Source organism: Acartia tonsa, chromosome 9 (genome assembly GCF_053477335.1).
Source record: "Acartia tonsa isolate MP-2025a chromosome 9, ASM5347733v1, whole genome shotgun sequence".
Lineage (NCBI taxonomy): Eukaryota > Metazoa > Arthropoda > Copepoda > Calanoida > Acartiidae > Acartia > Acartia tonsa.
In genome coordinates, this window is record NC_137268.1 from 42,849,818 (window position 1) to 42,993,996 (window position 144,179).

Genomic DNA, 144,179 nt, shown 5'->3' on the forward strand with positions numbered 1-144,179 from the left:
TCGCTGTGCTGATACCATTGCCACTCCCTTAACACATGTTTATAATTTATCACTTCAAAATGGCACTTTTCCTGAAAAAATGAAAACTTCCAAAATAGTTGTCCTTCACAAATCAGGTTCACTCAGCGAGGCAGATAATCATCGAGGAATTTCACTCATTGACAACTTTTCCAAGCCCATTGAAAAATATGTCTGTGAAACGCTGGTTAAGTTCTTGGAAGATCGGTCTTTTTTTAGCAACCGCCAGTTTGGCTTCATGAAAGGAATCTCAACCTTTCACAATGTATTGAACTTAAGCACATTGATCACCCAAGCACTCAGTCGAGACACTTCCTGTATGGCCATATTTTTGGACATAAGGAAGTGTTTCGACATGATAAATAGGGACATCCTTTTTAGCAAACTGGAGAATTCAGGGATAAGGGGGGTTGCACTTGATTGGTTCCGTAGTTATTATGCAAATAGGAAACAGCGTGTATATTTTAAGGGCCTTTTCTCCTCCACAATTGAATTCATTATCATTGGCGTACTTCAGGGGTCAGTCCTGGGACCAATTCTTTTTTTGATTTTTATCAATGACCTTGTTTCATGCAGTGAAGAGATCCTAATCAATCTCTTTGCTGATGACGCAGTGGGCTTCATTGAAAAGCAGAATATTATACAATTGATCAACCTTGCAAAGGAGCTTGTCCCCAGACTGACCCAATGGTACAATGCCAATAAACTTCTTATTCACCCCCGCAAGACCAAATGTATGGTCTTTTCCTCCCCCCGTGAGATACTCACCCCCGCTGAGCTCGCCGCTAAGACCAACTTTGAAGTCTATGTAAACATGAATAATCATAACGAAAATGATGAGTCAAAAATCACTAAGTTGGATCTTGTGAGCGGTACCAATGAGGGTAGTATCAAACACTTGGGAATTCAATTGGACGAGAAAATGAAGTTTTCTTATCATCTTGAAAAAGTCTATAGCAAAGTCTCTAAAATAATTTATAGTATGAAAGTAATGCGTCATTTGTTGGACAAGAAACACTTAAAGCTACTCTATTCTTCTTATATTAAGTCGAATATCGAATATTGTTGTCTCCTGTTCACTGCCTGTCCTATGTATCTGTTAGCACCAATCATTAAGTTGCAGAAGCAAGCCATTAGAATAATCGAAAATTTACCTAGCAGAGCTCACACAGCTGAATTCTTTAAATCTAATGGCATACTTCCATTTAACCTGTTAATTGAATTCAATGTTTGTAAATTTATGCACGCCTATAAATTAGGCAATTTTCCCAAAATTTTCGAAAACACCTGGAATTTTGTTCAAGACAGACATACGTATGGCACTAGGAACAGGAACAACTTTGCTTACGAACCGGGCACCAATAGAAACTTTCTCCTGCACGCCCCTCTTAACTCTTTCCCAACTATATTCAACAACCTTCCACTTGAAATTAAACTAATTGATAATAAAAATATTTTTAAGAAAAAATGTTTTACTTATTACCTAAACAAGATTGAGTTTTAAAAAAGCAAATATTTTAAAAAAGCAAATATTTTATTTTTGAAATTAAACTGATTGATAATAAAATTATTCTCAAGAAAGATATTTTACTTACTTATTACTTACTTTCTTAAAAAAAAAAGCAAATACTTTATTTTTTCTCTTCCTCTATTTAACAATTTTTTGTTCTAACTAAGTTTCTATTCGTATCTTTAGCCCTCGACTTTTTGTAAGCACTTAATTTCTATACCAAAAAAATAATAAAACAGCATTTCTTTAACCTCAAATCTCAACGAGTAGGTTCCGTAGGAACCGACATACATACCTATGTATAGAGTAGCTTTAGCATAGTTTGTTTCTTATCCACTTTATTCATTTTACATTTTATATTTTGACTTTGACTTCTTCTATTATATTATATATTTTTTATCAAGCAACTAACGAATCGCGCAACCTCTACCTCTATTTTATCTAATAAAAAAATAACAAAGTTTTTTCATAATTTTGACCAAAAATATATTTATTTATTCAAATTTAGATATCGAAAATTTTGTTTAATATATGACTATCGCTGACTGGACTGGTTAAGCTCATGTAGTGGGCATAGCCATCTACTCGTCGTAGTCGCTGGAGTCATCGACGTCGTCGGGTTCCTGTTGGAGGAGCTCCTCCACAAGGTCCTGCTGGACGGTGACCAAGCGGTCCATGGTGGCGATGGAATCCATGTTGGCCTGGAAGGAGCGGGCGTACGTGGGCATTACTGAAATTAGCCTCACGACTAACCCATAGTTGGAGTACATCATGCGGAGGATCTCCTCATCGATGGCATCTTGGCGGAATCTCCTCCACATAAGTCTGTCGCCCTCGTACACGACGCCCATTAACCTCCTCTTGACCATAAACCAGAGGTCCAGACAGCGCCTGTCTACCCCCGGAAATGGGAGTAGATCAGGCACTGCCGCGAGGTTCAGCAGCTGCTGGACGCCGTGCACGGGTGCAGGATCATCGATTTCATCGCTTGAGTTCAACATGGCGATGAGCTCCTGCACCTGGTCTTGGAGGGGAACATCTTCTTCTCCTCCAGCCTCCTCCGGAACTTCCGGCGCCCCATCCGGTAAAGCACCTTGGCCTTGTCCAACTTCCTCTTCTTGATCTGACATTTCTGAGACAATTGAACTTTGACCCTACCCACCCCCATATTTATACCCCCCTTGTGTCTTAATACCATACATTATTCAATCTTAATTTAACTTATTAATTAATAAATAACTTTCCCTACTTCCGATTTCCCGCGTATTCCCCCTATGCTTTACAACCAATTGTCTCCCCCCCGCCCCCTCTTTTGCTTTATTCTTTTGCTTTATTCTGCCGTGCTTTACCGGAAAACCACTCTTCCCCCCTCCCCCTATTTTTCTCCCCCCCAGTATATACCAAACGATAGGCGCCGCTCCGTCTGTCTAGCTGGAAGTCACGGCCGCGCACAAACCACCCACCACTCCCCTTCTAGTTTTTTCCCCCCCTCCTCCCCCTAACCTGTTGAATTCCCTGACCCATCTCCCTTATTTTAACCAGTTTCTCACTTCACTTTTTTTTATGCTAATGAAAATTAATCCATAGCGAAATATTAACAGACATCCTATTACTCTATACATCCTTCATAAAAAATAAAAGTTCATAGCAAGATATCTAGGATTTATTAAACAAATCAATGAATTTATGATAATTTATGATATTTTAATACTTTTACTTTTTTGGATAAAACTAAACTGTATTATTCTTCAAAAACAATTTTATATTTCAATAGCCATATCAGTAACTTTTTGCAGTTTTTTTCTGTTGATTCATTGTTGATTTTTGTTGATTTTTGTGAACATCATGTGGACATTTCCGCGGGTGTTTTTGCGGATATTTTTGCGGATATCTTGTATATAAAGTCGTAGAGAACTTGACCGTAACTGGTTCAAACCGGAAATGGCCAACTTCTGGAACTATAGCTGGAGACAGGCCCCCTCTTGAGCAGTTATCCGCTCAGCAATTTCACCCAATTTAGCTTCATGAAACTCCATGTCCTTGTTTGGGTTGTATAGTGTGAGGGCCAACTCGGTTTCTAAATAACCCTGTTGGTATAGAAGACGGGCTACCTCACGACGTACTTCGTCACTGACATTGTCACCATTAACTATATTGAGAAGTCGTTCATATGTTATTGTCAATCTATTGCGTAGCGGCTGCCACATTTGTTGGTATTCTTCCTCTCCGAACATTTCGTGTCTAAACAATAGTAAGATTTAAACCTCACTAAAGCAAAGCTATAACCAAATTACGCGCGCAATAGCACGCCACAGTCTTTTTTAACATGACCCACTTTCACCCTTTTACCTTCAAAAAGGGGTGGAATCAATGGATTAATGATACGTTTTCGCCTTCCCTTAAAACCCCCTCCCCCCCCCCCTCTTCCTCTCCCATTTTGTTGCCCCATTCACAGCCATGCTGTGACCAGTTCTCAAAACACAAAAATCAGATTCCGGAGGAATCGAACCATACATATTTAGGGACACACTCCCATTATCAAAATACCAAAATCAGATTCCGTAGGAATCGCATATGACCTATTCTTAGGATTTTTTATATCCATTCTCAAAAATAAAAATCAGATTCCGTAGGAATCGAAACCAACCATTACACCTTGTTCACTTAAGTACACGATATGATTATTATTAGGGTATTCTTGTCCTTTTTTGGACTTTTCTTTGGTTTTTTTTTGGATTTTTTGGATTGGACCAAGTGTTATCGCGAAATTTGCCGTTATCCTGTAATTATTGGTGTGGAGATGTCCTTAAAACCCGGACAAAACTCCACTCTATAATGAAAATAATTTGATATAAAGGAAACTGTCTATTTGGAGCTGAAAAGGGATCTCAACGGGAATAGCGACTCCTTATGGAGGTTTTGGTTCCTTAATTGTTCCGAATTCACGCTTGGAGAAGTTGCAACTGATAGTAGGAGGATGTCTGAAATACACAGCAAGATATTGTTTCATTGTTAAGATTATTATTTATTTGCACATATAACATTGTATCGGCTTGGCAAGCGTCAAAGTACACCAGTGGCTCCACAACCCTTAAAGGGTTATGCCAACTATCTGGTACAATGTTGCATGGAATTTTTATTGTAAAATATTGTCTCCATTCAATTTAAACTGGCCTGGTAACTAGGTGGAGATGAAGTTCGGCCAATTCCATGCTAGGTACTTAATAATTGTTATTATGTATATTATTATCTAACCTGCACCAAACACAACAAACCAGATGAATCAAACAAATCAAGCATAGTAACATAATTTATAATATATATCTAATAAAATATGTTGTACCTTTGAGGAAAATAAATCTTATCTTATCTTATCTTATCTTAGTTTAAATCATGCAACCAAGATTTAATTACCGACCCAAAGGTTTTTTAATTCAATGAATTAAGAGAACTTGCTCTTAAACCTTGGGCACTGGTAAGAATTACAGTCTAATGTCACCTCCCTCCTTGAACATTATCAACAATATTAATAGTGTATTTTCAAAGGGGTAGTTTCACGAAATGCATTTGAACTTAATTTAATGAACCACATATTTTGACATATATTTGAAAGAATTTCAATTTTCTACCACGCAGTTTTTAAAATATTAAGACTTGGAAATTGTCTTTTTAAATTGCATATATCACAAAAAGACGATTGATATTTTAAAAACTACGTGGTATAAAATTGAAATTCTTTCAAATATATGCCATTTAAATATAGTTTAACCCATTAACTAGCAAAAAATATGCGGTTCACTAAATTAAGTTCAAATGCATTTTGTGAAACTACCCCTTTATATAAATCCAAAACTGAATAATCATATCTTCGGTTAATATAAAAATGTTATCATTTTAGGGAGTTAGATCTTCTTCTATTAGCGGATAGGCCCCTAGAGGCCTCTAGAATTTTTTTTTGATTAGGAGTTATTTTTCCTAGGTGCGACTTCTTTTGGGAGGGTAGAAAACCCCTTCCCTCAAATATTTATAAAACTTCCCTTGAACCTTAAGAAGCTTAGCTGTAAATGAGAGATCCATCACTACATACAAAAAACCTTTCTATTTTATATAATAGGATTAATCTATCTATGTTTTACAATTGCCCATTTTTATATATAATTCATATATTTCAATTAATATACTAACAAATAGTTATTTTTTTACCTGCTTTCCCTAAATATTTATATCAATTTGACAATCAAACGACCATTTTTGTTGCAAATCTGTTTTATAATTAGTGTATGTCCGACCGTCGGTCTAGCTGTTTACGAGATCTTAGCAGACATACAATTATACATACATCCAGAAAGATAGACAGATAGACATCCTGTTAATTTAGTTTATACTAGAGGCTACTAGGAACTTAACCCGCGACCGTGGCTCAACATGTAGCGCATCCGCTCGTCGTCGGGAAGGTGATAGGTTCGAATCTCGGTCCGACACCGCATCATAATTAAAGACGTTTAAAATGGTTCCCACTGCTACTATGTCAGATGCGCGACGTAAATAGTTAGAGTGGGGGGAATGCCTTGGCCCAAAACAGGCGCAACTCGCTACTATGCACAGTTAGGACTTCTCATACAAAGGTCGTGCATCTCAGAGAGTTGGTTGTCTGATGGGTGTTTGGACGCTTTACACCGCAATCATAAGTATTGTATGTATATTCCAAGGTGCGTGGAGAGAGGTCTAGTACCCGAAGCGACACCTAGCCCCCTAGAGTCTTTAACTCTTTTTACTAGGGAACTTAAGGCAGAAGTCTTTCGCAACAGACCAAAAACTCTTACTATTTTGTATAATAGGATGATAATGTCCCTGCGGCTTTGGTATTTTCATGGAGGGGCCATTGGACTGTAAACTTTATACGAATTTATTGTTCATTATCATATTCCTTCAGATCCCCGGGTTTTATGGTATAAAAGAATCAAATGATTTTTCCAACTATTTATTTTGTCTGAAAATGTGAAAATTTTCTCAATAAATCATTATTACATTCTTTTCGTAATTTTATTATTGAAAAACGTTTAACATTGCTAGAACAAGAATTGGAAACATCCACATAAGGTTTTTACAATTGTATATTATTTTTAAAAGCAAAGATTTTCTATAATTAGGGTCGGTCCGTCCGTCCGTAACGGATAGCTTTTTTCGCTAATTTAGGCATGTTAGAATTGTCCTATTGATTTCAAACTTTGCATGGTGATAACTGTCGTAGTTAGGTACGATTTAGAAAGCGTAGCAACTCTATAATCATTACCTAAATGTCCGTACGTCCATTTTAAACATGTTGATTTTTTTTACTTTTTTAACAACGAATTTTTATGTGATCTAATAATCCGATTGATCTGATTTTTGGTATACTGATTCCTGGGACAACAAAGTACAATATTATAAGCGAAGCAACTCTATAACCAAGTCCTAAAAATGTAAGTATGTCCATAAACAGTATTCTGTATCAAGCAGTTTTTCAACAATTTTACTTACAATTTTTCTTCGACATTTATACATTTATATTCTGATTATTCAGAACTGACACTATACAAGTGTTAGTGTCCGTTTGTCCAACCGTTTCAGTGCTTCGCTTTTATGGATGTTGTCATCCTTGTTTTTTATATGTAAAAATGCCTATAAAACATATATTAAGTAATAATTGACTTAAAATGCATATTTTGATAAATTTTAATTGCTATTTTTTTGTTTAGTTCCTGATGATGAGGGCAGTTTTGCCCTCGAAACGTTGAATAAATTTAAAAGTTTGATGCCTTGAGTTTTTCATTCTGAGGATTTTACATGTTGGTCCATTAACCATTCGTCTTACATAGAGATCCTGTTATTTATTTTAAGGATAGATGGACAAATAAAGCGAGTTATAAAGTAACTCCGCAACTAAAAATAATAGCAGCTTTACGCTTAATTTTATGAAAGTTATTAATTTTATACTATGTGATTAAATTTTAGATAGGAAAATATTTGCTTACAATTCCCATTTTTTTGTAAGTAGAATGCTAATTTAATTTCCCCATTTCCTTATATCTATAATACAAATTAGAACGATGTCGGTCTGTCTGTTTGTTTGTAACCGCTGAACCGATCGGGTTTTCCTCAACATGGTAGCTTCTCATAGGTCCCGGGAAGGCCCCTAGAAAAAAATATCTCTCCCAAAAAATGGGATTCAACTCCCCCTTAGATGTCTCTAGGGGCGAAGCCGTTAGTTATTATACAAAGTACTAAGAATTTGGGTATTATCCTCTTAGGATTTTTTCAATTTTGAAAATTTGAGTACCTCCTCTTTTTTCCTGACCTCCTCCCTACTCTTCTAGAGACTAGAGGCGACCCCAATAAAAAATTTTGGACATCCTTGTCTCTAAGGCTCTATGATATAAAGATTACCCCCCAAAAATGCACAAAATTTTTTATTTTCAACTTTTTCCTCCCTCCCCCCCCCCCCAATCAAAAAGATTAGACGCCCATGATATACAAAGTGAGAATGCATTTTATATTATTGGTTATTTGCCCATTTTTTCAATGTTTCTTAGGTTAGGTTAAGGTCAAATTTCGGTTATTCGCATACTTTTAAATTGAACTGAAAGGGGATGGGGGATCGGATCGCATCGTGCGAATTATTGGACACAATACAATCTGTCCCGATTTTGTATTACTTTTGCGGAACATTTTTCCAGTTACGTCATATTTTTCTTTCCCGAAAAAGGGAAGGGGGGAAGAAAATCTCTTCAAAAGAGATGGGGAAAACCCCCTTTTCTCCCATCTCTTTTTTCTTCCCCCCTTCCCTTTTTTCTTCTTTCCCCCTTCCCTTTTTCGGGAAAGAAAAATATGACGTAACTGGAAAAATGTTCCGCAAAAGTAATACAAAATCGGGACAGATTGTATTGTGTCAATTATTGAGGTTCTCTACAAATATTTGCTATGTCAGAAATATAAGATTAAGCCAAGGACCTTTCAAGCATAGTGTTTTTGTAAAATCGTATTATTTACATTTGTAATGAGAAGCCCAAATATAGTGCCACCAAAAATGACGTCATACGATACAAATGACAAATGATAGGCCAATACATAAACTAAATTACCAATGGAACCAATGGCTGGCCAGCATACATTTTAATTGACCAACAGTAGGCCAGTATGGCGTCATTTTTTATAAGGGTCCTAGGACAAACGCAGGAGTCCCAAACGTCTAAGTGGAAAAACGCAGGAGTGGACACTTAACCTAACCTAACCTATTTCAAACCATCTTAAAGGTTTTTTAAATGCCTAACTCCTGCGGGGGGCTTATTTGTACATTCATATCTAAACATAACCTGAACTGTATAGAAATACTTAATTAAATTAATATTTTAATACTTCTGTGTTTGTTTACTCTGACGTTTGAGACTCCTGCGTTTGTCCTGGAACCTTTATAAGCACTATAAAAAGCTTTTACAACAATTCCACGAGATAAATGCAATTTATAAAGACAATTTTAAACACTTTGACATTAGAAAAACATTTGACAGTTTATTAAAAATAAGTTTTAAAGCTTTACGTTAGTACAAATATATATTGTAGTTAATTTTTGTCTCTTTGAATCCGTATATCGATTTTAAACTTATTTGATGATTACTCGAAAAATTAGGTACAATCTAAGAATTATAGCAACTATGAATATAATCCTAACCTTTATGTACGTATGTCCACAAAGTTAAAATTTTTAAAAATAAGTAGTTTAGTAAAATGAGCATTAAAAAAATATTCGTTGATATGACTTGCTTTTAAATTTATTATACTTTGCTTTTATGGATGTTTTCATCCTTGTTTTTTTTTTGTTAGATTGCATGAACACCCAATACAAATTTGTCGCAGTGAGCAAATTTAGATTTACACAGAAGATAAAATTATAAAAATATTTTTTTTTCTATAAGTAGCGCAGCAATAAGTTAAGGTATTAATTTCAGGAAGAACTGTTAAGTATAATACAATAAAAACAGTGAGAAAAATAAAGAGACGTGATTCTTGTAGAATGATATTACTTTAGGAAAACTATACTACTATATCAGAAATTAGCGGCTACGCCCCTAAAAGCCTCTAGGGGCACTTGAGGTTCGAGGGGGGAAAAGTCATCATCCTATTTCAAATTTTAGTTTCAAAAGAGTAAAAAATATTTTTTTCGGGGGAGAGGGGTGAAGACACCCTCCCCAAAAATAGTTTAAAACCTTCCCAGGACCTATAAGAAGATTCACTGTAAAGGAGAACAATATCGGTTCAGCGGTTAGCGAGATCCTTTGGGACAGACAAAAACGCTGACTACTTTATATAATAGGACTAGCGGCTTCGCCCCTAGCCTCTAGGGGCTTTGCCCCAAGAGGTGATAAAAAAAATTAAGGCGAAATTCGTTAAAGGACCAAGGAAATCTTAAGCAAAAAAAAAAAAAAAAATTTGGGAGGATTTTTTTGATTTTGGGGGGTTGGGGGTGTCCCACCCCCCAAGAAAATAGCTTAAAACCACCACAGGACCAATAGGTATATACCCTGAAGAGTAGAATCCGATCGGTTCAGTGGTTACCGAGAACTTAAGGGATGGATGGACAGACGGACTGACACACATCATTCTACTTTGTACTATAGATATATCTTAGCTACTTGTTCTTCGGGTAGGTAAGAATTACATGATCATTTTGGAATGTTTTTTTTTATTAAGTAGGATATAACTTTAAAAGCATTGCTAATTTATCATGAAACTTAAAATCTTTTTTGTTCTACCTTTTAAAAGAATATTTTTTAATATTTAACTTCTGTACATAACACTGCAGTAAAAATAGCATTAAGAGATAGGTCAATACTAGTTAAATTAATCACTCCTTAAATTGAGAAAATTAAGGAATTTTCTTTGTATGATCTAAAACATCCTTATATAAGTAACAGAATGTTTGTGTGTGTGTATGTTTGTCTTTTTTGTGTGTTCCAAGGGATCTTGCTAACTGCTGATCCAATATGGCGCTCATTTACAATGTTGCTACTCAAAGGTCCTGGGAAGGTTTATTTTAACCCTCCCAAACGAAATATCCCCTAGAATTAAATGACACCTCGAAATTTTTTCTCTAGTATCCGCTAGTATGGGTAAGTGTGGAAAGACAAATTCTTCATTCATCTATCACTTTATCCCTGGTTACACAAAAGTTTGAACAAAAATATTTATATTCCTTCCTGTTACCTAAAACTTTTTGACACGCAAATAACGTTCCATAAAAATAAGCTTTCCCTACTTATTAGTAATCCTAAGCTTTTTGTTAGAGCTAAGCAGTCGAATTTACGATACCACCTGCCGTAGATAAATTTACATTTTAAAGCTGTACAAATCAGCTGGATATTTGAAACACGTTTATAACATTGTAAAGCTTACGAGCTACAGCCAAATAATATTTATAAGTGCAGCTTTTCTCTAATTTGAGTAGTGCGTCCGTTGACCAACTGCCAGTAAATAACAGTTCATTAAGTCTCCTAAAGTGTCTAAATGTAAACGAGCCTTCACATTTGAAAGAAATAAATTTTAACAGACGGAAAAATGTGAGAACAAATTATTTTTTACTTGCTGAAAAGTAAGAGACAACAGTTATTTCTTCAGGTGAAATATTAGTAGGGCTCGCCAGCCGATCCTCAGCCACCCATAAAACTCAAATTTTAATGATTAATTTTGATTTAAAATTTCAGATAAAAAATAATGACATTACCCTGTTAAAAATATGTATAAAAATGTGGATTAAAAATTTGTAGTAATGAACTATTATGGTCAAATTAACTCTAAGGTGAGCTTATTTTTTCTGTGAAGGACAATAATATAAACAAGGATGACAACATCTATAAGTAGCGAAGCACAAAAAATTGTGGTTGGGAATACGTAGAAGTAGATTTAAAGTGTATTTATTAAAATCAAGAATAGATTTATTGGAGAAAATAAACACAAAACCTTGTGTTATTTTGTATGATGAAGACGGTTAAAGTAAATTACATACTAGATGCACATAACAATGGGAAAAATATTTTGAAACTGTTAATGCAAAAAAGTTTTAAAATTGGACCAAAAATACCAAAGATATGGGGGAAAATGTGAAAAATATAAAAATAGCTAAAAACCTGCAAAAAGGCAGTCTGACCGTCATTGTTGTTTACTTCAAATGACGGGAAATTTAATTTTGATATCTTTAACTGAAAAAAGTTTGAAAATCGGACCATAAACACCAAAGATATGGGGAAAATTTGGAAAATATAAAAAATAGCCTAAAACCTGATAAAAAGCGTTCCGACCGCTATTGATGTATTATAGTTAATTGTGCTCCCTAATGATGGTAATGTTGTCAAAAAATTTCAGCTCTCTATCTTTATAGGAGCCGAGAAAATCACGTTTCCCCCAATTCATTAATTACGGACAGACGGACGGACGGACATTGTGAATTATAGAGTAACTTCGCTACTAAGAAGGATGAACAATCATTAAAGCAAAGCTCATAAACTCATAAACCCCGAAACAAATATAAAGTGACTATTTCTTAAAAACTGATGAAAGTGAAAATATAAAGCCTTAACAAAAAATTTGCTTAAACGTTCATAAAATGCAGTATCCTATAATATAAAGTAATTAGCTTTTTTTCTGTAGCCAAGGATCTCGCTAACCGCTGAACCGATATGTTTATTCTTTACAGTGAAGACTCTTATAGGCTCTGAGAAAGTTTTAGGCTATTTATTTTTTTCAAATAAGTCTGTGTATGTTTTTAGGCTATTTTTGTGCCTTCCGAATATAGAGCCCCTAGATGTTAGGGGAGCAGCCACTAGTGTTTATTAAGGAAGTTCCTGTATCTTGAGACCTGTAGCGTGCACAGGGCATTGAGGGAAGAAACTTTGGAAACCCCCCTTACAATCTATTAATCTATATTAATCCAAAACCTCGAGAAAAAAATCGAAAAGCTTTGTATTATTTAAACGCTATGCAAAGATTTTAGTAGAACAAAAACGTAAAAATTGTTTCATATTTTAGGAATTAAGCAGAAGTAAAAATTAATAGGTAAAAATCTAAAAAGTGTCCCATTGACTACAAAATAAACACAAATAAAACATGGATGACAACATCCATAAAATCAAAGCTCTGCAACATTAGTCCAAACGAACATTACCACTTGTAGAGTGACAGAACTGAATAATCAAAATATAAATGTATAAAAGTCTCAACAGAGTTGTAGAGATGCTTCTCTTATAAAATTGTACTTTGTTGTCCTAGAAATCAGTATTACAAAAATCAGATCAATTATAGAATAGATTGACCGAAATTATAGAATAGCTTCGCTTTTAAAAATAAGATAAGAACAAGTAACGTACAGAAACCAAAATAATAACAGCGAATGTTTTTAAAAATCAGTGTCATTCTTGTTCCAATATTTATAGGAGGTGGGGGAGGGTGAATGTACCAATTTTTGTAAATAAACCTAATACCCGAAAAAGAGCTCAACTAAAATTGGCAATAATCAATTGCTTTCATGTGGTGTAAATGTGTTACTGTGACGAAACTTCTTTTGTGTTTTAGGTTTGGTTACAGGCAGTGGCATAATTAATCTCCCCCCCCCCCCTTCTAGTTTTGCCCCTAACTTTAAACAAAACATTGCTTGATCTAATAATTAAATCTAAAAACATTGATACCAAATAAAGCTTTTTTAAGGAACAAACTTTATATATTTTAACTCAATAAAGATACAATTAACTAAAGAAGGTGTATGAACATATGCCTGTTAGTACCATAAGATCTCTTTAACTTCTTGATCCCATTCAAAACCTTTATACAGATCCTTGGAACTTTTATCGTTGTCTATTTTAAGGAGGGTAGTTAGTGTTATTCAGGGACAATGGGCCAGGATTCTGACAAGCAATTCTCACTGAATATTTCCCTACTACCCACTTTCTTTTTTTCCCACCCTTCCTACCCAGTTCCCTTTAGTTACAGCATAAAATAAGTTTTACGCCAAAATTACCCCACAAAAATATTAAAATTTTCAGCAATTTCAAATAGAATTTATTAGCTAAATCACGGACCAGGTGTTATTAAACCGGACTGAAAACATTTTGTAAGAAGGGATGTATCACGATCAAATAAATAGGCTAAAACGATAGGAATATTACCCGAAAAGATTTAACCCGGGAGACAGACGGAAAGACACTACACTGCTTTGTATTAGACGTAGAAAATAAACACAACTATAAAAAATAATTAAATAATTTATCCTTGAAAAAAGATAATAATTGCATGACAGCGAAAGACAAATAAAAATAAATTTATGTATAAAGCATAACTTAAACATATATCTATCTTTCCACTGACTTTCTATCTGACAATTTATCGTTCTAGGTATCTTCAGAACCACCGCTGGCCTCACCAGAAACAATATTCTCTCTAACCTCAACTTTAAGGTAGGTTGGAAATTTGGCATAAAACATTTGTATTTTTGACAATATCGGCAAGGCGGATACTTTATAGAAGACTGTATTTGGACATTTAGACAAAAATCATTCAGTTTTAGCGTGAAAGGTAACGTTTCCAACTGTCCAAAGGGTAGTATACCAGTTTGAAACTTTAGGCCTACCAACTAAGGACTTCGAGACAAAAGTCGTGTATACATAAAATAGGTTAATGTATGATAAATTTAACTTCGAAATTTAGTATTTTACAACGGGCTTGTCAAAGTTATTTCATAATATGTCCATCTATATTAGCAAAGCAGTGAGGCTATAGGGCAAGGCTAGTTTCTTAGCAAAAGCACAACCAATAACATTAGACGTAATCGTATTTGTTCTTTGCATTATGGTTGTTTTCATCTTAGTTGCATTTGTTGAAAACAACAACTTTATTTGGGCTGAAAGAGAGGGGTAAAATGCATTTTCTGTAATAACTTTTTCATCCATTAATTGAATTCATTTAGAGCTTAAAAAGAAGAAAATATTAGTAAAACTGTAAGAAAAAATATCAAAACAGAAGAGGGCATCTCCCCTCATACCCCATATGGACCAAAAATAAACCTTGAATAAAAAACCTGAATTTTTTGCCTCATTTAGGTTAGGTTTGATTTAGCTAGGATATAATCCGCTAGGGATAGGGTTAGCAAGATCCTTTGGTACAGACAGACAAACAAACTACCATCCTGTTTATATAATGATAAGATACCGCCATTTTTTCCATTGCATTGACAAACATCAGTATCCAGTGAAAAAAACAAGGATGACATAGATAATGATTTAAATTTTTGGAAAAAAAAACACGAAACATTTCTTATCTACAAAAATTTTTAAAATCGGACCATCAAACACCAAAGATATGAGGGAAAATGTGACGGTATAAAAATATCCAAAAACCTGCTAAAATACAGTCTGACCGCTATGGATGTTGAAAAATTAGTTATGCTCCATAATGATAAGAATGTTGACAAGAAGTTTTAGTCTTCTAACATAAATAGGAGCCGAGAAAATCACAACAGTTAGAGTAACTGACTGACTGACGTACAGGCGGACCAAGTGAATTATAGAGTAGCTTCGCTACTAAAAAGAATGTAAGAGAGAGAGAGAGAAAGTGGTAAAAGCTTTTAAACCTAATTATAAATTATGAGGGAATTAAACAAACTTTTCACACTCACACTTAACAGTTTAAATAATCATTTTTTTAGTTGTTTAAACAAGCAAAGATCTCACTCTTCCTTTAAAAATTTCTTGCGCTTCGCACTTACATGAAATGTATTCGCCCCTTGCCATTTTTTTTCTGGAGAAAGAAAATGAATTTATTATATTAATACTTTACAACTTGTGATGACTTTGGTTATTACCATTGGAAAAGGAGAATAAGAATACAGTATTTAATTTTTCATTACATGCTGCGGCTACACCACTAGAGACCTTTAAGTCAAACAAGAGGGGGGGGGGGGGGGTGGGATGGTAGAGGAAGCAAAAGTAAAAATAATTTATCATCTGGACCTATCAGAAGCTTCATCTATAATACAAAGTAGAACGATGTGTGTCTGTTTGTCTGTTTGTCTGTGTGTCTGTTTGTCTGTTTGTTTGTAGCGAAGGATCTTGCTAACCGCTGAACCGATCGGGTTTTGTCCCGGGAAGGTTTATAACTATTTTCTATGGGGGTGGGACACCCCGAACCCCCCCTAAAAATAAAAATACCCCCCCCCCAAAAAAAAATTTCTTTTTAAAACTAAAATTAAAATAGTGGGGTCGACTACCCCTCCCCCATAAAAAAAAATTCCCCCCCCCAAAGAAATTTTTTTTTAGATTTATTTTTTTAATATTTAAAATACGAAAAATTTGTTTGAAAAAATCCTTGGGGCAAAGCCCCTAGAGGCTAGGGGCGAATCCGCTAGTATAAAAAAACAGTCCAAAGGTTAGCGAGATCCTTCAAAACAGACAGACAGATACACATCCGGTAATAATTTATATTATATAAGTATGCAATCAAGTTGTATTTTCTTTTGATCAGGGAGTAAGGGGGGGACAATTAGCTGTTTATTACACTAGTCTCCAAAGTTTAATGATAATGTTTTGTTAATTTTTATTGGTTGGGTTAATAAGTTAAGTGTCCAAACATTTCAACCACTTATTGTAATCTACAGAAGAGGTATTTTTAATTATGCATCATTATTAGGGATCTACATCATCTAATAGGCTATTGTCTTATCCCTTTCGATCCATGTTATTTTTTTCTTATAGTGTGATATTCCTGATATTCGTGGTTGTTATTACTTTGTGTGATCTATAATTTATAACTTTTCTTTAGGTTAATTTGTTGTAATGCAAATAAATATTCATTCAGGACATTATACTTATATAAAAGTAATAAGATGTCTGTCTGTGGTTGTATTTGTCCAGGAGAGGTTTATAGCTATTTTGGGGGATGATATCTCTACCAACCCAAAAGAAATAACCCATAGAAAAACTAACCCCCATCCAAAAAAAGTGAAGAATCAACTAACTCAATCAAAGGTGTCGTTGATTTCTGTAACAAAAAAATAGGAAAAATGTACAAAACGTAGGTGAAGTTGGAACAATAATACTAAGTTTTGTATAGATAACCTTTAAACATTGTTGACATTTATAGTAATGATGTGATCTTTTTGATACAATTGGCCTTTTGTTTCCCAATACAATGGCATGGGTGTTTACCAAAAATATCTTCTAGGCGATGTTTTTTGATATATTGCGATTTCTCTCGTAAGGGTGGATGTACTCTCCCCCAAAATAGCGATTAATCTTTCTAGGACCTATGATAAACTACACTGTAAATTAGAACTTTTTCGGTTTATCGGTTATCGAGATCCTCCGGTACAAAAAGACAGACAGGCAGACAAACAGACAGACAGATATACAGAGATCCTATTACCTTTTTATGAGAATATATATTTGTTTTTAGGGACGAAACAATGCCGAGTCTTGCCACTACAAATCAAACTAAGGTAATAGATATACAAAATTAGATCATCAATTGCTATATTGGACCAGTAGTAAAACAGTGTAGGATTACCTATGATATTATTGGTTAGAATGTGTACACATTTAGCTGAAAAAGGGCAGTTACATACATCTTTATAGTAGATCAGTTGGATATTTTGTGCTTTAGTAAATTATACCTTTTTTATAATTTGGACGAATTATTGTTTTTTAATTAAACTTCTAGTTTAATAAATCTATTGGACTTTTCTTTATTGTATCGTCATTTATGATAAACAAATTAATCCTCAAAGAAAAATTCTGTCTTTTTTGTACAACCCAATAAATTTTCAATATTACATCAAAGCTTTCAAGACTACATAAGGCATAACGAAATTCTAAACTTTGGGGGCATTATAAATTTTAGTCCATTGTCCCCTCCCTCCTTCCTTGAGAGAACATTAATTAAACTTTTGCAAAGCAAAGAATTAATTGAGTGGATATCCAAAGAAATCTTCTAAAACTGATCGTTTAAGCTCTACAAAATAAATTGAATCTTTAATCTTACATGGAAGGGGATTTTGATACCTAAAAAAAAGACAGGATAGAAAAAGATTAAGCGTATACGAAGGTATAATAGCATTACAGTGTACGATGATAATGTAACTACTGCTGTTATGTCAGATTCGTGTAATTAATAGTAAGATTAGTTGTTAACCCATAAACAGTTTGGAAAAAGATTTGCAATAAAAAGGATGGCTCAATGTAGAAAAAAAATGCTAGCTTGTTGATTCTAATGTAAGGGGCAACTGAGATAAGATATTTGCTGCTTTCAGCGGCTTTTTTTGGGTGTCGCTGCTGTAGATTATACAAAAGTATGCATAAAGGAATGAATAACTACATTACTCTAAAGCTGTTTCCTCTACAAATAATTTTTTTTTTATATTTTTAATCAGAATAAATTCTCATCTCACAAAACTTTTAATTTAAAGAACAAAAGATTTGCTGATAAAGTACTTTCTGATTACATTGCCTCAGACTGAGACATGCAATCTCAAAGTCGAATCAAATTCAAATATTTATTGGGACAAAACAACATATATTATTATACATTTAATATCATCAACATTTATAAATTATAATTATATTTAAAAATGAAATAAAAATGTAATAAACTATTTTTAGTACACAATAAATACTTATATAATTCAAGTATCCAAGGTCTGAAAGACGCCTAGGGAAGGTGTCTGATATTATAATCTATAATTTATGTTATGGAATGCTAAATTTTAGCTCATAATTTTTACCTTCTTTTGCATTATTGTGTACAATAACATATGATTGATATTACCATTAAAAAATAATGTTCAAACCAAACTTTAGTTTTAGGATAAATTTAATATAAAAAAGTCCTATACATTGATTAAACCTTGATACCTATTAATCAAGAAATATTTAAAATAAAATCATGTAAAATGTTAGATAGAAAATTTATAGATACCGATAAATAAAGAATAGTCTGCTAACATAGAAATGGTTATTTAATATAGATAGCTAGATAGATATATACAAACAGATAGATAGATGGTTGGATATCCTATTTTTGTATAAGATCATCAATATTTTTGCATTCTTGCAATTTAACTTCGACCATCTTTTTTTGCAACGGCGGACACAGAAATTTATGAAGTTGGAGTATTCAATTATTTGATTAGTTAGAAGCTTTTTATAGTACCTTTAAAAATGACGTCAAACTGGCGTACCATTGGTCAATTAAAATGTATACTGGTCTGCCGCTGGTAATTTAGCCTGTTCATTGGCATTTAGGCATTATAAAAGCTTCGATTAGTTGATTTAAATTAATTGGTATTGCAAAGAAATACTGTTATAACAAAAAAATATAAAACAAAAATTAATATCTGCCTTATGCTGTGGTCCTGTCCTACGGGATAAAATCCAAACGGGCCTTCTTATACCTTACTTAACCAAACCTTACCTTAGATTACCTTAATCTTTTTTGTGGTCCAGGTCCATTTTTAGTTCACTTGGTTGTATTAAGTGGATGGAATCCTGCCACTCAAATAACCCCAAACCTACCAAAACACATCTTTTCAACCGTTTGAGAGATTTAAAGTAACCTCCAAGAGCTACATAGCTCAGGGATATAAAGGGATGCGACAATGGTCAATACATTGAAGTATATCCTAAATGATAAAACACAAAATTACCCTTCTGTACATTACAATTAGTGGTTGAAATGTTCAGACTTAATGTTGATCAACTTAACAAACCTACCAATCAATATTCAAAGTCCCCAAAGTTGTTAAACCAAGGAATAAGAAAACGTTATAAAAAAAACTTTGAGGACTAGAGAAATAAACAGCCTAATGTCTCCTCCCTGACAAAGCTGCAATATTTAGAAAGTGCAATGAAAAGTAGAAATATTGCATTTATGATATTCTGCAATAGAATCAGGGATCTAAAGGGATAAGACAATGGACGATAAACAAAATTACTCTGTATGAAGATTAAAATTAAAGTTTTGACACTAAAAGTTTATACAAAGAAATTATGATTTGATTACAGTAACCAAAGTTTTTTAATAATCATGATTTGATTATAAAACTTTGGGTACTAAGTAACTGTGGTAAGCCGAAGCGTTTCAGCTCACCGGTTGCGAGTTCGAATCCAACGAGCCCTAGCCTTGAAGTATTCTACCAAAACAAACTAGCAGGATTTAGTCATACAGAAATTATATATTTAACTGAATACATTTACAATGGATGTTTACTATATATATACAAACAGATTATAACAATAGGTTAGGTTTGAAGGGGGTGTGGGACACAAGGGCTTAGCCCACGGCGGTAGACAGCCTGTGGGGGTAGCTGTGGTAAAAGGGGAGGCAGCGCCTCCCGGTTGTATAGTTGCGTGAGGGGCGCGTGATAGCTGCGTGTCCGTGCCCCTCCCCATATTTAGCCAGGCCAGTTTGACCGCTGCGCAACGGGGTCACCGGCGGTCATGAGGTAAATGGTGATATAATAGGATTAGTGCAGAAGGCTTGTCATGATAAGCCACTGCGTAGCAATTCTGTAAACTACCCGTCCGTCTGTTGCCGTATTACCACATAACCAATGTATTTACAGTCAATTGTCTCCTCCTCCTGAGAGCAGCATTTTCTGTCAGATACTATAATTATAGTAAAATTAAAATAGGTTGTTATATAAGGTGTAAACTGCCTAAATATAAAAATAGCAGAATTTTTAAATTAATTTAAAAACATACAGACCCTGGACGTTCTTGTTAGATGATGTTAGGAGCTCTAAATAACTTTAAACAATGCCTTATTTAAAAGTTTAAGACTCAGTGCATTTTGGAGGAAATAGGTTAAGTTAAACTCAACTTAGGCTGACAAACTTAGGTCAGGGAGGGAGGGGACATTGGACTTTTAATTAGACTAGTACCCAAAGTTTTATACTAACGTTTTCTTATTCAGAGGCTCAACAAATTTGAGGACTTGTATTGAATTTTGATTTGTTGGTTCATTAAGTTAAGTGTCCAAACGTTTTAATCACTAATTGTAATCTACAGGGTAATTTTGTACATAATCATTGGGGTGTACATCAATTTATCAGCCATTGTCTTATCTCTTTATATCCCTGAGAGGTAAGTAGCTTGAAAACAAAAGAAAATTTTAGTTTTGTAAAGAAAGATTATAAAAGTAATATAAGTTGTACTAATGAATAAGGTTGAAGACATAATTCAATAAATCAATTTTTAAGTTATCCTTTTATATTAGGCTTGGTTAGGTTTTAGGTTATTTAGAAGTCAAACTCTTTATGAAAAATAATTTATAGGTCTTTCATTTTAAGGAAAAATTGTCGTCAATTTAGGTTGCTCATAAGGACATAATTTCTTGGTCAGTGAGTTTATCCGTTATTTTTTTAGATTATTGAGGAGGATAGAAATGGAAACCACACCGAGTTTTCATTGGACCCGACCCATCACCTTCAAAATCTTATGCCTTTTGAACAATTTAAAAGGTAAGATATTAACACGAGTTGTCCCCCGTTAACAAAACAGATATTGAATAAGTTAAATGTTAGTAGAGAGCATTTAATTGTAAATTACACTGGTAGCCCAAATTTTATAACCACGTTATTATAATAGCTGGCGCACATACTTTGTGTACTTTTAGTGAATTGTGATTGATAGGTTCAAACAAGTAGAGTTCTAACTTTTCAACCAATAGTTTCATCTACAGAATGGAGAATTTTTTTATTTTTCATTATTGGTATAGTATATAAATATATAAAAATGTCCCAACTTAATGAATCAACCAATCAAAATTCACTAAAGTCCCAAAAGTTGGTAAGCCAACCATTAAGAACACATTATTGTAAACTTTGGGGACGAGTGTAATAAACAGCCCATTGTCCCATCTCTGATGAATATGCTTGCATTCTCTGTTCTATCTCTGTGTCTCTAAGTATTGAGGCGTGCACTGAACATTAATATATTTTTTCCTACACAACTTTCTATCATATCAACCCTTTCTTTCATTTTGTATTAGTTCTGGGAATGGTTTTAGGCTTTTTTCTGTTGTTCCAATACAGAACCCTTAAATGCTAGCGGTGCAGGCGATAGCTTATTATAAGCAGCTCTACTTCTCTTCTACAATTAGGGAAGGTCTGTACTCTATACGTCCATAACGGATAGCTCTTACAGCTAATTTAGGCATTCTATGATTATTGTATTGATTTCAAGCTTTGCATGATGATTCCTGTAACAATTCCTGTACTTATTAAAAAGTGCAAAAACACTTTAATAATAACCAGAAAGTCCCATTAACAACAATCTTTAAACAATAAAATCATCCTATACATCTGATATTTGCAATGCTGTTTCCTAGGGCAACCAAGTACAATATTTTTATTCTATTTATTAAGTTCTAACATTCATGTGTAATATTTGTATATCTTAAATCTAATTAGTAATTATTTTATGTATACTTCAGGCTTGATTTGGACTCTCGACACAACGAGATAATGAAGTTAGTGAGTTGCTTGAATCCGTTGGCCTCGCAACTCAATACAATGAGGAAAAACCTGGATCAAGCGTTTAATAATTTGGAGGAGGTAATAATGTATTTTATAGATATATATAAATAATATTTAAATATAACTACCTGGATTCATTGTTGGGGACCTTTTGCGTCTGCTAGCAAATTGCTTTCTGTTCTTTTGTAGCGACTTAGCTGTGTTTATATTTCGGATGCTGATATTCAAAGGCCAAATTGAAAGTCAGTACAGGGTCAATTCGGTGGGCACATACAGTTATTTTACCCCTTCCTTCCTCTATTGTTATACTTTAATTAGGAGGCAAATATTACTATTTTCAAAGGTTCTTTTCCCTGAAATTGTCTAGTCGAGCGCATAACCTCCCAACGCCTCATTTAGAAATGAATTGAAAATAAGGGAAGGGGTAGATTTTGTTTGATTTTATTTCACTTTATGTCAAGTTAGGTTAGATTATATTAGATTCAGAAGAGCACCGCAGGATTAGAGCTTCTATCCTACAAGATTGTCATCCTTGTTTTAGATTGAGTCACGCGGCAAAGATATTCAAGATTCGAACCATAACAAATACTTCAGTGTTGACTCTCCCCTGTCTTCCATTTCTTATTCAGGTATATTTCTATCTATTTATACATTAATTTTTTCCTCACATTTTTTTGTTCTTTGTTTCCATACATACATTTATCGATTTGTTCATAATTCCATGCATATATCTATTCTTATATCCATTTATCCACCCAGCTATTTATCAATTATCAATCCATCCATCCATCCACCCACCCATCTATTCCTATCTATTTCTTTATTGATCCAATCCATATATCTATCTATCCATCCATCCTTTCCTGTATCCATCTATCTATATATTCAAATACCCAGCAATCTATTTCTATTTCAATTTTTCTGTCCATCCATTCGTCAATCTCTCAATCCCAAACCAATCATCTATCCATCTGTTCATATATTCAAATACTTAGCTATCTATCCTTCTAGTCATATACATATCAATCAATCCATCTATCAATGCATAAATCCATCTAACTATCTCTCTATCTATATATGAATCTACCCAGGTCTGCAGTGTATGATGACGGACCAGCAAGCCCCTGACCCATTTCTTATTGCTAAATCCAAGAAAATGAACAAACGGCTTGCTCTCAACGTTGGTGGAATAAGGTAAATAGGACATTCATTAATCATGTGAGTTTGTGTCCATAATGTCATATGCATAATATTGTTATGACAACAATATGTCAGCCATAGCCACTTTTAAACAATGTCATGCATTCCATTAATACCTCTGAAATTGCACGTCAAAAAATGTTATTTATTTTAAAAGGGTTTCTTTTTTGGACTAAATAATTCGTTTTGTTACTTAAAATTAAATGAAGATTTAGTGTATAAACTTATCAACCAATGTTTTGTTCTTCTTTAGTTTGGTTGTCCATTGATTTATCGTCCATATATGGCATATCACTTAAGATTCTTGAAAGTGCAGCATACCTCTTTATTTTCACTTTTATTGTATCATTAGAACTGTAAAGTCTGTATTTACGCTGGAGTAAATTTACAGTAAATTCTTTATTTGCAAAATCGCACACAAACATATAGCTTATGATTTAATGACAACTGCATTTCTACTGAGTTTTTTGCTGCGCTACTTATAAAAATAATTGTCCTTGTTTTTCTCTAGACATGAAGTTATGTGGAAAATGTTGGAACAAGTTCCTAACTCAAGACTTGGGATGCTATGGCAGGTATTGTAGATATATTTAATATCATATTTATCTATGTAATTGTTAATCTATATTGTAAAAGTCTTTGTTTCTTTTCTTTTATTTTTAAATTTTTATTAATTTATTGTATCCTCTATAATATCCGTCTGTCCCTTAAGGTCTCGGTAACCACTGAACCGATTGGATTCTACTCTTCAGGAAATATACTGGTCCTGTGGTGGTTGGGACACTCCCCCCCCCCCCCCCAACAAAAAAAATCCCTTCAATTTTTTAAAGAGTGGTTGCAGCTCCAGATGTACTTAATTTTTTTAAAATTAACTCTTGATGCAAAGCCCTTAGAGGCTAGGGGCGAAGACGATAATATTATAACAAGTAGTAATGGAAACTTAAGATCTCAATTAAGCGATTGAATTTTCTAATTTATGTAAGCTACTCTTAGGTCCTTTGATGTTTTTAGGAAATTTTTATTAGCCCCTCTATTACAGAGTATCTAGATGCTAGCCCCTTTTTAGGATAGCTTTTAGTTTTACGTAAAGTAGTTTTGATAATCTATCCAATCGTCTTAGGCTTTTATTTCAAAAGACTCTCTTATCTATCTATAGGTCTTATTTCTCTAATCATCTATTTATCAATCAATTTAGGCTAGAACCCATGAAGAAATCTTGGCCTTATGTTCTGATTATTCTATCGTGGACAATGAATACTTTTTTGATAGGTATTGTTTTTACTCTTTTCACTGCTGCTTTGTCAGATGCGTGACTGCGATAGCTAAAAAATGGATAATACCTTGGCCCAAGCAAGTGCAATTTTGTGACAAAGGTCGTACATTCAAATGGTTGGTTGTAGACAAGTGTGTTTTAATTGTAAAATGACCAGAAAATCTCAAAATTTTCTTTGTTTATTTTGAAAGAAATTAAAAATAAGGGGGAGTGGGACAGTTTTTTTTTGTTTTTAGGTGAGGTTATATAGGATACAGGATAGATCCGCAGGGTTTAGCGCCCCAGCAGTGCAGTGGTTAGGCATAGAGAGAAACTACCCTCTCCACCTTTAAAAAAGGGTTTCTAGGCTCACTATGCACTTTGAGGAAAAGCACCTATTATCATTATTAAATTAAGTGTAAGACAAAATTAGGTTATAAGCAATTTTAATGTTATTTTAGACATCCAAGATCCTTCAATACCATACTGAACTTCTACCGTACTGGAAAGCTACATATCTCTGATGAAATGTGTATTCTGGCATTTAGGTAAGTTTTTCGTAAGAAGCTTTTTTATAATTAGGGCCAGTTAGATCTTTTCGTTAATTTGAACAAGCGAATAATCATTTAATCAATTCCTAAAAATTTAAGTATGTCTTCCTGTATTTAAAAAGTTTTACAACAAATTTTCTTACAATTTTTATTTGTAGACTTATGCATTAATATTCTACTTATTCAGTTCTAACACTCTACAAGCGTTGATGTTCTTTTGTCCTACCTATTCAAAGCTTCGCTTTTATGGATGATGTCATCCTTGTTAAGGGATGTTAAGGGGGACACATTGCCATGCAAATTTTAGATCTAGTAGCAAAAGAAAAGAAAAAGAAAAAAATATACTAAAGAGATGAGAAAATTTTAAACTGTTTCAATTAATTATTAAAAATATCTTACAAAATTATGCAATTATAAAAAGCTATCTTATCATATATAAAAGCTCAGAAATAAAATCCATATAATCAATTTTCCTCCTTCGCGTTATATGCAGACAAGCTAACTAAATAAGTCATATATAGAGAGGATACTTATCGGTTGAATGTGATTTGGCGGACAGAGAGACAATGTTTGTTTATTGAGTAGCTTCGCTGCTATGAATAAAAATTACATCCTTATTTTTTTTCTAGGGATGATTTGGACTACTGGAAGATACCAGAAGAATATATGGAGAGTTGCTGTCTGTAAGTTTTTGTTATTTAATATCTCATAAACAGATTTATATTTCAAAGAAATTAGATAAAAGCCTGCATATGACCAAAACCCATGCAAAGCAACTCTTAAATCTCTTAAATGTAGAACTCACTCAGTTCAGTTGTTAGCAAGATTTTAATGAACAGTTCTTAATTCTTGTATTATACAGCTTATTTTTCTAGATAAAAACTACGAAATAGAACTTATTAGCGAACCGATTATTATTTTCTGATTATTTTATTTGTTAAAGTTTTTTTTATAATTTTTGTTTTACGAATTTTATAATTTGCAACGGACAAATTTCTTAGGAAAATATCTTGTTAAGAAAATAAAAAGAAAACGACAAGGAATATTATGTCCATATGAGGAAATGTGACAAATATGATAAAAGTTTACTAAGGAATGTACACCCCTAATGATGTTACACAAAATTGCTCCATCAGTAGATTTGTGATTGAAAAGTTTAAAGACTCAACTAAATGAATCAACCTAACAAAATTCAATTAAAGTCCCCAAAGTTGTTAAGTAAACGAATAAGAAAACGTTATTATAAAACTTTTGGGGCTAGTTTAATAAAGAGCACAATGTTCCCTCCCACCCTCTGTTCCTTTCTCATTATTTCTTGAAGTATCTTCGCTTAACTTTTAAATAATCTTCCTTTTTGTTTTTCAGAGACAAATTTCTGGCTAAAAAAGAGCTCATTATTGAAGAAATGGAAATTTGCTCAACAAAACTTAAAAAGGTATTTTTATTTTTCCATCTCCATTCGCACCCCCAGTCATATCCAGCGGCTTAATAATTCGCGAGGCGTCATTTGCGCATCTTAGAGGTAAAACAATCTTTCTTATCCGAAATTAGAAATAGAAATACAGTATCCAATAAAAAAATACGTCATAAATACAAATGACAAATGATAGGCAAGTATGCAATTTAACATTAGTCAATCACAATGTATATTGGCCTGTCATTGGTCATTTGTATTGTATGACGTCATTTTATTGGACACTTTACGTTGTTTCCCGAAATTACCCAGCATTTTTAATTGATAAGCCGCAGCCACTAAGTATTAATTCAAAAAATCAGCCTAAGCCACCTTTACTTGCAGCCGAAATCAGACGCGTGAATTACTTTTACTTTCGTCAAAAATTGAAATTAATATCTATTTTCAAAATCATATCTATCCATACATTAACTATCTATCTATTTGTAGGACGAAGAAGAGGATTTCGGGAACAGCAAATTTGCGAAATATCAGAAAATGATCTGGGATCTCATTGAAAAGCCTGACACCAGCATGGCGGCACAGGTTATCTATCTATCTACCTATATATCTATCTATCTATCAACCAATCTATCTATATATCTGTCTATATATCTATCTATCTTTCTATCTATCTATCTATTTTTCTAGGTTGTATCAGTAATGTCTATGGTATTTGTTGGTATCTCTATTATTGGAATGACTATAACACCCTGCATAGTCTATATATCCATGTATCTATATATCTATCTATCTAGGTTGTATCAGTAATGTCTATGGTATTTGTTGGTATCTCTATTATTGGAATGACTATAACACCCTGCATAGTCTATATATCCATGTATCTATATATCTATCTATCTAGGTTGTGTCAGTAATGTCTATGGTATTTGTTGGTATCTCTATTATTGGAATGACTATAACACCCTGCATAGTCTATATATCCATGTATCTATATATCTATCTATCTAGGTTGTGTCAGTAATGTCTATGGTATTTGTTGGTATCTCTATTATTGGAATGACTATAACACCCTGCATAGTCTATATATCCATGTATCTATATATCTATCTATCTAGGTTGTATCAGTAATGTCTATGGTATTTGTTGGTATCTCTATTATTGGAATGACTATAACACCCTGCATAGTCTATATATCCATGTATCTATATATCTATCTATCTAGGTTGTGTCAGTAATGTCTATGGTATTTGTTGGTATCTCTATTATTGGAATGACTATAACACACTGCATAGTCTATATATCCATGTATCTATATATCTATCTATCTAGGTTGTGTCAGTAATGTCTATGGTATTTGTTGGTATCTCTATTATTGGAATGACTATAAACACCCTGCAAAGTCTACAATACATTGTAAGTTACATTTTTTAGTGCAGCTACTCTATATTTAGTGTGTTTACGCCCTGGTAGAGAGGTGGCATTGGGCTGTATATTACTTTAGTCCTCAAAGTTTTGAAAGAACATTTTCTTATTCGTTGGCTTAACAACTTTTAGACTTTAATCGAATTTTGATCGGTTAAGTTATTTAGTTGAGTGTTCAGTGTTCAAACGTTTCAACAACTAATTATAATTCACAGAAGGGGTAATTTGTAATATCATTGGAGGTGTACATCAATTTATCTTTTTTGCATTATTGATTCGTTTTTTTCTTATCACATCCTCTCTCAAATTATGAACAACCAATGCAATGGCAGAATTTAATAGGACATATTTTTCTACCATTGTCCTATCCTCCTAACTTTGTGATTAATAGTAAACACAATACATTTCTTTTTTAAACAATGTTTCTTTTATCTGATTTTTAAATTTTCTCTTTTAAAGTTTTTGTTTACTTTAAATATTTGCAGGGATCTAAAGGGATAGGAAAATTTATGGCCGATAAATTAATGTATATCCCCAATTATGATTCACAAAATTACCACTTCTGTAGATTAAAATTAGTGATTGAAACGTTTGAACACCCAACTTAATTGACCAACCAAAATTCACCAAAGTCTCCACAGTTGTTAAGTCAACGAAAAAGAAAACGTTATTATAAAACTTTGGGGACTAGTGTTATAAACAGCCCTAGGAGCTACACCAGAAGAGTCCTACTGTGCTGGAAAGGTCCTAGGGTAGATGCCAGACTGAATTCTGGTCACTTCCCCCAGTTCAGGGGGTTTGGGTGGGGCTAACAATCCTTCCCTAGAAAAAACCTGCTCACGTTCAATCTGCACAAAGTAAAGACCAATTTAACTTTGGGCTCGGGAACGAAGTAGAGGTTGGAAACAACAATATGATGTTTGGCTGGGAAACCGCTAAAGGACCAGTCAGGCGGATGATTCTGAATTCCCGCAGACCAGCAAAAATTTGCACCTGGAATGTTCGGACAATGTTTCAGTCAGGCCAGACAGAAAACATTTGCCGAGAAATGCTTAAAGCCAAGGTTGATATCCTGGCTATCACCGAATCAAGGTGGACAAATAATGGAGAGTTTAAACATCATTCTGGCTTGAAAATACTTTACTCAGGCCATATGAATGAGGATCTAGGACATAACCAAGGGGTGGCTCTTATGCTGACCAAGCAAGCAGAGCAGGCCATGATCAGTTGGCAACCCCATGGTCCAAGAATCATGGAGGCTTACTTCAAATCCTCAGATAAAAACATCAATCTGAGAATAATAGTAGCATATGCTCCTACAGAACAAGCAGATACAGAGGTCAAAAACGAATTTTATGACCAGCTTGACTCTGTATTTAAGAATGGTCATAAAGAAAAGGACCTGACCATGCTCCTAGGTGATTTCAATGCTCAAGTGGGGAGTAATAATGAGAATCTAGAAGAAGTCATGGGCAGATATGGCCTAGGCTTAAGTAATGGCAAGGAAAATGACAATGGTGATAGACTTGTAAGTTTTTGTACTGAAAACAAACTTGTCATTGGTGGAACCATCTTTAAACACAAGAAGATTCATACTGCCACCTGGAGATCACCAGATCAAAGAACCTTTAATCAGATAGATCACATCTGTATATCTAGACGTTTTAAAGGTTCTCTCCTTGATGTCAGGGTTGAAAGAGGACCTGATGTTAATTCAGACCATTATCTTCTATCTTCTAAAGTTCGGCTTAGATTTAAAAAGCAGGACACAAAGCCTAACCCCAGGAAAAAGTATAATTTAACAACCCTTCAAAACTCTGAAAAGCTACAAGAGTTTAAGCTCACTCTAAAGAACAGATTTGAGTTGTTGACTCTTCAAGAGGATGATGGAGTTGAAGATATTTGGCAAGGTATCAAAAAAGTTTATAATGATACTAGCCAAGAAAAATTAGGTTTTAAAAAGGCTAACCAAAAGCCGTGGATCACTCAAAGATCCATTGATCTCATGGATCAAAGAAGAGAGGTAAGACAAAAGACACTCTCCAGAAACTCTCCAGAAGATAAAGACCTGTATAAGATGCTCAGCAGGGAAATCCAAAGAAGTGTCAGAATTGACAAAAAAGAACACTTGGAAAACCTTGCTATGCAAGCAGAAAATGCTTTTAATCAAAATAGAATGAAAGATGTCTACGAGATTACTAAGAGCATTGCAGGTAAAGTACACAAATCAGGATCACACATCAGGGACAAGGATGGTTCACTCCTTAAAACTGATGAAGATATTCTAAATAGGTGGGCAGAGCACTTCACTGAACTGCTGAATCTTCCAGTTCCAGAGGAAGAAACTGAGATTCCACCCTCAGATGCACTTGACATTGATTGTCGAGCGCCAAATCTATTGGAAATCAAGGAGGCCATTAAAAGTTTGAAAAATAACAAGGCCGCTGGACCTGATAACATCCCAGCTGAGGTCATAAAAGCAGACCTAGATACATCTGCTGAGGCATTCCTACCTCTGATCACAAAGATATGGAATGATGAGTTATGCCCAGAGGACTGGAAGAATGGACATATCTCAATACTAGCCAAAAAAGGAGACTTGACCCAATGTGGAAACTACAGAGGGATAATGCTCCTTTCAGTACCTGGCCGTATCCTAAGTAAGATTCTTCTTAATAGAATAAAGAAGAAGGTTAATGAAAAGCTAAGACCTAATCAGGCTGGATTTAGACCAAACCGTTCCACTATTGATCAGATAACCTCTCTAAGAATCATCATAGAGCAATCCAAGGAATGGAACTCTGAGCTTTTTGTAAACTTCATTGACTACAAAAAAGCATTTGATTCTTTAGACAGAAGATCTCTCTGGAAAATCTGCCGACACTATGGCATTCCAGAAAAGATAATCAATATCATTAAAGCTATCTATCATAAAGGAGGTGGAAATGTAATGTATAAAGGTAAACTATCAACCTTTTTTGAGATTGTAACAGGCGTCAGACAAGGATGCCTTCTTTCTCCCTTCCTTTTCCTCCTTGCCATTGACTGGATCATGAAGAACTGTGAAAGTAATGATGGCATTCGTTGGGAGCTATTTGGCAATCCCAAATATTTAGGAGATCTGGACTTTGCTGATGATATCGCTTTGTTAACAAGCAATAGAAGTCAAATGCAAAGAAGGACTAACAGGATAGCTGAAACTTCCAAGAAAGTTGGACTAGAAATAAATGTTCCTAAAACCAAAATACTCAGATTAAATGCAAATTCCCAAGAACCAATTACTATTGGAGACCAAATTCTTGAGGATGTAGATTGTTTTGAGTATCTTGGAAGTAAAATTGATGAAGCTGGAGGCACTTTAGCAGATGTTAAAGCTAGAATTAACAAATCTAGGACAGCCTTTGCCAGCCTGAACAAAATTTGGAATTCCAACAACATCTCCATAAAGACCAAGTTAAGACTGTTCAAGTCAAATGTTCTCTCTGTTTTGCTGTATGGGGCTGAAACTTGGTTCCTAAACACAGCAGTGGTCTCCAAGCTACAGACATATGTCAATAAATGTCTAAGGAGAATCCACAAGATCTTTTGGCCAAATAAGATCACAAATGCTGAGCTTCTAGAGCGCAGTGATATGTCAGAAATTAAACTGACAATAAAACAGAGAAAATGGAGATGGCTGGGGCACACTCTAAGGAAAGGGCATGATGATATAACCAATCAAGCCTTGACTTGGAACCCCCACGTAGGAAAGAGGAAACCAGGTAGACCAAAAACAACCTGGAGGAGGGAACTCTTAAGTGAACTGAAAGAAAAGAAAATTCCATCTTTCAGCAATGCCTCAAAACGTGCCCAAAAAAAGGAAGATTGGAGAACCATTGTGCATGGCCTACGTTCTGCCGAGAACTAAAAGGCAATGATGATGATGATGTTATAAACAGCCCACTGTCCCCTTACTCTCTGGAATATTTGTTACAAAACAAATTCTTTCTGCACACATTTGAATAAAATATAAAGTAGGGAAGATAACATCCATAAAAGAGAAGCTTGCTAAGACAGACAGTTTGATAAACGAACAGTAACAATTATAGAGTAACCCAATTAGATAAATTAGAAAATTAAGATTTTGATAAATACAAAACTAATAGAGCATTGCCTTTTAGGGTTTCAAATAGGTCACGGGAGGGTTGTGGGCTATATTGTTGTTAGATTTAAGCCTTTGGATGGTTTTAGGCTATATTCATATCCCCTTGAAGACAAAGTCTGTAGATGCCAGGGGCGCAACCGCTAGTTGTAGTTAGAAAAGTAAAGAAATGTAAGATTATTTTAAAGTCAATGTTAATACGTTGTAATGGACGTACTGAAAGTCAAAGTTATAAAGACGCTACGTTTTAACACTATGTCTAAATATCACAGGAGTCGTTATAATTGAAATGTAAAAATATACCTACTAGACCATTTAACCAATACAAAAAAACTCACAATAGCCTCATGGACAGACAAAGTGAATTGTAAAGTGCACTTTTTTATTAATATGAATCTACACACAAAACTCAGCAGTGTATTTTTTTTCAGGATGCTGACGGTAATACGATAGATAACCCAACCCTGGCCTTGATTGAAACTATTTGTATTGCCTGGTTCACTCTAGAATATTTTATCAGGTATTGACTGACGGAAAACTTGGAGGAAAATGTATTTCAATAACATGATTACCAACGAGCATTGAGCTTTTTATGGCTGTCGTTATCCTTATTTAATCATGTTGGAAACAAATTTATTTAAATCTTAAAAAATTAACTAATCGTTGATGAAATATACCCTTATATAAAAGTAGCAGGATATCTATCTGTCTTAATGTGTGTCTGTCTTGACCGATATGGTTTCCTTCATAATGTAGCCTTCCATTGTTACAGGGAAGGTTTGTAACTATTTTTTGGGTAGGGTTTAACCACCCTTCCAAGACAAATCGCCCATAGAAATTAATTACCCTCAACCAACAAATAGTTCATTTATTTTAAAAACTAGTATTGCAAATTTGGGTTGATCGACTTCCTTTCTTCTCCAAATCAAGTGCCCCCTAGACGCCTCAAGGGGCGTAGCCGCTAGTATCTACATATGTCAATATATATTTTAGATTGGCTGGTGCCCCGGACAAATGGAAGTTTCTGAAGGATGGAATGAATATAATTGACGTGCTGGCCATTATGCCGTATTTTCTCTCCCTTTTCTTCCTCAATCCGGAGTCATCTATGTAAGTTCTTGTTTAACAGGGATCTTAAGGGATAAGACATTTGGAGATAAATTGATGTACATCCTAAATTTAGTTAAAACAGAAATTCGGCCATTATGCCGTATTCTTTCTCACTTTTCTTCCTGAATCCGGAGTCATCTATGTAAGTTTACCAGGGATCTTAAAGGATAAGACATTTGGAGATACATTGATGTACATCCCAAATTTAGTAAGACAAAAATTCGGCCATTATGCCGTATTTTCTCTCACCTTTTTCCCTTAATCCGGAGTCATCTATGTAAGTACTGTTCACATGGATCTTAAGGGATAAGACAATTGGTGATACATTGATGTACATCCCAAATTTAGTTAAAACAGAAATTCGGCCATTATGCCGTATTCTTTCTCACTTTCTCACTTTTCTTCCTTAATCCTGAATCATCTATGTAAGTGCTGTTCATTCACAGGGATCTTAAGGGATTAGACATTTGGTGATAAATTGATGTACATCCCAAATTTAGTTAAAACAGAAATTCGGCCATTATGCCGTATTTTCTTTCACCTTTTTCCCTTAATCCGGAGTCATCTATGTAAGTTCTTGTTTAAAAGGGATCTTAAGGGATAAGACATTTGGAGATACATTGATGTACATCCCAAATTTAGTTAAAACAAAATTCGGCCATTATGCCGTATTCTTTCTCACTTTCTCACTTTTCTTCCTTAATCCGGAGTCATCTATGTAAGTTCTTGTTTAACAGGGATCTTAAAGGATAAGACATTTGGTGATAAATTGATGTACATCCCAAATTTAGTTAAAACAGAAATTCGGCCATTATGCCGTATTCTTTCTCACTTTCTCACTTTCTCACTTTTCTTTCTTAATCCTGAATCATCTATGTAAGTACTGTTCACAGGGATCTTAAGGGATAAGAAAATTGTTGCTAAAATGTAGATCCCAAACTTAGATAAAACAAAAAATATTGTGTATTAAAAATAGTACCTACTAGTTTGAAACCACCAATCAATCAAAATTCAATAAGACAACAGTGGTACAAATTTATTTTATATTCCAATGATCCCTTTCTACCTGTCATTTTAGAAGGGGGTGTAGCTCCCTATAAGTTATTCGTTTCGGCCAATCTGCCAGTTTTTCATTTTCATTTTTTACACTTTGTAACTATCATACCTGGACTGTTTTAGTAAACAATTTGATATTGTATATAATTTTGATAATTTCACTTGGACTGGACATACAACATTAATCAAGTCATAATTTTTATAGTTTAAACATCACTTTCCTTGCTTAGGCTTATTTTAAGCTTACACGAAGTTGCTGAGCCCTGATCGAAGTGTCCATCTATTTATTTATTTTATTTGCAGCGCAACTACTCCAAGCACAAAATCTCCGCTGGACTTGCAGAAAGAAAAAGAGGAGGACAGCGGCTCTGTAGAAGATATTCTACAGGTTACAAGAAATTTATTTATTATTACTTGAATCTAACACCAGAATATCATGTACTGTAATAAAGTGTAACTTGTAATATCTAAAATAACGTTCACACATACACCCCCTTTGCCCCATTCCCGTCCCTTCCTACTAGATGAACGAACTGACAATAAATGATTTCCATGTTACCAACCTAAATGAACGACAATTTGTTCCCTGTCATAATATCCACGTATATCATATATCCATTAGTGAAGATCGTAGGAGCATACTTGATTTTTTATTACTAGCTGTTTCTGACCTTAGAATCAAGGGACTCTGTATTCGTTAGGAAGGGGGCAGAAAAATAGACTAAAACCGTCCCAAGAATTGAATATAATAAGATGAAACAGTCTTAGAAAGGTCAAGAAAATTAAAAATATTTATTCCCATTCTAAAGGGTGTTAAAAAAATAACCGATCGCTCACAATTTGAACCACCATAAGTACTTCAAATCTTGGAGATAGACCCCATAATGTATAGAGTTTTTGATGGGGCATGTAAAGACCTTTCTTTAGACACCTTAACAAGGTTTCTAACTCAATCTATGCCAATTTGACATAAAAAAGACATTCCCATCCAACTTTGAGGCATGACGGCTCTGTCTATTCCTAGTTATTAATGATTGCCGGGTCTTTCTTTTAGATGCCAAATTGACTAAGAATGTGTTAGAAACCTTGTTAAGGTGTCTAAAGAAAGGTCTTTACATGCCCCATCAAAAACTCTAAACATTATGGGGTCGATCTACAAAATTTTAAGTACTTATGGTGGTTCAATTTGTGAGCGATTGGTTTTTAAAAAGACAAATTTGTAATAAAATATGCACTTTCGGCGTAGGGCAAATTTCTCTGCAAGGGCTAGGTCATAAGCTCTAGGGCTCTGGAATGGTGAGTAGATTCAAAATTTAATATTGTTTTCTCATTGCCATTGCTTGGGCATGAATTGTATTATTTTTTATTAGTTTTGGACCAAAACTGTAAGGTTTTTATTGAAAAAAGTGAAGCGATTGGTTTTTATTTTAACACCCTTTAATATATAAAATAGTATGGTCTTTTTGTCTGGAGCTAAGGTATCGGAAAATGAAGACCCCGAACTTTAGGAAGCTTTATAGATATATTTGGATAGTTTTTAGCTATTTTCTGACATCATTCGCCCTCCACTAGAGCTAGAGGTTAAGCAAAACAATTAAACTATTCTAATAAACAAAAAAAATGATGTTATGAATATTTTAAGGTGTTCCGTATTTTCAAACTTGCCAGAGTTCTAAAGCTGGCCAGACATTCTCCTGGTCTACAGGTAAATAATTTTTATTTCAGGTATAGCTTCGAAACCGATAATTATCCGCTAGATTAGGAACGGTTCTCAGAAATACTGAAAAATCATGGATCGAATTGTATTACAGATAATTCTCCACGAATATTAAAATAAAATCATAAAATCAGCCAGGGTCTTCCGTCCCTCGGGTCTAACAAAACTGATTTTGATCTTATTATCATTCATTTTAATATCCACGGAAAGTTGTCTACAATACAGCGCAATAAATAACTATTCTAGTAAACTATAGAATTTAAACTGCTTTATGAAATATAAATTACCTTGGGTTAGATGAGACTGTAAATTTTCATTTTAAAGTTTTATAACCACATTGTCTTATTCGTTGGATTAAAAAATTGTTTTGAAATTTTGATTGGTTGGTCCCTATTTAGAAGTGTCTAAACCATTCATTTATAACTACATATTTTATATTTAACCCCTAACATTTTTTATCGAGCTAAGGAAAAACATAAGAACAATGTGATGTAATAGATCTATCTTCTATTGTTCTATACTTTGATTGTATTTATATTTCCAGGCTATCGCCTACACGCTGAAGAACAGTTACAAGGAACTTGGTCTGCTCATATTCTTAATCTGTATCAGTGGGCTTATTTTCAGCAGTTTGGCATATTTCATTGAAAAGGTTAGTAGTTAGTAAACTTTTTAATACTTTTTTTAGTGGGTTTAGACAATAATTTATCTCAATCTTATTTCGCAATAATCTTAAAATGAAAGGAGGGCTAGAAGTGTTTCGTCTTCTTGGTTTATTACTAAAGGTTAGGTTAGGTTGAATTGTGTATAAGCCATCCTTGGAGGGTTAGGACATAGCTAGTATAGGCCCCGTAAGGTTAGGGCTCCCACAGGGCTCCCACGGCATTTCAGCGTAGCTAATCAATACTATTATTGTTCTTCATATAGGATGAGGATTCTGGCTTTACGTCAATTCCAACAGCTTTCTACTGGGTTGTGGTTACTATGACTACTGTAGGATATGGAGATATATTTCCTGTTACAGGTATAGATAGATAGATATATACTGTCGGATATGGAGATATCTTTCCAGTTACAGGTATAATTATATAGATAGATAGATACTGTCGGATATGGAGATATATTTCCTGTTACAGGTATAGATAGATAGATACTGTCGGATATGGAGATATCTTTCCTGTTACAGGTATAGATAGATACTGACATCTATGGAGATATATTTCCTGTTACAGGTATAGATAGATACTGACATCTATGGGGATATATTTCCTGTTACATGTATAGATAGATACTGACATCTATGGAGATATATTTCCTGTTACAGGTATAGCTAGATACTGACATATATGGAGATATCTTTCCTGTTACAGGTATAGATAGGTACTGACATCTATGGAGATATATTTCCTGTTACAGGTATAGGTAGATACTGACATCTATGGAGATATATTTCCTTGTTACAGGTATAGATAGATAGATACTGTCGGATATGGAGATATCTTTCCTGTTACAAGTATAGATAGATAGCTATGGAGATATATTTCCTATTATACAGGCATAGATAAGATAGATACTGTCGGTAAAGAGATATCTTTCCTGTTACAGGTATAGATAGATGGGTAGATACATCCCCTTGACAAGGGCTCTCTCCCCCTAATACACCTTAAACTTGTTATCCTATTCGTTAGCCTAAAAAATTTGGCTAGAAGATTTCCTGATATGTAAATTAAAGACTTTCATTTTATTCTTTTTTTTCTCAAATATATCTGTAAACTCTTTGTTTATTAGCATATTTCTATAATCTGTTATTTATTTTCAGGTTTGGGAAAGTTGGTTGGTACATTCTGCGCTATCTCTGGTGTACTCGTACTATCACTTCCCATTCCCATTATTGCGGGAAATTTTGAAAAGTTCCACAAAGACCAGGGACTAAGGTAAATTGCGCGTGGTTTCCCTCAAACTGCCTAGTCGATCTCAGAAAACACAACCCTACTTTTAAATAAAATGAAAATAAGAGTGAGGGTGGGTTTGTGTTTTTTCCTTTTTTTGTGTTTTACTTTAAGTCATTTTAGGTTAGGTTATTTGCGGTACAGGGTAGCACTGTAGGTTAGGGCAACACAGGTATAGGCCCCGCATGGCTAGGGCCACCTGCATTGAGTAGTAAAACACAACCCAGACCCCAAATATTTGTAGTCAAGTGGTTCTGTACTCGTAAGGCACTTTGAGAGAAGCACTAAGTAAATTTTGGGATACAAATATTTACGACTGCAACAGGACTTAATTTGTCACTATTGTATCATTAAAGTAACTCTTTTTAAGGTCTTTTTTATAGAAATTGGTTCTCAAATTTGTATGTTTTTAGGGACAAAGCAGAGAAACGAAAGAAGAAACTACAGGCGGCTAAAATTGCTGAAGAGAAAGATAGATTGGCTTATATTGAGAGATCCAGGTACATAGATAGATAGATAGGATAAATCGTATAGCAATTTTATCTAACTTTAACAAACAAACAAAAAGATAGATAGTATAGCAGAGATAGCTGGATTAATTTGGTTTCTTTAAGTGTAAATTTTATAATGCAACCTTTTAAATATATTTTTCATTTCAGGGATGCTTTGTTGGGGGGTGAATCTAGAAACCCAACACTTCCTGGCTCCCCTATTTCTGCTAGCAATCAGGTAGATACTTATAAATGTCGTCTTTCTATTTTAATTTATCAAATTATTTTTTATCTAACTATCTATTTCTGTCTGTCTCCATCTCCTTAGCAATCTATGCTCTATATCTATCAATGAAAGGGTTCGACGAACACAGTAATAGTGTCTGACTGATTATGACGTAACAAAAAAAATTAGCCAATGAGAGGCCACTATAAATTTTACCATTGGTCAATAACGGCCTCTCATTGGCTTGTGTTGTTACGTCATAATCAGTCAGACACTATTACTGTGTTCAGGGTTCGACATTTTCATGAGGCGTAATTATCTTGGCAGAGTTGTGGTACTAGATATAAACCTTTCCAGGACCCATGAGAGGCTACATTCTAAGGGAGAACCATATAAGTCCATCGGTTAGCAAGATCCTTCGGTCAGACAGACATGCACACATATTAATCCTGTTTTTTTGATGTATTTTATTTTTACAAATAATATTTTGTTTTATGCTAGGAATGGAGTTCAAGAAATCAAATCTCGCAGAACAACGGGACTAAATCAGCTGCAGCAAAGAAAAAACAACAATAATTTAATCTTTTTTTAGAAACAATTATCATTTTTACACAACACATCATTATTAAAAAATACTTTCATTCTGTAATTTTCAATTTCTTCTGAAGATTTTTTCTGAATTAATTTTGTGATATATTGATTTGTAATTTTCTTTCTGGTTATTTGTATACAGTTCAACCAAGTTTTTTTTTGAATACTTTAGATTATTTTAATCATATTTAGAATAGAATATCTGAATAATGTAATGAATTTATATGAAGAAAAATGTGAAAAAAGCTAAAAAGACCAAAATATATTCTATTAAATAAAATGAAAATTAATGCTATGCAATTTTAAGCATTTTTTCACAATTTAGATTTATTTTTCTTCAAAAGTGAAGAAAAATATATTGTATGAGAGATTTTGGTGCTATGAGCTCAAAAACCGTTTTTAATACAGCAATATAAAAGGTTAAATTTTAATTAGAGTTATGTAATTAATTTGAATTATTTTGAATTTTATAAAAGAGTTTTGAGGCAGTTGACAATCATTTTAACATTTTGATTAATATAATGATATACATATTTGTTTTAAAAATCTATTGAATATTCTTGACTTCAGTATTAAGATTTTTTCATTCTTGACAAAAAATCCAATTGTAATAAGTTTTTAAAATAAAAATGTATTATCAATAAATGAAAGGGACAAACAAGAATTCTGTGAGAGAAAAAACTATGACAATTAAAAAGATTTGTCATATTGGATTTTTTTCAAGGATTGCTGTTTTTATCCCTTTTAAAACAAGGAACCAGAAAACCAAACTAAACTAAAACCTAAAAATATGCATCTGAACTAAATGCTCAACTTGTTCAAGTTAAAGTTAAGATAATCCTTTTTTATATTCACTTGGCAATTTTTAATCAAAGTTATTTTGGGAAAATATACTTTTGTTTTTTTTTGGGGGGGGGGGTGGGGGCGGTGGTTCTTATTGTAGAAGTCACATAGGAAATTGAAATTATTCTCCATTTCATTGGTAAATTGAAGTATTAGAGTGGAGAGGTAGAGGGTAGGGGGGTGGGGGTTACCAGTCCCCTAAAAACTTAAAACGAAACTACTTCCCAAAATAATATTTGATAAAAAAGGCCCAAATTTTTGCTCAATTTTAAAATTTAGTTTGTTAAGACTTAATGCCTTTTATAACTATCTTTCAGAAGTGTTTTTTTAAATATCTTAAAACGTAATTTAATACCAGTTAAAAACAACATAAAAAGCCAAATTATGACTGATAGTTATAAATGGATTTAACATAAAACATTCAAAAGTTAGAACAGTTGAATGGAGCACAATGTTAAGGTTTCAGGGTAATCATTTTGATTGAGAAAAAAAAAAACATTTTAACTTAATGTGTTTGAAAATTGTTATGAAATGATTACCCCATACCCTAAATAAAGCTATAAGGAACTAGTTAAAAAATGCAAGCCTTTTTTAACCTATTTCAACCATTAAAATTGAATACATGAGTTACAATTTTAATTGTTAAAATGATTATTTTTAGAATGAATATAGTTTGAAATATTTAGTTTTCTAAAAAGTGTTAAATTATGCATATAAAATGACAAATAGGCAAAATTGTTAACTATTTAGTTTTCTAACAAGTGTTAAAGCTTTTTATTTTAAAAAAAAGAATTCTAACGTCTGCAAAGCAAGTTGAAAAAATATACCTAGAAATCACATGACTAGATAAAATGAGCGATATTTTCGCCATTGGCCGTTTTAGTAAGTAAAACCTAATTCATTGAAAATTTGAAAAAAACGAGTTTTAGATCCCCATAATTATCATGAATATTTCATTAACCTTAGAAGTATAGGCACATTATTATTGAATGCTTATATTTGAGTTGTGATTTGAAACAGTATTATTATTATTATTAAAGTAATAAATATATTGTAATTCTTATTTTAAAAGTTTTTATTATACGGTTAATTTATCACAAGCGACTACGCCCCTAAAACCACTACAGGCCCTTGAACGATGTCCAGTAAGTAATTCAGTGGGGCCGCCTAACATCACTTGGAATTTTGTATTTTCTAGGGACGATTTCTCTTGGGAGAGGGTGGTGGCACCATCCACAAAATAAATATAATATTTCCAGGACCAATGAGAAGCTACATTGTAAAGAAGAACCATATCGGTTTAGTGGTTAGCGAGGTAATTTAGACAGACAGTCAAAGATCCTGTTACTTTTGTATGTATAAGGATAAAATGTCCCACAAACAAGGATGACAACATCCATAAAGTAAATCTCCTCAAATCAGACAGACGAACGAACATTGCCAAGAAAAAGGTAGCAACGCTTTTACTTTTAAGCAGGGCTCGGCAGCCGCGCTTCAGTATGGACATTAGAGTAAAACACTAGAGAGAGAAAGGGTTAAATAACTATATCTCCCCATCGCAATCGTCTTGTGCAACCTTCCTATTGGATCATTGAAAATCAACCAATGCAATGGTATCGCTTATATTAACACAGCTAAGTAGCAGAAAATTATTTAGAAGCAGACGAAAGAGGTCTTTGAAAAATGAATGAAGGTAGATGTCTGTATATACATCCTTATACTAAAGTAACAGGATGTCTGTGTGTGTATCTGTGTGTCTGTACCGAAGGATCTCGCTAACCGCTGAACCGATCTGGTTCTCCTTTACAGGGTAGCCTCTCATAAGTCCCCGGAAGGTTTATAACTATTTTGGGGGAGGGTACCACCACCCTCCCAAGAGAAATGACAAAAAAATCGAAATTTTTAAAAATTTATGGGAGACTTCAACGTCAAATAAGGTGGTATCGTACATAAAAAATTAACTTTAACAAACAAAAACATTTAAAGTGCCATTAGAGGCCTCTAGGGGCGTAGCCGCTAGTCTATACTATAGATCTATTGTATTGACAAACAAATTTAAGTTTATATATATTTATTTTTTACATAGGTTAGACTATTAACATATAAAAACTAAGTAAACTAAAAACACATAAAATACTAGTCAAGTCATATGTTAATTTAACAATTCTATAATATCATGATTTTTGCGCAGGGCAGTTAAAAAGCCTTTTTGGACTTTTAAAATGTCGCCAAATAACTTTTTTAATTACAATATTTACATAATTTTAAGGTTAGATTTTTCAGTCAAATAATAAACTTAAAATATTTTTTTAGTAATATCTTTTTAAAATTAGTAATTTAGAATAATCCAGAAGTTTTTGACCGGTTAAGAAGCTCCAAAGTAATTAACAGATTTTTATTATTATTTTTTCTCTATTTTTCTCTATTTTGAGGTTTTCCAGTTTTGTTTTGTTATTGCACTACATATTAACGTGCATTGTGGCAAGTTAGGTTAGAATGTTAAATTTTTTCACAAAAAAATATATACTTTTTTATAATGATCAAAGCAGATTTTTAATATGAATTTAGCAGGTGGTGAGATATGTCACCCAAAGAAAATACAAATTTGATAGGATTATTTTTTTCTATTAGCATAAATTTGACAATCCGAAAAGAGTAAGCTAAAGAAAAAAAGGTTGCGTTTTTCAATAAAAATCACTCATTCACTCGAATGACGAATCTCCCCTTATTTTTTTCTTCATAAAACTATATTTAACTGCAGATTTTTCATAAAAAAATTTGCGAAAGACGACTTTTGTGTTCTGTTGAATCTTCTTAATCTCCACCAATTCTCTTTCCATTTTGCCATTGTTCGGATCTTACTTCGCCATCCTATAAAAAGATATATGATATTCTTTAAATAAAAGTAACAGGATCTGTGACTGTTTGTCTATAGTGAAGGATCTCGTTAACCGCTGAACCGATAAAATTCGTCTTAACGGTGTAGTTTCTCATAGGTCCCAAGACAGTTTATAACTATTTTGTAAGAGATTGCCACCACCTTCCCAAGAAAAATTGACCCTACAAATAAAATTCCCATCCTCCTTCAAGGGACAATCGAGGACTCTTGAGGCGTAGCCAATGGTTCCATATTTAAAGGTAATGGAATGTTTTACTTTCTGTCTGTGAGTATATCTGTAGCAAAAGATTTTGCTAGCTGCTTAACCAATATGGATATCATTAACAGCTAAGCTAAAGGTTTAAACCTTTTTTTTGGGAAAGGTACCTTCAAGGTGAACAAAAAACCCTCCCCCATCCCACTAATAAATTTACTAACATCCGAACGGGATTCTACACTGGCAGCACACGCATGGCTACGCAAAGCCCAAAAAATATTACTTGTGCCGTGTAGGTAGCCTCGCCATGCCATTTTCCATTCTTGAGTTGACCCACACGCTTAGCCCCGCTGGCGCCCACCAGAGTAGCAGGGCCGGTCTTCACTCCATGATCGTATACAAATTCTTCTCTAAAAAAGAAGTCAATAATAAGTCAATGAGCATCTAGTTTAGAATGGGTGGATGGATATTATGTCAATACTTATTGCGTAGCTTAAAAATAGTAAGCATTATAATAAAGTAACAGGATTCTTTCTGTATGTTTTTATAGGTGATATGTCGCGTTCGAGTCTGACACACACAGCGTCATACTAGAGACCTTAAAAATATACGCAGACACACTAGTAGGGAAATAAGGTTAAAAGTCTTGTCCCAAAAACAGGCGCGCGCAACTCATTACCATAGACAGTTAGGACTTCCAAACAAAGATAGGGCAATCATAGGGTTGGTTGTAACTTAACTTAACCTATAGTGGACTTCTATAGATGATCACTTTAAATCGAAAAAAAGAATCTAACCCTAACGAAGAAGCAGCTTACACCGCCTATAACAAAATGACACCATACAAAACAAATGACCAATGATAAACCAAATATATTTTACCATTGGTCAATTAAAATGAATACCGGCCTATCATTGGTCATTTGTATGGCGTCATCTTTTATAGGCTCTGTGAGCTGCTTCCCAACGAAGTAGCAGAACTAAAAATGCTAAACTTACTTATGCCCAGCCTTCCAGTGGTAGATAGCTTTGCCGTGTTTAACTCCATCCATGTAATTACACTCCTCAATGTCTCCACCTCCTCTGAAAAATAACATTCTTGTTAAAGGATTTTTTTACTTTGACAACCAAGGGATCTAAAGGGATAAGACAATGGCTGATAAAATAACCTAACTTAATAACTCAACCATTCAAGATCAATAAAACTCCCCAAAGATGTCAAGCCAACGAATAAGAAAATGTTATTATGAAACTTTGTGGACTAGTTCAATAAACAGCCCATTGTCCCCTTCCTTCCTGGTTGAGTATATACACAAGATAAGTTTATACTTTTGTTCATTGAATTAGAAAAACAATCAGTAGTTTTTTGTCTTGATTATTGATATGTGCATTGTTCACCCATAAAGGCTAAAAATCTGTTTTTTTCTTAGCATATAAAACTTTGGAGAATAAGTTTCCAAATTAGAGCAAAAGAATAGATAGAAAATGGGTTAAATAACTGTATGTTACAACCCCCGAAGACCCTGTGTCGACTTTCAATTGGGTTTTTAAAAATCAACCAATAGCGACGGGAATATTAGCACATCCCAGTCGATACAAAAGAGCAGGAAGCAATTTGTTAGAAGACGAGAAGGTCTTCAACAGAGGATCCAGGTTGTTTTCTGGTTATATATCTATTAAGCTATAAAAATTGGAAAGAATTTTAATAAATATGATAGATTTGAAATCTGCATAAAATTTTAAGGATTTTTTATAAAATTCGTTTTTTATATAATTCATTATTTAAAAGCTCAATTCCAATTCAAGTTTATAAATTTTGACCAATAGGATAGGTGGATTGGAAACTACCTGCGCTCTAATTGGTTGAATGATGTACGTCACTTAAGCTTCTCCAATCAGGGCGCAGATAGTTTTCAATCCACCAATCACAGATGTCAAAATGATTTAACTTAATTTGTATTTGCGCTTATAGATAAAGAATTATACAAAAAACGAATTTTATAAAAATTCCTTAAAATTTTATGCAGATTTCAAATCTATTATAAACATTAAAATCCTTTTCAATTTTTATAGCTTAATATCTATGATTCTATATTCATAGATTTAAAATCAAATCATGTTTAAACTCCTCTTTCGACACCCTTAAGAAATAACTTAAATACCAAAAAAAATTTTGTTGCTCTTTTGGCAAATATAAAACTTCTTCAATGGACAAACTCTCTACTAGGAAGACATTTCCATAATTAATTGGCTTTTCATATGCATATGGTAATTCTTTATTAGAACCAAAATAAAAGTAACAAATAGTACATATTTCTTTATGTAACACATTTTTCTGTCATACATATACCTAATTGATATTAAGAAATTAAGTAAATCAGCAAAAACTTAGATTATAAGATTCTGTTTTATATTAGGAAGGATAGTTGGAACATAGACGATAGAGCTTTATTTTATTAATTGCTTTTTTTAGGGATATGGGAGTGGGGGGGGGGGGTTGCTGGCTCCTTAAACTAAAAACTAACTAAAACCAAAAGGTGGCTTTCCAGAGAAAAAGGCGATATTAGGCCGCTTACCAGCTAGACATGCTTTATATTAAATTCTATTTAATGTTTTCCTAAGAAAGAGACATATATGATTTCAAATTATAATACAAAAGTTTTACATAAAAATAAAAATTATACGGATTTTTTACCCTGTTCACAAAGATATAAGCTTCTCATGACCCAAGATTAATCATAAACAGTTTAACGGAAGTTTCCCTGAAATTCCCTAGTCGAACACATCCTAACCCCCCATTATTTGCAATATATTGAAAATAAGAAGGGGGGGGGGAGGGTTTTAGTTTTTGTTTAACCTTAGATCAGGTTGGGTTAGGTCGTATTAGGTACAGGGTAGCCCTGCAAGATTAGGACCCCGCAGATAATGTCTCCCAGAATCTCCCGTCTATATTTTCAATTCATAAAAAAAAATAACGGGATGGGTGTACTGTGCTGTCTAGGAACTTTGAGAGAAAGCACCTATTTGACTTACTTGATTTTAGCAAGTCCATGCACTACTCCATTCAGATACTCAAACTCAATTCTCTCTCCACTGGCGGCGAATAGTGTTGCAGGGCCCGTTAATTTGTTGTCCTTGAAAATTGAATACAAGTATAATAGATGAATTACCCTAGATAGTTTCAAATAAAAGTTCTTTGTTTATCTAACCTATTGTATATTGCTAGCATTAAAATGTTGCAGGTAGAATTTCCCCAACTGAAGCTTTATTCTGCATAATCATGTAGATAAAAAATTGACCAAATATATAAGAAATTTAAAACTCAATAATTTGGTCGGACTGTTCCTACTATGTTGTCCTATTGTATATTTTACACATTGAGCATCAATACTTTATTTTATTAGCTTTGAGAATCTTACTATTTCTTAAGATTATTCATAATTTGTTACAGTTTGACATCTACAAAGTGTTTGATGTGGATAATACAATTTATACACATGAGACAGTTAATTATACAATTAGAACATTGGGATATCTATTTGAAAACAAGTATGACAACAACCATAAAAGCGAAGTACTGAAACGGTAGGACAAACGGATATTAACACTTGTATAGTGTATGAACTGAATAATCAGAATATAAAAGTATAAGAGTCGAAGCAAAATTGTAAGTAAATTTGTTGAAAAACTGCTTGATACGGGATAATGTTTATGAACATACTTACATTTTTAGGACTTGATTATAGAGTTGCTTCGCTTAAAATATTGTTCTTTGTTGTCCCAGGAATCAATATTCCAAAAATCAGATCAAACGGATAATTAGATCACATAAAAATTTGTTGTTAAAAAAGTAGAAAAATCAACATGTTTAAAATGAACGTACGGACATTCTGGTAATGCATATAGAGTTGCTAAACTTTCTAAATCGAACCTAACTACTACAGGAATCATCATGCAAAGTTTGAAATCGATAGGACAATTCTAACATGCCTAAAGTAACGAAAAAAAGCTATCTATCTCGGACGGACGGACGGACGTACGCACGGACCTACCTTTATTATAGAAAAGCTTCGCTTTAAAAAAACAATACATAATTAGGTAAAACCGAAAAAACGCTGAATTGAATTTCCATGATGATTCCTGTGACAGTTCAGTATAATTTTGAAAGCGTAACAACTCTTGAATAGATAAAAGAAAGTCCGTAGGTCTATTTGAAAATATTGGTTTGTAACTTTTTTACTAAAATTTTTATATGATCTCATATTTATCTGACTCTTGGAATAATGATTCCTAGTACAACAGAGTACCATGTTATAATTCAAGCATCTCTGTATTAAAGTTCCAAAAATTTAAGTAGCCCACAATTATGATAAACAAAATTACGACTTTTCTGGATCTAAATTAGTGATTGCAAGTGTTAACCAACCAATACAGATTTTATTCAACTACCAAAAGTTTTAGCCAACAAATGAAAGAGTATGCTTTTAAAACTTTTTATAACGTTATAATTTACAGTCCAATTCCCCCTCCCTCCCGGGGTAATTCTAGACAGATTAACGGACAAACATCCTGGTAGTTTATATTATCACCCACCTTATAAGTCCTCATTTCTTTGCTGGAATCAGGATAGATAACCGTAGCCTTTCCATTCAGCTTGCCATTAGAATAATTTCTTTCCTCAACCTCACCGTTTGTATTCTGTTTCACTGCCGCACCCTTAATGATAATATTTATTAATTAATATATATTTTTCAAATTATATTATAGATGCTGTGAGTATTGGTTTAAAAAATATGACGTAACAAAAAAAATTAGCCAATGAGAGTCCACTACGCATGCCGCCATTGGTCAATAACGGCCTCTCATTGGCTAATTGTTTTTGTTACGTCATATTTTTTAAACCAATACTCACAGCATCTATATTATAGCCAGCTTTTCGAAATACAATGTTTGCTATTCTGATTTTTAACTTCATTGACAACAAGTTCTTAAAAAATATAAGGGTATAGTCCCTTTCGTGGCAACCGTATTTTCACAGTAGCTTTTCTCCTATTTCTAGCCCCTACGGGGGGATCTAACCCTAACCCAACCTAAAATAACATATCCAAAGCCATTTTCAAAATACGACGAATCGCTTTTTAAAGGGCCGTTGCCACGAAAGAGACTATGCCCAAATATAATTATCCTAATAGTCTGTGATTTTGAATAATTATTCCAAGAAAAACAAAATACAATATTACACGCAAATTATCTATATAATCAAATCCTTACAATGAAAGTCCGTCCTTTTAGTGTATCTATACAATTGTTTTGACTGACATATTAATGCTGCTTAAGTTCTAAAACTCTACAAAAGTTAGGCATTGTTCGTTTATCATTCTGATTTAAAGCTTCGCTTTTATGGATGTTGTCATCCTTGTTGATAAAGCTTAACTATTTAATATGTACCAACAAAAAGACCTATTAGTTTGCAATAGAGTATCCCTTCAATAAAATGTGCCCTGTCCATAAGATGTAATAAAAATGAAAAAAGAAAGATGATTTTTTTCCGAAAGTTATTTAACCTGTAGGACACCATTTTCATAGATCCTGGTTTCAACAGCTCCAGATTTATAATAGTACTTGGCACTTCCATCCAACCTAAAATAATATCCTTATATAAAAGTATACAAGTTCTCTATCTGTCTGTGTTTGTGCCTGTTTGTACTGAATGATCTCACTAACCGCTAAACCGACACGGTTCTCCTTCTCATAGGCCCTGGGAAGGATTATAAATATTTTAGGAAAGGATACCACGACATTTCTAAAGAAATATTTCCAGCCCTCCCCTCCTCTCCCCCACAAAAAAAATATTTTATTTCCATTTTACTTTTTGAAAAAATGGGGGCTTGTCAAATTCAACCAACCACCACTTAAAGTGAGTAACAGCCGCTAGTAAAAAGTAAACATTTGAACCTTCCAGAAACATACCATCTCTCTTCCTTATCTCCAGTGTGTGATGTAAAGGTTGCTGTGGTATGTAGTTTTAATATCCGTGGAAAGCTGTCTGTAATACTATGCAATAAGAACTATTACCTTCCAGAAACAAAGCATCTTTCTTCCTTATCTCCAGCGTGTGATGTAAAGGTAGCTATGCTATGTAGTTTTAATATCTGTGGAAAGCTGTCTGTAATACTATGCAATAAGAACTATTACCTTCCAGAAACAAAGCATCTTTCTTCCTTATCTCCAGTGTGTGATGTAAAGGTAGCTATGCTATGTAGTTTTAATATCCGTGGAAAGGTGTATATAATACTATGCAATAAGAACTATTACCTTCCAGAAACATAGCATCTTTCCTCCTTATCTCCAGTGTGTGATGTAAGGGTTGCTGTGCTATGTAGTTTTAATATCCGTGGAAAGCTGTATATAATACTATGCCATAAGAACTATTACCTTCCAGAAACATAGCATCTTTCTTCCTTATCTTCAGTGTGTGATGTAAATGTGGCTGTGCCATGTAGTTTTAATATCCGTGGAAAGCTGTATATAATACTATGCAATAAAAACTATTACCTTCCAGAAACGTAGCATCTTTCTTCCTTATCTCCAGTGTGTGATGTAAATGTGGCTGTGCCATGTAGTTTACCCTCCTCATACATACGCTCCTCACAATCTCCCTAAAATAATATATTACAATTGAAAGTGGAGAGGGAGGGGGGAGGGAGTCATCATCAAGTGCACAATGTAATAAAGGGATAGTGGCATGTAGTTTACCCTCCTTATATGTACAATTACCACATACTATATGTAAAAGGTATATCTATGACTGTATACTAAAGTAACAGGATGTAATGTATCTATCTGTGTGTCTGTCTGTACCGAAGGATCTTGCTAACCGTTGAACCGTTATGGCTCTGTTTTACAATATAGCTTCTCTTTACTAGAAAGAAATGACCTACCCCCCCCCCAAAAAAAAAAAATCTTTATTTACTCTTTCTTTTTATAACTAAAGGTTGGGGGGAAGGGATGGTGCTCACTCTCAAGTGCCACTAGAGGCCTCTTGGGGGCGTACCGCTAGTTATGTAATATAATATTAGTGCTATGTTTAATTTTGTTTAAAGTTTGCAGTGCATTTCATAATAAAATTGAAATTGATTGTGCCTATTGTATTATATGAACCTGTGGCGTGTGTAAAGTTGCAGGCCCGTGACAAATGCCATCAATATAACTCCTTTGTTCAGTGATACCAGTATGGGAGTGGAACACTCCAATGCCCTCCATTTTACCTCCAACATAACTAAAACAGAGAAGATAATAATGGAAGTTCTACAAAGTGTTTAAAAAAATCAGCCATGTAATTGTAAAATGAGGGATCTCTTTTTAGAGGTTTTCTTTCCCACTTGCCTCTCATCTCTTATTTTTATGACTTCACATGGCTGATTTTTTTAGACACTTTAAAGCTACATAATCATAATATATAAATAGTAGCGTCTCTACTAAAAAATATTTTAGCGGAAAATCTTACATGAACTTTGTATGTCTGTCTGGTACACAATTAGAATTATGTTTTACTTAAAAATAAGAATAGAAAGCAAATTTGTCTGTGAGGATTTCGCTGACTAAAAAGCATCATATATTCAATTAACTTTGTCAGTCAGTCCGTCCATTGTGCTAAAGTTTTAGTAATTCGATTTTTATGGTTTTAGAGATGTATGTTTAAAGTTTACTGTATATATTTCTATTGACATCTAATGTTTTAACCACATTTTCTATCTTATTAGATTTTTATTAACTTCACAAAGTTTATGGATGTTATCATATGTTTCTTTGTACTCTAATTGAAATGTCTGTCTGTCTGTAAGAAACCGTAAAGGAGTTAACGTGAATTTCTCTTCAGTTATTAAAGATAAATGGCTGGAAATTAAAAAAACATCCCCATGCTGATGATCATCCAGTATAAAACTTACTTTGTCCGTCCGTCTGTTGGAATGCTTTGATATGCATCTACTATCAAAGATATTGTATAAATTCTATTGTAAACCTTTCCATGTTTTTTAGCTTTACTAAGAACTTATAAATGATGTCATCTTTGTTAAGCTTTAAAATTTCTTAGAAATTCTATATATTCTATAATTAATCCTATCAAGAGTAAAGGCACATCAAGTGTAACCTCGGTGGGTTAGGGCCCCCTGCAAGAGTTAGGCTTATGGGAAAAACCTATCCCTTCTAATTTACAATATATTTATAAAATATGGAAGTGTATTTTCAATGCTTGATATGTACTCGATATGGGAAAGCACCCTAAACCTTACTTTGGCTGTCCTTGCTTAATTATCATTAAATATATTTTTTAACGCGAAGCACCTCTATTATTATAAATGTCCGTCTGAGTGTAAAACATAATTCTTCATCTGCTATTAAAGATAGACGGCTTTAATTTTTGAGAATATACTCTATACCTTTGAGCATCCAATATGTGATTTACTTATTCCGCCAGCCTGTCGGAAATACCCTGCAAGGCATTTAATTAAAAATGTAAAAATTTTATTTATCAAATGCTAAATTAGATAGACGATAGATTTTTTCTAGAGAAGATTTTCCTGAGAAATGAATATCTACTCTCTACCTTATTTAGTCGGTTAGTCTGTATGTAACCCTCCATATGACATCAATTTATGTAGGGAAATGTGTCTTTTCTTTTATTGAAGATAGAAGTCTAGCCTCTAGTCCATAAAATAAAGTAACAGGATCTCGCTGTTTGTGTGTGTGTCTGTCTGTATTTAAAGATCTCTATAAACGCAGAATCGATATGGTTCTCCTTTACAAATAAGCATCCATTATATAATTTACCTGGTCTGTCAGTCTATCCGTAATGCTCTGATGGTCATTTGATTAATAGAAAGATGATTTTTTCCCGGGTAAAATTTTACAGGGCGATGAGCACCTACTCTACATCTCAATTTGCCGGTCATTCTGTAGTCTAGAGACTTTATTATCTTAGCTTCTATTCAATTTTTGTATGATTTACAACATACAACAATAAATAACTAATAAAAATATTTTTATTTGTAAATATATTATCAATTTGATTTCAATGTCTCATTCTTAATATCTAATCTACTTAACTAATTGGGTGGTGATGGTTTTAGGCTATTTAATTTTTAGATTTAAGTCTTGGGATGGGTTAAAGCTTTTTTTCTAGTCCGTAGATAATAAAGGGGCAAACGCTAATAATATATAAAGTTTTTTTTGTCTGAAACTTAACTTGCATATAAAGATTACTTCAAGTACTTACGTTAGAATTTCTGTCCGGCTGATTTTAGTTATTTATTTTATAATAAAAGCCTTTGATACTATGAACGTAATAACATTCTGCCTTAGCGTTTTCTTGTTTTTTTTTAAATCTCTCTCACATTGCTTTTTCTTCCATTTTTCTTTTGATTTCTTTATTTAATCTTCAGATACGTATTTATAACAATCCTTTTTTCATTCTTTCAAAAATCAGGGAGTAAGGGAGGGGACAATGGATCGAATATTCAATTTTTAGGAGTCTCAGACTTTGGGGACTGGCTTAAAGGGACTGTGCAAGAATTTAGCAGTTTCTGACTGAGTTTGGGAACTTGCGCATGAAATGCCGCTACTCGTTATGTATGTTTTGAATATTGCAGACGGGGAGAAGGGATAAGGGAAGTGGGGGCAAGGGAAATAAACACTCGTTGAATTAGTTTGGAATGTAGCAGACGGGGAGAAGGGAGAAGGGAGGTGGGGGCAAGGGGCAAGGGAAATAAACAGAATAAAAAGGGGCAGTCATATTCTTGCTAGCAGCTGGCCTGGTCCAATAATCTTTTAATATAAAAATCACACCAAAAAACCTCAATATATTTCATCAAAAACAAGTTGTGATTTCACTTTGCATGACGCTATGGAAATCTATTATTCAATTAACAATCCCTTTATAATTTCCTACAAATTTATTGGATTAAACTGGATGTCATGCCCTTTCTTTGATAACTCTTATATTGAATTAATTGCCCATTGTCCCCTCCCTTACTCCCTGTTCAAAAATGCAATTTGAATTATGGAATTTTTTTTCCAATATATATTTTTTTATATAACCGTCATGAAAGGGTTAAAATGTTTTTAATTTTTGTTTGTAAATCTGAACACATAAATTGGCGCTAGAATCAATTTATTTTAAAACTAAATTTTCTTAAATTTACTATATTATGAATTTGAATTTTCTGTTTTAAGAATAGTAATTAAATACTTCAATATTATGTAAACAGCAACATGAAATAAAAAAAATGAATTTATTCTTTTTAAAGTAAAATATTGAGTCTTATCGTTCTAGGCAATGAGAGTTTATTATGGATTATTGGAGCACTATGAGTTATAAACATTCATCCCTTGGAAGACTTGAGCTCATTTATAGACATTTATTTCCTATATAGATCTGATATGGATCTTGAAGCAATAAAACAGGCCGTTTTGTAAATGTTAAAAATTGGAAGAATCTATTAAATAAAAGTTATCGCAAATATACTTAGTAAGTAAAATATAATAGAAAATTTTAAGCACTAACAATTATAAACTTTTCTTTACAATTTTTAAAATAATATACGGTTAAAAAATAATGTTTAAAAACAAAGTCTATTCGGTCTATAGGTCAGTTCAACACAAAGTTACTAGAAGGTTCAGTTGCTGATATTTTTGTTGCCATATTTAGAGCGAAGCTCCTATATATCTTGCGATATATTGAAAAAAAAATTTCTAAGAGGATAATACCCATATTTTTTATTTTTTTTTTAGAACTAAAATTTAAAGTGTGAGGATTGACTAACCCCCATCCCCCCAAGCTCAATTACCCATAGATGCACCTATGGGCGTAGCCGCTAGTGTAATACCAACTTTTCCATATTGGTAGCTCCACTTTTAAGTAAATTACCAACCTTTTTCTGATATAAACTTAATTTTTGGAACAATAGGAAACAATTTATATTAATTCTAAACTTATATATTTCTCCTATATTTTATTCACTTATATAATACTAACGGCTGCGCCCCTAGCATCTTAAAGCTATGTATTCGAGTAAGAAAAGTCTAAAATTAATTAAGATATAATTAAATAGCCGAAAACCATCCAGGGATCTATACGAATCTTCAATCTCCATTGGTTTAGTAGTTATCGAAATTCTGAGCTATAGACAGAAAGCTTTACTTCTTTAATCATATAAAATATTTAATTTTGTTCAAGTCTTGTAACTAAACAACAACAGCCAGGTTTATTTTTTTAAAGACTTTGCTAGCAAGGCCATTATCTAAAAGTCCTGATTAGTTGGTCCTATTTTTGGTCTTTGCATTTCCCCTACTTTGCTTACAGCTTAGAGTGGCTTAAAATGGTGGACAAATTTCGAAACGGTTGGTCGATATATCCAGATTGACCTCATATAAGAAGAGAATATTACGTCAATCAGCTTGTCCAATTCTTTTGGAGACACTATAAACTTCTTAGCCTACCCTTACTAATTGTGTCTCGGAGCTTTACCGACCATCTCTGTTATTTACATACTTTTAAAATAGTATAATGCTGAACTACACATGGATATAAATATCCTTGTTATAAAAAAATAATTATTCTACCTGAACTCAAAAGTATCTCCGTTTTGCCAGGAAATTATGGCGGGGCCGTTCAACTCCCCCTTCTCATACACCCTCTTCTCAACCTAAACAAGGATGACAACATCCATAAGTAGCGAAGCACAAAAAATCGTAGATGGGAATACGTACAGGTAGATTTAAAAGGTTTTTACTAAAATCAAGAATAGATTTATTGGATAAAATAAATATGAAACCTTGTTTTATTTTGTATGATGAAGATGGTCAAAGTAAATTATATTAAAGATGCTCATAACAATGGGAAAAATTATTTTGATACTGATATCCCATAAAAAACCTGATAAAGGTAGTCTGGCCGCCATGGTTGTTTTCTTAAAACGACAAAAAATTTAATTTTTAAATCCTTAAAAACTTTAAAAATTTGGAAAATCGGACCATATACACTGAAGATATGGAAAAAAGTGTTAAATATATTTATAAATAGCCTAAAACCTGCCAAAAAGGCAGTCTAGCCGTCATGGTTATTTCCTTTAAATACGGGAAATTTAATTTTGATATCTACAACTGAAAATTTTTTGAAAATCGGACTATAAACACTGAAGATATGGAGAAAAATGTTAAAAATATAAAAAAAAACAGCCTAAAACCTGCTGAAAAGGCAGTCTGGCCGTCATGGTTGTCTTCTTTAAAAGACGGGAAATTTAATTTTGATATCTATAACTGAAAAATTTTTGAAAATCGGACTATAAACACTGAAGATATGGAGAAAAATGTTAAAAATATAAAAAAAATAGCCTAAAACCTGCTAAAAAGGCAGTCTGGCATTCATGATTGTTTCTTTAAACGACAGGAAATTTAATTTTGATATCTGTAACTGAAAAAATTTTGAAAATCGGACCATAAACACTGAAGATATGGAGAAAAATGTGAAAAATATAAAAATAGCCTAAAACCTGCTAAAAATCGGTCCGACCGCAAATGATGTTTTATAGTCAATTGTGCTCCTTAATAATGGGAATGTTGTCAAAAAATTTCAGCATTCTATCTTTTATAGGAGCTGAGTAAATCCCATTTCCCCCATAGCGTTACGGACTGACTGACTGACGGACGGACGGACGGACAAAGTGAATTATAGAGTAGCTTCGCTACTAAAAATTAGGTTAAAAGGTCACTAAAACAGTTGGATTGATATGCCTCAGTGTAAAAAATGAAAAACTACTAAAATTAGTTAAGAGTGGGAAGAATATCAGTTTGGTGTTATCTCAGAAATTGATGGGATAATTGACTAACAATAATATAGATCCAAAAGTATATAAAACTCGTTCTGCCATTCCTATTATTGTGTTAATCATAATTGGAAGCGACATTAATTTAATGGTTGTATTCCAATTAATTCCCAATAGAAAATTTTTAAAAGATAATATATATCAAGTGCATTATTAAAGTCAAACTGCATTTAAAACATTATAATTATAACAAACATCCAAAAGAAGCAAAGCACAAAAATTTATGGATTAACAAATGTGCAAAGGGAATTATATACCAAGTTTTCACTGGTCATAAAAAAATACAGGAAAAGAAAGTAGGACATAAGAGTATACGATAAAAAATCAAGACACCTTCATAATAAAACAATTTTTTTTTTTTGTTAAATATTAGAGTAAAACACCAGAGGGAGAAAGGGTTAAATAACTGTATCTCCCAATCGCAACCACCTTGTACAACCTTTCCATTTGGTTATTGAAAATCAACCAATGGTGTCGCTTATATTAACACAGCCAAGTAGCAGAAAATAACTTAGAAGCAGACGAAAGTGGTCTTTGAAAAAGGAAGGGAGGTAGTTTTCTGTATATACATCTGTACTATAGATCTGTTTGTTGAATGACCGACTGACTGACGGACACAAAATGCTTATTAGAAATATCTATCTTCACACACAAAAAAAATCAGCAATCTATCTTCAATAGCAGCCGAGTAAATGACATTCCAAAAAGTGAGTTATACCTTTCCACTTGCATAATACACAGTACTATCTCCTTCTTCGTACCCCTCCACATAAGTTGCCTCCTCCTAAAATACAATGAAATATCAAATCTCTTGACCGCGGATACGTAAGTAAGTATCGCATCGTAATTCCGCGGATATAAAAATGTACAATTATAGGATTAAAACTAGTTTTTAAGCCCCGAGATGCCGAAGGCACTGGGTTAAATCTAGGTTAATCTTATGATTGTCCATTTTTATGTTCGTAGAAAACCGTATATAATACAATGCTATGCATAATTTTTCGGGATGACTGAGAACTGGTTCTAATCCACTGGAAATCATTCGGTTTGGAAGGGACACTCGAAATAGAATTATTTCTTTATATTTTAGATTTTAATAGGCCTATGATAAAAAATGAAGCATATATAATTTTTTAACGTTTTTATAGAACAGAAAAAATATATCAATATTAAAATCTAAACTATGTATTTATATTTTTAAGATCTCGCCAACCGCTCGACCAAAATGATATTGATTCTTAGAGCAAACACTGTTTAAAGATTATTAACTGTCTGGCGCTTAGAGGTTAAAAGTATATCATTAGTACATTAGTGTCACCATATTAATTAAGTTAAATAACATTGAAATATATTTTATGTTATGATATGTTTTCTAATATTTTTTTTTTTTTGATAATCTTCATAGAAATATTTTGTCAAAAAAATTTAATTAATGATTCCTAAAACCTCGTCTGAAATAAATTGCCAAATTATTACATGAATGTTTAGGATTTTTTCATTAACATGTTTTTATTAATTTTCATGTTACACAAAAAAAATAATTGATTTGCTAGAAATTATAGATTTACACCTATAGAGTGATACTTATCATAAAGAGAGGGGACAAAGGCTGTTTATAACACTAGTCCCAAAAGTTTTATAATCACGTTTTCTTACTCGTTGGCATAACAACTTTAGGGACTTTAATGAATTTGGATTGTTTGCTTTTTTAAGTTGAGTGTTTAAACGTTTCAACCACTAATTTTTATCTACAGAAGGGGTAAATTTGTGTATTATCATTGAGGATCTACATCAATGTATTTGCCATTGTCTTAACCCCCTAGACCACTGGTTACTTATGGCTCAATATTGGATTGCTCAATATTTGATTGTGTACCAAAAACGCAAAAAATTAATAAGAAATAAAGAAAATTAAAGTCAGTTAAAATAAGCTGAATATCCTTCAAATAATAACATTTGACTCCATATATTATCCAAAACTATGGAATAACTTAAGAATAAAATAAGGCTATCAAGCTCTGTAAAGAAATCATTGTCCATGATTAAAAAAGGATTATTTGTCAACTTAAAAACCATTTTATTGCAACAAAATAAAATGATTTGCAAATATTTTTTGTAATTCTAACTTTAAATAAAATTAAAAATAAATTAATTTGAAGGGGTAAATTTACGGCATTTTTCAAGGCTTAATGTCTCCATGTTGTTATGTAATTTTAAAAATTATTTATTATATATATTTAATAATCAAATGTATTGCAATAGTTAATTAATTATATTCTATTTAATGAAACGAACAATTACGTGTCTATTATCTATCTCTATTGTAAACCTGATTGACGTAAGTAGCCACAAAATTCTTTTATCTTATAATTGTAATAATAAATTGTAATAAAAATCAATTATTGTTTATCTAACATCTGTCAAGCTGACAGAAATTGACTTTTTCATTTATGAAAATCGTTTTAATAATAAAAAATATTCAATTAAAATTATTTCTTTCAAATAGCTATCAAATAAAAATTTTACACATAGGAGTCGGATAGAAGAAAAACCCTTATCAATGAAATCGGTCCTTTCTTGAAAGAGGCCTAGAACCCCAACCTTTATTTAACCCCTTACAGTCGGGCCCCTTGCCGCACCTTAATCACCCTTTTATTTAACAACCTTTGTTTTTAGGTCCTTTTTTACTTATAAATTTCAAACGGCTGTAATTTTTTTTATTTTTGAACCTAGAATAAAATTTTGTTTGCAGAAAATGTTTATCTTTATGTAAATTTTATATTTGAAATATCAAAATATAATTTCAGCGGCCGCAGCTGTACTTGGCAGCTGCCAGCCGCCGCAGTCGGTGGTCGGCGGGAAAACGGCGGCGGATCTTTATGAAATTTTAATACATTATGTAGACACGTAAGATAAGCTTAAGTTTGAAATTTGAAGTCTCCAAGTCAAAAATTGCGGCCACAGGAGCCTTTTAAAGATTTCTGGAGACCTGGAGGATCAGGACCTGCAGGATCATACCTGGAACCTAAAATTGACTTGAACACCTGTATTTAATATGAGGATGTACTACTAGAGGATATTTTAGTATTTTGGTAAGATAAAATGCTTTGTTTAAGTCAAAAAAATATTTTTGCTCTTTACCTGGATGACCCTGCCAGGTTTGCTGGCATCCTGTGCCCGCCAGGATGGAGATATTCAAAAATTTTTAACTCTTAGTTATGTCTCATACCCACACTTAAAAAGTCAAGCAGTTTGGGCTCTTTATCTTTCACACAGAGAAAATGAGATAGAAAAAACCGGATGGGGGGGCGTTCAACGCCCCCCCCCCCCCCGACCATTAAGGGTTAAAAAAAATAATAGTTTATGGGGGGAGTAGACCCTTTTTCTTTAAGTTAAACCCTTCGAAACTACCTTGTACCCAATATAACCTAACCTTACCTAAAGTAACATACAAAAACTTCCACACACCTTAATTTTATTTTGTCAAAATAAGTGGGGTGTAGTCTATAAAGGAAACCGCCTTTTAATTGTGGTAGTCGGACAGACAGACTGTCACTTCCTAGAGCACGCTATGCTCCGGGGCTGCCGATAACACCCAGGTGGTTAATCCCCTAACCATCACATTCTTAAGCCCACCTATTCTTCTATTGTTTGACCGCCAGAGAACGCGGTCAAAGTTATCACCCGCCGACCCTATATTGTAATCTGTTTGTATATAAAGCCTTTAATTTGTTGTGCATAATCAGTTCAAATAAAACATTCAAACTGTAACTACTTGTAGTACTTTATATTTGACCGGACTCGCTCAGTAGGGTTGAACTGCTTCACCCCTACCACATAATAACTACTATTAATTTTAATGAACCTATAACAACCATTCGTTTTAATAAGAACTATTCTTACAAGTTCATTCTAAGAGGGGCTCTTTAGCCCAGTGGGACTTTCCCAACACTTTCTGAACCTATCCTAGAACGTTTTTTCAAATGACTCACTTTCATTTGAAATGATTTTTTGTTGTTGTATGAATTACTTATTTTTATCCTATATTGTTTTGATATTATACTTTCATTCCCCATATAAGCAAGAATTCTGTTGTATGTAAAGGGATAGTTATTCCGCAATTTTAATCCTTTAACTTTTGTGTAACAGGCATCAGGCTAAACATATTTTTCCATTGGAATTTCCTCAAACTGTGTACAACTAGTACACCAGGACTTTATATTGGGTTAAATGACTCAAAATAAGTTATGCTTGCAATGGATATACAGACATTAATGTTTACAAAATATACATAGACCTATATATAAAGTGGCTTTGCTATATAAAATGTTGGAAATCACGCAAAAACATATATATATAATTGTCTAATCAAACTGCCTTCAACTTAAAGACGTATATGCCTAATAATAGAAAAGCAAGGCATCCCAAATTGAATTATGATAGCAAATAAGTTAAAATAACGTATAAATGTAAACAATGAGCTGAATATTAGACTAGACCTCAACGTTTTATAATAATGTTTTTTTTATTCGTTAACTCAACAACTTTGGGGACCTTTTTGATTTTTGATTTATAGTTGATTCATTAAGTTGAGTGTTCAAAGTTTTAACCACTAATTATAAAATATAGATGGTGTAATTTTGTGTATCATTATTGGGGATGTACATCAATTTATCGGCTACTTTTTTATCCCTTCAGATACGTGATAAATGTCTCTCTCAATGATTTTATGTAGGACATATATAAAATTGATGTTAAATATATTAGTTCTGGGGGTCAGCCACGAATAAATGCATATAAAAACAGCAAAAAATCTTCCAAGAAAAATAGCAAAAGCTTATAATTTAAAAATAGCAAAATGAACTCTGCAAAAAAGCAGAAACCTTAAGGGATAAGACAATAGGAGATAAATTGATAAACATCTCCAATAATGATAAAAATTACCACTTCTCTAAATTTGAATGAAGAAGCTTATAGTGCATATAAAAAATTATGTCATTTAATACAAATTACCAATTATGTTGACCAATGGTAAAATGTATACTGGCCTCTCATTGGTCATTTGTATTGGACGTCATTTTCATAGGCACTAAAAGCTGCTTCATTTAAGTTACAAGTTGAAATGTTTATAAAATGAGCAATATGATTAAAATTATAAGCTGAGCATGAACAGCTTTCCGCGGATATAAAAATGTACAATTATAAGATTAAAACCAGTTTTGTCAGCCTTGAGATGCCGAAGGCACGGGCTAAAAAAACTGGACTTAACCTTATGATTAAACACTTTTATATTTGTAGAAAACAGGATATAATATGATGCTATATTTAATTATTTCAGTATGACTGAGAACCGGTTCTGATCCACAGGATATTTATCGGTTTCGAAGCCATACTGGAAAAGAATCTACAGTGTCTGATAGAGTGTATTAAAAATATAAAAATCTGCAGTCCTGTGGGAACCCTATCTTCTGAGATTGATGTCTGATAGAGTCTATTAAAAAGATAAACTACTCATCTTTTTCTTTCACACAAAACACAATGAAATCTTCCAAAATCAACATGTTGTTCTAGGATCTTAATGGATATGACAATAGAGGATAAAATGATGTACATCCCCCACTACAATAAACAAAACTATCCCATTTGTTTATCCAAATCATAGGTGGAAACTTTTAGATGCTGGTAGTTTGTGTTTCAATAAAAGTTTCCCAGCTTCTGTAATCTTTGGGGATCAGTCCCCTCCCTTAGCTCTGTGTGATTCTGTCTATATATGTGTTACTTTAGATCTCTAAAACGACTAGAATGTTTAGATAGCGTTGCTTTTGTAGGCGTTGGTCTTTTGTAGGCGTTGGTCTTTGTTTAGAAAGGTTTTTAAAACGGCTAAAAACAAAACCTTCCTAAATAATACTACAGTTATAATGTCATTATTAGGATAGCGTCGTTTGGCTCAATTGGTATTATTAAATAATAGTTGATACAATTAAAATAAGCCCAAAGAAAAATAATGTCACCCTATTAAAGGTATAATCTAAACGGCGTTGCTACAAAAGACCAACTCTACAAAAGACCAACTGATGAAGAATAGAGTTAAAAGGTGGAATATTTAAGTTGGAGAATTTTAAAGGGAATCTGTTGATATAGGATCTATTATCTTTCCATAAAAGAAAATATAAAAACAATCATGACATTATTAGAAATAGGGCAGCTATAAATAAATATGGAACACGAATTTAATTTTTTTCTGATTCATCTGTAAAATGATTTCTCTGAGCGAGGGAGGGGACATTTGACTGTAAATTACACTGGTACCAAAAGTTTTACTACTCCATTATCTTATTCGTCAGCTCCAAACTTTGGGTATTCTATTGACATTTAATTTGTTGGCTCCCGCCCGACTATACTAGTAGTTTCCACTTTTTGACTAATAATTTTAATCTACAGTAAGTAACTTTGTCTTTCATAATTTGGGATGTGCATCAATTTGTGTTTTCCCTTAAAATTCCTAGGATATGAAAATTTAAATACATAAAAGAAATATTTACCCTATTTCCATTAGGATGATAATAAACAGCAAAACCATGCCTCAAACCCTAAAAAATAAAAATAAAAGTTATTCAAGTGCAAACATACCCTTAAATAAATAAAAAAAACAGAATTTCTGATGGCATAGACGTCCAAGGGGGGGGGGTAAAGGGGTGAATACCCCCTCCAAAATGAATTTGAAATTTTCAATTTTCAATTTTAACCTCCCATCCCCCAAATAAAAAAAAATGAGCTTGGGGGTGCCCCAAAATTTTTATTTTCAAAATTTTACCCCCAAGGCGTCATTGTGAAAATGAACCTATCGGTTAGGCTTAAGCAAAATCCTTCGCAACAAACAAACAGACAAACATCCTGTTACTGTTGTATAAAGATCCATATTTGTACCTGATCCCATTCTCCTTCGTCGTAATGTCCAGAGGGGAAAGAATGACGACCTTTGCCCTGAAAAAAAAATAAGATTGTATTACAATATTTCTGATAGTTATAAATTATGAGGCCTATACTTTTATTTTTTTGAAATTTTGAATAGTTCGAAGTGTCCAAACGCTACAATCAATAGTTCAATTATTAAAGGGGTTATTTTGTTTTAAATATTTAGAGATGTACATCAATTTTTCGTCCATTGTCTTATCTGTTGCAATTAATTACCTGTTGTAAATTATTGAGCCACCCTCCTTCATATTCTTCTCCTGAAAAAAAAGTTCTTTTTAAAAATATTCCGTCTTTGCAAAAGATTTCATTAGTTAACAGTTGAGAAAGGTACTTTTTTCTCATGAATTTTGATGTCTTTCAGAGCATGACAGACAAGTTAACGGATCAAGTAAGTTATATTCTGTATGCTATTTAGTTAAATAATCATCACAAAAAAATCTATTGTCAATATATTAAACAGAAACCTTTAAATCTAATTTGCCTTTAGACGAAGAACTGACGTACAGAAATTAAGAGTTATTATATAGTACCTCCGCCTTTCTTGATAATTTAGAACAGAAATAAAAAAAAACGTACAACCTTTTCTAAATACTTCGCTTTCTTTATAAGAAATTGTTCTACATATATTTACTTTGAATTTGAACTAAGAAAAAAGGATTTTTTTAGGAAGACAGATTTACTGTAATAATCTCAATTGATACAAAATTTACTTATTATGTTTGATTGTTGGTTTTTAAACACTTTTTGGAAAAGAGGATTTATTAAACACTAAATTGAACATACACGCGGCTAGAGTACGGATAAACTTCCCATGATATTTTGTTTAGAAAAAAAGAATAATGAATGCTTAAATTTCAACGTTTCAACTTTAAAAGTTCTAGGAAAATCAATTTAGCAAATTCTCTAATTGTGGAAGAAAAAAGAATGAAAATAACTTTTAGGAAAAATAACTTTTGCAGAAGTTCTTTAAAAACTATATTATACTATTATATAAAGTACTAGCGGCTTCGCCCCTAGCCTCTAGGGGCAAAGCCCCAAGAGGTATAATTACATCTTCTATTACTTACCCAGCAGAACGGATCGCAAATTTTCGCACCTACCCAGCAAGAAAACATTTTCTCGATTAAATAACGAATTCGCAAAATTCGTAAAAAAATAGTCTAATGTGTTCTCAAAAAAATTACTACTGGTGCTGCTCATAGTCTAATGTGTTCTCAAAAAAATTATTTTTTGTTGTGGGGGTAAATTTTCATTTTTGGGGGGGTTGGGGGTGTCCCACCCCCCAAGAAAATAGCTTAAAACCACCACAGAACCGATAGGTATATACCCTGAAGAGTAGAATCCAATCGGTTCAGTGGTTACCGAGATCTTAAGCTTCAGACGGACGGACGGACGGACAGACATCAAGCTACTTTGTATTATAGATTAAGGTGAAAATCTCACTAATAACCACTGAACCGTTCTACATTTAATGAAAATTCATATAAATGTTCTAAAATGGTTTCAAGCTATTTAGATATCTCCTTACTATCCTTTAAATACAGAACCCCTAGATGCTAAGTGCGAAGCCGATAGAATATTATAAATATCTGGAAACTTAAACATTAGCATCTAGGAACTCAAGGAATACAAGAAAGAGTATTGGTGCAGAAAAATAGCTCAAAACCACCTAAAGATCTAATTTATAAATAAAATATCCCAAAATCAACAATAGAATAAAGCTTTAATATTATGGAAAACTTAATCAGTTGAGTACAATACTACTTTATATAATAAGATTTTTTTTTGTATATTTCTTTATTCTCTTTCTTTATATCTTTCTCTTATATTGTTAGGCAAACTCTATGATGCCTAATTTAACAAATTTTGCCAGTATCAGTGTATATGTAAAAGTGATCTTAGAAAATATATTCATTAATTCTAATTTATTTTTATCTTTATTATATATGCTGTTCATTTTTGGACATTTCTGTTCTTACATTTATTCTTTTAGCCTTTATGACGCGTATTCCCATAAAAATTACATGATTTAAATTGATTGATATTGTGGTAAGACGGCAGTATACGGACAAGCCTTTCATAGAGTTGCTATGCCGCGGCTTATCAAATTACAACCCAACGTTAATCCTATTATCACCATTTCACCCTGCCCCTCCGGGGCCTTGCCGACATATCACAAGCAGCGGTCAAATTGATGACGGGTAATAAAAATCTGAAATATAAATGACGCAAATGACGCAAATTCTGACGCAAATTCTGACGTTTATCTAAAAATGCAACATATAAAAATAGCTATTAAAACAATTTTCAAGCATAACTTTTATCTTATTAGGATAACAATTAAATAAGAAAAATATTTTTACCATATGAAATTACGATCAAACACCTAATTGAAAAAAAATGCAAGACATAGCTTTTATTTTAAGAAAGACTAGGGGCAACGGACGCCCCCAAGAAGCCTCTAGGTGTTCTTAAGGTGGGAGGGGGATAAGTCAACCGCCCTTCTACTTTTTAATTTAAGTTTTGATAAGAAATATTCAGAAAAAAAAAAATTTGGGGGTGTGATTTTAAATTGGGAGGGTGGAGATACGCTCTCCCAAAATAGTTAAAAACCTTCCCTGTACCTAAAAAAAAGCTTAGTTGCAAAGGAAAACCAAACAGATGTCATTTTTTAACAATTTTATAAAAAAAAACATTGGCGCACTTGTATAAACACCTTATCGCTAGCAAGTTTTGGAATATATAATCCAGAACCATCCAGTTCAAAGGGAATGGAGAAAGAGAGGGGGTGAATCTATCCGAAAATAGTTATGATCGAGATCTTCCTTTATCGGTCAAATTGGACATCTCTGATAGTGGGAGGGGCACGGCCCCTCTACAACCCCAAGCCCCAGTCACCTGCCTTGCCAGGGGATGTCTACATCCCCCTTGCCGCAGCCGGACCTTCCCCTTTCTCTGCCATCACCTGCCTACCCCAAGGAGATAGCCTTCCCTCCTACCTTTGCGCCTGTGGACACAGCCCCCCAGCTCAAAGGAACCCATCACCAGCTACCCCTCATCATCTATTATTATACTTCTATTTGCTATATAAACCTGTATATCTTTTGTAATGAAGCAGTTCAAAATATATCCTTTAATCAGTAACTCCTTGTAATTATTTATTGGTAGGATCTTTAAGGCTAGGGGCTCGTTTGAATCGAACTCGCGGCTGTAGGTTGAAACGCTTCAACTTACCACAATATCACAGAAAATCGCCCCTTTCCTCTTTGTAGCTTGACCGTGAATTTTTCAAGGCTTTCAAATTCCCTTGAGAAAAAATCAAGGAAAGGAATATAGCAACGAATTTTTTTTTGCAAAAGTATAGAAAAGTAACTGGAAGTCTGTGTGTCTGTCTGAAACGATGGATCTCCAAAGAGAAATCGACCCTAGAAAAAATGACCATCCCACTAGATTTTTTTAGTAATAAAATTGTCATTTGGATTGACAGAAAAGTTATGAGCAATGGTATATGGTTATTTGGTAAACGACTATAAAAGTCTCTCATATGTTATATATATCTATTTTTTAACTAATAAGATATAAAATTTTCTATTGTTACAATAAATATGTTATTTATTTTTGACCATATCTGCCTCATTTACTGATTATTTATTTATTCATTATTTCAACTTTTGTCTGTCTTGATTAATATTTATTTTCAGTATACCTGTCCTTGTGTTTATAAAGCAAGGCAGTTGAACTTTACATTTATGTATTTTTCTCCATATTCTAAAGTATGGGAAATAAATTAAATTTTGATTCAAAAGAAAATCCACGAAATTTTTGTGCTTTCACTCAAACTCGTTTATTTGCCACTGCAAATCTTCCCCTTTTTTACATTTTTGAAAAATAAACACCATACTAGCCCCTGCAGTGGGTTATAAACCTAAGAAAACAAGAAAATGAATTTTTATTATTCTACAGACCTAACCCTGATATTCCTGTTATATTTCCCTACATTTCAATAAATGAATCTGTTACGAGAAAGGAAAGCAAAAGAACATTTTTTCTCGTACTCATTCGAATCCGGTGGATAGGAACCGGTTCTCATCCATACGAAAAAACTAAGTCTAGCATCGAATTATATCCAGCTTTCTACGAATAGAAAAATGTACAATCATAAGATTAAAACCAGTTTTTTAAATCACATAATTGTACATTCTATATCCGCGGAAAGCCGTTTATACTACGATGCGAGAAATAACTATTATGATATTTGAAAACGCACACATACTACACACAAAATGAACGAAAAATAAGCATTTTTAGTGGGTTAGCTACTCTATAATTTGTCATGCTCGTCCATTCGTCTCCAAGATCCAACATATAATTAGGAAACTTAGTCCGTAAGTTTGTCGGTCATTCTTTAAAATACCTATACATAATCTATACAAGAAGGATTAGTGAGTTTTACTACTTATTAGGGTTGGGCCGGATATCCGGTTTGCCTGGATATCCATCCATTTTCGATATCCGGCCGGTCACCGGATATTGAAAATATCCGGATAACGGATATCCGGCTGATTTTTACTGCCGGAAATCCGGTTATCCGGCAGGATACCGAATATTAAACTATCCGGACAGCGGATATCCGGTATCCGGCCAAAAAAGTATCCGGCCCAAACCTACTACTTATGTATGTTAACTTTTTATGACACTGAATATTTGCTCCATAAATGTTGATCCTTCCATCCATCTTGTTTAAAAGTAAATCTTTTCTTTGGTTAGCCATGTAAGTAAGTACTTTGAACTCCCAGACTTTTAAAAGATCTCGCTAATTGCTGACCCGATATGATTCTCCTTTCATAGTTCTAAGGAAGGTTTATTTGGGGAGGATACCTAGAAAAAAAATGTTCCCAACATCCACCACCCTCACCAAAAAAATTTTACTTTTACTTTCAAAACTAAAACTGAAAAAGGGGGAGAGGGGGTTGCCACCTCTCCTAAGGGGGTTCTAGGGGCACGCGTAGCTGCTACTAACAGAAAAACAAAAAGACTAATATCTAGCTTACCTGTAGTCCAAACCATTCTGCCTTCTCCCTCTCTTCTTCCATTCACCCAACTAAGAAATAAGTTTGTTAATCAAATACGATTTCTTCCAAAAGCAGCGAAGCTTTTGCCCAGATGTAGGTAGAAAATTAGCATCTTATGACGCAACAAATTACAATTGTCGCACACATTGGAAGATAGGCATATATTTAAACATTATACGTATTTTAAAAAATCCAAAATCGAAAAGAAAAGAAAAACTTATTTCTTAGAAACATAGAATTGAATGTTTTAAAAAAGTTTCTTAAAATAAAATGATATAAATATTAACAACAATACAATAAAAATATTTTTGATTTTCAAGAGTTCTTCAAAAATTTTATTTATATCTAAATGTTTCTCCTTAAAAAGCATTGTTTGAAAAATCAAATATTTCTTCAAAGAGATTAAATAAAATTTGTACTTAGTTATTAACCTATAAAGATTTCAAAGAAGGTGTATCAACTATTTTTTTTATAGCTAGCCGGTTCTTTTAGTAAGTAGTAGATGTAAAATTTTTCACAGAATTCAGATATGCAATCGGTTTTTTTTGTAGACCTCTTATTTTTTAAGTAATTTAAGTTTTAAAAAAAAAAATTAAGTCGATTTTAAGGTACTAAAATGCAACAAAAAAAAGAAAAAATGGTCATTATGAACAAAAATAGTAAGATCTTTAATTTGACACCTTACTTTTTCAATTCTGTCAGGTAATTATTGAAAAAATCGATTTTTTTAAACCCACGAGAATAAAAACTTTGAACTTAATTTTATTATTTCACAAATAAAAAAATATGGGTTCATATATACCATTAGAATCAGAAAAATATTACGAATCCATTGTAAGCAAACTTGAAAAAAAAAGTTTACAATATAGTATATAAACTACAATAAAAGGAATTATATGAAAATATCATATTATGTTGTACAGGCAACGTCTTAATTCTTCAATTGAGTATAAAAATGGGAAGGGGGTAAAGAGGGGGTAAAGAGGGGGTAAAAAAGGGAAGACAATAGTGTTGTCTGAACAAAAAAAATAATTGGCCATTTCTGTAATTTTTTAATTTTTTAATTTTTTTCAATTTTGCTTACAATGGATTCGTAATATTTTTCTGATTCTAATGGTATATATGAACCCATGTTTTTTATGTCTGTTTGAGAAAATATTTAGGTCTAAAGTTTTTATTATACCGAGGTTAAAAAAATAGATTTTTTCAATAATTACTCAACAGAATTTTAAAAGTAAGGTGTCAAATTAAAGATCTTACTATTTTTGTTCTTACTGACCATTTTCTTCTTTTATTTTGTTGCGTTTTAGTACCTTAAAACCGACTTAATTATTTTTTTTAAAAACTTAAATTACTTAAAAAATAAGAGGTCTACAAAAAAACTGATTGCATATTTGAATTCTATGAAAAATTTTACATCTACTACTTACTAAAAGAACCGGCTAGCTATAAAAATGGATATAGGGATAAAATAAAAATGCTAATGATATGTTTAATAGTATTTCTCTCTATATTTAGAACTAGCGGCTACGCCCCTAGAGGCCTCTAGTGGCATTTAAATGTTTTTAATTTATTTTAAATATCTAATTTGAGAAATAATTTGTCTAAGTTATTAGCTCTTAAATTCATGCTTCTACGCAGCGAGACTACGCTAGCGACACTATGCGGCGAAAATATTAAAAAAAATTGATTTTATTGTGATTTCTCTTGGGATGGGAGGGTGGTGGTACCCTCCCCCAAAATAGTTATAAACCTTCCCGGGACATATGAGAACCTACCCTGTTAAGGAGAACCCAATCGGTTCAGCGGTTAGCGAGATCCTTCGGTACAGACACACAGACAAACAAACATCCTGTTACTTTAGTATAAGGATAGAATGTTAAGATAAAAAAAATGTTTGTGATAATTATTTATCTCATCATAACATAGACAGCTTTGGATAAAAATTATAACATTTAAATCAGTTTTGTAAGCCACGAGGGAACGCAGGCCCGGGTTAACAAAACTGGTTTTAGTTTTATGACTTTTATTCTAATATGCGTGGAAAATTGTCTGTAATACGATGCCATACCCAGGTTGTTCCTAGTATAGGTAGAATTTTTTTTTTGTATTATAAAAATTATACAAAACATACAAAAGTACTATTGTATCATTTTTTTTTAAATTTTGTACAGTAAATTTTTTTTGGCAAAGTCCCCTCGTACATGTTGTATCAATTTTGTATACAATAGTACTTTTGTGTTTTTTTTATTTATTAGTATATTTTTTTTTGTATATGTTGTACACTTTTTTTTTTATTTTTGTACTAATACCATTTTCCTGATTGTATATCTTGTATTATTATTTTGTACAATAGTATTAATTTCAAAAATTTGGCAGAGTCCAAACATTTTTTACTTTACTGAATATTTCAATATGTCTCGAAAGTAACAAAAATAATTAGAGTATAATTTGTGGATTTAAAATAGTTTTTTGTTTCATGCTTATTGTATTTCTTTTTATATACAATAGTACAAAGTTTAGGAAATTTGGTTAAGTCCAAATTTTAGAATTTTGCCTAAAAATGAACATAGTATTTATAGTACACTTTTTTTGTGTGATAGTATTCATTTCAAATTTTTGGACTTTGCTTAAAAATGAACATAGCGTTTATTGTATAATTTTTTTGTATAATAGTATTCATTTTAAAATTGTTTTTAAAGTTCCAATTTTGTAGACTCTAACAAAATCTTAAGAATGTATACAATCGAACAATAAAAAATATACCATAACATAAATTTAGATGAGTTCCAAAACTGAGGACGTAGGAAATATTTTGAAAAACATTTTTTGAATATCAAAAAGAAATTTTAGAATTTGACAAAAAAATTGTCTAATTCTACAATTTTGATTTTATTTATAAGTACAAAATTTTTTTTTAAGTAAAAAATTTTGGGACTTAATATGTTACTTAATGAAAAAAACCATAAAAGTACTATTGTAGACAAAAATGATACAACATGTACAAGAAAAAAATAAGGGACTGTACAAAATTACAAAAAAAATAATACAATAGTACTTTTGTATAATTTTCATAATACAAAAATAATTCTACCTGATATAGTTCAAATTTTTGCTGCTAGGTGTCTCTCAATTGTTAGAAAAACTTTGTTTTTTTGGGGTTTCCAATATATATATGGTTGTTTAAAAATCAAATAAGTAAATCTTATTCAAATTGGTTTCTCATTTCATTGTTTTTTTTTCAGTATTTAAAAATATTTCATTTTAAATAATTACAAAATCTAAACTATAGACACCAGTATACCAAACCTAATCAACTTCAGTATAGCATGGAAAGGATCATAGCCTAGCCATGATAAGAGTTAAAACATGAGAATCTCTTGACTGAGCTTCCATTATAGAAGTAAAAGATGATAATATCTCATGTACTCTTATCATTATGAATAGTTTAAATCATGGAAATATCTCCCTTAACTCTATGATATTATTTTGAGAAAATATAAGTTTTCTAACCCTTAAAGAACCACATTTGTACTTTTGTATGATTTTCATAATACAAAAAAAAATTCTACTTTTACTATGTATTACCTGGGAAATTTTTTTAAATTTGTAGTATACATTTTTTGCTTCTTGTACTAATTTTAATTTGTATTAATTTTTAATGACTCATACTAATTTTCTAACCTACAGAATCACGGCCGAAAAATGGTTTTAGTATATAATATATGTCTCTCGTACTAACAAAATTTCTCGTACCCTCGTAAGAATTCTTGCATAACGATGGTATACTCTCGTAGATCCCACAAATTTTCTATACTATAGTATAACAAAATTGATACAATTTTAGAGTAAGGCCATGTATACTATTGTAAACAAAAATGTATACTAAAAAAAGGATCCACGTATACAAAGGACCACCTGGGTACATGATTGTTCAGTATGACTGTGAACTGGTTCTAATTCAACATCAATCTGTTTCGAATCCATACAAACACAAACTATCAACGAATTTTAAAAAGTACATTTTCTATAAAAGTATACTATTTGTTTCATTGTCCATAATAAATAGGGAGTAAGCAAAAACTGATAATTAAAAAACTTACTGTCCATGGAACTCCCTACGGCCACCAAGGTCATCCGTGTGGAAAACAACATTACCGGCCCCGTGGGGTTTACCATCTACAACCTCACCAGTGTACACGCCAAACTGAAGCTCTAACGTCTCCTAAAACAGATAGAAAATGCTAGCTTTTTACAATTGGAAATCCTATGGTCCAGTGAAGTTTACCAACGTCAAGAACAATCTTTTTAAAACAAATTATCTGGCTTGTGGCTTGGGTTTGGCATTGTCATTTTTTTTTTATATAAAAGTTAAAGGATTACACTACAACCCTATAGGGTGTAACTTTTTAGTGTCTTTTGTCTCACAAAAAGCTAAAACATTCCTATGGGGCGTTTTATAATATAAGAGCCCCGTGAGGAATATAGATAACGATATAGACAATGATATAGACAAAATAAACCCATTCAGTTTAATATCTTTAAAGTTCAGGCACTGCTAAATTGTATAAATATTTTCAAGCCAATAATAAAGAAAATTTGATTATAAAACTTTGGGTACTAGTTTAATATTTAGCCCAATGTCCACTCCATCCCTGGTAAATTTAGATCCTATTATATAAAGTAGTAAGCTTTTTTTGTCTGTAGCGAAGGATCTCGCTAACCGCTAAATCGATATGGTTCTCCTCTACATTGAAGCTTCTTGTAGGTACAGGTTTTTAACTATATTCGGGAAGGTGTATGCCCACCCCCCCTCAAAAAAAAATCCCAACATTTTTCGTTTTTAAACCTAAAAATGTAAGTGAAGGGTATACTTTTCCCACTCCATATTACCAAAGGTGTCCCTAGAGGCCTCTAGGGGCGTAGCCGCTAGGGTTGTTTTAGGTTTCTTTCAGATAATGTATTTAAAATGAGGAAAATGGAAAAAAAACGAATGAGTGGATGGATTACTTTTGGTATTTGCAATTTGTAGCTACAAGTAACTTGAGACCAATATAGGGACACAAATAAACTAATAAACTTTGTCCGACATCTACAGGGAAAAAAAGAAATATAGATGTAGAATTTTAGAATTATCCAAAATCAGTTAATAAGGGCGAAATTTTACAGTTTACTGAGTTTGATTCTTAAAAGTCTTATTTGGAGAATTTGCTGGTGTTTTTGTAAAATTGTATTTTAATGAAAATAAGCTATGACGTCTATTAATTAATTTACCACATTCGTCATAATCCTTTAAAACAATTATATAAAACTATTTACTACTTTATCCCTTAACTATAATTCTCTCTTCTTTTTCTATATCTAAATCTAATTTTGTCTCAAAATTCTGCTGGAAATTGATTTTTCTCCCAAAGTTTGTAAAAGTACTTGCAAAATATTAAATATTTAGACAGATACTTATTTATAGTGGCAAAGCTATTGTTTAATAATACTGTCGTGCTGTTTGTAAAATTTTGATGATCTTCGGGATCAATCATTCTCTTTTACAGTGTAGTGTAGCTTCTCATATGTCCCGGGAAGGTTTATAGCTATTTTGGGGGAGGGTAATCGCTCTAAAAAAAATACCTTTCACCTTTTTTACTTAAAAAAATTTAAATTGAAAGTAAGAATGGCTTCCTTCCAATCTAGAGGTCTCTAGGGGCGTAGCCGCTAGTATTTGATAAAGATATGTTAGATAGTATTCATAAGGTTCATAAAGTTTTATCTTTTTGAAATCTTCAAAACTATTGAATGTTCTTGTATTTGCAGCTGGTAAATAATTAAATAAGGTGTCTATAAAATAAATGTAAGAAATATTTTTTTAAAGAAAAATATATATAATGCTTTAGTCCAAGGCACAAAAAAACATAAAAATTTAATATATTTCGTGTTTGGATGAGCTACCAGTTTTAAAGGGTATTTAAGTTAGGTTGGAAGCTTAATCCTTATATAAACGGAACAGGATCTGTGTCTGTTCCGAATCGGAGTATCTCACTTCTCATAGGTCCTGGGTAAAAGTAAGGTAAGGATAATTTGTTCATGCTGCTAATAGTACAAACATTAACATTAACGTTGGACTTGACATCCTATCAGTTTTATGGATCTCAAAGATTTTTTTCCAGTAAGGCGTTGAAACCGATTAATATCCGCAGGATTAGAAGCGGTTCTCAGCCATGCTGAAAAATAATGTATTGCATCGTATAACAGACAAATTTCCACTAGTTATTTTTAAAAATCATAAATCTAGTAATACCATTATAATTTTTCATTTGTTATCCTCGAAAAGCTGTCTATAATACGATGCGATAAATAACTAAATATCTATTTAACATTTAAAGTAATATGTGCTGTTTTGGGGTAAAATCTAATGTTTTGTTTAAAATTCTTTTCTTCTATTATTAAACTATTCTCTTACATCTTATTTTATCTAAATAATCAAAGACATGTTTTATTTTGTCCCTAAAATTAGCTTTGTCAGTTAGTTCATGACGGCGGATAGATCAAATTAGACAATGATAATATGCCCACATCCACAATTTGATGAATATTCAAAAAACAAAAGCCTTCGTTAGTTCATGGATATTTAGCCCGAAAAAACTATTTTGCCTTTTTATTTTAATCATCGAAAATTGATTCCTTTAATTACAAAATATATTGAATTTCTAAATTTCTATATTTTACAAAAGTAGTCTATATTTGATATCGATAAATTTAAAAGTAGATTATTTTAAATAACAAAGTATATTAGCCAAAACATTTTTCTGTATCTTAGTTATGTTGTCATATCATTTCTATTTGCATAACATACGATGTATGCGGATGTTTTCATCCTTGTTAAATTCTAAAGTTAAAAGAAGAGATAGCAAACAAACAAACAAAAAGACTGGGTCTGAGTAAATAAAAAAATTCTGTGGCTAAAACAGAGATTTTACCCAGGATACTGAAAAGGATTAGGTCATGATATTTTTCAGTTTGGCTTCGAAACAGTTATGAACCAGTGCATGTCACAGAACAATATAATAAGCAAAGATCTTTCGTTTAATAAACATATAGGATTAGAATGGATATATGATCAGTTATTGGTCAGTCCATTTATCCAGAAGACTAGGAGGAGAGTATCGTTATTTTAGCCAGCTGCGAACAATACTTTATCAGAGCACATGAAAATCTTGTACTAAAATGAAGATTAATATTTTTTTTAGAATAAACATTCCGTTCGCAGAGATGTTTGATTAACTTTTAAACAATGAGTATATTTTTCCAGGAAAAAAAGGAGATTTGTTTGATTTCTTTATTTCACCAAAAACACCCCAAGACTTAACTTTGTAGCTGCCTTTTCTAAGCTTTTCATAGCCCAGCATTCGGCCGCTGAATAAATCCAGACAACAGCCTGGTTAAAGTAGCGGAGAAGCTTTTCGTGTGCTAGCAAATTGCTTATAGTTCTTTCATTGGCTTTTGGCTGTGTTTATATTTCCAACGCTATTAGCTGATTTAAAATTCTCAATAAAAAGTCTAGGACAAGGTCCCCGCCGTGGGTAGAGCTAGATGAATCTCGTGCCCCTTCTGTTCTTTTACATTAATTGCCGCTGCAAGCCACACCTTACTACTTTTTTATCTTAAAAATAATACATATTTTATATCTTCCCTTAAAATTGGATTTTTATGTAACAAGTATACAAAATATTTTGGGAGGGGGATTAGTGATGCCTTAGTTGCATTAAAATTGAGTTTGCTTTTTTTATACTAACAATAGAATTAGGACAAATCTAAAAATAATCATTCAGTTTTTGAAGGTGGAGGTGGGCAGGGGTGGATGAGAGGAGATGGTACTGTTTTAATAAGTAAACAAATCTCCAAAAATCAAAATATAAAGAAACGTAAATAAAGAACAACTCTTTTGTAAATAAGCTAAAATTATATAAATTAAACTATATACTCTCAGGAAATATAAGAAAAGAATATTTATATAATACTATACGATACGATATATGAGTTTTCAGTCTAGGCTTAGTAATCATTTGAATCCATGGGAAAGTATGGGATTTGGAGCCAAACAATATGATACTTAATTTTTTCATTACTCAGAATAAACTAGTTTTTAACAATGTGAAATGAATTGGATTGAGGGCCATACTGAAATAGTGATTTATCGCATCTTATTATAGACACCGTTCCGCGGATATTAAAATGGAAAATTATAAGATTAAAACCAGTTTTGTAAGCCCGGAGGGACCGACGGCGCGGTCTAACAAAACTGGTATTAATCTTGTGATTTTTCATTTTTATATTCGTGGAAAATTGTCTGCAATACGATGCTATACATGATTTTTTTTGTTCTAATCCTGCGGATATTAATCGGTTTCGAAACCATACTGGAAAAAAATCTTTACCTGTCCCATTGTGAACTATTATTGTCTCAAATCAATCAACAGCAATTTTCACAACATTTTATGTAAATCTGAAAATAACAAGGATGACAACATCCATAAGTAGCGAAGCACAAAAAATCGTAGATGGGAATACGTACAGGTAGATTTAAAAGGTTTTTACTAAAATCAAGAATAGATTTATTGGATAAAATAAACATAAAACCTTGTTTTATTTTGTATGATGATGATGGTCAAAGTAAATTATATTAAAGATGCTCATAACAATGGGAAAAATTATTTTGATACTGATATCCCATAAACGTTTGAAAATTGGATTAAAATAGACAAAGATATGGAGAAATATGTAAACCATATAAAAATAGCCAAAAACCTGATAAAAGGCAGTCTGGCCGCCATGGTTGTTTACTTAAAACGACAAAAAAATTAATTTTTAAATCCTTAACTTAAAAAATTGGGAAAATCGGACCATATATACTGAAGATATGGAAAAAAGTGTAAAATATATAAAAAATAGCCTAAAACCTGCCAAAAAGGCATTCTGGCCGTCATGGTTATTTTCTTTAAAAGACAGGAAATTTAATTTTGATATCTATAACTGAAAAATTTTTGAAAATCGGACTATAAACACTGAAGATATGGAGAAAAATGTTAAAAATATAAAAAAAACAGCCTAAAACCTGCTAAAAAGGCAGTCCGGCCATCATGGTTGTTTTCTTTAAAAGACGGGAAATTTAATTTTGATATATATAACTGAAAAATTTTTGAAAATGGGACCATAAACACTGAAGATATGGAGAAAAATGTGAAAAATATAAAAATAGCCTAAAACCTGCTAAAAATCGGTCCGACCGCCAATGATGTTTTTAATGAAAATTGTGCTCCTTAATGGTAGGAATGTTGTCAAAAAATTTCAGCATTCTATCTTTTATAGGAGCTGAGTAAATCCCATTTCCCCCATAGTGTTACGGACTGACGGACAAAGTGAATTATAGAGTAGCTTCGCTACTAACAAAAATTACGTACAATCATTTACAACTGACATACGGACATATTTCCTTTTTTGTTTGAACTTAAGATCTCAATAAATACTGAACTGGTTGTGTTCTCTATTTTAGAAAAGCTTCACAAAGGTCCCGTGATAGTTTTAGGCTATTTCACTTTCAGAATTAAATTTTGGGATAATTTTAGGCTATTTTTCTAGCCCCTTTGAATACAGAGCCCCTGAATGCTAGTGACGCAGCTGCTTGTACTATTATAAAGTAGCTTAGTGAATCAGTGAGTCACTTAATGCCTTCAAAACAGATCAAAGCAAGTAATAAGCAATTAATGTAGATCAAATTTGAATATAGAAAATTGTTAACTTTTAAAAATCAGCAAAAAATATTTTTAGTTTTACTCAATTAGAAGAAATAAATGTTAAGAATTTGAATGAAATTCTTTATAGCCGGGGAGAGGTACATATTTTGAATAAAATTATTAGTTTCCAAAGGCAAAAAATTAGGTTATTTTAAAAAGCTAGGACAATTAACTAGCAAAGTATTTTAAACTTACTATATTTTAGTACTTAAACTTATATCATTCTTCATGCATCTTTAATAACTGTAACCAAGATCTCGGAAACGGCTGAATATTATACAAATGTTTTAAACTGTTTTTAACCTATTTTTAAAACGAATATAAAAAATATACTATGACACCAGTAGAATGAGACTGCAAAGCCTAAATTTGAATTAAGTCCCCAATAAACTTTTTTGGGGGGATTTAAATATTAATTTTTACTGTTGCCGTGATCATTTTGACCGAAGCAAAAGGTCTTTTTTATTTGGGTAAAATTCGTAGCTTTTAGAGTGTTTTGCTTCATAAATATTGTATTCTGGTATAGAGTAAAATTAGGCTTTATGACTTTTCTATAAAAATTCACTAAAAAGTTAATTCTTTACAATATATCAACGAATTAACATTAACATGTTTGTGTTCTCTCACTTATTTTAAAAACATAAAAAATGGCTGTAAAGGGTTAAATGACAACAAATGTTTATGCAATACAACAAATTTATTTTTGTCACATATACAAATGTGTTATAAAATAAGATTATTCAAACTTATCTTTTAAAATAATTTTAAAAAGTATGTACCTTTTATGTGTATGGGTTTCATTCTTTTCATTTTAATTAAAAAAAAAAATATTTAACTACATTGGAAATACGTCACTTTGTGAAAACACTCTTTTTTTGAATTGATTTTTATATAAAACAAGACTTCTTATTGGTTAGATTTCAGAATTATTTGTTTTATTGTAAATGTTAGATTTTTCAATGAAATTAATTGTTTTGAAAAAAAAAATTATTTCCAATGAATAGAGTAATGTTTTTTTATTGTAGCAATATAAAGTGAATTATATAAAAAGTTCTGTAAGCCACAATATTACCCGAAGTAAAAAAATAGCTTTTGCTTCAGTCAAAATGATTACAGCAACACTAAAAAATAATTTTTAAATAATATATTTCTATGTATATTATAAAAATTCCAAATAAAGTTTTAAACAAGAAGTTTTATCTTTTGACCCAATCTTTTACTTTTTGTGCATTTTTACATATGATGTCATACAAGTAAGCGCGTAGCAACTAGAAAAATATAGTTTATAATATTTCAATATGTCTGAAATAATTCAAACTGCAGCGCTCTGTATTTTTTTAGGAGGGTGTGAGCTTTAAAGGTTGAAAAGAGAAAGATTACGTTTTATAATTTTTTTATTAAGGGGGGGGGGGGGAGCTGCCATCTACAACTGCTCAAACATGCGATTAAGTTAAGGAGTTAAAATTGGGAGTATTGTATTTTTCATTTTTTACACCAACAAATTCATATATATCTTTAGAAATATTTCAATTAGTTTTCATAAGAATCTATGTTCCAACTTTTCTTTACTATAATTCTTATTTAAACTGTTGTGAAACTCTTATTATAACTAGATTTAATATCAGTAACTATTTAAATTATGAACACACTCATTCTTGTTATATCAGTCGTTAGATCTTTGCAAGCCAAGTTATTTCAAGCATCAACAAATTTTGTCCGTACACATTTTTAAACACATGAAGAAAAAAAGAGACTTTGTATATTTTTTTGGGAATAGTCCCTTTCGTGGCAACGCCCCTTAATGACTTTTTATAGGTTATTTCAGGTTAGGTTAGGTTATATTGGGTTAGGTGATTGCCCCACAGGGTTAGGCAATTGGCCCCGCAGGGTTAGAGCCCCCCGCAGGGGCTAGAAATAGGAGAATAGCTACTGTGAAAAATACGAAGAATTGCCCCTTAAGGTGCGTTGCCACGAAAGGAACTATACCCTTTTAATTTTTGTAGAGCGAGGGAGGGGTAGCTACCCAATTACTTGAGATTATATTGTTTTGAAATATTCTCACAAGAAGAAAAATTTCTTTACATCTAGGTATATTTATTAAACTTGAAAACTGTTTTAATCTTATAATCTTAATATAGATATCGCGGAAAGCTGTTTATAATACGATTCGATAATAGTTATTTCTCGTATCGTATTATAAACGGCTTTCCGCGGATATAGAATGTACAATTATAAGATTAAAACTAGTTTTTTTAGCCCCGAGGTGCCGGAGGCACCGGCTAAAAAAACTGGTTTTAATCTTATGATTATACATTTCTATATTCGTAGAAAACTGGATATAATACGATGCTAGACATAGTTTTTTCGTATGGATGAGAACCGGTTCCTATCCACCGGATTCGAATGAATACGAGAAATAACTATACTATACAAAATTAAATTCTGAGATAAATTATCTCTCCCATGAAAAATGTGAGCATTACGTATTTTTGGTCATACTTACGGTAACAGAGACTGTTTTTAAAATATTGAAGTAAAAGAATAGAGGGGGCACAGGAAGTATATAACTTTGCACAAAGGGTGGGAAACATGTCCAAATTTTGCATTCGGTCTTTTAAATAGCGACGGAAAGTAGACAAGTCCCTACAAAAGAAAAGGGTCTCCACCAATTAGGCCAGGTAGTTATCTGGATTATACATCTATGCTAATACATTTATTTTACAAATATTTTAATTGATATTAATCATGGTATGAATTTAATTTTTTCTCGAGAAAAAACTATTTTACCTCACTAATTTATATTCATTATAACAGAATCTTTTGATTTTTCCATAGGCAAATATTCATAACTTGCTATTAAATAATATTTTGCTAATATATAAAATTAAACCATAATTATTTAAAATTTTAGATTCTTTCAGCTGAATCTTCTCTATACCTTATTTAGTAATTACTAAATTGAATAAGACTTTTTATAGTGCCTATAAAAATGACATCATACAATACAAATGACCAATGCACAGACTAAATTACCAATAGCAGGCCAGAATACATTTTAATTTACCAATGGTAGGCAATTATGACGTCATTTTTTTGAGGCACTATAAAAAGCTTTAATTTAAATGTTTGAATACCTATGCGTATTTTCCATAGTGATTCTTATTCAGGGAGAAGAGGACAATAATACTACACCCTTTTCTTCCCCCCAAAAAAATATTTTTACATAAAAGTCCTAAAAGGCAGATTTTTACTTGCAAGAAAGTGGGGTATGGTTAATTAATCTTCAGTAGTCCCATCCCTGAAATTTTCTTTAAGAAAACAGGAATCTTCTAAAAATATATTTGCAAAAAATTTTGACGTAACATGAAACATGAAATTTTTGCCAGGGAGGGAAGGGACAACGATAAGGAACTATAAATTATGCTGGGACCATTCAAAGTTTCCTAATCTTATTGGTTGGTTTAAAAACGTTAAGTATTTCTAATATATTTAAATTGGTATGTACAAAACTGTTATCTAATTGAGGCAAAAGTTTTTTCATTGGAATGTAAACCAATTTTATTTTCTATTATCTTATCCCTTAGGATCCCTGGAGTATGCTGAGTTTTACTTTTGTATTTAGCGCAGCACTCTGAAAACTTACTTTTTGTATACTTTAAACGTGTGAATAAAGGTAGGTCTAACTTATTTTTATTACTTAAGGCCTAATAAAAAGTAGTGTAATAAGAAAGTATGCTTTCTCAATAGTTGTAGAATATTATGACAGATGAAAAATTGTCGTCAAATTAGCTTGCTAACATGATGATATGATATGATATGATATGATTTATTAGCAGTAAATTACAGATTAATTTTACAAATAATTTAATACATTTTAAATTACATCATTTTTATAGATATATTTATTTATATTGGCATAATTAGGGTAACTGTACTACAGGGCCTTTAAAGTCAATCTTGACTGTCCTTCGGCCCAATTTTCATTTAATTTTTTAAAAAAATATTTACAAGTTTCACAAATAATATAAAATAATATTAGCTATTTACAGGGTATGGCATTAAAGTAGCTTACTGGTTGCGATATTCAAATTATATTTATATTTTTCCACAGGGATAACACTTTCTCTCCCTGCATTGAAATGTTTTGTACTTTGATATACACTTATTTTTTACATATTTTTTAACAGCTTTGGATGAATTTAATGATCTTAGCTCACCTGCCCAACTATTCCAAATTTTCGGGATTTTTACTGAAGGGAAAGTTTCATAGATTTTATAATTTGGCTTCTCTACTCTAAGACATTTTGATCTAGTATTTTGCAATGGTGTTAGAAAATTAAGCATACATTTGGGAAGTTTGTTTTCTAAATATTTAGAGACAAATTCAACTACATTTGCATCCCTTAGGTCAAAAATGTTAAGAATATCTAGTTTTCCCATCAGGGGCTCGGCATGCACATTGTACTTAGCATTTAAAACATTTCTTACAGCTTTCTTCTGTAGGTTATGAATTTTTGTGATATGCTCATCCTTTGCCGCCCCCCAAGCAATTAAGCCATACTCTATGTGGGGCTTAGCGAGGCTGTTGTAAATTGTTTTTAAAGTAGTGGTTGGAAAGAGCTTTTTTGTTTGGGATAGGGCATAGACTGAGCTTGCTATTTTATTTTCTACATAGTTTATATGTTTGTCCCACTTAAGTTCATCATCTATAAGAACACCAACAAACTTGAAAAATTTAGTATTACAATCTCTGCCAATTCTTTCAATTTTTTCCCCTCCTATTTTTAATGTGCATAACTCTGGATCAAATGGCTTTTTATGTGGGCGAAAAATCATATATTTAGTTTTTGATACATTTAAGGCTAGTTTATTTGCTCTAAACCAATTTTTTGCTTTATCAAGTTCTAAATTAGAATCTGCAATTAAGTCATTTAAGTTGTTGTTTGATTTGCTAAAAGTAGTATCATCAGCAAATAAATTTGTTAAAAAGGATGTTGCATTTGGTAAATCATTTATGTATAGAATGAATAAGAGTGGGCCTAAAATACTTCCCTGTGGAACCCCTGTTTGAATGATTTTTTTAGCTGAATTTACACCATCGATTGTAACAAACTGTTGCCGTCCTATTAAATAGTTTTCAAACCATTTCAATGTATTTTTAAAACCATAGTGTTCAAGTTTGTTTAAAAGAATTTTTATATTTAGGACATCAAAGGCTTTTGAAAGATCTAAGAAGATGTTTATTGTATATTCAGGGTTCTTTTTATTTAGATTTTCATAGATATGCTTAAGTAAATTTAATAAAGGCTGTGTTGTGTTATGATTAGGACGAAACCCATATTGATATTTATATAGGATATTACAATCTGATAAAAATTTGATCATTTGTAATGCAACAACTTTTTCTAAAATTTTGCTAAATGCTGAAAGAATAGAAATTGGACGATAATTAGTAAACTTATTTCTTTCTCCTGCTTTAAAAATAGGTACTACACGAGCAATTTTGTAATTTTGTGGTATGAATCCTGTTTTTAATGATAAATTAAATAGGTATACTAACGGATCAATAATTTCATTTATAACTTCTTTGATAAGAAAGATTGAGATGTTATCCTCCCCACAACTCTTTTTGCTTTTAAGTTTATTTAGAGCATACAACAAGTTCTTTTTAGTTACAATACCAAAATTGAAATTAGTATTATTTTTCTCCCCAAGAAAGCTATGAAAATTGGATTCAGAATTTGGTATATTTTCTGCAATTTTAGACCCAATACTTGAAAAAAAGTCGTTGAAACCATCAGCTATTGACTTTGCCCCTGAATATGATTTTATGTCATCATAAAAGATGTTAGGTAGACTTTCCTTATGCTTTCTTCCATTTATAACTGAGTTTATAAGAGTCCAAGTTTTCTTAATATCATTTGATAATTCTAGAAATTTATTGTGATAATAATCTTTTTTTGCCTTCCTTAATTTATTTTGGTAAAGCCGATTTAAGTCCCTCCAATCGTTAAAATTAGTTTCATTAGGGCATTTTATGCGTTTTTTAAATAACTTATCTTTTTGTCTTCTGATAGAAAGTAGTTCTTGTGTCATCCATGGATTTTGGGGGTGTTTTTTTCGATTTTTTCTTCTGTTTGAGAAGGGAAAACTTTCATTAAATTCCTTTTCTATTTTATTCTGGAATGACTCAAAAGCTACTTCCGGCCTAATTTCATTCATAACACTGTCCCAATTTGATTTTGCTAATTTTTCTTTAAAAATATTAATATTTTTCTTAGACATACTTCTGACTTTATCTTCACTTATACTATCCCTTTCCTCCTTCCCCTCACATGTGTGTGCTAAAAAGACAGGTAAATGGTCTGTAATATGTTCTAGTATTAACCCACTTTGAAAATTTAAATTTTGTTTGTTAGAAAATATATTGTCAATACAAGTGGCTGTGTTTTCACTTATTCTAGATGGTAAAGTTATAGTAGGCATAAAGGAATGGCTAAGCATCAATGATAAAAATCTATTTGTAGGGGCATGATTTAGATGTGATAAAACATTAATGTTGAAATCTCCAGAAATTAAAATTTCCTCTGCATTTTTAAATTCCTTACAGTCAAGCTTTTTGAGAATAAGTTCTAAGTCTTGTAGAAAGATATCAATGTTACTATTTGGTGGGCGATAAATGTTTCCTATTATCTTATATCTGCCGTTTTGTGTAAATACTTTAATAAACATGCTCTCAAGAAACCCCTCTTTAAAGACATTTAAATCCCTTAACTCCTGAAAGTTTAGTCCCTCCCTTATTAAGAATCCGACACCGCCCCCTTTTTTCCCCTCCCTCCCTTTGTATACTATAGTTTGATAATTGTGAATATTAACATCCTGACTATTTTTTATGGCCCACAATTCTTGAAGTGAAATAACAGAGAAACTAAATTTTTCATTTGCTAAATTTTTTAAAAGACTTTCTAGGCTTTTACAATTTTTTGTAAGACTTCTTATATTATATGATAATAAGGAGCAAATTTCTGTCTTTTCCTTATACAGATCATTAAATTCTTCCAAGCTGAAGTAAGAACATTTAAAAAGATTTTCATCTACAAAATTATCAATCATTTTCAATATGAGACCAATAAGCTAAGTTTAATGCTACGAGAATTAAAGAAAATATGAGAATCATAGTCCTGATTAATGTGTAAAGTTATATATACAGGCGAATTATTTCAGTTGACAGATATATAATACTTTTAAAAGTAAAGATAATTTTAACCATATTGATAGGAATAGAAAGTAAATGAAATGAACCTTAAAAAAAATTTGATTTAAAGCTATACATATGAAGCAGTGTTGATAAGATTTGAATGGCATTAAAAAAATATTTTCTTTGAAAGTGCAACTAACTTATTAGTTTTTGATTTCTTCCTTTTTAACTTTTTTTACTAATTGATCTACCTCTATTTCAGTTAGGGTGCATTTGCTTTCGTCGTCTCCAAACTGCTTTGTGATGGGTTCCCAGGCACCGTCCCGCTTCACCTGCATGTAGATGGTCCCGTTCTGGTCTGAACTGAAGTTGTTGATATCTCCATTTCTCTTGAGCTTCTTCAGGTGTTGAACCAGCATGCCCCTACGCTTTGTCAGATGGAAACAGATAAAGAAGTTGGGGAGTTTGATGTGTGCCTTTTCTTCTTTGGATTTAGCTTTTCTCCTTTCTTCTCCTTTTAGCCCACCTCGTTTTATGGCCTTGACCAGACTGCTATAGGCACTATCATTGCAGCGGTTGTTGAATTTAACCAGAATAGAACCCGGCCCTTTCAGTCTGTGGCAGGCAGCCAAGTCGCTGTCTGGAATTTCGATGCCATAATGCTCTAGGATAAGTTCCTTGGAATGCTCTTGGATGGTTTTATTTTCTTTTTTCAGAGTCTCGTCCGATTTGATAATTGTCTGTAGATTTTTAGTTGGGATGTCTGGACTGTGCAGGATGACATTACTTTTAAGGTTTCTTTGCCAGAGATTATCATTATCATCTTTCAGGCCTCTTATTTGTTGCTTTGTGTCTTCTTGTTCGTCTGGGTGAAAGTCCTTCTCACGCTGCTCAAAGATGGTTTCAAGGGCACAAATGATTCCTTCAAAAGCTTGGTTGCCATTACTTATATCTTTTTTCAGACCAAATTTTAGAAGGATATTTGACAGTCTAGTTAATTGATCTTCACTAATAGTTACTTTTGAAGCTGGCATTTTGGCTGTCACTTGAAAAAAAATTCGCTGTATCTGAGTCTAACCTTTAACACATATGTGGTAGTTTAACCTTTACACCGGAAGTTCACTGCTCGCCGGTCAAACTATAACATGGAATTTAATTATTGATCATCCAGTTTCTCAATCTATCAATGAAATATGTCAGGTCTTTAATCGGTTTGCTTTAAAGGAAAAAAAAAAAAATATTGAACATCAATAACGAACACAGTAATAGTGTCTGACTGATTGTGACGTAACAAAAAAAATAGCCAATGAGAGGCCGTTATTGACCAATGGTAAAATTTATAGTAGCCTCTCATTGGCTATTTTTTTTTGTTACGTCATAATCAGTCAGACACTATTACTGTGTTCTTAATAACTGACATATTAATGACATAGTCATATTCTTTCGATTTTTTACGTTGGCATAATGTTAGTCTTGGGGATCTATTCAAGGGGAAAGAAAATGACTGATAAATAGATTTACATACCCAATGATGATTATCCATAAAATTACCCCCTTCTGTAGATTAAGTGAATGAAGCATTTGGACAATCAACTTATTGAACTAACTTATAAAATGCAATAAAAGTAACCAAAGTTATTGAGCCATCGTATAAGAGAAAACATTATTATAAAACTTTGGGGACTATTGTTTTAAACAGCCCAAGGTCCATCATCTCCCTGCTAATTATTGCACTGTGGCGTAATTGAAGAAAGAAAATTGATTGAATTAATAGACATAGTTTAATCCTAAAAAATACGACAATTTATAGCTGACTCATAATACGAACAAAATGAAAAAATAATGCCCTTACGTAACAAAATGTATACACAATTTCAACCAATGAGATCTCTTGTATGTTCCTTTAGTATTCTCCTATTGGTGGAATTGAACAAAATGTATCTTGAGTAACTCTATAATCTATAATACAAAGTAGAATAATGTCTGTCCGTCTGTCTGTCTGTCCGTCTGTCCGTCTGTCCGTCCGTCCGTCCGTCTGAATCTTAAGATCTCGTTAACCACTGAACCGATTGAATTCTACTCTTTAGGGTATATACCTACTGGTCCTGTGGTGGTTTTAGGCTATTTTCTTGGGGGGGGGGGGTGGGACACCCCCAACCCTCCAAAAAAACAAAAAAATCCCCCCCCTTATTTTTTTTTGCAGAAGATTTCCTTGGTCCTTTATTTTATTTTTTTTTTTTTTTTTGCAGAAGATTTCCTTGGTCCTTTATTTTATTTTTTATTTTTATTTTTTGCAGAAGATTTCCTTGGTCCTTTATTTTTTTTGCAGAAGATTTCCTTGGTCTTTTTACGAATTTCACCTTAATTTTTTTTTATCATCTCTTCGGGCAAAGCCCCTAGAGGCTAGGGGCGAAGCCGCTAGTTGAATTAAAAAGAAAAGTATTTCATGATTAAAACCAAACTCTAGCTACCTCATTATTATGTGGAACTCAAAACAAATTGTTTTTGCTTGGACAAATTACGTGAATATATTTACAATTCAAAATTAATCACAATTCCAAAAATCTTAAAGGAGAACCTATTATATAACAAGCATGACTATATTCGTAAGTAGAAAAGCGATTTTTTGTTTTAAAGAAGATAACTAACGTATATTAATCACTTGTATTTAAAAGGAAAACAAAAACAGTGGTCGATGTAACTAAATTTTGTATTTTTATTTTAACTTCTATTTTACTTAATTATTAACCATACAACTTGAAGTATTTTTTTTAAAAGCGAAGCTTTTCTATAATTATTAAAAGCGAAGCTTTTCTATAATTGGGTCGGTCCGTACGTCCGTCCGTCCGTCCGAAATATATAGCTTTTATTCGTTAATTTAGGCATGTTAGAATTGTCCTATCGATTTCAAACTTTGCATGGTGATTCCTGTAGTAGTTAGGTACGATTTAGAAAGCGTAGCAACTCTATAATCATTACCAGAATGTCCGTACGTCCATTTTAAACATGTTGATTTTTCTACTTTTTTAACAAAAAAATTTTATGTGATCTAATTATCCGTTTGATCTAATTTTTGGTATATTGATTCCTGAGACAACAAAGAACAATATTATAAGGGAAGCAACTCTATAATCAAGTTCTAAAAATGTAAGTATGTCCATAAACATTATCCTGTATCAATCAGTTTTTCAACAAATTTACAATTTTGCTTTGACTCTTATACTTTTATATTCTGATTATTCAGTTCAAACATTAAACAAATGTTAATGTCCGTTTGTCCTACCGTTTCAGCGCTTCGCTTTTATGGATGTTGTCATCCTTGTTTTTACTAAAAATAGCATAAAACCCACATAATTGTACTCTACCAAGGGCGCCTTTAGAAAATTGCTCACTGTATATTAATAATGCTAGAAAAAAAACAGTAACGTGAATACAAGTATTTTTTAATGAAAAACATTGTAACTTTAAATATTTCATATAACAAATTTTATTTCACTTTATTTGTTTACAAAATTTAACTGAGAAACCCACAGACATACTCTAAAGATGCGCCTTTAGAAAACGGCTCACTGTATATAATACCAGAAGAAAAAACAAACAATAATATAAAAACCAAGTTAAAGCATTTTTTACTTTATGAAAAACATTTTTAACTTCCAAACATTCTAATATTAAAACACATTTTATTTCACTTTGTTTTAACTAAATTTAACTAAAAATATTCTACAAAAAAAACTCTAAAGATGCGCCTTTAGAAAACAGCTCACTGTGTGCATTAGTATGCATAGAAAAATTTGTCCAGGTGCGCGCGGACGAGCTTTGACCGAACTAGAGAAATACTTTACACTGATCTCATCTTAGAGAAACACACACACAAACACACGCAGAGACTACGCACACACACACACACACACACACACACACACACACACACACAGAAAAGTAAGCACACCTGATTGAAACACCTATAACACTTAAACACACACACACACACACTAACAAACACAGCATGTCTGTTTTTGGGGCGCAGATTTGTGAAGTTTTGAATTCTGTTTGATTTTACTCTATAACCAATAAAACGTAAAACAAATTAATGTATACAATTTTTGTAATGTTTAAATGATATTTAAGTGTTTTTATGAATAATATAAAAAGAGAAAAGGGTGGGAACTATTTTTAGAAATTTAAATAGTCATCACAAATAATATGCATAAAAAGATAATTTTTACGAATTAATAAATGATGAATGAGAAATCTGCTATCGTTTTTACTATAGTCATTTTTATTTTATCTTGATCAATAACTGGTTTTTTCTCCAGCGGAAATTAATCTTTTTCGGAGCCTTGATTAAAAACCTTTAAAAATTTCGACGACGTTTTCTATTTGTTGTAAATTGTAGTTAAATTTGTATAAAACTGTGTTTGTGCGTAGGCGTATAAAGTTCTGTTGAACCCACCAAAAATGTGGTGCACCCATAAACATAGCTAAACTTATTGTGCTAGCAAGATTTATGAAACAAAACTTGTTTTATGGATGGTTTTTGGGCTGACTCAAATTTAATATATAAATTTTTGCGTTTTATGAATGTGGTGTGTTACTTCTCAGGGCGGAGTAGGACCCTTCCCTGAATTGCACATGGGGGTTGAACTGATGTTATTTTCTCTACGTCCATCTGTTTCATTGACTGCGCCCCCACCCCCTTCACACTATTTTCAGAAATCCATCAAATAATGCTTCAAAGCCAATTGTTTTTAATAATAACAAATAATGTGAATAATGCCATTTAAAAGGCCGCAAAGTAGGTTTTATTAATTGAAATATCTAATATACATAATTTCCTCTAAGCTTTTTTTGTTCAAAATTGGTACTGGGCCAGTTAACTATAAAATACCTCTCTTATGGCGGATATCTGTCCATGACACTGTAACGTCAAGTCCAACAACCAAGAATAACAAAGACAAACAACCTTGCTGCGTATTGTAATTAGTTCTTCCCATTTATGTACCAAGGTATTCCCCCTTACTCTTACTATTTTTATCACGCGCTTGAAAAAGCAGCAGTAGATATATTTTTTAGCATCTTTTGTATGACTCGGTGTGGTATAGACTCAAACCAGTAACCTAACTGACAGCAAGACGACATTAAAGCGACGTGTCTAGTTTTGTATGAAAATAGGAGAAAATTTTTTCAATTTGCTAAAATTAAACTTTATTTTTTTATACGAACACCAACTCCAAAAGTAACCTAACATTTCAATATATCTGACTGTTTTAAAACTATAACTCAGGGAGGGAATGGAAACTGGAACTTAAAATTAATCTACACCACATTCTTTTCTCCAAGTAATACAGTTTAAAAGTTCTAACAAAGCATATATTAATTGTGCGTGGGGGACTAATACATTGTCTATTGTCCTATCTCTGCATCCCTGCCATTTTTACATTTCCAAAACCATTGTTTTTAAAAGCGAAGCTTTTCTATAATTAGGGTCGGTCCGTCCGTCCGTCCGTCCGTCCGAGATAGATAGCTTTTATTCGTTAATTTAGGCATGTTAGAATTGTCCTATCGATTTCAAACTTTGCATGATGATTCTTGTAGTAGTTGGGTACGATTTAGAAAGTGTAGCAACTCTATAATCATTACCAGAATGTCCGTACGTCCATTTTAAACATGTTGATTTTTCTACTTTTTCACAACAAATTTTCAAGTGTTCTAATTATCCGTTTGATCTGATTTTTGGTATATTGATTCCTGGGACAACAAAGAACAATATTATAAGCGAAGCAACTCTAAAATCAAGTCCAAAAATGTAAGTATGTCCATAAACATTATCCTGATTCAAGCAGTTTTTCAACATATTTACTTACAATTTTGCTTCGACTCTTATACTTTTAAATTCTGATTATTCAGTTCAGATACTATACAAGTGTTAATGTCCGTTTGTCCTACCGTTTCAGTGCTTCGCTTTTATGGATGTTGTCATCCTTGTTAAATTATGGTTTGGCTTTTCATTTCTTTTATGTTATTAACCAGCAATTTTAAGCGTCCCCACTAGTTGTTAATTTAGGCATGTTATTATCGTCCTGTCGATTTTAAACTTTTGAAAATGATTCCTGTAACAATAAAGTATGACTTAGAAAGCAAATAAACACTTTTTGTCCGATATAATTATCCTATCATCTGATTGTTTTAACAATGATTCCTAACAGAGCTTTGCTTTTATGGATGTTTTCATACTTGTACAGTATTAAACGATTAATTTCAAGATAAAATATGAGAAATTGCAGCTTTTTAACAAACCTTACAAAAGGGCCAAGAAATTAAACATTATAAAAAGTTGTAAAAGAGCACAAAGCAACAGATTTCCCGAGGACAAGCTAAAGCTAACAATGTACATGTAGTAGCTTCGTTATTTAAAAGTGATGAAAGAGAATTTCTTTGAGGTCAAAAATGTAATTTTTTGAGCACGTTTTTTTTATTCCCTCATGTTTTAGATTTATGTTTTTATTATACAGCAAAAATTATTCATTTAACGGCTTGTCTAAGAGGTTAGAGGTTCCCCCCCCCCCTGCATTTTTTGTATTTTGCATTAAATAAAGGCTAAAATTATACCAAATACACCAAAGATATGGAGGAAAATGTGAAAATAATAAAAACAGCTTAAAAGCTGTCTGACCGACATGGATGTTTCAAATTTATCTATGCTCCATACTGATGGGAATGTTGAAGGACAGACGTACATTTCGAATTAAAGAGTAGCTTCGCTTCTAAGAATAACAATTTGAAAAATATATCATTCATTTTCACTAGCCATTATCTTAGCAGAGTTTTTTAGCAGTTTTATGTAAAAGATTTTTAGAAGTTATGCCTACTACTGCCTATACTACTGCCTCTAATTATATGATGCAAACATGCTCTCCGTCTTTCTAGGAGTCAGGTTTGTCTTATCTGAAAAAAAATATGCCTTTAAAGTCAGGTTAGATCTTAAAATTTTGGAGGTTTTTTCAGTATGGCTAAGAAACCGATATATATCCGCTTGATTAGAACTGGTTCTCAGCCATACTGAAAATCATGTATAGCATCGTATTATAGACAAATTTCTGCGGATACTTAAATGAAAAATTATAAGAATAACTAACAAAAGTGGTATCAATATTATGATTTTTATTTTGATATTCGTTGAAAAATAACTATTCTCGAAGGGCGATGGTAAAGCTTAATCTAAGTATAGGTCCAGGGTAGTTTTTAGGAAAAACACTATAAATTAAGTTGTGTATATGAGTTCTTTAAGATCTCTTCAGTTTATATAACATTATGTCTGAAATGTTAAGTTGGGGGGGGGGGGGGGGGAGTAATATATGCAGACAAGCAATACATGATTAGAATTTGTGAATACCTTATCCTTTTCCATGCTGGCAATGTTAAGGCCAGGGTTACGAAAATATATCTTCAGGGAATTGAAATGTGATTTTGACAATCAATTCTAAAGGAAAAATTCCCCACAACCCCATTCCACTTTTCCTCCCATTCTTACACAACCCTCTTAAATTACATGAAAAATTTCACCTTACTTTAAGAGGTTTCGTGATTTTTTTTGTAGAATTGATTGTTAGAACAGCTACCCCTGGAATTCCTTCAGAAAAAAAGAGAAATATTTTAAGTGTTATAATAAATGTATTACCCTTGATGACCACTCAGAAAAAGTAATTGTTGTAACTATTGTGTAATAATAACTTTAAGTGTAAAACAATAGAGGGGGAAGGAGTTAAATAACTGTTTGTCCCCACCCTTAGGACCCTATGCCGACTTTTAATTGGGTCTTTGAAAATTAACCAATAGAGTCGGGAATGCTAACACAGCCAAGTTGATACAAAAGAGCAGAAATTGCCAGCAAACGAAAAAGGTCCCCAACAAAGGGATCCAGGTAGTTATCTGGTTATACATCTATATTTATAGATTTATTGCATAGTTAAAATATGCCACGCTGCGCTACTGGGTAATATTGTCCCTAATTTCCTAAAAGTAAATTTATTTTTTATCCTTTAAAATCTTCTCTTGTATTGTTTGATTGTCTCTTTGTATTCAGAAAAAGTTTTGTTAAAAAGTTTATTTAAAATGAAAGCTTCTCTATATATTGTGGATATTGTGTGTGTATGTCCGACTTTCAACATAAGTTACAGTCCTACACTAAAAAGATTACCAGTAACATCATGGGATACGCATATGTCTTCTAATTTTAACCCTTTAGTTTAACATTCTCAATGTTTTTTGACAGTAGTGGAAACATTAAATAACTCTTAATAAACTATTATTCTATGAAAGTTATGGGTAATATCCTCTTAGAAATAATTTTTTCAATTTTGAAAATTTGATTATCCCCCCCGCCCCCCGATAGAACTATTAACTCTGTCCGCAGCGCTCGGCCCCCTTGCCTGCCTAGCAGCGCTCGGCTCCCTTGCCTAAAACCTAACCTAACCTAAAATAGTTCTTCTGTCAGGGGGGTGGGGGTACTCAAATTTTCAAAGGAGAACGCCATATGTTACTGGACAAAGGGAGATGAAAGGTGAAGTTGTAAAGAAGACCCCTAAAAAAGAGATGGATAATCCCTTATCTTTATGACGTTGCAAGGCTAATTTTTTGAGACACTATGTCCATCTAAAAACTTATTTTAGTTCCAATTTTCTATAGATCCTGTAATATAACCACTTCTTAGCTTTCCCGATAAATTATAGGCTCATTAGGTTGGCTCTGGTGGGTGAGGAAGTTAATACTGAATAGGTAAAAGGTTTCGTGAATATTTTACTTTAAAATATTTTGTGTATGAACCTTTTTAAAAACAGCAATTGGCTAAAAGATGTTTCTTGGTGCATTATATACTTTGCTGTGTCATAAGCTTGTTACTTCGCTACTTATGTACATATATTTGTCCTTGTTTAATAAATAAAACATTCTTTTAAAAGTTCGTTCACTTTACCAACAAAAGAAGGAGGCTATTTGTAGTATTTTATGAATAGATTTTTTAGAAATAGCCAACAAGTATTTAAGCTTAACTTTTCTCACTCTGTCTGTATATATATCTATAACGCCTGTTTTTTATTCTGATACGCTTGGTTGGGGGAGACATTAGTCGACCACTCCCATTTATTGGAGTGAATATTTTTTTCTTGTGGCGATTTATCTTGGGAGGGTGATGGTATCCTCCACAAAGAAATAGTTTAAAAATCATTGCACGAGCTATGAGAAGCTTCACTGTAAAAAAAAGAACCATATCGGTTCCTTAGTTGGCGAGAGGTAAACGCACAGAGACAGACACAGGGCCTGTTTTTTTTTACACAACACAGGATTCAAATTTTTTTCGTGTGATATATACAGGGTGTTTTTTTTAATAGAACAAAAGTATTGCTTAATATAACCCACTTGCCATTGACAGAAATTAATAATCTATATCTTAATTTCTTCATTGGGTTGGGGAGTTTTGTATAAGAAAAAAATATTTAGCGATTTTAAACAAATTATGCCTTAAAAACCGGTTTTTCCAAAGTATCTATTTTTGAACGCTTTTTGGATCATGACCAATTTTAAGAGTGGGCAAAAATGCGTACATTTTTAAAAATCAAATTGCGTGGCTTATGTTAATAGTAGAAAATGCTAGATTGGAAAATGTGAGAAAGGTTGAAAAGTTTTAAGTAATTTGTGACATTTTACCACGTTCTAGAATAGTTCAGGAATAGTTCTTAAACACCAAAAAACTAGAGTTTATGACGATTCTAACGATTTTGCATTACATTTTTCTACTATCAACACAAGAAGCGCAATTTGAATTTTAAAAATGTATGCGTTTTTGTACACCCTTTATTGGTCATGATCCAAAAATCTTTCAAAAATAGGTACTTTGCAAAAACCGGTTTTTAAGGCATAATTTGTTGAAAATCGCGAAGTATCTTTTTCTTATACAACACTCCCCAACCCAATGAAGAAATTAAGATATAGACTATTAATTTCTGTCAATGGCAAGTGGGTTATTTTAAGCTATACTTTTGTTCTATTAAAAAACACCCTGTACGAAATATACATATATATTTAACTAAATTTCTATTTAGATTGATATTTCTATATTAATTTTCTAAATATGTTTTACATCTAAAAGAAGTAATCTTAATTTTAGAATCATTCATTTTATACTTTTAAGTGTAATTACGATTTAAATTTTCAATAATTCATTTTCCCAGGACCTTAATAATAATTCAACCACCGAACCAAATAATTTTTCTATATTTGATTTAGTTCCTGTACCTTTTTTTTGCGGCTATGTCTAAAGCAGAGCAGTAAAATAGCCTAAAACCTTTCTAAGAATTCCTAATTTAATTCAATGCTAGAGCCAAATAAAACTTTGCTGGATATTGTTATATGTACTTAAAACTTAAGAGTGTATTTGAAGTCTTTATGAATCTTGTAAAAGATTCAATTTTAACCGGTTCTACAAATCTAAATTTATAGTAATCATAGGTTGTAATAATACTAGAAATTGTACTGTAAAATAAGTAATTAAAGTATGAACTTATCTAAGAATGACTTTAATTAATAGTTTAATAGTTATATACAGCACAGCAAAGATAATTATTTCATAAGTAGCGCAGAAATGTTAGTTTATAATATATTTTTATAAGTATTTATTATTACTTGGCTCTTACACCGGATTATCATGTACTGTAATAAAGTGAAACTTGTAGCTGGCTAAAATAACGATAATATCTATCCACTCCCTCCCCTCATACTGGATTACGAAATGAACAATTAATGATGTCCATGTTAGCAACCTAAATTTGGGTCAATTTCTCCCCTGTTATAATATCTACGTATATTTTGTATCAATTGGAAGAAGGATTAAAATGTTCAATTAGTAATTTTTAGATTTGTAGCAACATTTCAAAATATCCCATTTCTTTACTTTTAAGTATCCTTGGGTAGTCATTGTTCTTTTTATGTTTTTAAAGAACTTTTCTAAAATTTTTGTGTATTTAATTTCTTGCTTTCAAAGAAATTAACACATACTAGTAGTTTAAATATTTCTCTTGTTTCTACCTCTTCAAATATTCAATCTTTTTTATATTAAAATTTTCACATCTTTATTTTATTTTACGCATTATTTCAAAAAAGTAAAAAAAACAAGAATAACAGCATCAATGAGTATTAAAGACAGCTAAAAAATAATCGCTTTTTCCAAAACGTTTCAGACAGGCGGACGTTTGGGGTTGCAGAGTTACATCGCTCTATCGCTCTATCGCTCTTAAAAATACAAAACAGGCATGTTTTTAAAATCTTTTTTATTAACCTAATTTTGTTTTTACAAACATTTTATATCCTATTATATAAAGTAGTAAGCTTTTTTTGTCTGTAGCGAAGGATCTCGCTAACTGCTAAACGATATGGTCTTAATTTACAGTGAAGATACTTATAGGTATAGTGATTGTAATAAGCTATTTTCTTTAAATTATATGTAGGTTTGGTTTTAGGCTATTTTTTTCTGCCCTTTCATACCCTTTCGTTTCTCGAATATAGAGCCCTTAGATGCTAGAAGCGCAGCCGCTAGTATAATCATATCTATTTGAAAATAGGACAGATTTACAAATTTATTCATAACTCGATTTAATCTATTTTTCTCAAAGTAGAACGATGTCTGTCCGGCTGAAGCTTAAGATCTCGGTAACCGTTGAAACGATTGGGCTTTACTCCTCAGGGAATATAGAAATTGGGAGGTAGTAAAGTTCACAGTAAAATGTTCCCGATAACGATTATCAGCAAAAATTATAGCTGCCTAAGTGCTAAATGTACATTTTATTCCCGCACACCGTGTTAGATCTTAAGAAGATCTATACATGATCTAGAATAGGCAACATTCAATAGAGCACAGGGAAAGCTTCATTGAAGAAAAAACGCAGGAACATTTTACCGTTATTTGCACTAGATTCATTAATTATAATTATAATGAAATGGATACTGATGTTCTCAAGATCTTACTAAACACACACACACACACAACACATAAGTACATAAAAATGGATGTGTTTTCCTTAGCATTGTAAAAAAATCAATCATGTACGGGTTTATTTCATCTTTCTCAAGGGACTAATTTGCTGTGTATAAGAAATTGGGGGCTTGTATGTTAGTCTGTCAGTCTGCTATTTGTTTATTTGTTAAACAAAATGAAAACACCTATGAGTTAAGAAGCACAAAAAAATGGCAAAGTTATTTTATAGAGCAGGTGTTCGGTTGGCATAAAAAAGAGAGAAAAAGAAAAGTGACGAAAGATAAGAAATATTTAAAAATCAACAAATTTTTATAAGAAATGCAAATATGTATATACTAGCGGCTTCGCCCCTAGCCTCTAGGGGCTTTGCCCCAAGAGATAATTTTAAAAAATCAAGTATTTCTAGTGCTGCCATTTATCTGACTAAAAAATTTTTAGGGGGGGGGGGTTTAATTTTTGGGGGTTTGGGGGTGTCCCACCCCAAAGAAAATAACTTAAAACCACCACAGAACCAATAGGTATATACCCTGAAGAGTAGAATCTGATCGGTTTAGTGGTTACCGAGATCTTAAGGGACGGACGGAACTTTGTATTATAGATATAAGCGTGTAGGAGGGGGTGGGTGGGGTGTGTATCTCGCCCTCCTCCACAAAGGCCAACACTATCTATATACTCTCCCCCGATACACCCCCTTAAAGCATAGGTTGACTTTATCCCTAAAACAAAACTTTCTAAATTCTACCTATTTTTTTCAAGAATCATCATTCATCATGTAAAGTTAGAATTCTAAAATCAAACATACATTATATTCGATCGCAGCAATTTGTTACGGACAAACGACCATAATTGTATAAAATCTTTTTCTCTCAAAAATGGTTGCTATAACAATTAAAATTAAGATACATCGCACTTTATTATTTATTTGATTATTTAAGAGTAAAGTAAACTTTTAGAGAATTTTAGAAACAGAGACAGAGAGAAAGAGAGGGAGAGAGATAGATAGATAGATAGAGAGAGAGATAGACAGACAGAGAGAGACAGAGAGACAGAGAAAAACAGAGAGAGAGAGAGAGAGAGATAGACAGACAGAGAGAGACAGAGAGACAGAGAAAAACAGAGAGAGAGAGAGAGAGAGAGGGAGAGAGGAAAAGACAGAGATGGAGAGAGAGAGAGAGAGAGAGAGAGAGAGAGAGAGAGAGAGAGAGAAAATGAGAGAGAGAGAGAAAGAGAGGAAAAGACAGAGATGGAGAGAGAGAGAGGGAGAGAGAGAGAAAGAGAGAGAGTGAGAGAGAGAGAGATAGAAAGATATAGAGTGATAGAGAGAGAGAGAGAGAGAGAGAGAGAGAAAGAGAGAGAGAGAGAGAGAGAAAATGAGTAACAGAGAAAACCATCAGAGTATTTTGGCGGAGAAATTTTGATTCGAGAATAAATATTCCGACAGTTATTTCTGGTTTCCCAGTGAATGATGATACTCAACAGTTATTTATCTTAATATGACATAGATAGATTAATCAATAATTTGCATCCTTTAAATCTTTTCAATATTATTAAAATTATTTCATTAACATTTTAAAAACACATTTCGTAAAATAATTTTAATGAAAATTGTCAATTTTTGGCTAGATTAGATAGACTTCTGAAATTTGTTATTACTTTTGAGCATCTACTCTAAAGCTGTTTATGCCCGTATGTATGTCTCATTTGCTATGTTTGAGATAAAACATAATTGTTTCAGTAGCACAACCTTGTAACTCTGCCTAATATGTAAAGGGCCTTTTTTTTAAAAATTTTCTGAGACTGGCATTTTTAAAATGGGCTATTTTTGAAGTGACCCATTTGAAACACGAGAAGGAGGTCTTTTTATCTCTGTTGGTTTTCAACCTACCTCAGTGGCCCCTAGAGGCCTCCACGGACGAATCCATTATTATTTTATAGATAATCACTAGCGGCTTCGCCCCTAGCCTCTTGGGGCTCTGCCCCAAGAGGTATAATTACATATTTTGGATCATATGAAGGAAATGAAGTCATTCCTAAAAAGGACAGAAATTCCCTTCCTTGGGTATAGGAAGGCTATTTTCTTTCCTTTTTCTTACAAATTCTCAGTAAGGAAGGTGATTTCTGTCCACTATCTTACAAATTCTCACTAAAGGAAGGTGACCTCTGTCCACCATCTTACAAATTCTTCCTAGTTCTTAGAGATTCTTCCTTTTCCTCACTATTACAACCATGTTTAATCAATCTACATTATTTTACCAAATTCTTCCTTATTCTCAGAAATTCTACCTTAATTACACAAATTCTCCCTTATTCTCTGATAACTTACCTTATTCTAAGAAATTCTTTATTATTCCAAGAAAACCTACCTTATTCCCCCAAATTCTTCCTTATTCTAAGAAAATCTACCTTATTCTCTCAAATTCTTCCTTGTTCTAAGAAAATCTACCTTCTTCTAAGAAATTCTTCCTTATTCTAAGAAAATCAACCTTATTCTCCCTAATTATTCCTTATTCTCCCATATTCTACCTTATTCTAAGAAATTCTTACTTGTTTTAAGAAAATCTACCTTATTCTAAGAAATTCTTCCTTATTCTAAGAAAATCTACCTTATTCTAAGAAATTCTTTCTTATTCTAAGAAAATCTACCTTATTCTAAGAAAATCTACCTTATCCTAAGAAATTCTACCTTATTCTAAGAAATTCTACCTTATTCTAAGAAATTCTTCCTTATTCTAAGAAAATTTACCTTATTCTAGGAAAATCTACCTAATTCTCTAAAATTCTTCCTTATTCTAAGAAAATCTACCTTATTCTAAGAAATTCTTTCTTATTTTAAGAAAATTTTCCTTTTTCTAAGAAATTCTTCCTTATTCTAGGAAAATCTACCTAATTCTCCCAAATTCTTCCTTATTCTAAGAAAATCTACCTTATTCTCCCAAATTCTTCCTTATTCTAAGAAAATCTACCTTATTCTAAGAAATTCTTCCTTATTCTAAGAAATTCTTCCTTATTCTAAGAAAATCTACCTTATTCTAAGAAAATCTACCTTATTCTAAGAAATTCTTCCTTATTCTAAGAAAATCTACCTTATTCTAAGAAATTCTTCCTTATTCTAAGAAATTCTACCTTATTCTAAGAAATTCTACCTTATGCTAAGAAATTCTTCCCTATTCTAAGAAATTCTACCTTATTCTAAGAAAATCTACCTTATTCTAAGAAATTCTTCCTTATTCTAAGAAAATCTACCTTATTCCCCCAAATTCTTCCTTATTCTAAGAAATTCTTCCTTATTCTAACAAATTCTACCTTATTCTAAGAAATTCCTCCTTATTCTAAGAAAATCTACCTAATTCTCCCAAATTCTTTCAATATATAGGGGTCCCAAAGTCAAAAACAAAGTTTCAGCACGATCTGACCACCTGTTCTTGAGATACGGTGACCTGGTGTCCATGGTACCTACAGTAAGATTTGGGAAATGGTTCAAATCCTTAGTAAATTTGGTTAAAGTCCAAAAATATTTTGACACTTAAAATAATTTTCTAATATTTGATCAAAATTATTTGTCCACCTGGGTATTTTTTCTTCAAAATTTTGACTAAGTGCCAAAATTTTTTATTAAGGATTCGAACCATTTCCCAAATCTCAACATCAGTGCCAAGGACACCAGGTCACAGTATCTCGAGAACGGGTGGTCGGATTGCGCTGAAACTTTGTTTTTGAGTTTGGGACCCCTATATATTGAAAGAATTTGGGAGAATTAGGTAGATTTTCTTAGAATAAGGAAGAATTTCTTAGAATAAGGAAGAATTTCTTAGAATAAGGTAGATTTTCTAAGAATAAGAAAGAATTTCTTAGAATAAGGTAGATTTTCTTAGAATAAGGTAGAATTTCTTAGAATAAGGAAGAATTTCTTAGAATAAGGTAGATTTTCTTAGAATAAGGAAGAATTTGTTAGAATAAGGAAGAATTTCTTAGAATAAGGAAGAATTTCTTAGAATAAGGTAGATTTTCTTAGAATAAGGAAGAATTTGGTAGAATAAGGAAGAATTTCTTAGAATAAGAAAGAATTTCTTAGAATAAGGAAGAATTTCTTAGAATAAGGTAGATTTTCTTAGAATAAGGTAGAGTTTCTTAGAATAAGGAAGATTTTCTTAGAATAAGGAAGAATTTCTTAGAATAAGGTAGATTTTCTTAGAAAAAGGAAGAATTAGGGAGAATTAGGTAGATTTTCTTAGAACAAGGAAGAATTTCTCAGAATTAGGTAGATTTTCTTAGAAAAAGTAAGATTTTCTTAAAATAAGGTAGAATTTGGGGGAATAAGAAAGAATTAGGAAGAATAAGGTAGAATTTCTTAGAATAAGGTAGATTTTCTTAGAATAAGGAAGAATTTGTTAGAATAAGGTAGATTTTCTTAGAATAAGGAAAAATTTGGGAGAATTAGGTAGATTTTCCTAGAATAAGGAAGAATTTCTTAGAAAAAGGAAGATTTTCTTAAAATAAGAAAGAATTTCTTAGAATAAGGTAGATTTTCTTAGAATAAGGAAGAATTTGAGAGAATTAGGTAGATTTTCCTAGAATAAGGTAAATTTTCTTAGAATAAGGAAGAATTTCTTAGAATAACATAGAATTTCCAAGAATAAGGAAGAATTTGGGGGAATAAGGTAGATTTTCTTGGAATAAGGAAGAATTTCTTAGAATAAGGTAGAATTTCCTAGAATAAGGAAGAATTTGGGAAACCAAGGAAGAATTTGGGGGAGTAAGGTAGATTTTCTTAGATTTAGGAAGAATTTCTTAGAATAAGGTAGGTTATCTGAGAATAAGTGAGAATGTGTAAGGAAAAGGTAGACTTTGTTATGAAAAGGTAAAATTTGGAGGAACTAGGTTAATTTTCTTAGGATTAGGAAGATTAAGTGAGATTTAGGAAGGTGATTTTTATTCTCTTTTTCAGATATGTGAGAAAAAGGAGAGTGATTTTTGTCCATATTTCACTTATCTGAGAAAAAGGAAGATGATTTCTGTCCTTTTTGCAATGAAATTTCTGTCCTTTTAAGGAATGACTTCATTTCCTTCATATGATCCCATATTTTATTACCTGGAGATTCCCCACTCCACCACTATATAAATTAAATAATTTTTTTTAAAATTGGCGGGGGGGTTGTTTTTTTGGGATTTTTGGGTATTTCACCCCCCAAGAAAATAGCCTGAAACCACCACAGGACCAGTAGGTATATTCCCTGAAGAGTAGAATCCGATCGGTTCAGTGGTTACCGAGATCTTAGAGACAGAGGGACAGACAACATTCTACTTTGTATTATAGATATCATATCAAGCATATCAAATTAGATGTAAAACATAAACTTTTGCTCTAAATTTTATATTTTGTTTCTGTAAATAAATTTTTAATTTGTTTTTTTTCTTTCTAAAATCAGACAGTAAGACTACTAAATAAGACACGAGTCTTTTGCAAAAATTGGGTAAATACAGGATTTTGTTTAGGAACATTCTTACATTTTTGGAACTTGATTATAGAGATTCTTTAATACGATGCTATTCATGATTTTCAGTATGGCTGAGAATCTGTTCAATCCTGCGGATATTAATCGGTTTCGAATCATGTTATCATGTATCTTTTTAAAAGCGAAGCTTTTCTATAATTAGGGTCGGTCCGTCCGTACGTCCGTCCGTCCGTAACAGATAGCTTTTTTCGTTAATTTAGGCATGTTAGAATTGTCCTATCGATTTCAAACTTTGCTTGGTGATTCCTTAAGTAGTTGGGTACGATTTAGAAAGCGTAGCAACTCTATAATCATTACCATAATGTCCGTACGTTCATTCTAAACATGATGATTTTTTACTTTTAACAACAAATTTTCATGTGATCTGATCATCCGATTAATCTGATTTTTGGTATATTAATTCCTGGAACAACAAAGTATAATGTTATAAGCGAAGCAACTCTATAATCAAGTCCTAAAAATGTAAGTATGTCCATAAACATTATCCTGTATCAAGCAGTTTTTCAACAAATTTACTTACAATTTTTTTTCGACATTTATATTCTGATTATTCAGTTCTGAAACTATTCAAATGTTAACGTCCGTTTGTCCTACCGTTTTAGTGCTTCGCTTTTATGGATGTTGTCATCCTTGTTAAATCTATAAGTGAATAGAGTTTTCCCGTTTTCTTTTTGTGTAAAATATATTTTAATCTAATATTTGTTATCAAAATTAATATATTTGACTACGATTATTTTAATCTTTGTAATTTTAATATTTAATTTTTTTAAAAAAAAGATCAGGTGTAAGTAATCATGGTAAATTTAAGTATTTTACATTTTTTTAGTTATTAAATGTAATAATATCTTTTCCAGTAAATTTTAATATTTTAATTTTATATCAATTTAACAATATAGTCTTAAAATAGTCAATTTAATTCAAATAATTCTTCAACGGATTCAACCAAATTTTTTCAAAAATTTAATATTTCGTCGAGATGGACAGGGGAAAATTGTCGTTAATTTAGGTTCATTCATCCAGTAGGAGGTGAGGGGATAGGGTAAAGGGGTGGATGGGGGGTTGGATGGGCTCGTTATTTTAGCCCGCTAAAAAATTTAATTTATTAGAGAGCATGAAAATATGGATGCAACATCCAAGTAATAATATATCCATTAGACGAGTTCTGTCAACCCTGTTCTTTTAAGTAGCATGTTTTTTTTGTCTGAAGCTTAAGATCTTAATAACTACTGAACTTATAATGGTTTTAGGCCTTTTTATTTTCAGATTTTAATCCTGGGATGGTGTTAAGCTATTTCTTCGCATACAGAGCCCCTAGATCTAGGGGCATCGCTAGTCTATACTATAATATAGTATGATTTTTTTCTACAGCTAAAAATCTCGAGAATTGTTGGTCCTAATTGATTAAACACTGGGGTGATTATATGCAACTCTCGTCCTGATATCACCGAAATCCTCTGGAGGCTAGGTGCGAAGCATCTAGTCAATAAATAAAATGTTGTTTCTATTTTCAAATATCATTATTTGTAATGAATATATTTATCTTTGTGTTATTTAAGAATGTATAAAGTATTATATATCTTGCTTTTTATGTGTGTTAATTATTTTTCTAGACCACTTAATTAATTTTCTTCGACAGCACGTATTGTTCTTATGGGGAAAAATCATGATTTACGCATTTGTTTATGTCTTAGATTCATATAAATCATATATATCCTATTATATAAAGTAGTAAGCTTTTTTTGTCTGTAGCGAAGGATCTCGCTGACCGCTGAACCGATATGGTTCTCCTTTAGAGTGAAGCTTCTTTTAGGTCCCAGGGTGGTTTTAGGCTGTTTAATTTTACAAAAGTCGTTGTAAGGTTTTAAGTTATTTTTCTGCACTTTCATGTCCCTTTTAATATCCCTAGATACTAGGGACGCAGCCGCTAGTACTTATATATATAGTAAAATGTACTAGCGCATATGAAATATTTGTATAGTAAAGGGATAGAGGGCAGAAAATATCCGTAAATTATCTTTAGTCTTTATGAATAAATAGCCTAAAACATTCTCAGAACCTATGTCATGCTTCTCTAAAACAATTGCTTCATTAGCAAGATTAAAACAGATAAAAAACTTACTACTCTACGTATTGTGAAAATAACGCTTGATGTATCTTAAAGAAGAGCAATGTATAACAATAAAACACCTAGCCTATCCCCTAAGTTCAGGGCGAAGCCGCTAGACTAAATACACATAAACAAATAGTATAAATAACTTTAAAACGTTAGGGGAAAAGCTTGCATTGTACCAAAATAAAGATTTTTAAACTAAAATATAATATTCCAATAAGCTATTTCTAAGATTTTCTCACAAAGCACTTACTAGAAAACAAGGATCACAACTTCCATAAATGGACATACTTTCAATTTTAGTATTTGATCAAAGAGATACCATACTTTATTGTACCTTGTTGTCCTAGGAATAATCATTCCAAAAATTATATGAATAGGATAATTGTATTATGCATGTTTGAAATGGACAATGACATGTGGACTTTCTGGTATTTTCTTAAATCGTACCTAACTCATCATGCAACGTGTTAAGTCGTGAGGACAATTCTAGCATGTCCAAAGACATAAGAAATTTAGAGATGCATTGTTTTAAGAATAGGTACAGGTTAGATTACATTTTCAAGAAGCAAATTATAGGTAAGGGCATGCTTTAATCTGGACACACAGAAAACTGTCCCGAATTTGTATTAATTTTGAGGAACAAGACTCCAGTGACGTCATATTTTTCTTTCCCGAAAAAGGGAAGGGGGGAAGAAAATCTCTTCAAAAGAGATGGGGAAAACCCCTTTTCTCCCATCTCTTTTTTCTCCCCCCCTTTCCTTTTTTTTCTTTCCCCCTTCCCTTTTTCGGGAAAGAAAAATATGACGTATCTGGAGTCTTGTTCCTCAAAATTAATACAAATTCGGGACAGTTTTCTGTGTGTCTTTAATCTGTTTATGTAGAGCATAAATCTAGTAACTACTTAACTTAGTAATATGAACATTATGAAAAAGCATTATTCCCAAAATGTTTTACTTTTTATTTCTGTAACTAGAGGCTTCGACCGACCTTCTAAAGGGATAAAGCAATCGCCGATAAATTGAGTTATATCCCCGTCCAAGATACAATATTATCCGTTATGTAGTGGTTGAAACGTTTAAGCACTCAACCTAATGAACCAACCAATTAAAATTCAATAAAAGTATTCAAAGTTGTTAAGCCAACGAATAAGAAAACATTAATATGAATCTTTGGGATCTAGTGTAATACTACTAGATGAGAATGACAAAAAAAAGCTTAGTATTTGCCAATTAATATATAAATGTAAAAGAAAATACCAATATTTTTGCTATAATATTGATTTTACATTATGCAGATAAATGCGTTTTTATTTCATTATACCTCTCTGCATTTCAGGGACATGTCTTCTGGGAAAAATATTTTTTATAAGGGGGGGGGGGGATTGGTAAATGACTACAACACGTTGTTACAACATTAAAAAATTATAATTATTTAAAGAAAATTTGGATCTACTGCAGTTCACGGTAAAATATTGCTGGTAAGCAAATTTCCAAAAATCTATGAATTTTAAAGGCTGCTAGCTGCCAAACGGCTGAACATACAGATCATGCCCGCACACTGTTTTAAGCGGCATAAGAAGGTCTACAAATAATCTGGAATAACCATAAATCAAAAATGCATAATTATCTCGCAGTGCAGAGAAATTCGCGAAAAAGACCTATTTTACGCATTTTTTTTCAGTGAAGCTTTCCCTGTGCATCATTGGATCTTGGCTATTACAGATTATTTGTAGGCCTTCTTATGCTGCTTAAAATGGTGTACGGGTATGATCTGTACGTTCAGCCGTTTGGCAGCTAGCAGCTTTTAAAATTCATAGATTTTTGGAAATATTTCTTACCAGTATTATTTTACCGTAAACTGCAGTAGATCCGAAAATTTTGTAAGTAAGTCAAGTAAGTATACTGCCAGATCGAAGACTAAATAGATAAATAGATACGTACAAAGCAAAAGAATATAAAAAAAAATCTAGCTGAAGTTATGTATCATTTGGAAGAAAAAAGCAGCAAGCACGATAACATCCAAAGTAGCAGGGCTTCGTATTTATAATAGGAGATTAATAGGGAGAAAGGGAACAATATACTGATAATTAATTGGTACATTTTGTTTTAAAGCGTTCCCTCATTGGTAGGCTTAATTTTTTGGAACTTTTATCAATTCTTTATTAATTGATTCAAACTACCAATTTCCACATTTTTCAACCTATAACTTTAATCTACAGAAGGGGTAAATTTGTTTATCACCATAGGAAATGTTTATCTATGTTTCGTCCATTGGCTTTTACTCAGGATCCCTTAAATTGTTGACTAAAAATGAGACGAACATTAATATATAAAAGACTCTTAGAGTAGCTGCGCTACTAAAATGGATATATTATTACTTGGATCTTACACCAGATTTTCATGTTCTCTATAAATCAAAATACGCAGAGGGCTAACGATTCTCTACTGCCAATCCCTATACCCCATCCCCACCCCTTCTACTGGATTTAAGAATTGACCAATAAAAGACAGAGGAAATAGCAACCTAAAATGACGATAATTTTTCCCCTGTCATAAAATCCACGTATATTCTACATCCATTGTTACTAAAAATATTTGATAAAACAAGGATGACAACATCCATAAAAGCGAAGCACTGAAATGGTAGGACAAACGGACATTAACACTTGTCTAGTGTCTGAACTGAATAATCAGAATATAAAAGTATCGAAAGAGTCGAATCAAAATTGTAAGTAAATTTGTTGAAAAACTGCTTGATACAGGTTTATGTTTTGGACATACTTACATTTTTAGGACTTGATTATAGAGTTGCTTTGCTTATACTATTGTTCTTTGTTGTCCCAGGAATCAATATACCAAAAATCAGATCAAACGGATAATTAGATCACATAAAAATTTGTTGTTAAAAAGGAAAAAAATCAACATGTTTAAAATGGACGTACGGTCATTTTGGTAATGATTATATAGTTGCTACGTTTTTTAAATCGTACCTAACTACTACATGAATTATCATGCAAAGTTTGAAATCGATAGGACAATTCTAACATGCCTAAATTAACGAATAAAAGCTATCTATCTCGGACGGACGGACGGACGGACGGACGTACGGACCTACCCTAATTATAGAAAAGCTTCGCTTTTAAAAAGTTGGTCTGAGGTGTGTTTACTTCTGCAAAACTTTTGAATCATATAGTCTGCAATATTTTTTGGTTACATAACAAAACAGAGATGACAACATCTAAAAGTGGCAGAGCAATGAAAATAAAATATTTTTTTATTCTAAATAGGTTGTTTTCCCTCAAACTTCCTAGTCGAGGATATTTTAAAATAAGTTAGAAATAAAGGGGAGTGGTAGTTTTTGGTTTGTTTGTTTATTACTTTAGGTAAGATTATATTAGGTACTGGGTAGCCAGCTCATACCAATAACGAAATTAATTCGGAAGAAAATCACGAAACCTATACGTGTTTTTCAGCTGTCGCTGGGGGGCAACTCATCGTACAAATTGACGACCTCTCCATTTGCCCCCCAAATATTATTTTAGATTTATTTTGCTTGTTGGTTATACCTTATTCCTGACTGGGTAGCCCTGCCGGGTTAGGTCACCTGCAATAGTTAGACATAGCAAAAACAATTTAGTTTAAAAATGAGAGAGGAGGGTTACAGTGTTCGATTAGCACTTTTAGGGAAAGCACGAAAAAGATAATCCCCAAAAATAAAGAAAACTATGCTACTAAGAAATAATTCTTGATAAAATCTAGGGGTAAATTTGGGTATAAAAACATTTTATATAACATGGATCTTAAGCCAGATAAGACAATGGACAATAAATTCATGTAAATTCCAAATGATGATAAACAAAATTACTGCCTCAGTAGATTAAAGTTATTGGTTAAAAAGATTTGACACTGTTAGTTATGAACCAACCAACCTATCAAAATTCAATAAAAATTTTTGAGTCAGCTAATAAGATAAGATTGTTATAAAATTTTGGGTACCTGGTAATTTAGATACCAATATACCCTGCCTCTCTGTAAATTAGGTTAGCCAAATTAGAGCTCGTTAAAGTTGCACCAAATGCAAGGGCGCAGGAATAAGACAATGAATAGTAAAATAATCTTTCTCGTATTCATTTGAATCCGGTGGATAGGAACCGGTTCTCATGAATACGAAAAAACTATGTCTAGCATCGTATTATATCCAGTTTTCTACGAATATAGAAATGTACAATCACAAGATTAAAACTAGTTTTTTTTAGCCGGTGTCTTCGGCACCACGGGGCTAAAAAAACAAGTTTTAGTCTTTACATTCTATATCCGCGGAAAGCCGTTTATAATACGATACGAGAAATATCTATTCCTTTAAACTCTTAGATGCTAAATTGTATGGATTCTATAGATTTGCAATTTCAAATGTTTATGTCTACAATACGTCTTAAATAAAAAGTGGTCATTGCTGAAATAATTTTGTTATATGGACAGTCTATGGATATTATAATTACACGAGAACCATATCGGTTTAGTGGTTAGCGAGATCCTTCGCTAGAGACAAAAAAAGCTTGCTACTTTATATAAAGGATATTTGAATTAACATGATAACGAAAAGAAAATTTCGTCCCATGCTAACAAAAATGCAATTAGTTTTATGATTTTATTTTATTATTGGTAGGAAGTTGTCTACAATAGAATACGATACATGATTCAGTATGGCTCGGAACCGGTCCAAATCCACCGGTTATTAATTAGTTCAAAGCCATACTGGAATAGTTATTTCTCGCATCGTATTATAAACGGCTTACATTTATATTACCGGTTATACATTTTTATATTCGTAGAAAGCTGGATATAATACGATGCTAGACATAGTTTTTTCGTATGGATGAGAACCGGTTCCTATCCACCGGATTCGAATGAATACGAGAAAGAAAATTATTAAACACAGAATTGCATCTTATTACTTACTATGTAAGTCTGTCTGTCTGCTATTTACCCTATTTCCTTTAATTTTGATTGCTGTTCTTAATTTACATTAAAGAGCTTTTGCTAATAATGGATGTTGTAATCCTTGTTCACTATTTAATCAAAGATTAAATAAAAAAATATACATATAGAAATGTATTTCATTCTAAACATACAAACTAATTAACTTTTATTACACATGCACAATTTCAGAAGTCTAATAACTTGGCAAGGCCGTTGCAAAACACGACTATTGCGTAGCACGTATCACCTTCGCTCGTTATCGGAAAGGCGTAGGTTTTAATCTCGGACCGACACCGAGTTAATCTAAAGACGTTAAAAATGGTTCCTGCTAGCTGCTAGCATGTCAGGTGCGCGATATAAATAGTTAGAATAGGAGAAATGCCTTGGCCCTAAACAGGCACAACTCATTATCATGTACAGTTAGACTTAGGACTTCTAGACAAAGTTCGTGCAATCATAGACGTCCAAGGGGGGGGGTAATGGGGCGATTAACCCCCCCCCCCCCATTTAAAATTTACCCCTACCCTGGGGGTGCCGTAGGCACCCCCAACCATTTAGGAGGGGGTATTTACCCCCCCAAAAAAAAAATTTTACCCCGGGGGTAAATTTTGGGGGGGGGGGGTAAACTAAATTTACCCCTGCTAACAGATTTTAGGGGGGGGAATTACCCCCCCCCCCAAGCAAATTTTACCCCCGGGATAAAAATTTTGGGGGGGGGGGGGGTAAAAAAAATTTGTGGCGAGCTTCGCGCGCCATTTTACCCCCCCCAAAAACAAATTACCCCCCCCCCTTCAAAAAATTTTACCCCCCCCCCCCCCCAAAAAAAAAAAGCTTGGACGCCCCTGCGTGCAATCAAAGAGTTGATTGTCTAATGGGTGTTACCTTACGTAATACCCTGGGCGATTGAGCGTTACACTGCAATTTAAAAGCAGAGTATATTCAAGGTAGCGTGGAGGGGAATTGTACCTGAAGTGTACCCGAGCCCCCAAAAGGTCAAAAAGAAGGACGTTGCATAAGCTGAACAATCATGCTAAACATATCTTTGCTATAATGGATGCACTCTTACTTGTTGTGCAAAGAACTAATTTATCCCTATATCTTGTAAGATTTACTACGAGAAAAAAAGATTTATATATTTTATTTTTAGATAAAAACAAGGACATTTATGTTTATAATTAGCGCAGCAACAATGAGATAGTAAAGCTTTAGATGTAAATATCATCACATTTAAATAAATGTTTTTCCTAAATAGAAATCAGTCAATTTATTCCATTGCCTTTTGAACAGATATATGATTTATGGCATTATTTATACAGAAAATTTTCTTTTTTAATTTTGGCATATTAGAATTGGTCCATCAATTTTATATTTTGGACGTAGAATCCTTTAACAGTAAAGTATATTTAGAAAGCCTACCAACTCTATAATCGCTACCAGAAATTCCGTACGTCAATTTAAAATAGGCGGATTTTTTTACATTAATTTCTAAGATAAGTTTTTATGTTTGTTTGTTCTACAGTTTTATGGATATTGTCATTGTTGCGAGTACGAATTTGAGTGATAAAGAAAAATATGGACGTACAGCAGTATGTTTATAGAGTAGCCGTGCTACTAACAAGATTTATATATTTTATTTTGCATTCACACGGGACTTTATCTCTCTTCCTTAAAGGGTTTTCTTTTTCATGATAGTCAGAGATGTGCTGAAAATGGTTTGCCTATTTCTTCCCTAATTTCCAAAGTTGTACAGCAGATAATCAAATTATTGCAAACGCTATTTTCAGCTACTCCGGTCAAAGGGAAAAGCGATATAATGTATAAACGATTAACCCTTAACAGTCGGGCCCCTTAATCAGTCGGGGGGGGGGGGGGGCGTTTAACGCCCCCCCTCATTATCTCAGTTCCTATTAGAGCTAGAGGGCTAAAAATTTTTGTGCAAGTCCCCTGTGTTATGGTAAATTTCCGACTTTAGGTAAGTCAAGGTCAATTTCCGCTTCCTTCACCCTTTTATTTAACAACCTTTGTTTTTAGGTCCTTTTTTACTTAAAAATTTCAAACGGCTGTAATTTTTTTATTTTTAAAGCTAGAAGAAAATTTTTTTTTGCAGAAAATGTTTATTTTATTTAAATTTTATATTTGAAATATCAAAACATAAGTTTCAGCGGCCGCAGCTGTACTTGGCAGCTGCCAGCTGCCGCAGTCGGCGGTCGGCGGGAAAACGGCGGCGGATCTTTATGAAATTTTAATACATTATGTAGACATGTAAGAAAAGCTTAAGTTTAAAATTTGAAGTCTCTAAGTCAAAAATTGCGGCCACAGGAGCATTTTAAAGATTTCTGGAGACCTAGAGGATCAGGACCTGCAGGATCATACCTGGAACCTGAAATTGACTTGAACACCTGTATTTGATATAAGGATGTACTACTAGAGGATATTTTAGTATTTTGGTAAGATAAAATGCTTTGTTTATATCAAAAACAAATTTTTGTTCTTTACCTGGATGACCCTGCCAGGTTTGCTGGCATCCTGTGCCCGCCAGGATGGAGATATTCAAAAAATTCCAACTCTCAGTTATGTGTCATACCCATACTTAAAAAGTCAAGCAGTTTGGGCTCTTTATCTTTCACACACAGAAAATGAGATAGAAAAAACCGGATAGGGGGGCGTTCAACGCCCCCCCCCCCGACCGTTAAGGGTTAATACATTATTTTTCAAATTTGATTTTTTTGTTGAAAGTTTGGAGCTTTTTTAGCTATTAGTAAATATTGAGATAGGACGCGGAAGCTAGGTACACTTTTGGAAACTAAAATTCAGTACATCTAGTCAGAGTAATAGTTCCAATTGAAAATAACACCTTGGGGGATAATGATAATTTTATTTTAGAGATGGAGGGGATATTGGACTGTAGATTAAGATATATAAGTTTTCCGGAATTTTGCTGTTGAGGGAGATTATAAATCTGCATCAAATTTTAAGGATTTTTTAGAAAATTCATTTTTTGTATAATTCTTTATCTAAAAGCGGAAATGCAAATTTAAGTTAATTAATTTTGACCAATAGGATAGGTGGATTTTAAACTACCTGCGCTCTAATTGAATGATGTACGCCATCCAATCATAGCGCAGATTTTTTAAATCCACCAATCACAGATGCCAAAATTAATTAACTTAAATTTCCGCTTTTAGATAAAGAATTATAGAAAAAACGAATTTTATCAAAAAAATCCTCAAAATTTGATGCAGATTTCAAATCTCCCCCTAACTTTAAAATTCCGGAAAACTTATATATCTTACTGTAGATCATAAAGGTTACAAAAACATACTCTTAACCATTGCTTGGCTTAAAATTTTAGGGACTTAAATCTTAATTGATTACAAACAGACAATGTCAAAACCTTTCCTTTTTTACAAAATTGGTGGTAATGTTATCATCATTGGGGAGGTAATTGAATTTATCTTCTATTGTCTTAATTATTCGAGGGAGAGTTATGAAAGGGGTCTTATAAAATTAACGTAATTTTGTGAAGCGGTTTTGGATATCATTTTGACACCCCCCTTTTAAAAAGAAATAAAACTAATCTAGTTCCTTATTTTACCCCCTCAAGGGCAAAATTCAAAGATAAAAGCAAAAGTTACACAGGGGGTTGGGGTCAAGTTGACTTTTTAAGTTTCAAAAAGAAAGAGTAATTTGTTTGAGAAATAGCAGTTAGCGAGATATTAAACTTCACACACACAAATACACACATCCTGTTACTTTTGTATAATAACAAGGTGTGTATAACTGAAAGACATGATCTTCTTTTTAACAATGAAACTTATGAAAAAAACTATTATTGAACTTTCAAGAGAACTTTTAAAATAATTTAATTTATGTAACTTAAATTTCAACTAAATGCGGGGCTACGATAAAACTAAAGTATGTCCGTCTGTCTCTCGTCATTTTTAAGGGTGTCTGTGGCACCCCTAACTTTTTATTAGAAAGGGTAAACTTTTATATATTTCCACAAATTTTGGGGGTGTTATCGCCCCTTCACTTCCCCCCCCCCCTTCCATTTAGACGTCTTAAGTGTCCATAAAGAAGTATCACTGATGTAATAAATGAGTAAGTTTAGATGTTTAATCCATATAACAACATGGTTCTAGTGTTGGGGACTTTTTTCGTCTGCTAGCAACTTGCTTTCTGCTCTTTTGTAGCGACTTGGCTCTGTTAACATTTCCGATGATATCAACTGATATTCAAAGACCATTTCTCCGTCTAGTGTTTTAATTTTTAATTTAATACAGCTGTGTTGTGTTTGTAGTGAATATGCTTGTTCTTTTTTTCAGATGAATATTTGTTATTTAAGTATAAATAAATGTTGGATAAACACTCTCTTCATTTTACTCTTATATATTCCACCAAATATTAGAGGTATATTTAATATTAAAATCTATCTATCTATCTATCTATCTATCTATCTATCTATCTATCTATCTATCTATCTATCTATCTATCTATCTATCTATCTATCAATCTATCTATCTATCAATCTATCTATCTATCTATCTATCTATCTATCTATCTATCTATCTATCTATCTATCTATCTATCTATCTATCTATCTATCTATCTATCTATCTATCTATCTATCTATCTATCTATCTATCTATCTATCTATCTATCTATCTATCTATCTATCTATCTATCTATCTATCTATCTATCTATCTATCTATCTATCTATCTATCTATCTATCTATCTATCTATCTATCTATCTATCTATCTATCTATCTATCTATCTATCTATCTATCTATCTATCCAGGTAAAGATTTGATCCACATACCTGGTGACATAACCTTTGGAGGCCTCTTCCCAATGCACGAACAGGTAAAAACGAGAGGCAAACTAAGCAACTTCTGTTGAAGATTCAAAATGCAAAGACATATATTTCTTAACCCTTATTTTTTATCATCTTTATTGACACTGATGACCTATTAATTAGTGAAACAATTGTCTTCCATGAATAAAATAGCCTCAGTAAAAAATAGCTTTGGACAAAAAAGCCTCAACTGATAATAATGATCTTGGCCACTGCGCTCAGCTCCCTGGCCTGCCTAGCCGCGGGCACTCGGCTCCATAGCCATATAACCTAACCTAACCTTACCTGAAATTGTAAAAACAATATTAAAAATTGTAAAAATCTACCAACCACTTTTTGTAAAATCCACGAAATTCTAAAACACCTATGTATTAACAGTTGAGGCTATTTTTTTCTTAAGTAAATGTGCTGAGGCTATTTTGTCAAAGATCCATTAAAAGTTGTCAATTGAAGTTATAAAAAGGAACCAACTTTATCAAATTTAAAATGAAGAAAAAACTTAAGATCTTTAATAGATCGTCAATTGTTATCTTATGTATATGAATGGGATAAAACCATAGGATGTGAAGGATTGTACTGGTAATAAAGGGATGATTCAATAAAGGTTGTAAGAGTAAGACCCGTAATTATTACTAGATCTTATTACTAGATTTTTCTTTGATATATTCTATTCAATAGTAAGCCATAGATAGAACTCAAATTAACACATCTTTATCATGATGTAAACACGAACCATTCTCTTTCATCTAACATCCCAACCATATACCATATTATACACTCTGATTATTTAATTTTAATTGGTTAATACAAAAAGTTGTTTCAATTACGTCTTTGTATTGAAAATTAAGTTGACAAAACTTTTTTTCAAAAAGTTTATAGACCGCTGTGTAGTGTTAATACAAAAAAGTAAAATGCTGATTAGAAAAAAATCTAAATTAAGCTATCTAATTATCAGATCTAAAAAAGTTTAGGTTTTTTTGCTTCACATTTTATTTCTTAAAAAATTTTATGACTTTTTAATTAGCACAAATCTAAAACTTTTAGTAAAAAGTAATCCTTCCATCCTGGTGGCCACAGGAGCCATACAAAATCAATGTAGATCCAAGTAAATTGCTTACTACCAAAATATGCTTTTTACTCTTTAGGTTTTTAACCACCTATTGCTGTTTTTATGGACTATTACTGCACCACAGCGGTAAAAATGACAAAAATCTCTATTACTTTAAATTTCGAGCAACTTATTTTCTTATTTTTACAAAAAAAAACTTCAATTCCAAACCTTGTGGATTGTTTAACCTTACAAAGATTATTAAAAATGTTTATACATAATCGATACTTGAAAAATTCCAATACTTTTTAAATACTTTGTTTCAGCGCACTAGCCCAGATTAGTTTTGTAATTTCAAAGTTGAAAATTCTTACAAAATAGATTAAGATGCTAACATCCGATATAGCATAGCTCAAATTTAAATTGAAGTACGAAAAAAATATGTAGCAGTGCTTACATCCAATAGTAGTGAAGATGTTTAAACTTATAAGCAAAATATGAAGAAACTAAATAAAAAATATACTAGGAACATTAAAACTCAAAGATACATAATTGTAATAAAACCGCTATTTTACTAAAAAGCATTGTCAAGAGACAAAAAGAAAGACTTGGACACAGACAACAATACTTACAGAGTAGCATTGCTAGTAAAAATTCAGAATAATTAATGATCGGTAATTTCCAGTATGGATTCTAAACCGATTAATATCCGGTGGATTAGAACCGGTTCTAAGCTATACTGAAAAACCATGTATAGCATCGAATTACAGACACGAATAAAATAAAAAAAATATAAGATAAATATCAGGGGCTTACAAATCTGGTTTTCATAATATTTATATCCACGGAAAGCTAAGGTTCGATAAATAGCTATTACAGCACTGCTACGCTATAGCATTAAATGTAAGTCAGACAATCTGCAAAAAAATGCATCTAATTGTGAATTACATGTCACATTCACCGTCTTTCAAGTATTACTTCAATTATTAAGATGAAATGAAATAACTGGTTAAATTTTAGGACGTGAGTAAAAAAGAGTTTCCCTGTGGGGATATCAAACAAGAGAAGGGGATCCAGGTGAAATATTATCAGTTTATTTTACACTTTGAAACGGTTAAAAAAAACTCAGTTTGGACCTAAAAAAATTTGAGTGTTCTACCACAAAGTGTCTGGCGCACAAGAAAATCACACCTTTATGTTTGAATAAAATGGAAAAAAAAGTTGGGGGAGGTAATTTTTCCTTTTCCAATAACTGAGGTGGATTCTTTAAAAAAAATTGCCCCACTAATCGCTTTTTAAGAATCCACCTCTGAGCTGAATCGTTAAATCATTTTAGTGGTGAGCCAGATCGGGGTGAGCCAACTTTCCACAAATGAGAGCACAGCATTTTATGAAATGCCGCGCTGTGATTGGCTGAAATTCGGCTCACCCCGATCTGGCTCACCACTAAAATGATTTAAAGATCCAACTCTGGTCTCTTCTAAGAGGTTAGTATGTTTTCACACAAAAGGAAAGTATTTTTTTCATTTCAAAAGCATACTATTTCATAACAACTTATCTTGTTTTATTTAGCGGTTGGAAGCTATGTTATATGCTCTGGACGAAATCAACTCGTCGCCCGACCTACTGCCAGGAATCAGGTATCAAATTATAGAGTTGCTTTGCTTCTCTTCATGTTTAGATATTCAGTTGTCATAAAAAATAAAAGAAGAGACAGAAAATTCAATAATTCAAAGAAAATAAAGAAAAAATTATAAATATATTAAGGAAAACCAGACCAAGTAAAAATATCAGTTGTCTATCTTAAATAACAGCTGCGAAAAGCACAGTTCCCCCATAGCAAGGACTGACCAACAGACAAAGATAATTATATGATAGCTTCACCACTTGAAAAAAACAATATTAATATTGGGTGGACAGACAACGTTCTATTTTGTTTTATAGACAATTCAATTTTATTCTTTGCTACTAATGGATTTTTTGATTCTTGTTGACAATACATCTAATTAGAATTTTTTTTACATCAAGTGGGTAGTTATATCTTAATATTAAGATAAATCTGATGAAAACTAGTAAAACTTACCATATTATATTTCTTTCCAAATAAGCTGTTTAATAAAATATTATATTACAATTAGGATAAATATTACATTATTAACAATTTCAAGTATTGCATCTACTCTATTATTGTTTTTTGCAGTATGTTGAATTAATAATCAAAACACGTAGAACGTAAAGTATGCATTATGAGTATAAATATACAATTAAGGATCTTAAATGATAGGACAATAGGCTCTAAATAGATGTACATCCCAAACATTCTGTAGATACTACTTGTTTGAACCAGCCTTATCGTGATTTGACACAGTAACCAAAGTTTTTAATCCAACCATCTACTGTAAATGATTATATACATACCCAATGATGATATTCAAAGTTACCCCTACTGTAGATTGGATAATACTATTTTGAACTAACCTAATAGTGATTTCAAGAAAGTAACCAATTTTTTAATCCAGCAATCTGTTGTAAATGATTAGATATACATAAATACTATAATGTGTACCCAATATAACAGAAACCTGACCCAAAGTAATAAACAAACAAACGAAAAATTCCCGTCCTTCCTTCCAATTTATAGGAATAGTCCCTTTCGTGGCAACGCCCCTTAAAGGGCTATTCGTCGTATATTTAAATGGCTATTTTTAGGTTATTTTAGGTTAGGTTATTAGGTTATTGCCCCACAGGGTTTGGAAATTGGACCCGCAGGGGCTAGAAAAAGGAGAAAAGCTACTGTGATAAATAACAAGAATCGCCCCTTAAGGTGCGTTGCCACGAATGGGACTATACCCCAATTTATTTTAAAAGTAAGTGTAAAAAAGCTTTGTAATTAGTTTCATCTTTTGGACATAGTTATTATTTGACCTTGTTATCTTTTTACATATGGAAATTTTTTTGTAGGATTCTAATTAAAAGATTTTTAAAAAGTCTAATCTTGTATTTTAAAGTATCCTTAATTTGTGCAAATAATCCTTTCTTAAATGATAACTTTGACAAACACAAATTTTCTACTTTGTCTGGAATTGTGGATCTTAAGGATATGACATAAATTAATCTCAATTATGATAAAAAAATTAACCCCGTATGTAATTAAGAAAAATATTGAATCTTACTTTGTACAATCCAATCATCATGCATTCTCATTAAATTAAATGCGAATTAGCAGTTTTTAGCTTATAAAGTTATAACTCTGGAGGGACAACTTCAACATTTCAAGCCTCTCTGTCCTCCTGCCCTTCTTCAAAGGGTTGTGAGTATGTTTCCACCTTTGTTCGACGGAATAAACGTTGCAATGTCCATAATTTAGCCGTTACTATTGACTTTATGCATACAATTCTCAAAATTGGAGGATTTTCTTTTAAAATTTGGAACATTTTTTTATTGTAGATTTATTTTAATAGGTCCTATTTTTTGTAACATTCGTTGTTTTGTGATTTCGTTGTTTTGTAACATTCGCCGTTTTGAAAATCGCCATTTTGTATCCACTCCATTTTTTAAGCTTACAAAAAACAGAACTAAATTGTTATCGTTGACCTCTGTCTCTCCGTTACAAATTATAAATTGGTGCTGACCCTCAAATTGCCTACCAAGCTCTGACCCCCCCACCCATACCCCTTTATTTAGGATATGAATAGAAAAAAAGGATAGCTTTTTTCTATGTGTAAATTTGTACCTATAAATTGGACATTAAATTTAATTTTAAAATTATGAACAAATTTCAATAAAATTTTGATTAAAAAGTTTTAGAAGTTAGTTTTACTTCAATAATTTTACTATACAAAATGATAACTTTGGTTGTGTAGCTTTTCTATTTCTAGCCTTTTCCGTAATAATTTTTCTTAACTGTAACTGTAACCTTATCAGTAAAGTACAATGACCAAAAAGCTTTTCAATAAACTCTCTAATTCCATTGAAGAGGGGGGGGGGGGGTGGTACTATATAGTCTTATTTCACAAAGATGGGGGGGGCATTGATTCTAAACAACACTGCGCCATGCCAATCTAGAGCTGTTAAATGGCTTTATTGAAAAAAATGTATAATGAGATCAATATACATTTAAGAAAAATAACAAGTAATATCCTGCGCTACTTATAAACACAACTCTCCTTGTTTGTTTATTAAATAGTTTTTAAAAAGTTAGCTTGTTCAATTCGATTTTAAATTATGTTTAATTTCAACAAACTCAACTTATATTTTTGAAAACATTTTTCTTTCTCCTTTCAAACAGAGTACATAACCACTTTTAGATAAAATTGAATTATGTCATAGCATTTTCATTTAACTTTAATCAAATGATTTGCATCCGACATAGTAGCAGTAGGCAATAACTAGCCAACAAATGATGTATATGAACCATGAATGATAACAACCATGAAAACAAAGCTCAACAAATCAGACAATAAAACAAACGCCAATGTCCGCATTTAATATCATGTAGAAATCCATCCGAACAAATTATTTTGTGTCGAAAAACTTTCTAATACAGGATGCTTAATATAGAAATACATCCCGATTTAGACTTGATTATAGAGTTGCTTCGTTATAAAATTCTGCCTTATCATCCTAAAAATCAATAAGCCAAAAATAGGATGATTACATTTTAATTCTTTTTAATAAGGTAATAGTTATAGAGTTTCTGCGCTATTGAAAAGAGTGGGAGAAAGATAAGTTTTTGTTTAAGATGTTTTTAATTAAAGTTACAATATTATCAAGCTCTTTAGCTTTTCAGTTTAGATTTCGATTTATATTTTCCTTTTATCAAAAACAAAGTTTTTCTACATTTGAGGTTCTTTGTAGTGTTAGAAATAAACAAGAATAAAAAACATTTATAAGTGGCAAAGTACATGGATGTACAATCGAACAAAGGGAGTTATAAAGCAGATATTCAGAGTTCATAAAAAGATAGAGGGGGATAGATCTGATGTTAAATAGTAAAAAATTATGAAACCTCTACAGAAAAAAAAATAATTGTCTTTTTTGCACCGAAAGACCTACGGACTAAGTAAATTTTTTACTTGTTGCTTTTTAGTTAGGGATAATAAATTCAGTAGTCTTAAATGTCATTCGAGAAATTAGCGTTACGAATGGATTGTTTACGAACTTTAATTATAATCAATTTGACATCAGTAAAGTGTTTGATAACTATACTTTTTTATAAAACATTTTTTTAGAATTGGAACACTGATCCTGGACACCTGCAGCAATCCAAGTTATGCTCTGGAGCAGGCAATGGAGTTTGTTAAGGCCCACATGTCCTCCAACTCCAGGTAAATATAACTGCTACGTCAGGCACGTAATATTAACTTTGATACTACTTTTGACACCGAAATTTGACTTAAATTAAAAGAAGGGTAGTTTTTAGCGTGTTTGGGGTACAGAATAATAATTGGTATATGGGATCTCCACCGGGAAAGGGCTTTGCACAGCGTTTAGACAAAAGAATAAAAAAACTAACCCTTCTTCCTTATATTTATTTTTTTCAAAAAAAAGTGAGGGTTCTGTTTACTTTAAATGAGCACCGTTTATTTAAAATATAAAAAAAAGAGCAGCTCTTGATAAAAGTATTGATGTTTAGGTACACTTAAACAATTTAAATCATATGTCTAAAGTTAACAAGTAGCATTTTTTGTTCGCCGTTAAAATCTTAATAACCACTGAGCCAGATTAGTTTTTAAATGGGTCCTGGAATGGTTTAAGCCTATGTTATTTTTAAAAGTCGTGTGGTACTTTAAAAAAAAATTCTGCCTCCTTTCTCCCCATTTGAATAGAAAGCCCGAATTAATTGTTCAGACGCTAGTAGCATTAATAAAGATAAAATAAAACGTGTAGCTTTATATAATACACTTTTCATGTTATAAAATACAATTTGATTTTTGATATTTTGGTTTCATCTGTACAGTGATGTAATTGTTTAAAGCATAAATTTAAAAAAAATGTTTCTCTCGTCTTTAGGTTATGAAAATTAAATTTATCCTAAAGTTTAAGTTATTGGATTATAAAATATGGAGATTACCATTTGATAAACAGTCTATCAAACTACTAAACCTAATATGTTCTATATTTTGGGTAAGCTTCACTTAGTCCCGGGATGGTTGTACAATATAATAGTAGAGTAAAGATAATTTTTGTAAATACTTTAAGCTAAAAATGTTTAAATTAAACAAAAAGACAGTATTTTACGAATAGACGGACATTTGCTTACACGACGTTCACTGCTGAAATTATTGTCATAAGAACATCAACTTATAGCGTGACTGCACTACAAAATGTTGCATCCTTTTGTTTTAATCCATTTCCAAGAGACATAATGTGTGTAGGAAGAGATTTATTGCTTGTTCTGAAATTGGGATGCTCCTATGATCTAGCTGCAAGTAACACACAAAGTTTTCAGCTTAAATGTTCAATTTTGAAATGGATAAAATCTATTACTGAATTATTTTCTAAGAAAATATTTAAGGGCTTAGATGTTGTTAAATGAGACACTTTTATATTCTCATTTTATTTTTTGTTAAGAGCTTAGTCAAGCCTTTTTCAATGTTTCTTATTCCTTATTCCATTTGTTTATTTGATTTATATATACATATATTTTGTGGTATTGTTTATTGTTAATGTAAATGATTTAATTTTGATAAAATGAAGAAAAAAAATTGTTGATTTAATATTATCTATCTGTCAAATATGAAAATATTAAAGTATAAGAATGAAGGGGACATGAGTTAAGTAACTGTATGTCCAGGGTGAGGGAACCTTGTGCCGAATTTCATTTTGGGTCTTTGAATGTTAGTTAATAGCGTCCGGAATTTTAATACAGCTAAGTCGCTACAAAATTGCAAAAAACGATTAGCTAACAGGAAAAAGGTCCCCACCATCTGAACCAGGTATTTGTCTGGGATATACATCTATCCCTTTAAATGTATTAGTAAAAGTAAAATATTACTTCATCAATAGCAATTACATTATGTTATTTTGACAAGTTTTTAGAGTTTGCTCTTAAAATATAGGTGTTTTTGTTTCAACATCAAAATTGTCTTTTACATTAAACCTATTTTGTTTTGAAAACCTTTTACATATAAAATATATAATAGAGTATATAGGAAAGTGTATAATACACAATAAGTATAACATCTCTGTAAGTTTCTTAGTGCGTATTATAAACCCCCCAAAATAGCTTAAAACAAAAATTGGATCAATATTAAACTTTTCTTGAAAAAATACTATGATTTGCTATATTTAACAGATCTCAAGCAAACCATTGACTAACTTTTAAATTAGGAATGACAACAGAAACCAATATTTTTATTTTAAATACTTTATTAACTGGTACTAACGGCTTCGCCCCTAGCCTCTAGAGGCTTTTCCCCAAGAGGTTTGATCAACCTATTTCTTCGAATTTTAGATTTAAAAGAAAAACATTTTTTTTTGGTGGGAATTTTTTTCACCCCTCAAGAAAATAGTTATAAACCTTCCCGGGATCTATGAGAAGCTATCCTGTATACCCGATCGGTTCAGCGGTTAGTGAGATCCTTCGGTACAAGCAGACATACTGGCAGACGGACAGACAGACAGACATCGTTCTGCTTTGTATTATACAGTTTTAAAGTGCTATTTATTCAAATCCCTTCAAAATTTTGTATTTATATATAATAAACTATAGTTCTTTCAGTATAAAATTATCTTTTTACGGCTGCGCTACATAAGGTGATTATTTATGCTTATTGCTTATCTATATTATTGCTTGATAATTTATTAAACTACAGTTTGACTTTAGCATAGCATTTGCCAATAATTAACAATCTATTTAAGATTAAAGCCAAGGAGCGGTATAATTATTCTGAATTAAACAAGAAATATTATATCCTTACAAGTAGCGCCAGACAATAAGAAATAATTTACAAAAAATCCTTTGTTATGGGGTAGTTGAAGATAGGCCAGATAAATAAAAGATAGGATCTAGTGCAGTTCACAATAAATGTTACGACTATCTCCAAAAATCTCTAAAGGCTAAATAATCTTGAATAACCAAGATCTATTGATGCACAGGTGGAAAGTTTCACTGAAGAAGAAACGTGTAATATAAGTCTTTTTTTGTGTATCTATGTGCACTACGAGATAACTGTGCATTCCTAAGTAATGACTATTTCAGATTATTTGTAGGCCGTCTTTTGTCGGTTAAAATTTAGTGCGAGCATAATCTATACGTTCCACCGTTAGGCCATTAAAAGTTTCAAAGTTCATAGATTTTTGGAGATATTCGTAATCAGAAACATTTTACCGTGCGCTTCACTTGACACAAAATATATACAATGTTTTCCTTTTTGATTATCTGAATACAAGTTCCTTATAGATAAACTTCCATCTTAAATTAATTTATCAAATTTGAAAGATGATTTAATTCTTGGGAGTTCAATAACCTATTTAATATCTATATATATTATATGATATATCATTCTATCATTTAACTATATTTCTATCTATTTATCTGTATATCTATCTATCTAAATGCCTACATATTGTACTCGTCTCTATTTATCTATCTATATAGGAAAACGACAGCTGAATGCGATACCAGACAACATGTCTAACATACTGTACCCGTATCTCTCTATCTATCTATTTATAGAAACACAACAGCTGAAAGTGATAGCAGACAAGATGTCTTACATACTGTACTCGTCTTTATTTATCTCTTTATACAGGAACACAACAGCTGAGGGCGATAGCAGACAAGATGTCTTACATACTGTACCCATGTCTATCTATCTATCTATGTGGGAACACAACAGCTGAATGTGATAGCAGACAAGATGTCTTACATACTGTACTCATGTCTATCTATCTATCTATGTAGGAGCACGACAGCTGAATATGATAGCAGACAAGATGTCTTACATACTGTACCCATGTCTATCTACCTATGTAGGAACACGACAGCTGAATACGATACCAGACAACTTGTCTAACATACTGTACCCATGTCTATCTATCTATCTATGTAGAAATACGACAGTTAAATGTGATAGCAGACAAGATGTCTTACATACTGTACCCATGTCTATCTATCTATGTAGCTGAATACGACAGCTGAATGCGATACCAGACAACATGTCTAACATACTGTACCCGTCTCTATATATCTATCTATCTATAGGAACACGACAGCTGAATGTGATAGCAGACAAGATGTCTTACATACTGTACCCATGTCTATCTATCTATCTATGTAGGAACACGACAGCTGAATGTGTTAGCAGACAAGATGTCTTACATACTGTACTCGTCTTTATTTATATCTTTATACAGGAATACAACAGCTGAAGGCGATATCAGACAAGATGCCTTACATACTGCACCCGTGTCTATCTATCTATCTATGTAGAAACACTACAGCTGAATGTGATAACAGACAAGATGTCTTACATACTGTACCCATGTCTATTTGTCTATATATGTAGGAACACGACAGCTGAATGTGATAGCAGACAAGATGTCTTACATACTGTACCCGTCTCAGGAGTTATAGGTATTATTTCTTCATTATTAAATTACGTCCAATTTCTCTAAGGGATCTAAGACAATGGCCGATAAATTTATGCAAATCCTAAATAATGATACACAAAGTTACCCCTTCTGTGAATTACAATTAGTGGCTGAAACGTGTGGACACTCTACCTAAGGAACCAACCAAAAAATCAAGGAAAGTCCCCAAAGTTGTTAAGCCAAATGTTTTTATAAGAAAAAGTTTTTATAAAACTATGTATTATATAATAATATAATAAACAGCCCAATGTCCCCACCCTCTATGATCTAGAATAGTGTTGATACTGCAATGGACAAAATTTATTCTTGTTATAATTAAAAGAAATGTATAAAAACCCTTACTAACTTTTCCTGATACTAGGAGGATAATATAAAATGATAAATACTTATAAGTATATATATAAAACAAGGAAAAATTAGTCAATGAGTAGCGCAGATATAATAACTAAAATATAAACAATATATACTATTATTCCGTTAAATTTTTATCTAGTCAAAAAATCATTATTTTGTTAAGTAAATGTTCAATACTCTGTAATAATTTTCATATTTTGGGTTTGTATACAAAATTTTCGTAAAATTGAGAAAAACACAAAGCACAAATGCGTACAGATCTGACCAGGGGAAGTTAACCCCTTTATTCCATTTTCTTGTAGGTCGCCTTACCCCCTTAGAAAACTTTTCTCTCAAATGATGAGATAATACAAAAGTAAAGTGTGAAAAATATTTGGTGCTTCGCGTTAACAATCCCCTATTAAAACACAAGAACATCGCTTGTAAAGAAATTTTTTATTAGAGGTAGTGGTTATTGTATTGCAATAATCGTAGAGTAGCTGCGCTCCTGATAATATGTTTTGTATTCCAGACAGATAACTCAACATTAATTAGCAACTTCTTAGTCGGTAAAATACATTATAACGCCACTATAGTACCCAAAGTAATTGTAATATTGGAATATCCTATTGCACTCTCAGGGGAATGAAAAACCGTACTAATTAGCCATAAGTGCAAGGCCCCCAACTAACTATAAGTTGGTTGAGCTATCTGGTCGAAATTTCATTCCTTACTCGTCATGGGGTAATGGCGCAATGGGGTGTTGGCCTGGTAATCTAAGGGTTCCCGGTTCAAGCCCCGCCACGTGCAAAATTAACTCTGATGAATTGAGCCATACTGATGAGCCATAAAAGGGCGAAACACTGTGTCTATGGATATTATATAAAGTAGTACTGTATTTTGTGTGTAGTATTTGATATCACTAACCACTGAACCGATTGGGTTCTCCATTCTAGAATCCTTCACATAGGCTCCGGGGTGGTTTTATGCAAATTTATTTTTTTTCAAACACAGAGTTCTAAGAGGAAAGGAACAGCCGCTAGTATATATTTAAAGCAATACCCAGGAAGAAGGGAACATTGGACAGTAAATTTATCCAAAGTTTTATACACATGCTCTCTCCTTCGTTGGCCTAAATTATCTTGAGTACCTTTCTTAAATCTTAGATATCGGTTGAAATTTGTCGTGTTCCAACTTTTCAACCTATTGATCCAATTTACATGCAGAAGAAGTAATCTTTTTGTAATTCGTTGGATAAAAAAACTTTGAGGTCAACGTTAATACTCAAACAAAAGTATTTCACCAATAAATATATCATTTAAAAAGAGGTAATTTTGTGTAAATAGTTGCTATATACATTAATTTATCTCCATTTGTCCATCCCTTAAAAATCCTGGCAAAGAACTAGATTTTTCTATCTGTTGGGAGGGGGGGGGGGGATTAATGTGGTCCGATAGCGATACGAGTGCTTCTATATGGTACATATATCAGGATATGTATTCTTAATACTGGTTATAGTTACCATTTGATTATTGGTGATATCGCCGACGTGAAGCTGGTAAAAGTGTCTCCTATATAAAGAGGACAAATTTTACAACGTTTGACCAAACTATTCCGATTGATGTCATATTTGGAGCAAAATTAAGTCAATCGGGATTTTCAGCAAAAAGTCTTTAAATTTGTCCTTTTTTATGGGACAATTTTACCAGCTTCGCTTATAGGTTTTTTTTATCAGGAATTAAACAATGAGGTAAACGACCGGATACCAGCTATAACTACTCTTAAAATATAACATACTAGAAGCTTCGCCCCTAGAGGCCTCTAGGGACAAATAAAATTGTTTCTTTTCAATCTATTATAAAATCCGCTATTTACCAATAATGTTTTTTACGCCGATAGATGTTGTTAGTTATGTTTTTAGCTAATTGCAAAAATGTCCGCAGGGGGGCGTTTTTTATTTTTGTCGATTTCTTTACGGAGGATGGTGGTACCCTCCTCCAAAATAGTTAAAAACCTTCCCGGGACCTATGAGAAGATATTCCTGTTAAGGAGAACCCGATCGATTCAGCGGTTAGCAAAATACTTCGGTACAGACAGACAAACAGACACACATCCTCTTACTTTATTATAAGGATATACAAAGATCAGTTTGCACACTACTAGGTTGAACCAAATAACCAAGATTTTATACTCAAAGTACTCAAAGTTTTTAGGCTAAAGAACTTTATAAAACCTTGGGTTCCAGAATGATTTATAGTCCAATGTACCCTTCATATCTTTATAGTCAACCAGGAAGGGAGGGGACATTTGTCTGAAAATTCATATGTTACCTAAAACTATATAAACACCAAAGAAGATAAAGTATAGAATAGAATCCAGGTAGAAGATTCTGCCTGGCTAGCCTGAATTAAAATTGGAACATTTGAAAGACCAAAACGGCTATAAGGCTGTTAGTAAATCACATGATTTAAGTAATTATTCTGAAAAAATATTCAAAATAAATTCCTTTTGCAATAATTTACTAAAAGCCTTGTAGCCGAGTGTCCAGCTTTCTTTACCCTATTCACAATGGATTAATATCAAATTTTATGTGCAAAGCCTTCAAATTTTAATTAAGTAAGCAACTTACTTTTCAAAAATGTACCAAAATTATTGGTCTCAGTATTTATATGATAAGTTTCGCTGCTATGCTGTTTTCAAACAGCTGATTATACATACTAGCAACTACATCCATACATGAACTTGAGGTAGGGGGTTGTACCTATTTAGCTGACCTTGAAAATTATAAACGTGTTCAATCATACTTATCAAAACAAGGTGTACATTAAAAGTAACTTTTTATCCTTGTCTAAAACAACCAAGCATCTAATGCTAGAATCACCTCATCATGAGGTGTGTTACAGTGGTGGTTTTCTTATTTACACCAATATATCTGAGGATTAAAGAGTACATACTATCTACTGTAAATGATAGCAATTTATTTAAAGACCATTCTTACAAAATACAATATATAACTAAATTTTAAAGGCCTAAAAAAAATATTTACCAGTATCTATTAGATTTTGATACAAATTAAACTTTTTTATTTTTGTCCAACTAGTCAGTGTGATTTGTACTTTAGCATTATTGTCTTTACTGCGCAAGTCAAAGATTCCTTCAAATTTCCCAGAAATATTTAGGGTTTTCACTTCTATTCCTCCTTATTCCATGAGAAAATCTAGGGTCAAAAGAAAAAGTTAAATATTGCCAGCGTGAATCTCCAAAGACTTGTAGCGGTACAAATTTTCTGTTGTAATAAATAAGTAAGTTAGTCAGTAATTGATGCTGATACTTAAAGAGGTGCTACACATCTAAAAACAGTAAAATATTATACATTAACCGAAGACAAATAAAGTTATTGTAAGGTGTTTTAAGGTGCATATAAATCAAGTAATATAACAGTTGAGATGAATAATTTAGAATTTAAGAATTCAATATTTCTAAATATAATCATAAAATATTTACTCGTATTCATATAAAACCGGTTCTCATCAATACGAAAAAAGTATGTCTAGCACCTTATTATATCCAGTTTTCTACGAATATGAAAATGTACAATCATTGGATTAAAATCCTAAGATGTATTCATAATTGTACATTTTATATCCGTGGAAAGCTGTTTATAATACGATGCAGGAAATAACTATTCCAGCATGGCTTCGAAACCAATTAATTTATACTGGATTAGAACCGGTTTTCAGCCAAACATAAAAATATCTTATTACCGACAATTTCCCTTCGAATAATAACAAGGATGCCAACATCCATACAATACACATACAATAAACATTTAACATGATAAAATAGACTTTAAAATCTTGAAAACTTAAAAATCTAGGAATCGATCTAGTACCTCAATTAATAGACAAATCTTTATGAAACTTGATGGAAATATGTATAATATGAGCAAATATTATTCAATCCCTGATAATTTCATCCGTCAATCAGGAATAGGAATCAAGAGGAATCTAGTACCCCAATTAATAGACAAATCCTGTCAAAGCTTCGTGAAAATAGGTAAATTTAAAATTAATGAATCCCTAAAATTTCAGCCCTCTATCTTGAAAAGGAATTTAGAAAATCACAAAATTTTGAAAATCTAGGAATCGATCTAGCACCCCAAATAACAGACAGATGGACAAACAATGTATAGATTAGATGTGCATATGTCATAGGAATCTTCACTAAAAATTTCAGTTGTCTATCTTGTATTTGTATAGGAGCTGAGAAAATCACGTTTCCCCCAAAGCGTTACGGACTGTCTGACTGACTGACGGACGGACGGACGGACGGACAAAATGAATTATAGAGTAGCTTCGCTACTAATGAATTATAGAGTTTTGTTAGCACTGGCCTTCTGACTATGATACGAAGCAATAAATGATTATTAACAGTGTTTGTGTAACTGAAAAAAAATATTTTTAATTATACAGTAGGTGCACTTCTAAAATACTGAATAGACAAGTATTTTTATTATAAATACTTATCAATTACGAGTCTATTGTTAATTTTGGCTGTAGATATGTTTTTGTAAGCGTAACAAACATGTTTTATTTATATAACAAGCTACTCTGTACTTAGTTTATATTGAACTAGCGGCTTCCCCCCAAGCCTCTAGGGGCTTTGCCCCAAGAGGTTTGACCAAACTAATTTTTTTGTGTTTTAGATTTTAAAGAATATTTTTTAAAAATTTGTGGGGGGAATTTTTTTTTTTGGGGGGGGGGTTAGTCGACCTTACTATTTTAATTTTAACCAACTCTTTGATTGTACGACCTTTGTAGTGGTAATTTAAAAAATATTCTGGTGCTGCTAATTTTATGTAGTAGTTTTCACAGAACTTTTTTTTGGGGGGGTTGGGGGGGGAATTTACATTTTTTGTGGGGTTGGGTGTGTCCACAATAGCTTAAAACCACCACAGGACCAATAGGTATATAACCTGAAGAGTAGAATCCGATCGGTTCAGTGGTTACTGAGTTCTTTAGCTTCAGACGGACAGACAGACGGACAGAATCAAACTACTTTGTATTATAGATATACGGAAGTGAATACACATCCGAATGAGAAGTAATAAAGTTAAAGAAAAGTTGATCTCGAATGTCAGCAATATAACTTTGACTTTTCAAGAGCGAAGCTTCTCTATTAAACCTAGAATTTGTCTATTTGTTAAATTGTTGATTGTACTCTTATAAGCTTTTTGTTAAACATGAACAGAGGTTCAATAATAGTCATTTATCGCATCGTATTACAGACTTCTTTTCGCGGATATTTAAATAAAAAAATAATTTATGAATCTTATTTTAAATTTAAAATTGACTGTAATAAGATACCATACATCATTTCTAAGTATGGCTAAGTACCGGTTCTAATACCGAGGATATTATTCGGTTTTGAAGCCATACTTGAAAACTTTGTAAATCATAACATGTTTACACTTTGGGTGCCAGTGTAAATTTTTATTTCCCGTCGTCGCTGGTTGATTTCATAACGATTTTACTAATTCATATCACGAAGTTTCGCCAAGAACTTAATTAATTGTCCTTGCTTTTTTATTCTGAGCTGAAAGGTTAAACTTTTCCGACTCTTTCATTTATGAGAATGGACTTAATTATAAAGTACTTAATACCATCAAAAGCGTTTTAGTGAATAAGAAAATAGGGATTTTATGGAGAAAGCCTAATCTGTCCCGATTTTGTATCACTTTTGAAAAGTGCGATTCCTGTGACGTCATATAAAAAAGGGAAGGAGGAAGAAAATCTCTTCCCTTTTCTCCCATCTCTTTTGAAGAGATTTTCTTCCCCCCTTCCCTTTTTCTTTCCCGAAACGTATATGACGTAACTGGAATCGCACTATAATCGGGACACGTTGGGTTTTCTCATTTTATGGGATAAGGCGATTGACGATGAATTGGTGAAATCCAAAAACTTCGCTAAACAAAATTACCCCTTCTGTAGATTGAAAAATTTGGTGTAAGATTGCAATCCCATTAGGAAATATTAATATTTAAGTCCCCAAAGTTTCTAAGGCCACAAAATACGAAATCGTGTTCATAAAACCATGTTGTGGACCCTCCATCCATAATAATAAAAGTAATCTAGTTCTTTTTCTATTGTAAACATTGTGAAGCTAAACCTAAAGAAGTTTATACTTTTTATACATTACGATCATCAGCCAGTAAAATAGCTAGCTTTTTTTTTAGTTTTCTATGGCTATTAAACCTACAGGAGAATACTTTTTTATCTCATGGTATTGTAGACAGCCTTCCTTTGATATTCAAATAAAAAATTTAAAGAAAAAAATGGTATTGCTGAGAACCGGTTCTGATCTAGCGAATATTAATCGGTTTCAAAGTCATACAGGTAAAATAATTTTCCTAAGATATTATTTATCTGTCCCGACTAATTTGTTTTAAATTTTGCAGGTGCTTCATTCAGCGAGGTTTCTATCATGGTCGCAAATATTCTTAAACTGTTCCAGGTAAATAAAAATATAGATAGATGGAATAATTTTCAGATTATCAAAATCAATCAATATAAATGAAAAAAATCATATAATGTAGGTTTTTTTTTAAGATTTTACCTTAGTGATATCTAAAGCTAATAAAATTTATGATAATCTAATATTAAATCAAATAAGATCAACAGCACTTTTTTATCTTTGTTGGCGAAAAGTCTAATTTGAGTTCTGATCAGGGGTCAGCAGCTGCAGTTGCCATCAGCCGCGCGACTCAGGGAAGCCTCAAAAATCAGACGCGCGCCTTTCTTAGCCACGCAATAAGCCTAATCCTGAGTCGTAGCCTCCCGGCTTAAGCCATTTGAAGCCTTAGCCGCATTCAGCCACTCAAAGCCTCAGAATCTAACTGCGCCTACTCTTTCTGTATACAGCGCGGCTGATAGCGGCTGTTGCTGGGGTGGATGAGGCTTTGGTGGTTGAGGCTTCGAGTGGCTGAGTGGGTGGCTAAGAATGTTGTGCAGCTGATGTTTTGAGGCTTATGTAAGCCGCGCGGCTAATATTTGAGGCTAATGTAAGCAGGGCGGCTAATTGTGGCTTCGGCTGCTGATCCCTGGTTCTAATAAAGACAGCCCTCTATAAATTTTAAAAAAATTCTGTCTCTCTGTGATTTGTAATATTTGATCGACTTAGCTTCGCATTATTCGATGTTGTCATCCTTGTTTATTATATTATTTGTAAAATATTTTATAAATTGTTTTGAATATTAATAACAATATAAAGTGCCCTTGTAGAGAAAAATTATATTAACTTATAACATTATATTAACATTATATGAACTGTATTTTGTAAAATAATTGTTATATTCTAAATTGGGGATTTTCCATTTTTCTAATGCATTTCATTCACGGCTCGGCATTGGATTTAAAAAAAATATTGTTCTCTACTCTATAGCTACATACTTATAGAAAAGAGCTGCCCAGCCTAAATTATTGGCATTAAGTCAGCTGTTTTTTGCAGTTGCAGATGATGCAAATCAGCTGCTCTTTCTACCAAAAATGTGTTAGCTTTTTGTTGCACTACGTTTGGCAATAATTGTCTGTTGTAATATCTGCAATATATAAAAGATACATATATTATATCATAATTCAAAATATGGATATAATATATATATGGATATATTGACATGGGTAAATTTAGGTTGCTAATATGGACCTCATATATTGGTCACTCTGTTCATTTAGTTAATGGGGAGGGGATAGGGTAAAGAGTATGGCTAGGGGTATCATTACTTTAGCCAGCTGTGAGTATCTTTCTATTAAGTACATGAAAATGTGGTAAATTAATAATTATTGGAGTTTTTTTTATGAATATAAATTATAATCTCTGTAGATATTTTCAAACTAATTGTTTTTAATAATTTAATAATCTAAGAAAATTATTTTAGAACTAATTTATTTTATATAAGTGGTGGTTAATTTTTTTATCAAAAAAATAATATTTTAACAAGGACAGTTTTGTTTGTGAAGATTTATCATAAAACTTAATCATGAGCTAGTTAGTTTGTATGTCCATCAATCCTTATACTAAAGTAACAGAATGTCTGTGTGTCTGTACCGAAGGATCTCGCTAACCGCTAAACCGATCGGGTTCTCCTTAACAGGGTAGCTTCTCATAGGTCCCGGGAAGGTTTATAACTATTTTCTGGGGGGGTGTGACACCCCCAACCCCCCAAAAAAATAAAAAAAATTCTTTTTAACACTAAAATTAAATATTGGGGTCGACTAATTCTAAAATTATTTTTTTAAATTTTTCTTTTGATCAAACCTCTTGGGGCAAAGCCCCTAGAGGCTAGGGGCGAAGCCGCTAGTAAGGGATAATACAATGGCCAGAAAATGAATAATGATCCCTAAATTTCCACTTCTCTAGATTACAATTAGTGGTTGAAACGTTTAGATACTCATCTTATTGAAATAACCATTTAAATGCAACAAAAGTCTCGAAAGTTGTTAAGCAAATAAATAAGGAAACTTTATTATAAAAATTTTGGGTACTAGAGTAATAAACAGTCCAATGTATTGGGGAAATGTAAATTTTATTGATTAAATTGGATGTTTCCATTTGACCTTTTTTTTATGAAATTGAATTCTGAAATATCCCATTTAGATTTTCCAAAACTAATTATATTCTGCTCTAAGCAAACCGTCTGTATTTCAGTATGACCGACACTCAGCTTATAGAGAAGTTTCTGTTCTTAAATTATGATAATTATATTTCTCAAGAACTGTTTTTTGAAAATATGATTTTTAAAGTACAATTAAACAAAAAGCAAAATGTAAACTAATTCATATTATTAGTATAAAAGATGAAATTTTTAAGCAAAGCTTATTTTCTCAACTGATGTTTAAGATACATGTCTAAGTTTTGAAGATTGCAATGGAGATTAGAATCCAGTAACATTTTGTATATGCGTGAATTATGTTAAAGTTTAGCAAGATACAACTGAAGTAAGTTGTCTAAAATTTCACAAAGATATTTTATAAATCAATATAATTAAATCCTAAAAATGTAAGTATGTCCGTATACAGTATCCTGTATTTATGCGACAAATTTAGGTTCAATTTCGTCGAAACTTACAAATTAATGTTCTGTTTTTTTAGTTCTGACACTCTACAAGAGTTATTGTTCGTTTGTCCTTCCTTCTTATATTAGAGCTTAGGGATGTTGTCATCCTTGCTTTTTAAAAGCGAAGCTTTTCTATAATTAGGGTCGGTCCGTCCGTCCGTCCGTACGTCCGTCCGTCCGTCCGTCCGTCACGGATAGCTTTTTTCGTTAATTTAGACATGTTAGAATTGTCCTATCGATTTCAAATTTTGCATGGTGATTCCTTTAGTATTTAGGTACGATTTAGAAAGCGTAGCAACTCTATAATCATTACCAAAATGTCCGTACGTCCATTTTAAACATGTTGATTTTTTTACTTTTTTAAATAGCTTTTTTCGTTAGTTTAGGAATGTTAGAATTGTCCTATCGATTTCAAATTTTGTATGGTGATTCCTGTAATAGTTAGGTACGAGTTAGAAAGCGTAGCAACACTATAATCATTACCAGAATGTCCGTACGTCCATTTTAAACATGTTGATTTTTTTACATTTTTAACAACAAATTTGTATGTGACCTAATTATCCGATTGGTCTGATTTTTGGTATACTGATTCCTGGGACAACAAAGTACAATATTATAAACGTAGCAACTGTATAATCAAGTCCTAAAAATGTAAGTATGTCCATAATCATTATCCTGTATCAAGCAGTTTTTCAACAAATTTACGTACAATTTTGCTTTGACTCTTATACATTCGCATTATTCAGTTCTTACATTATACAAGTGTTAATGTCCGTTTGTCCTACCGTTTCAGAGCTTCGCTTTTATGGATGCTGTCATCCTTGTTTCTTAGTAAATTGTTTTATATTTTAAAGCTTTGTTATATACTAATGTATATTGTTGTGATTCTTTTACTTTTTAGATCCCACAAATAAGTTATGCCTCTACCTCTCTGGAGCTCTCAGATAAATCCAGGTAACCAGAATTATGACAATGGATATAGGATGTATGTGGATATATTGACAGGGGATAATTTGTCGTCAATTAAAGATGCTAATATGGACCTCGTGTATTGGTCATTTCGTTCATCCAATGGACAGTTATAAGGTAGGGGTAGCGTTATTTTATCCAGTTGCGAGCATCACTTTATTAGAGTTTAAGAGTATTTGGTATCATATATGTTTTAAATTAAAAGTTAAGCAAAGAGAAACACATTAAGTGAAGTAAGAGAAAAAAAATATGAAACCAGTTGTCAGACAGTCAAGTAAGTCAGTGATCTTAAGGGATAAGACAATGGACAATACATTATTGTACAACCCCAATAACGATAAACAAACTAACAAATCAACTTTGGGCACTAGTGTAATTTACAGTCCATTGTCCCCATCCTCCCTGTGAGTAAGTACAGACATGCTACAGTTATAGAGCAACTGTGAAACTAAAAATCGATAATTATAAAGAAAAAATATCTAATATTATAAAAAGTTTGGATAAGAATTAGTTATGAAGATTTTAAAGAATTATAATCTTATTAAGTATCCACTTACAGGTTGCACAGATTTCTTATACTAGGGCTTGTCTGTAAGTCTGACTGGAAAAGTAATTCTTGCCTTAATTTAATTACCATTAGAATTTAGATGGGTTTTCGGATTGTTGTTGAAATCTTAGTGTTATAGATTCTGCGCATTTTTCTAAGTTTCGAGGCTACTCAATACTTTGCTTTGTCTTTCTGCAGTGTGTCCGTCCATACTATCATTATAGTTAGATGGTAGGATGTTAGATTTCTACGGGAGAAATACAAATTTTGGACCGCTATTTTGGTTAGATGTATGATTTTTTTTGTCACAATGTTTTTATTGATAGCAATATACCTCATAATACACTGCACTGTATGTTGCTAGAATTATGTGCTTCGCATATTCTAGATGATTACATCCTTGTTGATATTATCTATTATTTGTAACAGAGGATTTTAATTGCGCTTCTTAAGAAAAGTTTATCCAAAGTCGGATCATCACTTTCTTATAATTATTAAAAAAGCAGCATAATAATAAAGAATTTTAAGCTGTTTTTTAGCTTGTTAATTGGTTATTTGTAAAATGTACATTATAATAATTGGTATTAAAACGTATTTGTATATATTACAAAGGTATCAGTACTTTAAATATATGCTGAAAACTCTTAATCTTATAAAATAAAGTACATAGATTTTTGTCTGAATATGTCGTACTTTTTAGGGAAGCTTTTTAAATGTCTTCGGATGGTTTTAGGTTATTTCCCGACCTCCCTCGCTTTCTCCCAAAGACTAGAGGCGAAGCAACTATGAAATTTTTGCATAAAGTAGTTAGTTGTGTGTGTGTGGGTGTGTATTTTAGAAAATATATTGTAAACAGCTGGATCGATCATTACCCAATTTCAGGGTAGTTTTGCAATATGAGGATTTAACCCCCCCCCCCTCCCCCCAAAAAACTAATATTAATATGAATCTCTTTAAAATCTACTTTTTTAGATTTGAGTATTTTTCTCGGGTTGTGCCGCCAGATAACTTTCAGGTAATATCCTTATAGTTTTCTCAGCAGTAAAGCTTCTGATAGATCCAGGAAATGTTTATGTTATAAATTCACTAATCTTGGCTAAGAATTAGAGTTTCTTTCTTAAAGTGAAAGAATAGAGGGAACATAAATTACATGTAACTCTGCCCAGAGCGTAGGGACCTGATTTTGTATTTGGTCTTTTAAATCAGCTTAAAGTGTTGGAAACTTAAACGCAGCCGAGTCCCTCCATAGGAAAAGAAAGCAATTTGCTAGCAGACGAAAAGGGTATCCACTACTTGGGCCAGGTAGTTGTCTTGATCATAGATCTATACTTGTACATTTATTTTTTCCTTAGTATTTAATAATAATGTAACCCTTGCCCCTTGGCCATATGATAATCTAATGAAAAGCTATTGTATCTACTAAAATATGGTTAAATATATTCTTTCGTTATATATGGATCTTCTCTTACTTGTTACATTATGAAACTTTACGAAATTAAATTAAATTAAATGAAATTGAGATGTCTTTTTTTCAATTTTTAATTTGCCAACTCAGTTTTTAATTAAGTTCTTTTTTAAGATTTCTTTATTTAGGGTTGCTCCGTCTGTATGTCCGCACGTCCGTAACCTGCAGTGTTTAATGTATGAATCATCTCTATAAGAAAGTCTTATAACGCAAAATGTCTATAATAAACATTATGTATTTAACCATTTGCAACATACTTACATTAAAGATACATCAAATGTTAGTTAATATTAATTTCTCCGTTTAATATGTTAAGCTTTGCTTTTATGAATGTTATCATCCTTGTTTCTTTTCAACTTTTTGTATTCTCTGTTCGATAAAATAAAATAAAAGGCTTTTTTTCTTGTCTTTTTAAACCATTATATTATTACCTAACTATATTTTAGTTAAATCAATCCTTGTATAAAAGTAACAGGATGTCTATCTTTCTGTCGGTCTTAAGAGATGGATCTAGCTTACCGATGAACCGTTAAGGTTCCTTTACATTGAATGTCCAGATAAGGTTTATTATTATTTATTGTTGTTATCATAGGCATTACTTTAACATAAAAGAATAATATTCAAGGCGTAGCAACTCTATAAACAGTACTAATAAATCTGGGTATTCAAATGAAGCATGTCAAATTGATTAATTTGGTAGCTGTGTTTTGTGCCCTAGGAAAAATGGGGATAGATGTCACAGCTTTTGGCCTACCTATTTTATTGATGTCATAGTAGAGGGAAATAGAAAGAGAAAGAGGAAAGAAACCCCCTAGAAAAGAAATGGGGTAAAGTGTATTTCCTGACGTCAATACAGTATAAAGGCCAAAAGCAGTGACATTTATCCCTATTTTGCTAGGGCACTATAGACAGCTACATCAATTCATTGAACTTTGCTTTTATGGATATTATCATCCTTGTTTGATTTCAGGCCCAAGCTATGATTGAGATAGTGAAGCTACTTGGCTGGACCTATGTTAGTACAGTAGCAGCTGAGGTATTGTTATTATTTTTAGCGAAGCTACTCTATAATTTGATATACCCGTCGGTCTGTCAGTTAAAAACTGAATGGGATAAACGTGACAATCTCGAAATAATGGATGTTGTCATCCTTGTTTCATTCTTGTTACTTCGATTTAAACAAAGCCTTTGATAGTGGTCAATCTACTCTATACGTATTCGTGTCTATTGTTTTGTATGTTGTTAATGTAAGGATGGCCCAATTTTATAACGGAAAAGCTGATAAATTACTTTCTGTCACCACCCATCACTCCTTTCTCTTCCTATTACTGTCTTCCCCCTCTCCTTCCACACCCTTTATTTCCTCCTTTCTTCTCCTTTAATAACCCTGCGCTGGTATTGAACGTTTAAAGTATTGTTGGATCTATATATTAAATCTAGTTAAATCATTTTTTATTTTATAATTTTAATCCATCAATTTTCCATTCATATTATTTATCTATCTACTAGCGGATACGCCACTTGACGGTGTCTAGGGGCACTTGATTTGGGGAGGAAGTCGATTCTCATGCCATTTTCAATCTTGGTTTTCAAAAGGAAAAGGAAAAAATAGGTGATGGGGATTTTTTTCTAGGAATGATTTCTTTAGGGAGGGTGGTGGTACTCTCCCTACCAAAAAAAAGTTATAACCCTTCCCAGGATTTAGGAGAATCATATCTGTTCAGCGATTTGGTACAAACAGACAGAAGGATAGATAGACATTCTGTTACTTTTATATAAGGATAAATTTATCTATCTAATTATATGTATTTCTGTTTATCTAACTATCCTTTTATCTATCTATCTGCAGCCTGTTTTTGTCACTATAGCTTTTCCTTTCGTATGCTAACAATAAGACAATTATATACGGGATTAAGGGATGGTACAATGAAATAGAAATTAATCTTTTACTAAAAATACTAAAATCATTTATGACAAGGGAAATATTGTCTTGAATTTCTTTCTCTCCATTTTATATTATAAGAATTGGTAAATATTTATTTATCGTACCGTATAATAGACAGCTTTTCGCGGATATTAAAATAAAAAATTAAAGGATTAAAACAAGTTTTGTTAGCCCCGAAAAGCTGTAGGCCCGTGCTTATACAACTGGTTTCAATATTATGATTCTCATTTTAAATTCTTATTAAATTGTCTGTAATACGATGCTATACATGATTTTTCAGTAACACCGAGAACCAGTTCTAATCTAGCGGATAGTAATCGGTTTCAAAGCCGTACTAGAATATAACCCTTTTTTGCTGTCTCAAAAAGTTAGTGAGATTGAATAATCTTCCATTTACTTATCACTGTATCCCTACAATAATATGTACTATATAAGTATGAAAGATATGGAATAAAATGCATACAAATCAAGTCATTTGGCAGGCACGTTGTTAATTGGGCTGGTAGGGATATTTCATCTTAAGATAAATTGTTCTTTCACTTTTGAGTTATTATCATCGCGTTAAGGTAAAATAGATATAGGGTTTTAGCAGTATCGCTTTTGAAGACATAATGTAGAGTTAAAGGAGGGAGGGGGGGATATTTTTCTTTGGGGGACCTACAAGAAGCTACGCTGTAAAGGAGAACCATATCGGTCAAGCTGTTAGTAACATTCTGACTGACAGATAGGCATTCTATTACTTGTATATAAGGATTAGTGTTAGGTTTAATGAATTTATGTCGTTAATACGCCAGTTATAGGTATCTTATTTTCATTGGTTAGTGGTAGAATTATAAGTAATGTATTTTTGGGTAGAGGCTATATCCATTTTATTCCTGAATTTATTATAATAGTGACAGATTTATTTCTTTTGTAGCTTACTACATTATAACTAAGTTTTGTTTTCACGTTAAATTTTTTTTGACATTAAGAACTTCTAGTGTTGCTACGCTGACCAATTTGTACATGTCTGTTTTAGGAATTATCATGCAAAATTTGAGAACGTTATGACTATTCTAGCATGCCCAAATCAACCGGAACGAACGGACTTACTCTTATTATAGATTAGCTTGGTTCTTAATGATAGTACAGTGTTTAGCTATTCTTTAGTTAACCTTTGTGTTTTATCTCTACGACCTTTAATTTCTTTTTTTTTGATAATTGATCCTTTTAGTCTTTTTTCTAAATAAATTATTAACAAAATATAACAATATTATACAATACAAATGACTAATGATAAGCCAGTATATATTTTACCATTTGGTCAATACAAATGTATACTGGCCTATATTTGGTCATTTGTATTGTATGACGTCATTTTTTATTAAGGACTATTTGCTGCTTTTTACATAATTGCAAGATTCTAAACACATGACTTCTGATAGTGACTATTTATGACTTAAGCCTTACGTTTTTATATCACAAAGGTGTAATTGTGTGCAATAATTATTAAAATAACGCAACGAATGCATTACAAATATTTATATCTATAATACAAAGTAGAACGATGTCTGTCCGTCTGTCCGTCCGTCTGAAGCTTAATCTCAGTAACCGCTGAACCGATTGGGCTCTACTTTTCAGGGATTATACCTACTGGTCCTGTGATGGTTTTAAGCAAATTAGTTGGGGGGTGGGACACCCTCACCCCCCCAAAAACAAAAAAATCCCCCCCCCCCATTTTTTTTCATTGCAGAAGATTTCTTTGGTCCTTTTTTTGCAGGAGATTTCCTTCGTTCTTTTACGAATTTCACCTTAATTTTTTTTTATCACCTCTTGGGGCAAAGCCCCTAAAGCTAGGGGCGAAGCCGCTAGTATATATTAAAATAAAACAATATATGGGTAAAGGGTTGAATAACTATATGTCCCCTTCCAAAGGACCCTGTGCTTGGGTCTTTGAAAATCTACCCTTAGCGTCGAAAATATTAACACAGTCAAGTCGCTACAAAATAGCGGAAAGCAATTTGCTAGCAGAGGAAAAAGGTCTTTAACAAGGGGATCCAGGTACTTGTCTGGTTATATACATATATATATATTATAAACTTAAAGGGTGTGCAAAAAAAAATGCGGACATTTTCAAAATTGAAATTGCGCGGCTTGTGTTAATAGTAGAAAATTCTTATGAATATCGTTAGAACCGTTATGAACTCTAGTTTTTGGAAATATAAGAACGGATCCTGTGCTACGTATAGTTAGGGAGCTGCGTGGTGAAATGTTCCTATTGCCTTAAAACTTGAATTGCGAGTAAACCAGAAAATTATTTGTATGAAATATTCTTTTGTTTCTTAAGTAAATACGTTCTTCATATCCTTTACTTATTTGCATATTATATGTACTACAGGAAGAGATACTTATTCTAAACATTTTTATTATATTTTTGAAAATTAACATATTTAATAATGTTTAGCCCTTCTCCAAAAAAATTAGAAATTACACTAGTCCCCAACATTTTAAATTATCGATTTCTTATCCTTAGGCTTAACAACTTAGGGTTTTTTATTGAATTTTCATTGATTGGTTCATTAAGTTGAGGGTCCAAACGTTTTTACCATTTTGTTTAATCTAAAGGAGGGGTAATTTTGTTCATCATCATTGAGTATGTAAATTAATATTTCTGCCATTGTTGTAACAAAATTATATTTGTTTAAATTAATGATTTATGATATTATTTCCACACAAGAAGACGACATTATGAGTTTCGCAGCAATCCCACACCAGCTCTAAATTGCAATATATTTCTATTAAAAATTGTGATTAGTAATTAACTTTGTGATCTTTATGCTTTTAAGGATTGTATGATATTTAATTATTACTGACTTATTATACTTTCAGACTCCTTAAAGCATTCTTTTAGAACAATCTTAATGTCAAATTAGCTAAAGTTAATGTTCACAATCTTAATTATATATTCTATTATTGTCTAATTAAAACATATAAAACGTATCTAAATAATCAAAATCGTGGTCTCTTTATTTTCTATTCTAAAGGTAAGAATCCTTTTTCAGTTCTAAAAGATTTTATTAGCGATTTTCATTAAAAAACGTTTGCGTGTTTTTTACGTTAATTCAATTCTTTCTTTCAAAGGCAAGGCATTTAATTTCAACTTAATTTTTTCAACAAGTGAATTAAAATGTACTGCTAATTGGTGTTGTTATACAGTGGCGAGTTCTTATGTTACTTGTTACATAACATATCAGGTTAGTGTTAATAGTACATATATCCATTGTTAATAAAACCACCAAACTTTCAAAGCTCTAATCCCTACTACAGTTATTATAGTGTAGTAACTTAGGGATTAAAATTCAAAGAAAAGGGTTAGTCTAAATCCATTTCTCCTCTTCCCCCTCCTTCTCAGGGTGGAAGTTAAGTTCTTTTGGAAAGGGGTTTTATTACAACCCATTCCTGCTCCCTTTCATCCCCTTTTGTGTCATAGAAAAGGAATAATCTATTGAAAGGTTTTGTACACTTCAAATATGTACTATTCATCTTTGTAAATCCCTCTCCCATAAAGTGTAGAATACAACCCTCTTCCTTTTACTTCTCAAAAGGTAGACCATTTGTGATTTCACTGTATATTATGGTTGAGTATTTATCAGGGCTTTTGTGTCCTAATTTATGAAGCTTTTATCTTCATAGATAAAAATTCTTTCTAGGGTACAAATATAAAATAAGAATATATTTAAGGAAAACTACATTCCTATTATTAATATACCTATTCTTGTTTAATTGTACATTCACATATTACTGTATGTTTTCTTTGATTCTGATAATATTAGAGGAAACATTACACTCGTAATATTCTAAACTTCTAAGAAGTTATCATTCAAAATTATTTAGACCTCTTCTCTTGTATGTTCCTCCCTGTTCAATTGTTGATAACAGGTTAACAAGGAAAAGGAATAAAGAATGTTGCTATCTGGTTCTGTGTGCCCATTTTGTTACATCGTTACATAGTAACATACTCAAAGGGGTTTACTACTCCTCCCCTTTGTTAAAAAAAGGTATTTCATTAGAAAGGGTTTGTAACCCCTTTTCACATTTTCCTACCCTCATCATAGGTGGAGCTAATTGTGGTAACACACTTCTCTGAATTTCCCCTCCCCTTTTCTTTTCACTTAAAGGTGGAGTCAAGGAAATATTATATTATAGTTTATAGTTAATGATTTATCTTAAACCTAGTGTTGAATATATAATAAGGGAAATATATCTTTCCCAATTATTATTCATAATTCTACCCTCTAAATGATTTAATGGTTTTTATGAACTAGTTTGAAATCATTTTTATTGTTCCCTTCTACTTATCAGAAGGAAAGACTTGGTTTAACATGCCTCCCAAATTATTTATAATTTGCTTTGTTAGGCAAGGACAAAATAGTTTGGCTATATCATAAAATCTCCAACCCAATATAGATAAAAGGCATAGATAGCATTTCTTCTCCCTCTTTATTTCTAAGTGTGGAGCTCTTCAAGTCTATTTACCTAATTTCTTGGGGCGGAGCCTTTATGTAAGGGGTAGTAACTCCCTATACAATTGTTGTGACAAAATCAAACGCTTAAATATTTTCTTACTTGTATGTTTTAGAGAA

At 32.3% G+C, this 144,179-nt stretch overlaps 3 protein-coding genes across 3 annotated transcripts in view; 2 read left to right on the top strand and 1 right to left on the bottom strand.

Annotated features, from left to right (window-relative positions):
* Nucleotides 1-11,263: 11,263 nt before the first annotated feature.
* LOC145329001 (potassium voltage-gated channel protein Shab-like) lies at nucleotides 11,264-41,105 on the top strand. The gene is made up of 24 exons (XM_080172997.1): nucleotides 11,264-11,360; nucleotides 13,946-14,007; nucleotides 17,000-17,042; nucleotides 20,965-21,059; nucleotides 22,034-22,154; nucleotides 22,618-22,705; nucleotides 23,168-23,270; nucleotides 23,788-23,851; nucleotides 24,472-24,545; nucleotides 24,990-25,076; nucleotides 25,709-25,762; nucleotides 26,445-26,514; nucleotides 26,983-27,078; nucleotides 27,826-27,909; nucleotides 32,491-32,579; nucleotides 33,053-33,169; nucleotides 34,529-34,613; nucleotides 35,868-35,930; nucleotides 36,487-36,594; nucleotides 36,870-36,966; nucleotides 37,762-37,876; nucleotides 38,305-38,391; nucleotides 38,551-38,620; nucleotides 39,110-41,105. Exons 1-24 carry the CDS (start codon nucleotides 11,331-11,333, stop codon nucleotides 39,182-39,184), a joined length of 1,977 nt encoding a protein of 658 aa, XP_080029123.1. The 5' UTR covers nucleotides 11,264-11,330; the 3' UTR covers nucleotides 39,185-41,105.
* A 1,627-nt stretch (nucleotides 41,106-42,732) lies between these two features.
* LOC145329002 (uncharacterized) lies at nucleotides 42,733-76,571 on the bottom strand. The gene is made up of 16 exons (XM_080172998.1): nucleotides 76,498-76,571; nucleotides 72,172-72,293; nucleotides 68,048-68,097; nucleotides 63,213-63,253; nucleotides 62,949-63,005; nucleotides 62,564-62,611; nucleotides 56,740-56,805; nucleotides 54,760-54,842; nucleotides 50,299-50,416; nucleotides 49,693-49,796; nucleotides 48,702-48,777; nucleotides 47,731-47,853; nucleotides 46,171-46,271; nucleotides 44,137-44,220; nucleotides 43,421-43,547; nucleotides 42,733-42,913 (listed from the first exon to the last, which is right to left on the bottom strand). The coding sequence occupies exons 1-16, from the start codon at nucleotides 76,504-76,506 to the stop codon at nucleotides 42,857-42,859; spliced, it is 1,266 nt and encodes a 421-aa protein (XP_080029124.1). The 5' UTR covers nucleotides 76,507-76,571; the 3' UTR covers nucleotides 42,733-42,856.
* Nucleotides 76,572-114,013: 37,442 nt separating this feature from the next.
* The window catches only part of LOC145327554 (metabotropic glutamate receptor 8-like), a 138,400-nt gene continuing 108,234 nt past the window's right edge, over nucleotides 114,014-144,179 (top strand). Inside the window, exons 1-10 of the mRNA XM_080171096.1 lie at nucleotides 114,014-114,094; nucleotides 114,486-114,550; nucleotides 116,611-116,667; nucleotides 117,163-117,230; nucleotides 120,822-120,917; nucleotides 125,103-125,170; nucleotides 131,978-132,033; nucleotides 135,533-135,585; nucleotides 137,120-137,162; nucleotides 138,583-138,648. Of these exons, the coding sequence (XP_080027222.1) occupies nucleotides 114,539-114,550; nucleotides 116,611-116,667; nucleotides 117,163-117,230; nucleotides 120,822-120,917; nucleotides 125,103-125,170; nucleotides 131,978-132,033; nucleotides 135,533-135,585; nucleotides 137,120-137,162; nucleotides 138,583-138,648 (519 nt within the window). The 5' untranslated portion in view covers nucleotides 114,014-114,094; nucleotides 114,486-114,538. The remainder of the gene's footprint in view (nucleotides 114,095-114,485; nucleotides 114,551-116,610; nucleotides 116,668-117,162; nucleotides 117,231-120,821; nucleotides 120,918-125,102; nucleotides 125,171-131,977; nucleotides 132,034-135,532; nucleotides 135,586-137,119; nucleotides 137,163-138,582; nucleotides 138,649-144,179) is intronic.

What these genes read in the sequence shown, in the direction of transcription:
- LOC145329002 (XM_080172998.1), bottom strand. An exon ending in GGCTCAATAATTTACAACAG is followed by an intron (nt 63,006 to 63,212) that starts GTAATTAATTGC and finishes TTTTTTTTTCAG; the next exon opens with GGCAAAGGTCGTCATTCTTT. An exon ending in ATCATCCTAATGGAAATAGG is followed by an intron (nt 56,806 to 62,563) that starts GTAAATATTTCT and finishes ATTGTATTTTAG; the next exon opens with GAGGAGGCAACTTATGTGGA.
- LOC145329001 (XM_080172997.1), top strand. Translation starts at nt 11,331, where the DNA reads ATGAACTATTATGGTCAAATTAACTCTAAG. An exon ending in AATGAATACTTTTTTGATAG is followed by an intron (nt 24,546 to 24,989) that starts GTATTGTTTTTA and finishes ATGTTATTTTAG; the next exon opens with ACATCCAAGATCCTTCAATA. An exon ending in TATATGGAGAGTTGCTGTCT is followed by an intron (nt 25,763 to 26,444) that starts GTAAGTTTTTGT and finishes TTTGTTTTTCAG; the next exon opens with AGACAAATTTCTGGCTAAAA.